Here is a 144179-nt window from a genome sequence, read left to right as displayed (position 1 = left end):
CAGGACCTGAGTCCGACTTGCTCGGTGACACTGAGTAGAAGAGAATAATGTAAATGGAGGTGCATTCACTGAGAAAAGGCAGTGCTATGAATACAGGCCATGCCTGTCTGAACACCTAATGGAATTTCTTTTACTGTGGCACTGTTGGGTTTTGGTGGAGGAGACAAAAAACATTCTCAAATTTGTGCACCTGTAGCTCAGTGGTTAGAGCACACGCTTCATAAACGAGAGACCTGGATTCGATTCCCGGCAGGGCGAAATGTTGGACAAATTTCCTCACTCCACACTCCTTTGTTTACCTAGCAGTAAGTAGGAACCTGGTTGTTAATCGATCGTCGGATCGCTTTCCGGGGATAATAATCCGTTCAAAATAAAAATAAAAAATTTGGTCACTCAATCCTCGACGGTTTGTGGGACACTGCTGTGCGCAATTGGCTGCCATGTTTTATCCACAAAATATACAGTCACTTTACAGTATATTCTGTGAAGTGCTTTGAGACGTCTTGAATACATGATAAGGTGCTATTTGCAAATGCAAGGATTATTATTATTAATATTATTATGCGTGGAACAATACCTGAGGAAAACTTTCACTTTCCCATCCCACCGCTCCCCATCACCCTTATCACCCCCACCTTCCACATAGTATTTTGGCAGTTGGACTGGCAAACTGAGCCCAACCCTAGTAAACACAGTAACAAGAACAACAAGATTACATTTGTATAGCGCCTTTCACGTCAGGAGGACGTCCCAAGGCGCTGGACAGTGTACAGAATTTCAGACCCGAGCTGGGCTCAGTGGGGAAGAAAGGAGGGGAGGGGAAGGGGTTTGGCCGATGGCATAGTCGAAGAGGTGGTCTTGAGGCGGGACTTGAAGGAGGCTAAGGAGGGGGCGAGGCGGAGTGATTGGGGGATGGAATTCCAGAGGCGGAGGGCAGAGTGGCTGAAGGCTCTCACGCCAATGGTGGGGCGGTTGGGTCGGGGAATGTGGAACAGGCCAGAGCCGGCTGAGCGGAGTGAGCGGGCAGGTTGGTAGGGGGTTAGGAGGTCGCAGAGGTAGGGTGGAGCGAGGCCATGGAAGGCTTTGTATGTGAGGACCAGGATCTTGAACTGGATCCTCTGAAGGATAGGGAGCCAATGGAGTCGGGCGAGAATGGGAGAGATGGGGTCACGGAGTTTGGTGCAGGAGAGGACACGGGCTGCAGAGTTCTGGATTATCTGCAGCCTGTGGAGGGAGGAGTTGGGAAGGCCGACAAGCAGGGCGTTTGCATAGTCGAGCCTGGAGGTGATGAAGGCATGAACAAGAGTTTCAGGGGCCTGAGGGTGAGATAGTGGCAGAGTCGGGCGATGTTACAGAGGTGAGGGAAGGCAGAGCGGGTCATGGCTTGGATGTGGGGAAGAAAAATCAATTGAGGGTCGAACAAGACACCCAGGTTCCTGACTGGCTTGGTGAGTTATCTTCATACAAAAAGCTGAGCAGCCCCATTCCCGCTGCAATGGTTTGAGCCATTTGTTTTAATGCAGTAAAAAGGTAAAGCCATTCGAATTCACTGTTCCTTCTGCACATGGCAATGTACCAGTGGTGTTCAATTAAACCACCCATCAAAATGCTCATTAACTGGAAGTGTGAAAACATCTTAACAACTGGAGAATGACCCGTTTGACCTTCCGTTAATGATTGACTTTTTTTTGCTGCCAGTAACTGGAGCACTAAAAATCGCTGCACCAGCACCAATTAAAACCCAAGTCACGTGTCCTGAATGTGAGCATGTGGATATATTAGTGGAAACATTTATTGAAAGGAAAATGGGGAGAAATTATGGCAGAAACCCATTTGCCCAACAGCACGTATTGTCGCTGTCAAATGCCCGGAAATCATTTTCTTCAATTAAAAAAAATTCAAATTGAGCCGCACAGATATTGATAATAGTAATAATCCTTGTATTTGGTACAGCGCCCTTCACGTCAGGAGGACATCTCAAAGGGCTTCACCACATAACTAAGGTAAGCTATGGAGGAAAGGCATAAGCAGAGTTACAGATTCACTCAACGTTGCCTAAGTTTTGAGACGTCTCGAAGACATGATAAGGCGCCATGTCAAATGCAAGGATTATTATTGTTTTATTATTGTAAGCTTGTGCACAGTGCCCTTCACGAGGTATAGCGTCTCGGAGCTCTTCATAGAGTGGGGCCACAGGTGCAGTTAAAGGGGTAGGTATTCAGTGGAATTTAACGGTAGGCAGAGAGGGCCAAGTGGAAGGGTAGAGACAGGGAGTTCTAGAGATTTACTTTTCCGGTGGTGAGTTTCTACTGAATGTGGAACAATCTTCTGGCAATCCCAGTGTGTCTACACAGGCTGAATTTGCTCACAGCCTGGTAAAGCTACCCTATAACAATTTCCCTGGCTGAAGGGCTGGCTGTCAGCCTTTAGTAAGTTGTCATCATGACGTGGGAGTGGGGATGAGAAGGTTTCAGATCTGTGTTGGTGAATCGACTGCTTGACTAACTGTCTTGACACAGCGGCAAATCTCCGTGAAGCAGCCAGCTCAATTCTCCCACTTCAATTGCTCGAATCAGCACAGATGGAGATGGGTGGAATGAGTTTTCTGAGCTGCTGAAACAATGCAAACAACAGAGACATGGCCGGCTGAACAGTATCAGCCTGTGGCTCAGTCACTCGCACACTTGTCTCGACGTCAGAAGACTGTGGGTTCAATCTCCACACTAAGGATTTGAGCTCACAGTCTAGGTTGAGCCGGCTGGCGGTGGGGAGGGGGAGTGGGGGGAATGCTACGTTGTTGGAGGCATCGTCATTCAACTAACTGACATTAAAAATCGAGGTCCCATCTGTCTTTCTGTCCCGGGGCAATACTTGAAAAGAGAATAATAATATTAATAATCCTTGCATTTGATTTAGCTCTTTTCACGTCTTCTAGACGTCTCAAAGCGCTTCATGAAACATATGATAAAGTGAATCGACTGTACATTTGTGGGCGAAGGAGATAACTGGCGTAGGTTTAAATTGAATTGCTTAATCCTTTTACAACACTGTTTGCCAACTTAATCATTTACACAACTCCATATGGGTATAATTAGCACAATTAGGTTAGCAGGTGTTTTAATTCAACAGATGAATAATGCTGAGGAATGAATGCTCTTCGATCGATCAAAGACAAACGGCCCTAATGAGATTGTGTCCCCTCCAGCTCGATGGTAAATAATATTGTGAAGCTCTCCAGATTTTAACTCTGAGTAAACAAAGTATAAAGCATGTACCATCAAACAATACAACACAAAATTACATTTATACAGTGCCTTTCACGTCGAGAGGATGTCCCAAGGTGCTGGACAGTCACGGATTTCGACCCAATCTGGGGAGACGGGGGTAAGGAGGGTGGCCAAAGAGAAGAGCAGGATCTTCAGACATGCCTTGAAGGAGGCTGTGGAGGGGGTGAGGTGAAGGGAATATAGGATGGAGTTCCAAAAGGTGGGGGGTAGAGAGGCTGAAGGCGTGCCCACCGATGGAGTGGAGGGCCAGGCTGGGCGAGGGATAATAATAATAATAATAACCCTTGCATTTGATATAGCACTTTTCACGTCGGGAGGACGTCCCAAAGCGCTTCACAGAACACTGTAAAGTGAATTGACTGTATATTTGTGGGCGAACGCGGCAGGCAATTGCGCACAGCAATGTCCCACAAACAGTCATAGATTGAAAATGACCAATTTATTATTATTTTTGGTTTTGGAGGGATTATTATTAGGCTCTGTGTGGAGTAAGGAAACTTGCCCAAGGTTTTGCCCTGCCTGGGATTGAACTCAGGTCTCTCACTTGCAAAGTGAGTGCTCTAACCACTGAGCTACAGGATGTGGAGCAGACAGGAGTGTATGAGCTTAAGTGCGTTTTGGCTCTGGCTACTGTAAGCAGATGGGTTTGAAAAGAGCACAGATAGTCCACCTTGATTTGCTAGTTCAGTTCGGTTTAGCTCACACTGTAAAACAGCTTTTTATATAATTGCCGCTTTAATATGTAATGACCGCTTTAGTTCATTTCTGGGGGTTGCGTTGGTGAAATTCAGTAATTACACTCCTGTGTTTTGGCCATCTGTTGGCTTTGCACCTCAAAGACCTCCTCTACCGGCTCTCCTCCCTAATCTATTTTAGTGGAACGCACTTGCGTGGTTCGAGTCCTACTTAGCCAACCGCCAGTACTTCATCTCGGCCAATTGTTTATCATCTCTCCCCGGCCCAGTCACCTGCGGTGTACCCCAAGGCTCCATCCTTAGCCCCCTTCTTTCCCTCATCTACATGCTCCCACTCGGCGATGTCATCCGTAGACATGAGGTCAACTTCCATATGTTTGCGGATGACACCTGGATGAACGTAAATTTCCTACAGCTGAATGGCGGCAAGACAAAGCCGTACTCTTTAGCTCCTGTCAACCTTTTCTCTTCTGCGGTTCTGAACTCCTCAACCTCCCCAGCCTCTCGCTCAGACTCTTCGAACCTGTGCCCAACTTAGACATCAGGTTTGATCCCCAGCTTTCCTTTCTAACCCACTTCCTCTCCTTGACCACAACCGCTTTTTCCACCTACACCACGCTGACTGCCTCCATCCGTACCTAACAACCGTTGCAGCTGAAACTCTCATCCATGCTTTTGTCACTTCCCAGCTGGACTATTCCAAAGCCCTCCTCGTTAGTCTCTCCAGTTCCACCACACACAGAATCCGATTAATCCAAAACTTTGCCACCCAGATACTCACCTGCACTAAACTCCGTGCCCCAATCACACCAGTCTTGCCAGGCTCCAAAGGCTCCCATCACAGAACAGATTGATTTCAAGATCCTCTCACTCGTTTTCAAATCACTTCATGCCCTCGCACCTCCCTACCTTACCGACCTGTTCAACTTCTTCAACAAGTGCCACCCCCACTCCACCATCAGCTACCTTTGCTCGGTTGGCTCCGGCCTCCTGTTTGTCCCTTGTGCCGAAACTCTGTAACTCTCTCCCTCAATCCCTCCGCCTTGCCTTATATAGAGCCCCTCATGCAGAGCAGCGTCTCAGAGGACTTTACAGTAAATCCTGTGAAGCACTTTCCGACTTATCTCCCCACATGAAAGACGCTGTTATCAAATCTAAGTATTGCACTAGTTTTCATTGGGGAGGAAAAATTGCACTTTATATCCAAGTAAATAACAATGATTGTTAGTCTTTTCATACGGTTGTGTTTCCACATCACAGTAATTGCATTCCATCTGTTTACAGCTTTTCAGTAAATTACTTTTTTTCCCCTCCAGTTTCAAATCATTGAAATCCTGAACTAAGCTGCCCTCATCATTATGTGCTGTTACATTGCTCCTAAACCAGACTATTGGCGAGAATAATTTATTAACAATCCTTGTGTTTGATACAGCATTTAACACTAATGTCTCAATGTCCCACACTCCCTTTGCCTTGTCCCCTCCCTTGCCTGTATCAAGACCCTCCTCTTCGATCTTGCCTTCAGTCACCCTCCTATCCCAACCCTCCCTGCCCTCCACCCCTCCTGAACCCAACCCCCAGCTTGAGTTCAATTCGTTGACTGTCCAGCGCCTTGGGACGTCCTTCTGACGTGAAAAGCGCTATACAAATGTAATTTGTTGTTATTGCTGTGCTTCAGAGTATAGTGTAACATGGAGTGACTGCGTATTTTGTAGCTGAGCGCAGCAGGCAAACTTACTCCCAGCAGGGTCCCACGAACGGCCATGCAATGAGGTGACTGAGATTTTTCTGAGGGCGGGATTGTTGGGCACGATACCAGGAGAAATTCCCTCCTCTTTTTGAAGAGTGCAGGAATCTTCAATGTCCAGCTGAACATTGCACTGGAGCCTCAGCCTAGACCATGATCTCAATGCGATGGCTTCAAACCACAACCTTTGGACTCCAAGGCAAGAGTGCTACTGAGTGAGCCCGGCTAACAAACATTACAAGAGTTCTAATAGCCACAACATTATTTCAATCTGTATCAAAGTAATGTTTAGCTGCAGAAACAGCGTGTAGAGGGGGGAAGAGTCCCAAACTTTGCATCTCTCATAATGTATGTTACACAACAAATGTCAACAACACTCATGTCTTTGGCTTGTGACCAGTTTTCCTGAATTAGAAACTAGAATGTGAATGTGAAAGCATCCATGAAAATAACAGTACTGCATCTCTCTCTTTCTCGCTCTCTATAAAGTGCTTGCCTCTGGTTTCAGATCTGCGCACTGCACATTAGCACAGTGTGAATGTCAACGAGACTCGAGACAATGGAATATTTGTTTTCTATGCACATGATGCCGTCAGCCTCAAACTTGCTACCCTTGTATTCCAGCGGCTACACTTTAATGCCAAGTAACCCCAACACAAGGCTCGGGGTTCAGAAATCCTGCAACAAAATATGCGGAGGAGTTGTTGAGAATTGATTGTAAAGAGTTTACCATCTCCCTAGTAACTCATTATAACACTGGTTACCTCCCATTATGGGCAATCTGTTAAACAGAATGATTTCCAAAAAACTAGGAACGAAGTACCTGCAAGTTATGAGTTAAAAAAGTGCAGTCCTGTAGCGTAGTGGTTAGAGTGCTCGCCCTCAAGTGAGAGTACCTGAGTTCGATTGCCGCACGGGGCGAAACCTTAGGCAGTTTCCTTACTCCACACGTCTCTGTTAGCCAGCAGTTGTTCGTTGATTCGCAGATCAACTCCAGGGGTTAATAATCCCTCAAAAAAAAAAAAAATTTGGTCACTCATTGCATGACTGTTTGTGGGACATTGCTGTACTCAATAGCATTGGAATTCATACCCTGTCTCTCTGGTTTTCTTGTGACTCAGAGGCGCTGTAAATAACACACACAGCTTCTTGAAGCGTGGAACATCTCTTAACAATCTTTGACTGTTCGGGAGATTTGTTGTGTTTTAAGTATGAAAAAACATTGGTGTGCGCTTTACTCAGGAATAAAATGATCATCCCGGATCTGACTGATGATCGAATAGAACATCTATTTTATGCCTAGTCAGTTTTCTTTCCCTTTTGGTGGTTCCATTATCTTAAGGCCATTACTCAGATGGAACTGCAGCTGTGCAGAGCCTGAACTTGTCAGAGTTTAATGGAATGAAAATTTCCTTTTATGTGAAATTCAGCTCGTGCTTAACAACGACGTGTTTTCAATTTTTAAAAAAAATTTCAACAGCCAATATCAATGTTTGGTTCGCTTTTATGCTTTTCCTGATAATTGTTTGGCCACTTAACAAAAGTTTGTAAGTGGCAAGGTCGCCACAGGTGTCATGTCCTGCGCATCGAGTGGCCCACAGGAAGTGACATTGGTCACGAGCCAGAAATCGCCAATTGGTTGGTAGTCGATCGGCGGATCGTTTTTCCGGGGATAATTATCCCTAACAAAAAACAATAATAATTTGGTCATTCAATGCACGACTGTTTATGGGACGCTGCTGTGCGCAATTGGCTGCCGCGTTTCGCCCACAAATATACAACAACAACAACAACTTGGATTTATATCGCGCCCTCCACGCCGGACAGCATCTCAGAGCGCTTGAGTCAATTCACTTTACAGTATATTCTGTGAAGCTCTTTGAAAAGTCTCAAAGACGTGATGAGGCGCAAAATCAAATGCAAAGAGTATTATTATTATTGTTATTTTTTGTAGGTCGAAATCCGGAAACGTGTTAAACGACAGGAATCTGTTTCTCTCAATTCGGAGAAAATTGAGAAGATTAGACAAATGCATCTTTTTCTGACCAATTTAAAAATTGATTTTTAAAATTTAAATTTGAAAAAGGCAGCCAACATTCGCACAGCAACGCCCCGAAAGGCAGAGTCAACATAGCTTTACAAAAGGGCAGTCATGCTTAACTAATCTTTTAGAGTTTTTTGGGGGGAACCAGTCGATGTAGTATATTTAGATTTTAAAAATGCATTTTACAAAGTGCCACACAAAAGGCTATTGCACAAGGTTAAGGCCCACGGGATTAATGGGAACATATTAGCATGGATTGAAGAGTGGCTAACGGGTAGAAAACAGAGAGTAGGGATAAACAGGTCATTCTCGAATTGGCAGGATGTGACTAGTGGAGTGCCACAAGGATCAGTGCTTGGGCCTCAGCTATTCACAATTTACATCAATGATCTAGACGAGGACATTGAATGTAACGTATCTAAATTCGCGGATGACACTAAACTCGGTGGGAGAGTAAGCTCTGAGGATGATGCAAAAAGATTGCAACGGGATATAGATAGGCGAGGGGAGTGGGCGAGGAGGTGGCAGATGGAATTTAATGTGGGGAAGTGCGAAGTTATTCACCTAGGTAGAAAAAATAGAAAAACTGATTATTTTCTAGAGGGGAGAGATTAGATAGTATTAGTGTGCAAAGGGATTTGTGTGTCCTTGTACACCAGTCTCAAAAAGTTTGTTTGCAGGTGCAGCAGCAACTAAGAAGGCGAACGGCATGTTAGTGTTCATTGCAAAAGGTTTAGAGTACAAGAGTAGGGAAGTCTTGCTGCAGCTGTATAGGGCCTTGGTGAGACCGCACCTAGAGTATTGTGTGCAGTTTTGGTCTCCTTATTTAATAAAGGACATACTTGCCCTCGAGGGGGTGCAGCGTAGATTCACTCGGTTAGTTCCTGGGATGAGGGGACTGACCTATGAGGATAGGCTGAATAAACTAGGGCTGTATTCTCTAGAGTACAGAAGAATTAGGGGAGATCTTATTGAAACATATAAGATTCTTAAAGGGCTGATAAAGTAGACACTGAGGGTCTGTTTCCCCTGGTGGGAGAATCTATAACCAGGGGTCACAGTCTTAAAATTAAGGGTCAGCCTTTTAGAACAGAGTTGAGGAAACATTTCTTCACTCAGAGGGTAGTGAATTTATGGAATTCACTACCCCAGAAGGCTGTAGATGCTCAGTCCTTGAACATCTTAAAGGCTGAGACTGATAGATTTTTAAAAAAACAGAGGGATTAGGGGATATGGGGATAGGGCAGGTAATTAGAGTTAGGTCTGAAGATCAGCCATGATCTTATCGAATGGCGGGGCAGGCTCGAGGGGCCGAATGGCCTACTCCTGCTCCTAATTCTTATGTTCTTATGAAATCAGCCATATAATGAATGACCAATTTTATCTGTGGGATTGTTAGTCAGGACACCAAGAGAGAGAGAAACTCCCTTCACCATGACTCACAGAATCACATTACACTTTGTCCATTGTATACCTTCCAACACATCATCTCTTGTTAATTGACATCTCTATGTCCCTTTTATTTTAACCTTTCACCCTTTTGTTGACTCAGATTTGTCGTTTAGATCACCCAACTGTTCAATGTCAGTATCAGGGTAATACAATTCCAGTTGCTGTAAAACCATAGGAAGTACAAGGTAGCTTTTTTTGAGAAGCACTTTGTGTTATATTTTTCATCAAAATAAAATTATCTGTCATGTGTAAGTTGAGTTACACAACATATACAGTCAATTCACTTTCCAGTATATTCTGTGAAGCGCTTTGAGATGTCTCGAAGACATGAAAAGGCTCTATATTAAATGTAAGGATTATTATTATTATTTTATTATTAATTAATTGTGTTAAATAATTGTGTGAGCTATTGCATGTCTGCCTCCACCCTCTGGAACACCCTAACAGCCCCTTCGCCTCGGCCCCTCCCTTGCGGCTTGTCTCAAGACCCTCCTTTTTGATCGTGCCTTTGACCCTCATGCCCCCAATCCTTTCTGTTCTCTAACCCTCCTGATCGCAACCACCTGCACAGGTCTAAATCCCTGACTAGTACCTTGAGACGTCCTCCCAACATGAAAGGTACTATACAAATGTAATTTGTTGTTGGTGGTGTCTCAGTGCGCTTGAGTCAATTCACTTTACAGTATATTCTGTGAAGCGTTTTGAAACGTCTCAAAGACATGATAAGGCACTATATCAAATGCAAAGAGTATTATTATTGTGGTAAAGTTTGGTGGATGTGGTGTCAGTTTCAGTTTTTGTAATAAATCTTTTCACCGCTTCCCTCAGACCTATCGTTCTCAGTGTTGAAGTGATTGACCATCGAAGACACTGTCTCGCAGCTCACTTAACTGAGAGTTTCTTTGCAAGTCATTTGCTGTGAAAATTGGATCATCACAATGCAACGATACACTGCTCCTGCCAAAGGAAAAATGTCCTTAACCATTTGAGCGTGTTTGGAAATTACAGTGCGGCTTTCGAATAAAATACCAATATGTCAAAGCTTTACACTGCATGAAATTAACACCATATTTTACAATCGTCCAAAATGCGTGAAATAGTGTTGGGAATAACAAGAAATTGTCTATTTATTTGGAAAAAACGGCAACAAACTTTGGAACAGACTTTGGAACATTTGATTATATTTGTACATTTTTATGCAATATATTCGATTCCTTTTTATTTCACCCACAAAATATGCAGTCAGTACACTTTACATATATTCTGTGAAGCGCTTTGAGGTGCCTCGAAGAAGTGATAAGGTGCTGTGTCAAATGCGAGGATTATTATTAAGGATTTTCATTATTTAGACATTACAATTCCTCACAGCTAATGTCACCCTTATCTTTCAAGAATCACTGGAATGACCTTGGGAAGGTTACAATCTGTCGTTTACAGTTTGTCAATCAAAATGAATGCAAGTTCTCCACAAGGAACCTACCGTTTATTTCCTAAGAACATTTTTTTTCTGTAGTTTGAGATTAGTCAATAAACCCTAATGGACTGAAGTGGAAATCTCACCCGGGTCTACAGTTACCATGTGGAGTCCCGTAACATAGTGGTGAGAGCGCATGCCTCTCAAGTGAGAGGACCTGGTTTTGATTCCTGGGCAGGACAAAACCTTAGGCGAGTTTCCTTACTCCACACCCTCTGTCATATTAGCTGTAAGTAGGAACCTGGTTGTTAGTTGATTGGTGGATCGCTTTCCAGGGGTAATAATCCCTAAAACAATTGTGGTCACTCAATCCACAACTGTTCGACCACAAAATATACAGTCAATCGACTTTACAGTCTATTTGGTGAAGCGCTTTGAGACGTCTCAATGACGAGATAAGGCGCTACATCAAATGTAATGATGATTATTATTATTACAAATTGAATTCCCCAGTTTGCTAAATCTTAAGTGCCAATAAATTGGAGACATTGCAAATAGAGTTTGTGTGACTTTGCTGCTTTAGAGTAGATAAGGCTAAATCATGGAGGGAGAATGTGAGTGCTGTATAAATGCTTGTCATGCTGGAGTGCTGCCTTTGGGTCCAATGAGGTATTTTAGGGAGTGGAGCAGCAATATTTTATAATAATAACAATCCTTGCATTTAATATAGCACCTTATCACGACGTTGAGACGTCTCAAAGCGCTTCACAGAATATTACCCCTGAAAAGTGATCTGCCAATCCTACTTAGTGCTCGGTAAACAGAGGCACGTGGAATAAGTTTTAATATGAACAGCCAATCTTATGGAATATAAAAATAAATCTTGCATTTGGTAAAGCGCTTTTCATGTTAGGAGGACGTCTTAAAGCGCTGACAGAATTTTACTGTAAAGTATAGCGACTGTGTGCTTTGTGGGTGAGTGATATCCCCACAGACAACCACAGCAAATCCTGTGAGACATCCTCACCAATGTGAAAGGCAGTGTATCAAATGCAAGGGTGAATCTTCTTGTTAAGTATTATATTTTAAATACCAGACCCTTTTTGTTTTACTTCTGCGGAACAGAATTTGCTTAATCTCGATGTTCCTCCTTTGTTGGGTATTTAAACCAACTCCAAGCTACTTGTTTGGAATGTACATATAACGTAAATAATATATTAACATAAGGTAAGTGTACTCCTTCCCCATTTTCAAGTTGCGCCCGAAGGCCTTCCTCTTCGACCGTGCTTATGGTCATCTCCTCCCTCCCCCTGGCTCAGCGCCATGTTCCGCCACTATCGAGCGCTCTGGGATGCTATCCTGCATGAGGGGCGCTGTGTAAATACAAGATGTTATTATATTGTGTTGTATTGTGGGCTAGTCTGTGGTTTTCAGGTGATGCCTGGCATTGCCTTTTGAGTTGAGGCTTTTCATTGTTTAAACAGTTATAATTCTTACTTCGTTTCATTTCACTCTCACGCTTTATCTGCTCCTTCTTATTTTCTTTGCTCTACTCTAATGCTTCTTTTCATGGACTAGCTACTCGGCACCAAATCAGTTAGCGTTGACATAAACCTTAATCACAAAGTCTTTGTGTAGCTATTCTTATTAGTTGCTATAGGTTAGTCCAGGGAAATCAATTATTTCCAGGGAGATGTGTCAGAGAGCGTTACTGTGTGCGAGTTATGATGGTATCCTTTTCCGTGTCTATTAGTTTGCCCACAAAGCATACAGTCGCTCCATTTTACAGTATATCACGTGAAGCATTTTTGAGGCGACCTGACATAAAAGGCGCTGTAGCAAATGTTATTACATAGAACCATAGAAATTTACAGCACAGGAATATTCAACTCGTTGTGTCTGAGCTGGTGCTTTGAAAAGAGCAGTCCACTCAGCCCCGTTTATCTATCTGCCTGTTTGCCTATATATTTCCAAGGTTATTTCCAGTGAATGCATCATTTAAATATTAATGCCCGCCTGTAACATAGAGCTACTTTCGAAGTCTTTGAAGATTCGTTATGTCCCTCAGCAAGTGATCACAGCTCACTGATTTTCCTCAGTTCTGCTTTTTGTATCCACCCTCCCCCCTCCACGAGAGTTGGTAGCAATTAAAGTTAATAATAATAATAATCCTTGCACTTGATATCGCGCCTTATCATGTCTTCGAGATGTCTCAAACCGCTTCACAGAATGTACTGCAAAGTGAATTGACTGTATTTTGTGGATGAAACGTGGCAGCCAATTGCTCGCAGCAGCGTCTCACAAACAGTCATGGATTGAATAATAATGTTATTATTATTATTTATTTTTGAAGGAGTTATCACCTCTGAAAAGCGATCCACCAATCGACTAACAACCGGGTTCTAACTTACAGCTAGGTAAACAGTGGCATGTGGGATAAGGAAACTTACCTAACATTTTGTCCCACCTGGGAATCAAACCCAGGTCCCCTCGCTTGCAAGGCAAGTGTCCTAACCAATACATTACAAGACTCCACATTGACCAGTAGGTGTATTGGTCATTGCAAATAACATGAGTTGCAATTCGTTTTCCTGGTACGCAAGATGTAGAGGCCATCTCTTGAAATTTGCTATTAAATCAGTTACGAGCAGGTTGTTTGTGAGTGAGGGAGAAAGCACTCTTAACTTAGTTTACGGTGGCGGATTTGAAACCGAAAATGGCTAGGTCAGAGGTGCTGTACCGCTGAAAGTGGGAATGAAAATGTATTGTTAAGTCAAGGGAGCAGAATACTTGTGAATAACATTGGAACGCCGTGCCGTGAGGGTTAAAATACCCTGTCCATCACTGTGACACTCTATCTTGGCAAACACAAAAGTGTAGTTTGCACTACATCTCAGCACCCTTGTTTCAAATTATTGCTTTTGAACTCACAGCAGAACAGTGAGTATGAACGAGCGAGGGAGGGAGGGAGGGAGGGAGGGTGTGATTTCTCCAAAGGACATTCAGATCATAATGTCCTTTGGATGTTCAGATAATAATCCCTTCAAAAAAATAATAATCATAATTTGGTCACTCAATTCATGACTGTTTATGAGACACTGCTGTATGCAATTTGTTGCTGTGTTTCGCCCACAAAATACACAGTCAGTAAGTCTGTAAGATTCTTACAAACTGTAAGATTCTTTCTGCAGATTCATTTCCCAGTTTAATGGTGGTGGTGGGAGGGAACTCGCCTCCTGTTGAACTCACTTCCTGCCCAACAATCCCCCCCTGCCCCACCCCCCAAATACCACTTTCACATCACGGCTGTTTGCAGGAGTCTTTGCCCACAAAACACACAGTCACTACACTTTACAGTAAAATCTTGTGAAGAGCTTTGAGACGTCCTCCTGGTGTGAATGACACTGTATCAAATGTAAGGATTATTACAGCATTAATTTCCAAGATTGTTAGTACAGTGTTGTGCTACAAAGACAAATGCAGACACCAACCAATGTTCTCTCAAAACCACAGCTCGGTCTCTTATATTGCCGATGCTTTGGGATATCTTGTGTCAAGGCCAATTTTCTTTCAGATCAAATAGTTTATAATTTACACAGCTTTGAGCCAAAATTGAGGCAGATCAAGTCAAATGATGATTGCCTTCTTGGATATTCTTGAGGCCGGAAGAAAGTATTGCAGAAATAATTCTATAAAACTGGCAAAGACACGTTCTGTAATCCTATTAAGACCCTAATAATGCAAGACAAGGTTTCAATGGATGGAAGCATTTGTTATAGAGCAATGAACCCATTAAATAGAAAGTTAAGAGTTGTACTACAAATCGAGCTCTGAGAAATATCAGGCTGGAACATAAAGTTTGCACTGAGGTTATTAAAAGGTTAACTATTTGAGTGCCAGGTTTTCAGTTGATTCCTTTTATTAATAATAATAATAATCCTTGTATCTGATATAGCGCCTTATCACGTCGTTGAGACTGCTCAAAGCGCTTCACGGAATATACTGTAAAGTGAATTGACTGTATATCTTGTGGGTGAAACGCAGCAGCCAACTGCGCACAGCAGCGTCCCACAAACAATTGTGGATTAACTGACCAAATTATTATAATTTATTTAGAAGCAATTATTACCCCCAGCAAGTGATCAGCCAATCGGCTAATAACTGGGTTCCTACTTAATGCTAGGTAAACAGAGGTGTGTGTGCAGTAAAGAAATTTGCCTAAGGTTTTGCCCCACCCGGGAATCGAACCCAAGTCCACTCTTGCGAGGCGAGTGCTTTAACCGCTGCTCTACAGTGTCTTGGTGAGGAAAAAATGCTCCTCACAGCTCTTTGCCTGTAAATATCCTCAGCCTTTGAAGAGCTCTCTCCGCCCACCCTCATGTGGCTAATGATTAATCAGCCATTAGATGCATATTGGGAATCTTCATGTAGTGTCTCTGCTGTTACCATCTGCGCAGTCAACGATTTCAGCATCGCCTGCCAAATATTTACAGCCTCACCATATGTACGATTTTAACAAGGTTACAATTGATCCACAAACTAATTCACTCCCTTTTCACACCCAAATCCGCAGCATATGTGTCGGACGTATCTCCTTGGTGCTTTCTACCCCCATCTGCTGCCCGCCGCCCCCCCACCTCCACAAATTTTTTTTTAGAGTTTCTTATGCCAGGATTATGAATGATAACTCGTCACCTGTTTAGAGTTGCAAAGTATATGGATTTAAATGACTTACAGAGAGAGAAAGAGAGACTGAATGGCACAATGGATTTTCTGCTTGAGCTACAGTTGAGGACATCATCGCCAACAATGCAGCCTTTCCCCCAGCAATGCGCGGGAGCATCAGCCTGGACTGTGAGTTCCGTTCGATTTTCTATCACATCAAACTGTCGAAGAAATCAGCCAAATTTCCAACAGAGTGACATCTTCTGCGCTGTTTGTTACCTGAGTGCACAATTTGCCCTTTCACATGCATGTAATTACTCTGGTAATTTTGGAAGGAGTCTGTGAAAGAACGGTAGATCTCTGTGGGTGCTTTCTACACGCAGCTGGTAAATGGCAGTGCTGGGTGTTTAATAGGCGAATGAAAACCTTTTTATTTTTAAGTTGAAAGCTGCAATAACCTAAGCTCATGCAACCAGCATCACTCGTCGTAACATTAACAGTCGTAGTCATCTTTGCATTCGATACAGCACCTTTCACGTCGGGAGCACGTCTCAAAGTGCTTCACAGGACATACTGTAGAATGACTGGCTGTGTGGACAAGCTTGCCCAGCTAGGACCACCCTGTCAGTCAGGGCTTTGGCTTGGAGGGTTAACGGAGCCGAGTGGACAAAATCCCTGAAACGCAAGTGTTTTTTTTAGTTCTTGCTTTATCACTCCTTCCTTTATCACTCTCATTCATCATTCATTCATTAAAATGTGTCTCACTCCGCAGGCTTCCCAAAGGCAGTCGTGTTTTTCTTCGGTATCAGCCCATCATTGCTACGATCAGACTTGATGAGATGTTTTGTTCCTAGTTTATCTTTGATTTTCTTTTCTTTCCCTCTTTCTCAACTTGTCTACGAAACCACGAGATTGTGTTGACTGGATGCATTGAGTTTGATAAATGACAAGAATTACAGCTTCCGTGCTGCCCCTGGTTCTTCCACATAGAACAAACCTCTCTGATCCCAAGTGCCTTGTTTTTTCTTCCTACCTTCATATTCTTCTTGTAACTCCAACAACAACAACTTGCATTTACATAACGTCCCTCACGCATGGAGGCGTCCTAGAACATTTGACAGTGGCAAAGCATGATGCCGAGCCAGGGGAGGGGGGAGGTTATGGTAGACACGGTCAACAGGGAAGGTCCTCAGGCACGCTGGAAGACGGGGAAGGAGGGGGCAAGACGGAGGGATAGAGGGAGAGGGTAACTCTCTCCCCCTGGCTCTGTGTCAAACTCCGCCACTGTGAAGAGCTCCGGGACGCTACCCCACGTGAGGGGCGCTATATAAATGCAAGTTGTTGTTATATTGTGTCAATCTTAGGTTGGGACCTGCAAATAGGATTAATATTGGAACTTTGATTTTCTCAATGCCAAGTATTTGATTGACTGTTGTTCCAAAAAAAATTACATAGCTCGTCAGAAAATATCTGTTTTTCAGTTGAGTTTGTAGCGTTAATGATGTATGGTTTAGGCAATTGCTAACATAATTGAAGGACACTTTAATCTGCAAATCAATTAGCAGCCAGTCTATTGTAATTGGTAGAATTAGTGCTAAATGAGTTGAACATAAAGGGAAAGGAGGAGAAGTGTTTTAAGTAATGCTCAGAAACAAAAAGCTGAAAATAATTTAACACTGAAGTTGAGAAGTATCAGTATCATCTATCAAATGCAGTTTCCTTCAAAATAATAGTAAAAAATAAATCTTGCATTTGATCTAGTGCATTATCATGCCATTGAGATGTCCCAAAGCACTTCACAGAATATCTTCTCAAGCGGATTGACTGTGTATTTTGTGGCAAAACGCAGTAGTCAATTGCGCAAAGTAGTGTCCCACGAACAGTCGTGGATTGAGTGACCATATTTTTTTATGGTCGATTATTACCGAAGGATTACCGGAAAACAATCTGCTAATCGACTAACAACCGGATTCATAGGTAAACAGAGCTGTGTGGAGCAAGGAAACTAGCCTAAGGTTTTGCGCTGCTCGGGAATCGAACCCGGGTCCTCTCGCTTACGGGGTGAATACGCTAACAACTATGTTGCGGAACTCCACTCCACTTCAAATATTAATATCTGAAGTTGATTTCTTAACAGTGGAAATAACTTTTCCCCTGACACATTTTACCCTTTCAAAACCCCTCATATTTTATGTATATCCATATATTATGTATATATTATATATGGTAATATGTTGTTCTATTTCATATATAATATATACAGTAATATATATGTGGTGCTATTTCATTATAAATAAACCCCTCATATTTTATATATATCCATATATTATGTATATATTATATATGGTAATATGTTGTTCTATTTCATATATAATATATACAGTAATATATATGTGGTGCTATTTCATTATAAATATATATGTGGTGAATTTCATTAACTGATGTATTAATTGTCACCGCCACAGATTGGGTTTAATTCAGTTACTGCTTTGCCAATTGAAATGGTGTTGCATGAATGAAATGCGTCATGGATTTGGGGATTAATTCCAGCCGCATAATGAATTGATTGATCTACAGGTGTGATTTGATTGTAATATATATTGATTCGACATACTTAACTGGCAATTTAAAACCTCTGACTGCCTTGTGGTGCTCAGAGGAGTAACCTGCAAACCATTAAAGCTTTTTAAAGGGTTAATTTTCATTCCTGCTTCTCCCAAACGCCCAACAGAGTGGAAGTACAGGAGTCATTTGATTTCCATCAAACTGGTGTCACTAAGTCTTAATGCACACGTCAAAACTCCTTTCGTCCTGCCAGGTCTGAGACATGCTGAGCGCCCAAATATTAGCTGACACAGAGAAGAGAGCTTTATGCTGTGAAGAAAAAAACTCCACAACAAAGTTAGTTAAAGTCAGACAAGGGGAGGAAAGGGTTGTTGACGGACTTTTATTTTGATATCCTCTCTCCTTTATTTTGATTCCTCACAGGAGAAATTGACACTTGATGTGATTGCGGTATTTTATCAGGGTCAATGGAGCAGAGCCGAGGAACCTCTGTCTTCACAGATCCTTGTGTGTGTCCCGTACTATCTGACTGTCCGTCACCAGCTATCTGTCAACACGAAGGTCACTGTCCCCTTCTGAAATTCTACTGTAGGATTCAAAGAACGTCTAATGGAGATGTTAAGAAATATTTTTTACCAGGACTTTAAACTGTCCTCTGACTTGCGATGATTCTATGGAAACTATTTGTTTCATTAGAATGTAGGAGAGGCCATTTCATACCATAAAATGTCAAGTATGACTGCTTTTTAATAAACATAAAAATCCTTTTTGCCTTGAAGTAAATGATTTGTGTCCCGTGGACCAGGATAGGACAGTAAATGTCAGTGGAGAGATGAGAGCTTTAAATTGTGGTGAATTTAGGATCGCCTAGTCTGGTCCTCGCTGGACAAGCAGTGGGAAGCTTTGCCAGACAGCGCTGGCTTTCAATGGCAAACTATGTGGTTTTGGTTGGTTAACTCCACCAGTTACCCCAATACACACTATTTGCAAACACTCATCCCCCCAGGCCTTGACTCTCGCCGACTTGTGCTTAATAACACTCCAGAACCAGATAAGTAGGGTGCATCCCTCCAGGGAAAGAGAGAGTATGTGCGCATTCCATTCCAGACATGAGGATGTCTATTTGTAGCTGGAATACATATGTAGAACTCTGTCTGGTTTGCAGCCTCTTAAAAGTCCTCAAGTGACATTTATGTCTTTTTTTCATTTCCTTCTCCCCACCCCCCCACCATCCCTGCCCGAGGTTGGATTGAGTTTGCAGGGATATCTGAGATATCACTGGAAGATATTTAATATTCGCTTCAATATCTCAAAACACACAATCTGACCCCCAAGTGGATTTGCAGAGAAGCTCACATTCATATTGATGGGTGTCTGGATTTCTAAAGGGAGATGTTATCCAGGAATCATTTCGTTTTTATTTCATTCAAATTTCCAGCTTCTCTAATGGAATATGAAACTGCTGATTGAAGCTTTCTTTTAAAGCTTCCTCCCCACCAACCTCTGGGGGTCTGCAGATCTTGCATCTGTAATAACAAAACCCCTCTGGCTCAAAGCAGAGTCCAGATACTTGGGGAATTTATGGTATTTCTGTCTGCGCACATCTCAGATGGAAGCTCAGCAAAGGATAGACATAGACATAGAATGAGAGACAAAGAGAGAGAGAGAGAGAGAGAGAGAAGGAAGCCTAAATCTTGTTTTTAAACTAACAAAAGAAATCTGAAAGGAATAATTACATTAAAAAGAGATTTTTACTAATAAAGATGCTTACTAATAAGGCCATTGACTCAAGTGAACTATATTCTCCCCTGGAACTGTTAATAATAATAGTAATAATATTCATGCAAGGATTATTACTATCTGTAATCCCCCCACTCCTGTCTTGATGTAACAACTGTTTCAAGTGTTTTCTCTTTTCTGCCCAAATTAAAATTCATCGCTTACAATTTAAAAAATATATTATACATAGACCTGAAATTCGGCTAATCTTAGATTTAAGACCATTTTGTCTTGTTAAAATTTTGAGATTGTGTGGAATCATGGAAAATTCACAAATTCCACGTTAACTTAGAAGCCATTTTTTTCTCATGAATTTATGAATTTTCTACAATTCTAAGTGATCATAGATTCTGACGCCCCAAAAATATGGTCTTAAGGTTAAGACTAGGTGAAGTTGCTGTCCTTGTGTCTCTTTCTCCCACAAAACATACAGTCAATTCACTTTACAGTATATTCTGCAAAGCGCTTTGAGATGTCTCAACACATGACATAGAGCCTTTCACGTCGGAAGGACATCCCAAGCTACTGCAACGACAGAATAAAGTTCTACATCAAACGCAAGATTATTATTATTTATTATATTGTTTCTGGATGAACTGATTGGATGGAAAGGTCAATTGGTGAAAGTATCAGCAAAAAATACAGATTAGGAACGGAAACCTGTAATAGCAAGTTAATAATTTGTGGGGAGAGAACAGGACCCAGGGGGAGAGGAGAACAACAACAACAACAACTTGGATTTATATAGCGCCCACTACGCCGGACGGCGTCTCAGAGCGCTTTACAGTAACGGATCCCGGGACTGAGCCGGGGGGAGGGGGAGGGGTGGGAAGGTGACCAAAGGCGCGGTCGAAAAAAAAGATCTTCAGCAGAGACCTGAAAATGGGAAGGGAGGGAGCGAGACGAAGGAAGTGAGGAAGGCAGTTCCAGAGCCTCGGGGCATAGTGGCTGAAGGCACGGCTGCCGAGGGTGGAGCGGAGAACTCGGGGGACGAGGAGGAGGCCAGACCCGGAGGAACAAAGGCAACAGGTACTGTTTTGAGGAGACAGGAGGTCAGAGAGGTCGGGAGATGCAGAGGAGTGCAGGGACTTGAATACAAGGGTGAGGGTCTTGAAATCGATCCTCTCTGGGATAGGGAGTCAGTGCAGTCTGGCCAGGACTGGGGTGATCGGCGTTTTGTGCGGGTGAGAATGCGGGCGGCAGAGTTTTGAAAGGCGGTGGAGGAGGATGGCGTGATCGACTGTGTCGAACGCGGCAGAGAGGAGGACAAGGAGGCAGAGGGAGCCCTGGTCACAGATAGAGAGGATGTCGTTTGTGACTTTCACAAGCGCAGTCGCTGTACTGTGTGCAGGGCGGAAACCGGACTGGAGGGGTTCGAAGAGGGAGTGGGAGGAGAGGTGTGCGCAAAGTTAGTTTGCAACAACGAATAGGGCAGCAATGGCTGGGGTTTGAGGGATCTAGGGAAGGTTTTTTCAGGAGGGGGGGTGATGACAGCAGTTTTGAGAGGGGCAGGTACTGATCCGGAGGAGGGGGACTGGTTGATGATGTCAGCCAGTAGTGGACAGAGGAGGGGGAGCTGGTGACCAGTAAGTTGGTGGGGAGGGGATCGAGGCAGCAGGTGGTGGGTTTCATGGAGGTGATTGTGGGTGAGAGGGAGGAGGGAGAGATGGGGAGTAAAGAATGTAGGATGGGGGTGGTGGTAGGAGCAGATGATGAGGAAGGTGAGGGGACAGAGAGGGCATGGTGGTGGGTGACAAGGGGCAGGTGGATGAGGCTGCCTGGCAGATGTTCAGTATTTTAGATGAAAAGAAGTCCATGACCTCCTCGCACTTGGCATTTGATACAAAGATTGAGGAGGCCTGAGGGGGGGCACGGAGGAGGTAGTTGGTGATGGAGAAAAGGATTTTAGCCTCCAAGATGATGTTGGAGTAGAAGGCCATTTTTGCGCTTGTCAAAGAACGACGGTAGCTGTGGAGATGCTCGAGCCACAGTTGGCGATGAACTGTCCGGCCAGTTTTTCGCCATCTGCGCTCAAGCAGACGGCTTTGGGTTTATTGGCGGCGGAGATGGTTGTTGTACCAGGGGGATCGGGTGGGTTTGGAGATGGTCCTGGATTTTAGGGGGACGAGGAAGTTGAAAGTGGAGGAGAGGCAATCATGGAGCAACTGGACGGCTGCTTCAGGATCTCCGCGAGTGGAAGGCCAGACGGATAGGATGTTTGATGATGAGAGGGCCTTTGTGAGGGTCTCAGGGGTAGCCTTTTCCAAGGGCGGTAGAGGATGGTTGAGGGCTTGGTGGAGGAGAGAGGGATGTGAGAGGAGAAGGAGATGAAAAAGTGGTCCGAGATGGCCTTGTCCACTATGCTGAGGTCGGAAATGTCAAGGCCCTGGGTGATGATGAAGTCAAGTGCATGACTACGGTTTTGGGTGGGTGAGTTTATATGGAGGGTAAGGTTTAGGAAGGAGAGGAGGGCAATGAAATCGGCAGAAGTGGTGCAGGGGGAGTTTAGATGGAGGTTGAAATCGCCCATTATGAGTAGGCGCTCGGAGCAGAGGGACAGGGAAGAGAGGAGAGTAGAGATGTTTGTGTGGAAGGAGCCGGGGGGCTTAGGGGGGCGGTAAACAAGGAGGATTTTCAAAGGGAGAGAGAGGTGGAAAAGGGTGAGGTGCTCGAAGGAGGGGAAGCAGCCAGAGGAGTAGGAGATGAGACCAAGGAAGGCTTTGGAAATGAAGGCCACCCCACCACCACGTTGGTTTGGACGGGGGGTGTGGTGGAAGGTGTAACTGGAGGGGAGGTTTCCACTAGGGGGACGGGGTCATTGGGGGAGAGCCAGGTTTCGGTGAGCCCAAGAATGTCAAGGTGCTCGTCCAGGATGAGGTCGTGGATGGTGAGGGCTTTATTTGAGAGGGAACGGACATTTTGGAGGGAAATGCTGGAGGGTGGGGAGGAGGAGATTGTGGTGTGGAGAGGAAGACAGACAGAGAGAGACAGAGAGAGAGAGTTCTGCTGACAGACTGTCTTGGTTATAATGGAATGTCATATACACATGAGCGCTCTTAACAAAACAGTAATGTTTATTTAACTGCCGTGAAAATGATTTTTCACAAATTTATAATACGCCTGTAATAGAATGTTAATGAAGGCAGATGTTTTCTCCGCAAAGATTTTGATGAGTTGCGACTTGTCCCCAGAAATTGGATACAAAGCATTAGTACAAGTCTCTTTGTGTTACTGGTGGACAGTTTTACTACCTAAGGGAAGCTTACATTTTTAAAGGCAACGGTCATAAGGTTGAATGAAATATCTGTGTATAAATCTATATTTTAAATAAAAGTTGTAGGAGATGAATTTTAATTTGGGCAGAAAAAAAGACAACAGCCCACAAAATACACAGTCACTTTGCTTTACAGTATTATAATAATAATACTAATAATCCTTGCATTTGATATAGCGCTGTATCACATCTTCTACACATCTCAAAACGCTTCACAGAATATACTGTAAATTAATTGACTGTGCATTTTGTGGGCAAAACTCGGCAGCCAATTGCGCACAGCAGTGTCCCACAAACAGTCGTGGATTGAAGTGACCAAGTTATTATTACTATGTTTTTGAAGAGATTATTACCCCAGGTAAAGTGATCTGCCAATCAACTAACAACCAGGTTTCTATTTTCCTCTAGGTAAACAGAGGTGTGTGGAGTAAAGAAACTTGCCTAACATTTTGCCCTGCCAGGAATTGAACCCAGGTCTCTCAATTCCGAGGCGAGCTCTCTAACCACTGTACTACAGGACTCCACAATTTTCTGGAGTATATTCTGTATATTCCGTGAAGCGTTTTGAAATGATAAAGCACTATATCAAACGCAAGAATTTTTTTTTTTTTTGTACGGGTTACAATATCATGACTCGTCGTGGGGAGGAGAAAAGCAATCGATCCAAAGAGGGATACAGTTCACTTGAGTAATTGGGCATATTTATTCTTCTCATTTAAAGCAAAATACCTTTTTCCTCTCTCTGGAATTGTTCCTTTTCGGATTTTTTTTGACTATATATCCTTGTGATGAGTGTGTGGTGAACCGCTATTAATAACAATGAGGTTGTGCAGAGTCACAATGGGATGGTGAGTTACATAAGGACATAAGGAGATAGGAATTGCTGGACAAAAGGCCAAGGTCTATTCAGTTTGCTTTCTACCATCCTGGTATCATGCATGCCATGCACATGTCCCAAACTATGATATGTGCCCTCAATATTACCCTTGCAGCCTTGAAGTGGAGTGACTAAGGTGCCTACCTGTTCTGCAGTGGCTCTGGACTGTGAGCATAAAGTCATTGACAATAACAAATAATATTTGAATAGCGCCTTTCGTATCAGAAGGAAGTCCCAAGGCGTTGGACAGTAGAGATCCACACCTGATTTGGTGGTTGGGATCAGGAGGGGTGAAGGGTGGGGGTGACTGAAGGCATGGTTGAAGAGGAGGGTCTTGAAGGAGACAAGGGAGGGGGCGAAGCGGATAGACTGTGGGATGGAGTTCCAGAGAGTGGGGCAAAGATGTTGAAGGCCCGCCTGCCAATGGTGGAGGGGACAAGGCGGGGGACGTGAAGTAGGCTGGAACCCACTGAACGGACGCAGCGGATAGATCGGAAGAGTGTTTGAACCAACAATCTTCCAACTCTGAGCCGAAGGCCAGTTAACTGAGCCAGACTGACACATTAAAGACCTAAAGTCTACGAAGAGCCGTAACTCTCTCTCTCTCTTTCTCTCTCTCTTAATGGCTTCAAGGTACCTGTGTAGTTATATTTTAAGCGTCTCAGTAATTGAGCGGCTGATTTATAACCTGCCGCTCGTTTATAGAGCAGCTCCTGCGTGAGCAACGAGGTCCATCAGAGGAATAGTGAGTGAAACCATCAAATTTCATTTTATGATGTAAATGCACCTTCTCAGATTACTCTAATACTTCACCACAGGCCTGTTTTATGACTTTTGCAGTGGCCTTGATTGTAAAACTGCATATTGGTGGCAGCCTAAACGGTCTTGGTCTCTCTGTCGTGCTTCAAAGCTGCTGTGCTCGCTCATCCGCCACAGCTACAGTCTCTGTTGATCTGTAAGCAACTCTACGGATACACTTTAAAGTAACCGGCAAAACTGATCGTTGGTTAAATTCAAACCGACCCATTGAACTACACAATGGAAAACCTCCCGTGCTCTTTTTGTGGGATCACATTTGCCACTGGTATTGTATCTCTTGTTTTAAAATGAAAAAAGTCATCTTTCTAAATATATACAGGGAAAATTTCACCCATTCCCTTCTCCAAAGTCAGGAAGATGCCAATATTTTGCTAAGGCTTTGGTCATGTCCCGCCAACCCCTCTTCTTCTCCATCCCCACCACCCACCCCCAAACTATCTCAGATTTCAGCACAATCCCACTAGGTCTCCGTGGAGCTCCTCAAGACATTATCTGGCATTTGCAGCCCTGCAGCATAGTGGTTAGAGCGCTCTGCTCACAAGCGAGAGGACATGGTTCCCTGGCTGGGTGAAAGCTTAGGTAAGTTTCCTTACTCCACACGGCTCTGTTTTTCCAGCAGTAAGTAGAAACTTGGTTATTAGTGGATCTGAGAATCACTTTCTGGGGCTATTAATCCCTCCAAAAAAATAATAAAATAATAATTTGGTCACTCAATCCACGACTATTTGTGTGCAATTTGCTGCCGCGTTTTGCCGACAAAATATACAACCAATTCACTTTACAGTATATTCTGTAAAGAGTTTTGAGACATCTCGACGTGATAAGACTTTATATCAAATGCAAGGATTATTTATTAATGTTGTTATTATTATCCTATATAACGGTACAAGTTACAAGTTGCTGAATGCGTATAAGAGATCCCAAGTCTTTGGTGCTTTTTTTCCCCCAAAACATTTTAGTCGTTTACAAAAGCTACACTGATGTTTATTCTTCTGGAGTTATTCGAGATGTTAAAACTCTGTTTGTCGCAAGTTTATTTTCGATGTTGTGTGACTCACTGATTTGCTAGATATCCATGCATGTCACTAACACTCTAAGTCCATAAATCGTCCCTTACGCAATAAATCCTTTCAGCACTCATATACCAAAGGATGTACAGAGACTTCTCTGCACTAAAGGGAAGAGAGAGAGTGAGAGAGAGACATGCAGGCTGAGTTCTGAAAATGATTCATTCAATGCTCTATATCCCACAGAAAGCAGACAAAATGATAATAGCCTGAGTGTGTTTGACTGATGAGTTCTGAACGACCTATATAGTTTGTGTTTCCCCTGGGATGATGGGAGTGAAGCTCATTTCTGTGTGTTACACGGCTTCAGAAAGGAACGGTCCCACTCTGTGTATTTGTAGGCGAACGCAACAGCCAGTTTGTGCACAGAAGGTACCAAACACAGCCTTGAAGTACTGATCAATTTATTTGGAGGATCGTTGGCCAGGACATGTAAGGGTGGGGGGAAACTAACTTCTCTGTTCAAAGATGCTTTGTCACCTTTAACCTCCACATGAATAGATTCTTGCATTTGTGATTATTATAGCACCTTATCATGTCGTTGAAACATCTCAAAGCGCTTCACAGTATATGCAGTGAAGTGGTTGACTGTATTTTGTGGGCAAAATGCGGCAGCCAATTGCACACAGCAGTGCCCACAAACAGCCATGGAGTGACTGACTAATTTTTGTTTTATTTTGGGGGATTGTTGGCCAGGACACTGAGAGAGAGAAACTCCCTTCTCTTTTCGAAAAGTGCCATAGGATCTTCAACATCCACCTGAACAGGCAGATGAATCCTCGGTTTAACAAATAAATAATCATCCTCTGTTTTAACGTCTCATCCAAAGGACGGCACCTCTGACAATGCAGGGCTTAGTGTGACACCGGATTGAAGCATCAACTGCAAGTCCCTGATGTACGAGTTTGAATTGAATCCACAAACCTTCTGACCCAGAGCTAGCAAGGAGGAACCTTACAATTATCCGAATTCACCCAAAATTGGAAAGTGAGGCTCTGAATTCGGTCCCATCGTGTGCTGAGAGTTTGAGTTATGTTTTGCGATGTGAAGCATTACGATGTTCAAATGCTTCACACATTCTTTGTCAATGAGTCCCCATCAAATGCCTGCTCTTTGTCCCTGTGATGTGGAGTCCAGTAACTTAGCAGTTAGAGCACTTGCCTCGCAAGCAAGAGGATCTGGGTTTGATTCCTGGACAGGTGAAATGTTGGGCAATCTCCCCTACTCCCCATGCCATTGGTCAAAATGGACACTTTAATGGACAAACCATAAATTCTCCTGCTCATCGAATTGTATCTTCACTTGTGCGTGTATGTGAAGCCGTGGTCCATCGCAGCTGTACTTTATTTGCTTCTCCACGTCGCAGGCATAGACAAGAGATTTGAGGAGTGAGAACAGATTGATGACTTGCAGCTAGGTAAGTAATTACTCGGTAGATGGCTGTGTGCTTGTGTCTGTTTTTCTGTGCATCAAAATGTCACTCTCTCTTTCACAGAGGACAAAGCAAATGGTCTTCACTCAGGAAGCTTGCATCAAATCCTACGGGTGAGCATCAGAACAGTTCGGGGTATCCACAAGTCTTGTTACCCCCATTTTGTTTCTACAATGCACTGACCACCAACTGAAACATATGGAAGAATAATACTAATTGTAGTTAGAAGTACTTAATTGTATTCAGCATAACAACAACAACAAATTACATTTGAATAAAGTCTTTCACGTTGGGAGGATGTCCCAAGGCGCTGGACAGTCAGAGATTTGGACCTGAGCAGGGGTTGGGATCAGGAGGGGTGGAGGGCAGGAAGGGTAGGGGTAGGAGGGTGACCAAAGGCGCGGTCGAAGAGGAGGGTCTTGAGACATGCCTTGAAGGAGGCAAAGGATGTAACGAGGCAAAGGGATGGAACAGACAGGTTGGTATGGAATTAGCAGATTAGAGAGGTAGGAAGGAGCAAAGTCATGAAGGGCTTCTTACAAATAAGGATGAGGATTTTGAACTCCATCCTCTGGGATTGGGTAGCCAGTGGAGCCGGGCGAGGGTGGGGGTGATAGGGTCACGGAGACTGGTGCAAGAGTGGACATGAGCTGTAGAGTTCTGGATGATCTGCAGCTTGTGGAGGCAACAGTTGAGAAGACCGACAAGCAGGGAGTTGGCGTAGTTGAGCCTAGATATGATAAATGTGTGGTTGAGGGTTTCGGAGGCCTGAGGGGTGTGGCAGTGGCGGAGTCGGGCAGTGTTGTGGAGGTGGGGGAAGGTAGAGCAGGTCATGGCATGAATGTGAGGTAGAAAGAACAGTTGAGGATTAAACAAAACGCCAAGGTTCTGGACTGGATCAGTGAGGTTGAGTTTGCATCCTTGGATGGTGATGCTATCAGTGCCTGAGGTGTGGAGGCGCTGACGGGAGCTGATCAACTGGACATTCAACTGGAGAAAATTAGGTCTCATGCAGGACATGACGCCTGACTAACATTCTGTCAGGACAGCACTGGTCCTGGAGTCGAGGGTGTAGGTAGATAGACAGAGTTGGATGTCATCCACATACATTTCAAGGTCGACACCAAGTTAAACAAGTGTTAAACAAGTGTTTAACTATATTTAGACGTCCAGAGGATCAGTGTGTGTGTGTGAGCGCCATCATTTTCATTGCAGATAATGACCCGTCGCCATGGTTGGTGCTATATGTTCCGTAAGATGGATGGAGTGAGGAGGCGACATGTATCTCTGACAGCTTGTTTCAGTTCTTCCCTAGTCTTGTATCTTGGTTTTGTAATAGGGGGATAAGAGGATTTTGAAATCTGTACAAGCATAGAAAAGTACATCCACTCCGATAGTTCTAGGTGAACATTTAGGAGATGTTTCAACGTTCCTGAACTAAAGGGTCCCTCAGGATGTTAGTCCAGCTCATTCCATACCCAGACTGGGACCTCTTTTCCCCTCGCCTTATTGGCAAGCTCGGAAAACTTCCAGAATAATCATCCTACTGTCTTCCCACCACAGCAACAAAGTGTGAAAGGCCTCAACCACAATTCCTGGGAACCTGTTCCAGTCATTAATTAACCTATTAACCCTGCAAGCCAAAACCCTAAGGGTAATGTGGTCCCAGCTGGACAAGCAGTGGGAAAGCTTCAATGGCAGTCTAATTCGGTTTTAGCTGGTTAGACTCCAGAAGTTACCCCAATGTGCACACTGGGGTCCCCAAGCCTTGGCTCTTGCCAACCTGCGCCTAATACTTTCTGGAATTAGGTAAGCAGAATGCATCCCTCCAGGGAGAGAGTGCGCATTCCATTCCACAATCTATCTCTGGGGTTTCCATGTGCAGGTGGGATGCATAGAATTCTCAGTTTGGTTTGGATACTCTTAAGCAACGGTGATGGGTTTCCGCATGTGTCAGACACCTGGCTGGCTGAAACAAAAATTGCCCTCTGTGTCAAAAAAAACCTTCCTGGTGCCTGTCTTGAAATTGCTCCTTTACAGCATGGAGTCTCTACCCTCTTGTTCTGCTGTTCTCATTTGCATCTTAAAGTATTGTTCTGGGTTTACTTTCTCAATCTTGCTCAAAGTCGTATATATATATATATATAGATATATATAATAATCCTTGCATTTGATATAGCACTTTATCCCAAAGCGCTTCACAAAATATACTGTAAAGTGAATTGACTGTATATTTTGTGCGTGAAAGGCGGCAGACAATTGCGCACAGCAGCGTCCCACAAACAGTCGTGGATTTAAGTGACCAATTTATTATTTTTTTTTGAAGGAATTATTAGCCCCGGAAAAGCGATCCGCCAATCGACTAACAACCAGGTTCCTACTTACCTCTAGGTAAAAAGAGACGTGTGGAGCAAGGAAATTTGCCCAACATTTTGCCCTGCCTGGGAATCGAACCCAGGTCTCTCTCTTGCGAGGCGAGTGCTCTAACAGCTGAGATACAGGACTCCACACATATATATTGAGCTGCCTCCCATGAGAGGCGGTGAGACGAAGTGTTGGGGTCAGTTGTGATGGGTGTCTGAGGCCAATCACTGGGTCACTGATTGTGGCTGCTGTTACGACAGAAAAGGCAAAGTTAGTGTGGAGCTCTGCGTTTGCCAAGCTGTCTCTGTTTTTAAGGGAACTGCATGAGAACCCTCCTGTGGGAACCAAGTCATTTATTTGGGTACATCAGATTTATACTGTGACAGTCGTAACAAGAGGCACGTGCTCACAATCGCAAAGCACAGATTAGAATTAGACCCTAGGTCTGTTTGAGATAGTTTGTGCTGTGAGACTTTCCTATTAATTGAGATACCACACGATAAACTTGATGAGAGGCTAAACCGAGGTCCCGTCTGTGTCCTTTCAGATGGATGTTAAAGAACCCACTTTAAAGGCACCACTTGAAAAGAAGAATAGGATTCCTCTCTCCCGCTGTTCTGCCTGACAACCCGTCAGATAAAAAATTGGTCATCAGCTTCGTGACTGTTTGTGGGACGTTGCTGGGCATAATTTGGCTGCAGCATTCGTCCATGAAAAAAAAATTGCTGTCAATTACTCTTGGGACATTTCATCAAAATAAGGTGTTAGATCAAATGCAAGGAGTGTTAATCCACGTCTTGCTGTTTATATAAAAATATACTAGGCCACATTTTGAAGGATGCTGAATTCCTGATGATTGACGTATGCTGTGATGCCGTGCAAAAGTTTTATTTTTAATGAAACTTACTCGCCAGCCTAGCAACTCCGGTGTGTGATTCTCTAACACTTTTATGGATGCAAGGTTCACATGTCCCTCATGCCCTCCGTTCCACCATCGATGCCGTGCTCTCTGCCACTATGCCGCAAAACTCTGGAACTCTCTCCCTCAATCCTTCTGCCTCACCCCTTCCTTCTTGATCTGCAGGTTGCACCTGAAGACCTTCCTCTTTGACTGTGCTTACGGTTACTTCCTCCCTCCCCCCACTCGGCTTTGTGCTCCTCCACCGTCAAATGCTCTGGGACATTACCCTGCGTGAAGAGCGCTATATCAATGCAAGCTGTTTTTGTGGCTGTGGAGATTGGTGTGCAATGCTAACACACACAAGTTATTTTTAAGCGGAAGCATTTGTCCATTGCACTGTCGACCAGAACTCCTCAGCCTAGATGTAGCAATCAGCTGTGTATCTTTGACGTGGAACTGTGACTTTTGGGGCTTGGGTTTATCAGAGAAGCTCAATAAGGACATTCGTCATAAGGCATGGGAAAGCTTTCCAATTCGAGATCTTAAAGTTCCTGTTTGTCCCAATGGGAGAAAAAATCATTCACTAAGACTGAATTTCTATTGCAGCTGATTCCTCTCAAACAGTTCATTGATTTTTCTTTCCTGGCATCACTCTGTTTCCTTATCTAGTCATACAAAGCTGATGGCAGCGACATTAGTACTGTTGTGAGGACAAGAGAAAGTCACGCACAGTATCATTCCTAAAATTCAGTGCTCAAAGCTTGAGAACAAAGCTGGATTTACTGCGAGCTCTAGATCCGAATGGTCGCATTGAGAAGGGTCTGTATTCCCACCTTCCCAAACCAAATTTGTCGCATTCATTGCAAATTTTGAATCCACGGTACATTTTGCATCAAGAACAGCAACTATAACTATCCAGAACAATACACTATACAGGTTTGGGACAAGACCTGTGCATGCGACTGCCAGGATGGTGGAAGGCAAACTGGATGCACCTTGGTCTTCTTTCATCCAGCAAATTCTTATGTTCTAACCGCAGGGAGCTAAGTCGGCAGATTGTGAACCGGGGCGGGTGAGACTTGTGGTTTGCAAACCGTGAGCTCGCAATTGACGTGCCGGCGAGCTTTGTGAATTATAATCTTGGTGAAATCAGGTGATATCAGGTTTGTGCCAGAATCCACTGTAACTGCAAGTGTAGTGCAATGCGAAGCACGCTGTCGCGAACTCGCTAAACACCCATTATCCTCCGTTTCACTATCAGTTGCCGCACTTTCAGTCACTGCGCCCCAATACTCTGGAGCCCTCTTCCTCTATCCCTCCTCCTTGCCCCTTCCTTCCCCATCTTCAAGTCATGCCTGCAGATCTTCCTCTTCGACCATGCCTATGGTCAAAACCCTCCTCCCCCCGGCCCAGTGTCGTGCTCCACCACTGCCCCGCTCTGCCTTCCCCCACCTCCACAACATCGCCCGGCTCTGCCACGGTCTCACAACGCAGGCCGTCGAAACCTTCATACACAAATTCATAACATCCAGGCTTGAATATGCAAATTCCCTGCTTGTCAACCTCCCCAAGTCCTCCCCCCATAGGCTAAGGATCATCCAGAACACTGTGTCCTCTCCCACACCAGGCTCCGTGATCCTATCAACCCATCCTCACCCGACTCCACTGGCTTCCCATCACAGAAAGGATACAGTTCAAGATCCTGGTCCTCATCTTCAAAGTCCTCCATGGCCTCACTCCCTCCTACCTCTTCGACCTCCTTCCTATAGCCACTCTGTCCCCACCCTCTGGAACTCCATCCCGCAATCCCTCTGCCTCGCCCAGTCCCTTGCCTCGTTCAAGACCCATCTTAAGACCCTCCTATTTGACCGCGCTTTCGATCACCCTCCTTCCCCCCTCCCCCATCCACACCGCCACTGCCCAGCCACAGCTCGGGTCCGATACTCTGACTGTCCAGCGCCTTGGGACGTCCTCCCAAAGCGAAAGGCGCTATAGAAATGTAATTTTGCTGTTGTTGTTGTCAAGCACTCTGGGATGCTACCCTGCATGAGGCGTGCTATATAATTGCAAATTGTTGTTTTATCAAATGTAAATCTTGTTATACAGTACGTGGGGCTGTATTCTGTTCTAACCCAAAAAAAATTCTGGAGACTGAAACTTTGCAATCAGCTGCTCATGTGGGGTGTCAGGTCAGAAAGGAACAGGGCCAAGTGGGAATCATAACCCTAAAATCCTGTGGTTGTAGTTGCAGGATTACACCTTAATCCCAGGGGGAATGTGCTGAGAACCCATCGCAGTTCTCTCCAATTCCTGCCAGACTGTCTGATTCACCCGCAGTCGCCCGCCAACGTGGGTTTCATATTGACCGTACAATCAAGAAATTAATATTTTATGGGAACTCGTTTGTATTCTCTATCGGTGCCGCAATTATTTAAGGCGGGATGTGACTGTTTTATCAATGAGACTGGCCTTGAAAGACACAGTTTTAAAACATAGGGAGGGAATGGAGCTCATCGTACAGCAATAATAATCCTTGCATTTGACATAGCGTTGTTGAGATGCCTCAAATCACTTCACAGAATATACTGTAAAGTGAATTGACTGTATATTTAGTGGGTGAAATTCGAGCCAATTGCACACAGCTGTTTCCCACAAACAGCCATGCTTTGAGTGACCACAATTTTTTTTAAGGGATTATTATCCCTGGAAAGCAATCCACCAATTGACTGGCTAATAATAATAATTTCAGAGGGTAGCAATTCCACGAAGGAATATTTGTCTCAAAGCTTTCTGTTCCACAGTGTTGATTTCACGCACAAAACCACGGGCAATCCTATAGCTTTCCTCCTTTCATTTGAAAGTTTTTGCTGTTTAATGGTGTTTTTTGAGGGGTTAGCTGGGTGTCTGACACATTCCAAACCTATCACCTTCCTTAAGAGTGTCCAAACCACATCGAGATCCACATGTGTGTATCCCTTTGCTGACCAACAACCTTCAGCCAACCCCCAGGTGAAATCGTTCGTTCACTTCATGGCTGTTTGCAGGATGTTGCTGTGTGCAAATTTGATGCCTGCAAAATACAGTCACTAATCTTCACAGAGTGTCCTGTGAAGCGCTGTCAGACATCTTCCCGACGTGAAAGGCGATGTATAAAATGCAAGGAGAATATCTGGCCACTGAGCACTCCCCTCAACACCCCCCACCCTGGATGCATTCTTTCTCCAAGAGACATTTGGTGCAATCAGAGATGCAATCGGCATTTATTGCCATGTGGAGATACTAATTATAAATTATACATTGCTACTTTTTGCTACTTATTCCAATTAATTTCCACATACCCGCTTGATCACGCTTTTGAAGCATTAAGGAAGCATAAAGTGCACTGCTAGAGAAATCGTATTGTTTATTGCTGGACACCACTTTACTTGAGTTTATAACTATTAATGGGGAGATCAAGGAGAAGCATTCATCTATGGAGAGATAATTAACAATACTTTATGAGGTTTTGTTGAATATCATTGAAGAAAAATCCAATCAAATAAAACTGGATCCACACACCAAAGGAGAGGCCATTGAGATCCAATATGTGGGGAAAAAAATATGTTTAATATTGAGGAAGATTTGCTGGGTCACAATTATCAACTACCAATACCTTGGATAATTGATGGCACGGCTTTTTGTGGGACACCAGTGTGCGCAATTAGCTGCAGGGTTTTGCCAACAAAATATATACAGTCAATTCACTTTGCAGTATATTCTGTGAAGCGCTCTGACACGTCTCAACGGCTTGATAAGGCGCTTTATCAAATGCAAGGATTATTATTATTATTTATATTGGGAAAAGCTTACCAACACCCACAGTAAAACATAAAGCTCACTGGTGTGAAATTAAAGAGAGGAACGGGATTGAGTCTCTGACTCCAAGTTAGAATTGGAGATCGAAACGTGCACCTTTAACCTTCTCTTTAAATCTTTATTCAAGTTGCATTTGATATAACGCTTTTCACGTCTTCTCGACGTCTCAAAGCGCTTCACAGAATTTACTGCAAAGTGAATTGACTATATATTTGTGGGTGAAACGCGGCAGCCAATTGCGCACAGCAGTGTCCCACACACATTGAAGTGACCAATTTACTATTTTTTTGAGGGATTATTATCAGGCGTGTGGAGTAAGGAAACTTGCCCAAGGTTTCGCCCTGCCGGGATTCAAACCCAGGTCTCTCGCTTGTGAGGCGAGTGCTCTAACCACTGAGCTACAGGACTCCATAAATTAGTTTTGCTAATGGACTGAATCAAAGTGCCTGTGGAGATGGATGCTTTGAGGAGTTGTGAAATTTATTCTTGTGCTCAGTCGTCAGTCCCCTGACTGCTCAAGAGTTGGTCTCTATCTTAACATTTATTTTTTTTCTGTTTGGATGTGGAGGGAGGGAGGGGGGAAAGAGGATAAAAAACTTTGCATTTCATATTGTACCTTTCAACAACAACAACAAATTACATTTGTGTAATGCACATCCAGTGCGCTGGACAGTCAGTGGTTTTTAGACCCGAGCTGGGAATTGGGGTGACACCCAACTCTACCTTTCCTCCTCTACTCTCAACTCCACGACCACCGATGTCCTGACAGCCTGCCTGTCCAACATCGAGTCCTGGACGAGAGACAACTTTCTTCAGCTCAACGTGCGAAAAACCGAGGCCCTCCTGATTGGCTCACGTCAGCGCCTCCGCACCTCAGGCGCTGACACCATCAGCATCCAAGGCTGCACTCTCCACCTCTCAAAGCCAGTCAGGAACCTCGGCGTTTTGTTCGACCCTGAGCTGTCCTTTCTCCCTCACATCCGCACCACAACTGGCACCGCCTTCCATCACCTCCGGAATATCGCCAGATTACGGCACTACCTCACCCCTCACGCTGCTGAAACCCTGGTCCACGCCTTTGTCACCTCAAGGCTGGACTATGGGAACTCTCTCCTCGCCGGCCTTCCCGGCACCTCCCTCCACAAGCTGCAGGTCATTCAGAACTCTGCAGCTCGTGTACTGTCCCGCACCAGGCTTCGCGACCACATCACTCCCACCCTCGCTCGCCTCCACTGGCTCCCCATCCCCCAGAGGATTGATTTCAAGATCCTCATCCTCACCTACAAGGCCATTCACGGCCTTGCTCCCTCCTACCTCTCCAACCTACTATCCCCCTACCTACCTGCCCGTACCCTCCGTTCCTCTGGCTCCGGTCTGCTCCATGTCCCCCGCCCCAACCGCCCTACTATCGGTGGTCGGGCCTTCAGCCTCTCAGCCCCGAGGCTCTGGAACTCCATCCCCCAGTGCCTTCGCCGCCTCCTCCCTTTCCTCCTTCAAGGCCGGTCTCAAAACCTTTCTCTTTGACCGTGCCTTCAGCTCCCCTCTCGACTCTCTTCCTCCTCCTCGCTCCCTCCCTTCCCTCCCCTCACCCTGACCATTTCCCCCTCCTCTCTCCCTCCCTTCCCTCCCCTCACCCTGACCATTTCCCTCCTGCTCGGGTCATGACCCAACTGTGCAGCGCCTTGGGACGTCCTCCTGACGTGAAAGGCGCTCTATAAATGGAATCTTGTTGTTGTTGTTGTTGTTGGGGTCAGGAGGGGTGGAGGGCAGGGGTTGTGGGGGTGGGAGGGCGGCTGAAGGTACGGTCAAAGAGGAAGGTCTTTACATGGGACTTGAAGGAGGCAAGAGAGGCGGGTGAGGCAAAGAGATTGCGAGGAATTTCACATCGGGAGGATGTCTTGAAGTGCCTCACAGGGTTTTATTGTTAGGTGTAGTGACTGTATATTTGTTGGTGAATGTGGCTGTCCGTTTGCACACAGCAACATCCACACTAAGAGCTATACGTGGCTGGATTATGGGCATACATATGCTAGGTTTAAGATGATTGATCAAGTTACATGGATGCTGAAAACTAGTAAGCAAAGCAGCCGCGAGTGAATTATAGACCGGCAGACTCTCAAGGTGATTTACATTGCCCTAGATTTATGTCGGGTGCTTTTTTACTTTCCTCCAAAATACAAATTGTGTTCTTAGATAGATTTATTTTCAAGGTATTCCTGTTAGTCAGAACACCGACAACAATTTACATTTAGATGATATTTTGCACATAAGAAGGACATGTGCAAATACAAGTCACACCATCTTAGGACGTCCTCTCGATGTGAAAGGTGCTATATAAATGTAATTTTTTATTTTATTGTACTCAGTCTTTTGCTTGTTTTCTTTATAATTGTAATAATCATAAGAATTGCAATCTAAACCATTTATGTCTTTCTATAAAAAAATTGTTTAGGAACTAGTTTAATGCATCTTTTTCTCCTCTCTCTCTCTCCTATCTATACTTATTCAATACTGAACCAGGTATCCAACCCAGGTACAGATTAATTTAATGGTTCACCGCATCCCTCTCGCAAGCGAAAGGATCCGGGTTCGATTCCCAGCCAAGGCGAAACGTTGGGCAAGTTTCCTTACTCCACGCGTCTCTGTTTACCTAGCAGTATGCAGGAACTCAGTTGTTAGTCAATTGGCGGATTGCTTTCCGGGGGCAATAAAAAAAAATGGTCACTCAATCCACGACTGTTTGTGGGACACTGCTGTGTGCAATTGGTTACTGCATTTTGCCCACAAAATAGACAGTCAATTCACTTTACAATATATTCTGTGAGGCGCTTTGAGATGCCTCAACAATGCGATAAAGTGCTATACCAAATACAAGGATTATTATTATTATTGTTGAGAACCTACTGTGGCATTCAGTCCTTAGTCAACATGAAGCATAAAGTATGTCAGATTAACAAAACTGATTATCGGTTTATCAGACATCATTTAGATTAGATCAAGTTCTGATGAAAGGTCATCGACCTGGAATGTTAACTAATTTTCCTCTCTCCATAGATACTGCCTGACCTGCTGCATGTTCCCAACCATTCTGTTTTTGCCTATCATCTAGATTAGGTTTTCAGGCAATTTGAGTATGAAAATGTTTGGTTTCTGGTAACGTAACAATTAATATGAATTAATTTTATAAACTAACGGGAGTGGTGTTTGTTAAACTGAGGGCATTTGTTCAGTGAAAAATCAGATAATCCGTATCTTTGTTTAATGCCTTTGCCTCAAACAAGCAGTGGGAATTCACCCAGGTCCTTGGCAAGTTCCACATGTATCAAGGGATTGATTCATCAGAAAACTTGGTGTATGATTCAATCCACAAGATTTTATAGAAGGCTACAGTGTTCGAAACGGAACACTTGTCTCGACTAGTGCGTGTCGGAATCGATTCTGGAATCAAAGTCTCTCCGTTTTTGAAGCTGGGATGGTGTATTATTTATTATTACAATTACATTCAAGTTTCTGCAAAGATAATAGAAAAGTTTGGCACCTTTTAGATCAGTGATTCAGTGGGTTGGTTCTGACATCCCCTCCCAGTCCCAAAGCGTCGTATAACATGAAAGAAAATTGTTAATTGACAGTCGTTGAAGATGGCGTTTTGGGGCCATGTGAATTGTAGTGTCTTGCATGTCAATTTTGTCTGGTTTATTTTATAATCCGATTATTGTTCCCAGTCTTATGATGTGCAAAGGCAGGTTAATGATTGATTTAAGAAATGTGTGGGGTAAAGCCTCGTATCTACAATACAAGGAGATCCTATGAGGTCCAGAGTCAACGCAAACTTCCAGCCCTGTCATCATTTATCTTCCAGCAGTGGTGAAGGGTTCCAGAACTTAACTCACACATGGTGTTGAGTTCCACAATTGAGAGGAGGAATGTAGAGAGCCAGCAAACAATTATTAATAGAGTGTTGTACAAGGCATGGGCAGCGTTAGTAAATAATTGCGCTGAAGTAGTTTTTTCTCCTGAGAGTGAAGAGCAATTGTATCCACACAACCCTATCAAATATCCCTTCATGGTCAAGAGACTAAGCTGGCAAGAGATCGACACAGTCTGTGTACAGCTCTGCTGCTGACAACTAATCCATGATAGTGATTCATAGCGTAGCTCACCCATATTAATGGCCTCACAGTCCACCCTGTGTAAGGTTCAAGCTATTTTTTCTTCTCTTTGAGATTTACTGAAGGAATCTCACTTGATCCTGTCTTGGGATGCCAGCGTCTTTATCCGTATGGAATTGATCGGACCTGCAATCCTCTGCGATAAACTGTGGGCACTGATCTCCAGCCCTTGTGTTTTAAGAGATTCAGAGCAAAGAGAATAAAAGATTGGCTACACTGATCAAAGAAGGTGGGGTAGGTTGCCAAGTCAATGCTGGCATGTTGTCGCAATGTCAGTGTCGTCAGTGACATGAGGAATGTTTCACCCTTCAAATGCCAAATTGAGACATGGAATGTCATGTTCTGATAGCTGAAACACAGGTAAAGTGCTGCACCTGCTGGAAATCTGGCATAAAACAGAAGTTGCTGGGAACACGCAACAGGTCAGGCAGCATCCATGGAGAGAGGAAAATGAGTTAATGTTTCAGGTCTATGACCTTTCATCAGAACGTGGGATCTGTTCTGCTGTAAATTGATTATCCGTGGTGTGAGCAATTGGCTGCTGTGTTTCGCCCACAAGTAGTGGAGTCCTGCAGTGTATTGGTTAGCACACTCGCCCCGCAAGCAAAAGGACCCGGGTTTGATTGCTGGATGAGGCGAAACCTTACGCAAGATTCTGATTACTGTTGTTCTGTGCTGAAAAATACCTTCGGTTATTGGCTTGGAGAGAAATGGCAAATCTACCCCTGTCATTTTGTGTGTGTAGTGTATGTATGTGTGTATGTATGTGTGTAAGTGTGTATGTGTGTGTATGTATATGTATGTTTGTGTGTAAGTGTATGTATATGTGTGTGTAAGTGTATGTATGTGCGTAAATGTGTGTGTGTAAATGGATGTATGTGTGTGTAAGTGTATGTATGCGTGTGTGTGTATGTTTGTGCATGTGTGTGTGGGGGGGGTGGGGGCAAGGCATAGAGTAAGAAGAGTAAATCTCTCCCTCGGGGATTGGACTGCTACTGTATAGCAGTCACAGGCATCTTTTCCCATTCAGCCTATAAATAAATCTCCTCTCTCCTCTCGCACAAGCTATCGTGGCTCTTTTCCAACCTGTGACACGTTTCCAATCTCATCCAACAATGAGCCCAAAGGGGGCAACAATTATTCTTTTTAGGCTAAGGAATTTAGCGTGTGGATTTTCACAGCATTGTTCCCTCTTATGGGATCTGTTCTGTTGTAAATTGACTATCCTTGTTGTGAGCAATTGACTGCTGCCTTTCGCTCACAAGGTGTGTAGTTCTGTAGCTCAGTGGTTAGAGCACTCGCCTTGCAAGCAAGAGGACCCGGGTTTGATTCCTGGGCGGGGCGAAACCTTAGGCAAGTTTCCTTACTTCTCACGCCTCTGTTTACCTAGCAGTATAGGAACCCAGTTGTTATTTGAGACGGCATCGCTTTTTCTTGGGTGATAATCCCTACCAAAAAAATAAGAAGAATTTGGTCACTCAATCCACAACTGTTTGTGGGACAGTGTTGTGCGCAATTGGCTGCCACATTTCGCCCACAAAATATGCAGTCAATCCACTTTGCAACATATTCTGTAGAGCCATTTGAGACGTTGCAATGACATGATAAGGCGCTATATCAAATGCAGGGATTATTTTTTATTATTATTATCCTCCGTCTCTGATTTCAAGGGTTGAGTGCTATCTCGTTGCTTGGAATGGAATGTGTACTCTCTCCCCAGAGGGGACACTGTAACAAATTATTATTATTAATTTTGATACTTGTATTTCCCTCACAATTATAATATCACAGGTCAATGTGTTTTTTGTTCTGCCAGTCCTGATGATGATGATAATAATAATCCTTGCATTTGGTATAGCACCTTTCACGTCCGGAGGATCTCTCAAAGTGCTTCACAGAATTTTACTCTGAAGTAGAGAGACTGTGTATTTTGTGTGTTTTGTGTATTTTGCTAAGCTTTTCACTTGTCTTGTGGCATTTGCGTACCAACTCGTTTGAGTTGCAAAGCTGCTCGGATTTTACCTTTCGTAGATCTTTATCGCTGGTAGAAAATCAACTTAAAGTGCAAACTGCAAAACTTATTGATCAGCAGCTTTTCATATTCCCTGAGTTGTCAGCCCATTGAATGTATTTCCTTTATCTATGTCGCTGACACAATAATCAGTACGATCTATGGTTTTGCTCACATAATATACAGACAATCCACTTTACAGCATATTTTGTGAAGCGATTTGAGATGTCTGAATGACGTAATAAGGTGCTGGTTCAAGTGCAAGGATTATATTAATTAATTCCTTTCTTCTGGGAAATTTGCCTAAAGAGATGGCGACTTTTTTGGCATTTATTGGCCTAATATTTCACTTGGTCACGAGATTGGTTTGGAATAAAAAGTCTCCTTCGGCCCATCTAACCTCATCATCCACAACGCCCACCCTCCCTTGATGGATACGGGCTTGAAGGGGTGCAGGGATAGGGCAGGGATTGTATGAACACTGTAGAGTGAGAGCCAGTACAGACTCAATGGGCCAAATGGCCTCCTTCTGTGCTTAAATTTTGAATAGTTCTTCCCATCACGGCATTGAGCTGTTTTTTTAAATGAGTCACAATGTTCTGGGTTCAGAACTCTGAGACCCTTGCTGATAACTCTTTTTCCAATCTTTTCTGATTTCCCTCCCAGGTAAAGTCCGTGAAGCTGGAAAAACCTCTTCCTTATGATTAACCATAAACCATCGCCAATTTGTTCCTTAACCTACTGCTGGTGTTAACTCATAGGGTGAGAGGCAACAACTCACATTTATACTAATTTGCCTTTCGCAAACTAGTAGTGATTTAAAGTACCATAGTGTAGTGGTTATCATGCTCGCCTCGCAAGCGAGTGGACCTGGGTTTGATTCCCGTGCAGGGCGAAACCATAGGCAAGTTTCCTTACTCCACACACCTCTGTTTACCCAGCAGTGAGTAGGAACCCGGTTGTTAGTTGATTGATAGATCGCTTTCCGAGGGTAATAATCCTTCAAAAAAACAAATGGTCACTCAATCCATGACTGTTTGTGTGACACTGCTGTCTGCAATTGGCTGCCACATTTTGCATACAAAATATACAGTCAATTCACTTTACAATGTGTTCTGTGAAGCGCTTTGAGACGTCTGAACGACGTGATAAGGCACTATATGAAATGCAAGGATTATTATTATTATTAAGTCACAGTTCTGCCTTTTATTAATTGCGTAGAGATGTCAATTGTGCCCATGGTTCGTTGCATTGTCATTGCATGCCCCCAAACCTCCCTGCCCTCTATCCCTCCACCAGTAAACCAGGCAGGTGAACGCTGAATTTCAGCCGCCTTTTTCCAAAAAAAATAACAGGCAGCCTCACACTGTGCGACTCGCTTGTCATTTCATGCAGTGGGTAAAAACAGCAAGACTATATTTTCATGATGTGCAGCACAGCCACTCGATTGTGATAGAGTCAAGGTCAGAAAATGAAGTGAGAGAGAGACAGCGAGAGAGAGAGAGAAACATTCTGCATAAGGCATGTGAGGTGTGTTCAGCTCGTAGTGTGTTTTCATTCACAAAAAGATCTTTGTTCACATTAATCCTGACGACAGTGAAGAGAATGATATGTACGATTAAAATGCTGCGGAGATTAATGAATAAGTAAAATTTTTAACCATTTCAAAAAAAATTCTCGAAATCCTAATTAAGCCCTAATATAACAGTGCCTCCCTTCCTCCCTCCCGCCCTCACTCACTTACTCTCACTCACTCTCACTCACTTACAGAAAGGTATTCAATGCATCAGCTTCACTTTTGAGTCTGTGAATGTAGCTTGAGTAATTTACACTTGACGCACTCCCCTGTTTCATTGTCAGAGCATCTCAACTTCCTGGTGAATTGAAGATTCAATAAATAGACATTTCTTTTTGTTTTTCAGTTTTGTTAAAAAAAAGTTTTAACCTATTGTATGCTCTCTTCCCTCGCTAATTTGTCTCTCCAAGGCCATTCCCATTAGCGGTCAGGAAACAATCTGTTGCTGTGAAGAGAAGAACTTTTCGTTCAGAGAATCTGAATCTTGTTGAGGTCTCCCAACGCTAAAGGTATTGTTAACAGGAAAATTGCCAGCAGCGGTTCCAAACCAAGATAAAAGTCTTAATAATAATCCTTGCACTTAATGTTGCGTCTTATCACATTGTTGAGATGTCTCAAAACGCTTCACAGAATATATTGTCAAGTGAATTGACTGCATTCTGTGACCGAAACACGGTAGCCAATTGTGCACAGCTGTATCCCGCAAACAGTCGTGGATTGAGTAAGCAAATATTTGTTTTGGGGGGTGGGGGGATTATTACCCTCGGAAAGGGATCCGCCAATCGACTAACAACTTGATTCCTACTTACTGCTGAATGCATAGTGAGGCCATCAGGATGTTTTGGAAAGCGGGAACCAAAGTGGCTTTGGAGGATCATCAGATTGCCTTTCACATCAGGCATCGTTTATTTATTATCCAAGCACTTCACAAGATTTTAGGTGAAGTGTAGTGACTGTGTGTTCTGTTAAAGGAGTGCAAACTGACTGGCTGCCGTGCTCACCGACAGAGCACGGTGGTTGCACTTTGCAGTCAGATCCTGTGGAGGGATTTCATACATCCATCCTCCTGATGCGATAAGGCTCTGCATCAAATGTTGTTGGTGTTATTATCTTGACAGCACAACCTTTGGAGATAACTGGAGATGGATCAGAATATACGGTGGTGTATCTTTGCCTCGCAGACAGCTTTTTAGTAACAAACCTGGCGGGCGCCCGGAAATGAACCCAACCTGACGTTCTCTCGTGTTGTTTCTAGCAGTTCTGGGCAAAGCTCTAATGTGAGCTGATGGCTTTCTGTTTCTCCAACTGCGGTAATGGCATTAACCCAAAGTGGCTTAAAATATTCGGCCCATTACCATATTGCTTACATTAAACTGACTCGCACTGTGTGTACGGATGTTTAATGGCTTTTTTTCTTTTAATAAAAAAAACGTTCTGGGTCTATTTTAAACTCGAGAAATAGCTCAAAATGATCGCAACTACTGTTAATCCATCAGGGGCTAATGAACTCTCAGAGCAGACTCGCAGAAAAAAGTCCTCTGATGATAAGTTAAGTCTATGTTAATGCTCTGAGGGCACAGAACTTTTAGTGTGGAAGAAATTCCATCTGCGTCTAGATTTTTCTCCGTTTTATGTAGCGTTTCAGAGAGCCCAGAAATTTCTGCAAGTTGTTGAACTCGGTCTCGGTTTTGAAGCCGTTGGGGTGTTTTGGTTTTACGTCTAATTCTCACAGAAAACCCACAGAAATGCCAGCTTCGAAACAAAGGCTCGGGTGTGGATTTTTTGGGGCGGGTCAGCTGGGCGTCTGACACATATGGAAACCCATCACCCATGCTTAAGGAGTATCCAAACCAAACTGAGAATTCAGTGTCATCCATTTCTTGAGAAACGTCTAAACTTCACTGCAACAAAGCACAGCTCTTAAGAGCTCATCTCATTCAAAGGACGGCACCTCCAACAATGCAACGTTCCTCCAGCCCTGCCTTGGAGCGTCATCTTAGATGATGTGATTCCAAACCCTGACGTGGGGCTTGAATCCACAACCTTCTGACTCGAAGGCCAGAGAGCTACCACCAAACCAAACTGACATACAGATGCCTCACAAGATGCTGCGTCTGAAATGAATTATTTTCCTCGCGGCTATATAAATATGCACCTAAAAAAAANCGTTGCTTGGATTTTGTTTCAAATATAAAAATCCGTAACAAAGAAATGCAAGAGACCTTTGTGCTTTGACGGTTTCCTCTGTCGTCCTAATTGAATGAATCGATAGTGAAGTAGCAGCATTTCCGAGTTTGCTGATGGGTTTTGGAGAAGGGAGGAGGTGTGGGGGAGCAGAGGAAAGATGCTCGGGAGATTTAACAGCGTGCTAATGATTAATCAATCTTTCACGTTCTGAAAAGGGCAAATGAGCCATACGTGTGTAAAATTATTCACTTTGATTGCTAAATAAATGGTCGTACCCAGTGTAGGTGATGAAATAAAATGATCTGAGAGTTATTGACCTGTCTCTAAGGGGCGTCTGACAGTGAGACACGATCATCCACCCTAAACAGGGGATGGAGTACCTGTTCAGAGAGGCTATCAATGTTGAGATGGTATACTTTATTCTTATTGATTCTTATCAATAATAATAATCCTTACATTGATTTAGCGCTTCAAAGCAAATACTGTAAAGTGGATTGACTGTATTTTGTGGGTTAAACGTTGCAGCTAATTGTGCACAGTGTCCCACAAACAGCCATGGGACGAGTGATCGATTTTATTTGGGGATTTGTTGGCTAGGGCACCGGGAGAGAGAAACTCCCTTCTCTTTTCAAATAGTGTGATGGGAACTTTTACGTCCACTTGAACAGGCAGATGGGGAGTTTGGTTTAACGTCTCATCCGAAGACTGCAAGGGTTAACAACAATGATCGAACCTGAGGTTAATTCATTGTTCGACACAGACAGTTTAATGGAAAGCGCTTCAAAATGTTTTTCCTACATGAATAGAGCGGTGTAAGTGTACTATGCAGGTAAGTTATTCATCAATGCATATAATCAGAGAAAAATATATTGTAGAGGATCAATTTCATCCATATAATTCTTTGCACAAAATTGACACTAATAATAATAATCCTTGTCTCAAAGCGCTTCACAGAATATATTGTAAACAGCAACAACAACTTGCATTTATGTAGCATCCTTCACATGGGATAGTGTCCCAGAGCGCTTTGAGTGACTTGACTGTGTATTTTGTGGGTGAAATGCGGCAGCCAATTGTGTACAGCAGTGTCCCACAAACAGTTGGGGACTGAACGTCCCAATTTATTTTTGAATACTGACGGGATTATTATCCCCCGGAAAGCAATCCTTTCAAATATACTGTAAAGTGAATTGACTGTGTACTTTGTGGATGAAACAAATTTAGACTTTGCAAGCTTCAAAATGTGGTGAGCGATTTTGGCACTATTTTGGATGGGAGCGGGAAAGAGGTGAAATGAATCAGCACAAACTTAGAGCCATTTATATTGCGACTTGTCTTCAGTTTATAACTGTCAGAACATATGTGTTTGTCAGTTATCGCGTTTTGATGTTTCTTTGTTTCTGACACTCGCTGTCCTTGCTTTGCTATTGTGTGGATAGAGAGCCAATTTGGGGAGGTTTTTATTTTATTAATTTTATTTTTGACGGACGGTAAGCCATACTGGAGCAGAAAATGATATGCTAATTTAATAATATGCACACATCAAATGATACAGCTTCCTTGGATTCTGAATCTAATTACACACCCACAATGTGGTGTGCTCTGATTAGTGAACTATCATGACCTCGGTTGCAGTTAAAGAGAATAGCATTTGCACCCAGTCAAAATCTCAAGCCTTTTGCCACTCAACTTGTTTTTGAACTGCATTTTGAGTAGTGATAACCTTGGCCTGACTTGTACAGTAAGTCCTGTGACAAACCAGTATCTTTCAGAGCTTTAATTTGGATCCAATCTTGTGGGGTTGAAACTCGACCTTGGTCCAGTATTTGCTCCACTTGGGTAGCGTTTCAGAGTTTGGCAGCTCACTGAATTTCGCTCTTAATTCTGAAGTTGTTTTTTTCTCTAGTTCTTGAAAGAAACTTCCAAAAAAATTGGCGTTGATTCAATTAAGGTTTCACCTTCAAAATACAGTCAATCCACTTTACAGTGTCTCCTGTGAAGCACATTGAGACGTCTCAATAGCAAATGCAAGTATTATTATTATATGAAATGCCAAAAAAATTATTATATTAAATGCAAAAATTATTATATCAAATGCAAGATTGTTATTATATCAAATGCAAAGATGATTATTATATCAAATGCAAGGATTATTAAGGCTCTGGTTCTGCAAAATGTAATGGGTGAAAAGCCAAGTCTTCCTGTTTATCTGAAGGAATTAACTGTTGTATCTGTTCCTCCTTTGGGTTCATTTCTTCCCATGCTGAACCTCTCACGTAATCCTCAGGCAAGGCAAAGAGCAAGCTTGCGGTTTTCACCAGGACTGAAAAACAAAACAAGGTTTCTTTTTGCAGGGTTAAACTCATCCGAAGTTGATCTAAACTTTGAGTGCACCAACGAGTGCAAAGTAAAAGGTTCCCAGTGTCTCTCAGTAGCGTAGAGGTTAGTGCGCTCGCCTCACAAGCGAGAGGATCCGTGTTCGATTCCCAGGCAAGGTAAAACCTCAGGCAAGTTTCCTTGCTCCACACGCCTCTGTTTACCTTGCAGTAAGTAGGAACCTGTTTGTTAGTCGATTGGTGGATCGCTTTCCGGGGGTAATTATCTCTCAAAAAAATAATTGGTCACTCAAAGCATGACTGTTTGTGGGACTCTGCTGTGCGCAATTGTCTGCAGCGTTTCGCCCACAACATATACAGTCAATTCAGTTTACAATATATTCTATGAAGCGCTTTGAGACGTCTCGACAACATGATATGGCGCTATAACAAATGCAAAGATTATTATTATCATTTTGCTTTAGGACTTTAAAGGGGAAGAAAGTAAGTCCTTGAATAAATATTTACATTCAGTTGGTAAGTTTCTTGTGGCTATAATTTATCCAGTGTATTTCTTCAGAACTTGATGTTTAAACAATTTCTCTGAGCAACCTCGAAGACATCCATTAAGACGTTAAGCAGATGTACTCTGCTGATATCAGCAAACATCATCCCCATAGAACATATTTATTAGCTGAGAGCTGATGTGAGTGGTAGTTCTTTTACTAGACGGATAGGAAGCTGTCTTTTCTGTAAATCATATCTCTTGATGTCTTTTTTTTTGCTGTGTTGAGTGAAACCTCAGAGAAAAAAAATGATTCCCCCCCACCTCAAAAAAATACCTAATGAATCACGTTTTGACACTGCACGAACGAACACAGCCGACAAATTCACAAATCAAATGGACTTGAGGTGCAGTGCTTCAAATATTAATTTGTGAAGAAAGACATTAGTGGGAGAAAATAAGCGCACGGCTCATCATAACTCGCTGCTCTCAGCTGACATCTCAGCAGAAAACACTTTGCCTCAGGAATCACTGACTTGCCTGGATCCAGAGCAGAATCTCAGACTGATTTTACTCTTCGTTCACGGACCTTAGCGCCCACAAAACACACGGTCAACAACCACAGCAACTTGCATTTAAAAATATTATAATAATGACGATAATAATTGGGTGAATCACCCCAAGACTATTTGTGGAACACTTCTGTGCACAATTGGTTTCGCCCACAATATACGCAGTCACTCTACACTTTAAATTCTGTGAAGAGCTTTGCGACGTCTCGACGATGTGATAAGGCGCTGTATCAAACAAAAAGATTATTATTATTATTTACAGTGCCCCTCACGCAGGGTGCTCAGAGACTTGACAGTGGTGACGTTGAGCTGGGGGGAAGGGGGAGGGGACCGTAAGCGAAGAGGAAGGTCTTTAGGCGTGACCCGAAGATGAGAAAGGAGGGGCAAGGTGGCGGGATAGAGGAAAAGTCTTCCAGAGTTTCGGGGTGTAGTGGCTGAAAGTGCGGCTGCCGATTGTGGAACATAGGGGACAAGGGACAAGGAAGAGGAGAGAGACAGTTGAGCTCTCACTTTATGCTCTATCCTGTGAAACGCTTTGGGACGTGAAAGGTACTATACCAGATACAAGAATTAATAAATTATTATTATGGTAATTGTCTGACTTTAACTCAGCCTTTAACTCAGCCTGGGCTGTCTGAGCTCAGTGTGGATTTTTCTGTCCCCATGTTTTCAACAACACGTGCATTTATTTCTAAATAATATCCAGTTGGTGGGAATGTTTGCCGGGTGAAGTTTGTGCAGTTATCCGATCATGAGTCTGCTGGCGCGGACGCTGCAAAAATTGAACTGCAATTTGTCATTAGTAAAACTTGAACTCGCAATTTGTCATTAGTAAACTGACTACGTAATTGTCTTAACTGCCTATAACTCTTTCCTCAGAGGTGAGTTGCTCCACCTAGTGGTTAAGGTGTGCATTACATTTACAGGCGCAGGAGTTTTGGGGAAGTAAACATTTTGCTCAGTCGGGTGTCTGACACATACGGAAAACCATCACCGTTGCTTAAGAGTATCCAAACCAAACCGAGAATTCCATGCATCCCACCTACACATCGAAATCCCAGAGATAGATGGTCGGAATGGAATGCGCTCTCTCTCCCTGTTGGGACACATCCTAATAATAATAATAATAATAATAATAATAATAATAATGCTTGCATTAGATACAGCACCTTTCATGTCGTAAGGGTGTCTCAAAGCGTCTCACAGGAATCGCTTTGAAATGTAGTGACTGTGTTTTGTAGGCAAACAAGTATATTTCCAGTGCCACCGGGGTTCCAGATCTTAACTCACACAGACCATGATGGAAAATATGTTTGCAATAATAATAATAATAATAATAATAATCCTTGCATTTGATATAGCGCTTTTCACGTCGGGAGGACGTCCCAAAGCGCTTCACAGAACACACTGTAAAGTGAATTGACTGTATATTTGTGGGCGAACGCGGCAGCCAATTGCGCACAGCAATGTCCCACAAACAGGCGTGCAGTTAACCAGGCTATAGTTTGGATAACTATTGATAAAACAAGGAGCCACAATTAAGTACAGAGCAAATAATTAGAAGTTCAATGCATAATATAGGTTGGAGCCAGTTTGCACTAAGTCATCAAAGCTCCATTGGAATTCAGGAGAGCTCATTTAAAACACAGTTCAATGCTGTGATGTGGAAAAGGTGGGTTGAGTGTTCTGTTGGGATGAGATCTGATGGGCCAAAAGGTCTTCTTCAACCAAACTGATCTTGTGATGGTAGCATATTGAATCTGGATACCTGAACCTTTGGAAGCCTTGATCCAAAGCCAAGTGACTATTAACCAGCCCCCAGGTTTCAAGGAGGTATTGGCTATAATTTTCTTTTGAATTAATTTATTTTGAATCCGGTTGCTCGAGCGCAGGTGGCAGAAAAACCGGCCTCACGGTTCTCCACCAGCTGTGGCTCGAACACCTTCACACCTACCACCCCTCCCTCTCACAAGCAAAAACTGCGTATTACTCAATGATCATTCTGGAGGCCAAATATAACTCCAAAATCCTATTCTCCACCACTCACCACCTCCTACAAGCGCCCCCTCAAGCACCCTCAATCATTACATCAAACGCCAAGTGTGAAAAGGTCATGGACTTCCTTACCTCTAAAATAGAAAACATCCGCCTGATAGCCTCATCCTGCCCCATGTCCTTTATCCCCTGCCCCCCCATTCCGTCTCCTTCACCCAACCGCCCTCAGCTCCTACCACAGCCCCTATCCTACATTCCTTTGCCCCATCTCTCCTTCCTCCCTCTCATCCTCCATCACTTGATGAAACCCACCACCTGCTGCCTCGAAACCCTCCCCACCCAGCTGCTGATCACCCAGCTCCCCCTCCTCTGCCCACCATTGGCAGACACCATTAATCAGTCCCTCTCCTCAGGATCAGTCACATCCCCCCTCAAAACTGTCGTCATCACCCCCCTCCTCAAAAAACCTACCCTTGACCCCTCAATTTCGGGCACTACCGCCCTATCTCAAACCCGGCCAAAGCTCTGGAACGCATTGTTGCAAACCAACTTTGCACACACCTCTCTCTCCACATCCTACTCGAACCCCTCCAGTCTGGTTACTGCCCACAGTACAGAGATGGTGCGTGAAAGTCACAAACGATGTCCTCTCTATCTGTGACCGGGGCTCCCTCTGCCTCCTCCTGAACCTCTCCACCGCATTTGACACAGTCGATCACGATATCCTCCTCCACCGCCTCTCCATTTACTTGGTTCGAGTCCTACCTTTCAAACTGCCAGCAATACATTTCCGCAAATGTTTTTTCTCTCACTCCAGCCCGGTCACCTACGGGGTACCCCAAGGCTCCATTCTTGGCCCCCTTCTCTTCCTCATCAATGTGCTCCCTCTCGGTGATGTCATCCGCAGACACGGGTTAACTTCCATATGTATGCGGATGACACTCAACTCTACTTCTCCTCTTCCAGCTGTGATTCCCAGTCCTCTGATGTCCTGTGGGCTTGTTTGATCCTCAATCACCGTGATGCAATCTAAAGATGATCTAACGCAAGGCCTGGATTTGCGCAAATTCCTTGCAGCTGGATGTCAGCACGATGGAAGCCATACTCTTTGTCTTCACTCCTGTGGGTCTGAACTCCTCAATCTCCCTGGGCTCGGCCTCAGACTCACCGAACCCGTGCGCAATTTAGGCGTCAGGTTTGATCCACAATTTTCCTTTCTACCATATATACATTCCCTGACCAGTACTGCTTTATTCCACCTCTGTCACATTGCCCGCCTCCGTCCGTACCTCACAACCAAAGCAGCCGAAACCCTCATCCACGCCTTTGTCACTTCCCAGCTGGACTATTCCCCAGTTCCACCATGCACAAACTTAATTTAATCCAAAACTCTGCCGCCCAGATACTCACCCTCACAAAACTCCATACCCCCATCGCACCAGTCCTTGCCAGGCTCCACTGGCTCCCAATTACCAAACAGATCGATTTTAAGATCCTCTCTCTCATTTTCAAATCCCTTCTTGCCCTGGCACCTCCCTACCTATCTGATCTGCTTACCCCCCACTCCATCACTTGCTACCTCCGCTCGGCTGGCTCTGGCCTCCTGTTTGTCTCTCGTCCCCTCCACTCCACCATCGGTGGCCGTGCTTTCAGCCACTACTCCCTGAAACTCTGGAACTCTCTCCCTCAATCCCTCCACCTTGCCTCCTCCCATACCGCATTCAAATCCTGCCTAAAGACGATACTTTTTGATCGTGCTTACGGTCACCTCCTTCTACCCTGGCTCAGCGTCAGATATCGTCACTGTCAAGTACTCCGGGACATTATCCTGCGTGAAGAGCGCTATATAAATGCAAGTTGTTGTTGTTGTAAAGTGAATTGACTGTATATTTTGTGGGCAAAAGGAAGCAGCCAATTGCGCTGGCACTGTCCCACAAACAGATGTGGATTGAGTGACCAATTTTGTTCTTCTGAAGGGATTATTATCTCGGAAAAGCAATCCGCCAATCAATTAAGTTAGGGAGATTTAATATTGAATTTTGTTACAGTTGGAAAGCAAGAGATGAATTGAAATTGGTTCCACATATTTTTCACCTTTTGAGTTGTAATGCATTTTAAAATGGCCACGATTCTTATATTTTTTTTCGAACTGCCCTTATCTTGCGAAACTATCTCGCGGGACCAAAATGCCCTGATTTCCCCTCATACATAAATGGATAAGGGGAAATTCCATTAGTCTAAAGATTGTTGTACATGTCACAAAGCAACGCAAGCATTACATCGAAAATATGTTAGCGGGTAATCAATAGTGTTAACTATTAACGTTGACATGCTTCGTGTATTATATTTACCTTTGGGTATTAGGCACTTAAATCATTAATGTGCCTCCAGGGAAGAGATTTTGTGCTTCTCTGAACAGCACTTAGTATTTGATGTACAAAACTAACTGAGATGATCAGAGATAATGTTCCTTTATGAGCAGTGGATTTCTGAGGACAACTTTGTAGTTTATCTCCGCAGTGTAAGCTTTTGCTAACACTGCGGAGCTTAGCTTTTGCTAAACTTGTTAATGTTTCCTTTTCGTTAGCAAACTGCCTCATACCTGGAGTGCGAAATAGTCTGCAATGCTAGGGTGGTCCAACCTTTTGGGTGCTGAGGGCTGGATGCCCTATTTGAGAAATGCCCATGGGGGTTTTTAAGCAATATTTTTGTGTTTCCCTTCCAGAAACATAACACTTATGAGTTATGGAAGGTGTGGGTGGGCCAGATGAAATGTGGGGGGAGGGGGATGGGGGAGAGGGATTGAATCAGCTGCCAGTTGGACTAATAATTTCCAGGTTTAGTTTTCTCTTAACGTTTTTAACAAATAACATACCGATTGCATTTAGAGAGTTATTTATTATTATGAGTTTTTAATTGTTGGGCAGATTTTACAGTTTTATTTGCTAAGTATGTTCCTTGATCCTGAGGAACCTTTTTTTATGCAGCAAACTTAGTCACCCTATTTGAATGGCTGTTTGTTTCCACTCAATAACAGTAGTGACTCACCTTTTGTAATTCCGGAAAGTATTAGGCGCAGGTTGGCGAGAGCCGAGGCTGGTAATAACAGAGAGAAAGCTGTGGGGCTGGGACTATAGAGAAAGAGTTTTACGCTGCTCTGAGCCTGTGCTAAACCCAACCATAGTGAGCCTGATGCAATGCAAGGCTAGCGACATGGTGTGTGTGTGTGTGTGTGGGGGGGAGGGTGGTGGTCAGGGAAAGAAAAGGAAGCGAAAAGACGGTTTGATTTACATGCTCATATGATCAACCCTCTTTTCTGTAACCCATCAGGCTAATGCATTGGTGAAATCATTTATTTTCCCAAGCAGATCCACTTGGGTTAGGATTTAATTATCTCAAAACATTTAATGCAACAGTCCCTGTTCCTAATGGCTGGAGCTGAGATGTTAGCAGCAGGTGCTCTCCCTGGCCATCATAGCTGTGATTATTTACTCCAGCCCTCTGTTGTCTCAACCTCTGTAATTACTCTGTCCTGTTTGGTTACCGTAGTTACAGCACATGGGAAACCCTACAATTTACTTCCAAACTCAGCCTCTCACTTAGCTTCACATTACACTGCAATAATAACAACAATCACCGTTACGTTTGTTACAGCACCTTATCACGTCGCCGAAACATCTCGAAGCGTTTCACAGGATGCCCTGTAGAGTGGAAGTGACTGTGTATTTTGTGGGCGAAATACCTGCTTGTGCACAGTGACATCCCGCAAACATGGAGCGATGCGACCGAATTTATTTGGGGGGGATTTATTGGGCAAGCGTGTGGGAAGTGAATTGTTGAATAGCACATTCCCCTGGCATTGTGCGTGTGTGTTGTTGTGTGTTTTCTGTGTGTGGGTTGTTGTGTGGTTTTTATGTGTGTGTTCGTGTGTCTGTGTTTTCTGTGTGTGTGTATGTATATTTGCTATATATATGAGTGTGTGTGTGTATGTTTGCTCTGTGTGTGTGTCTGTGTTTTCTGTGTGTGTTTGATGTGTGTGTGTTTGATGTGTGTGTGTGTTCTCTGTGTGTGTTTGAAGTGTGTGTGTTTTCTGTGTGTGTTTGATGTGTGTGTGTGTATGTTTGCTCTGTGTGTGTGTATGTGTGTGTGTTCTCTGTGTGTGTTTGATGTGTGTGTGTGTGTTCTCTGTGTGTGTTTGATGTGTGTGTGTGTGTGTTTGATGTGTGTGTGTTTTCTGTGTGTGTTTGATGTGTGTGTGTGTGTGTTCTCTGTGTGTTTGATGTGTGTGTGTGTGTGTTTGATGTGTGTGTGTTTTCTGTGTGTGTTTGATGTGTGTGTGTGTATGTTTGCTCTGTGTGTGTGTGTGTGTGTGGATTTTGCCAATTAACAGTCGAGTAAAAAACACAAATTCCTGCATATGCGAAAAAAAAGTCTTGTGATTGATTCCATTTTGCAGAGAGTGCTGCAGAGCGTCGGGGGGACAGCGAGTTACGCAAAAAAAAAGCCAATACAGTATGTGGTGTGTGGTTTTTGGCCACTAGTGGCTGCGGAAAGCACGCACTTACTTGATGCCCGTGTGGTGTGTGTGTGTGTGTGTGTGTCTCTCTCTCTTTTCTGAGCTACTCTGAAGGCTGGTCTCAGTGTGTGTGTCTCTGCTCTGTGTGTGTGTCTCTTTTTGAACTACTCTGAAGGCTGGTGTGTGTGTGTGTGTGTGTGTGTGTCTGTCTCTGTTCTGTGTGTGTGTCTCTCTCCCTTTCTCTGGGCTACTCTGAAGCCTGGTCTCAGTGTATGTCTCTGTGTGTGTGTCCCTCTCTCTCTCTGCTCTGTGTGTCTCTCTCTCTCTCTGAGCTACTCTGAAGGCTGGTCTGTGTGTCTCTCTCTCTCTCTCTGGGCTACTCTGAAGGCTGGTCTGTGTGTGTGTGTGTCTCTCTCTCTGAGCTACTCTAAAGGCTGGTCTGTGTGTGTCTCTCTCTCTCTCTCTGAGCTACTCTAAAGGCTGGTCTGTGTGTGTCTCTCTCTCTCTCTCTGAGCTACTCTAAAGGCTGGTCTGTGTGTGTGTCTCTCTCTCTGAGCTATTCTAAAGGCTGGTCTGTGTGTGTGTGTGTCTCTCTCTCTGAGCTACTCTAAAGGCTGGTCTGTGTGTGTGTGTGTGTGTGTGTCTCTCTCTCTCTGAGCTACTCTGAAGGCTGGTCTGTGTGTGTGTGTGTGTGTGTGTGCGTCTCTCTCTCTGAGCTACTCTGAAGGCGGAGACCCTCAGTACCACCTCCCAAGAGGAGAGGAGGGATGGAGAGTGGCTGTGTCTGCACCAGCGGATGGGACTGAGCCCGTGGTCCACGGAGGGGGGGAACGCACTGGAGGATCGGGAGGGGAGCGCTCCGAATGCTTCCCGGGAGCTGAGCTGAAGCTGAAGCTGATTTGGAGCCGACAATTCCTGGGGAAGAGGAGGGATGGAGCTGACACCACTCGCCGGCAATTGCGGCAGCTACAGCGGGGAGATCGCACACCTTTCTCCCGGTACAAAACCACCAGCCCCGGGACACCAGAAGGGAGCAGAGCCGAGGAAAGCCATCCAGAGCCAGAGCCAGAGTCAGGGTCAGAGCCAGAGCCAGAGCCAGGGTGAGGGTCAGAGCCAGAGCCAGGGTGAGGGTGAGGGTCTGCTTCAGTGACAGGTTACAGCGAGAGGCGCTGAGTGGTCCCCAACCCATCTCCATCACCAGACTGAGTGCAATTGGAAGGTGTCGAGGACTGAGAGACCACAAGATTTATTTCTTCCTTTCCACCTCCCACTCCCCTCACTCCCCTCACTCCCTCTCTCTCTCTCTGTCAAAGCTCTCGAACTTCTAAACGAGTGGATTTGTTTGTTTGTTTGTTCATTCATTTGTATTGATTTGAGTTTTGCTTACATCGAGGGCAGCAATCCACAGTTTTCCTCCTGGTCAATCTAATCAGAACCAGAGACTGGAAAAGAGAGAGAGAGAGAGAGAGAGAGAGACAGAGAACGAGATAGACATAGTGAGAGACAGAAAGACAGAAGCAAAGAGGAAAAGAGAGAAAAACAGAGAGAGAGAAAGAGACAGAGAGAGAGAGCCAGAACGAAACAGAGAACCAGAGAGAAAAAGAGAGAGACAGAGAGTGAGAGAGAACCAGGGAGAAAAAGATAGAGAGTGGGAGAACCAGAAAGAAAAAGATAGAGAGAGATAGAGAGTGAGAGAGAACCAGAGAGAAAAAGATAGAGAGAGACAGAGAGTGATAGAACCAGAGAGAGAAAGATACAGACAGAGAGTGAGAGAGAACCAGAGAGAAAAAGATAGAGAGAGACACAGAGAGTGAGAGAGAACCAGAGAGAAAAAGATAGAGAGAGACACAGAGAGTGAGAGAGAACCAGAGAGAAAAAGATAAAATAGAGACAGAGAGTGATAGAACGAGAGAGAGAGAGAGACAGAGAGTGAGAGAGAACCAGAGAGAAAAAGATAGAGAGAAACAGAGAGTGAGAGAACCAGAGAGAGACGGGTAGAGAGAGACAGAGAGTGAGAGAGACAGAGAGTGAGAGAGAACCAGAGAGAAAAAGATAAGAGAGAGACAGAGAGTGAGAGACAGAGAGAGAAGATTGCCAGAGGCTCCTCGCCTTCACGTTATGTGGTGGACACAGTGCCTGTTGGATGCCAACCCACACTGAGGGTGAAAAAGAAATGGAAGTTTTTCTGGCCTTGGCTCTGGCCATCTCCTGGCTTCTGTGTACAGACACTGTGGCCAGTGACTCCATCATCCACATAGGTAAGTCCTCTGTTTCTCTCTCTCTCTCTCTTTCTCTCTGAGGCCACAATGATGTATGTGTCAATGTGTCATCAACCAACACCCAATACAGCCTCACTTCACCTTCCCATCTCTTGTAAAGTGCAGTCGGATATTGCTTCACCCTTTCCCCTCCTTAACTAAACCCTCTTTCTCTTTTGCAGGTGTGTGCATGTGTTTTTTTTTGCACACAGATATATACACACACACACACACACACACACGCACTGTTATTGCAAGCGATGCACTTGCAATTCAGGCGCTTCTCTCGTTCTCTGCCTCTCACATCGAATGGGTCATCGATTCCCGCAGAATAAGCTCGTTTCTGGGCTGTGAAACTTCGCATTCGTTTGACGTCGTTTGTGTGTGTGTTTGTGTGTGTGTTTGTGTGGTCTGTGTATTAGTATGTGTGTGTGTCTGTGTGTTTGTATGTGTGTGTGTCTGTGTGTGTTTCTCTGTGTGGTTGTATGTGTGTTTGTATGTGTGTCTGTGTGTGTTTGTATGTGTATGTATACGTGTCTGTGTGTGTGTTTGTATGTGTTTGTATGTGTATGTATGCGTGTCTGTGTGTGTGTTTGTATGTGTATGTATGCGCGTATGTTTGTATGCGTGTGTGTGTGTGTGTTTGTATGTGTGCCTGTGTGTGTGTGTGTTTGCATGTGTGTGTGTGTGTTTGTATGTGTGTCTGTGTGTGTGTGTTTGTATGTGTGTCTGTGTGTGTGTGTGTTTGTATGTGTGCCTGTGTGTGTGTGTGTTTGTATGTGTGCCTGTGTGTGTGTGTGTGTTTGCACGTGTGTGTGTGTGTGTGTTTGCATGTGTGTCTGTATGAGTGTCTGCGTGTTCCAGTGGTGTAATAGTTCAACTGGAAATAACTTTAAACTGGGGTGGGGCTGGGTGTTGGGATGGGGTGGAGGGTGGGGCGGTTGTATCTGGATAAAAAAGCTTTCTGTTGAAATTTCAGCAATGAGGTTCAGTTCATTTTTGTTGTTATTTAAAAAAAATCAGCTGAATTCTGTATTTTTTTTATCTATACAGTAATGCTCGCATAAGTCTGTTCTGTATAAATCGTATCATTGACTAGGTCGTACATCTGTCCAAGTCCCATTGAATTTCCCATCGTTTATAAGTTTCATATAACCCATATTTTGCATAAGTCATATTAAACGTATAGTCCCAACTGATACAACTTATGTGAGGTTTACTGTAGTTGTATGTATGTAGTAATAATAATCATAATTATAATAATAATCTTTGTATTTGGTATAGCACATTATCTAGTCATTGAGATGTCTCAAAGCGCTTCACAGAATATACTGTAAAGTGAATTGAATGTATGTTTTGTGGGTGAATCATGGCAACCAATTGTGCACAGACTGTGTATATACATATATATATAATACATAATATATATAAACCAAATCTAGTTGCTGTGAACTCTGAGCAAGATGTTTCTGTGTGCTGAAAGCCTCAAGCTCATTACAGGCTTGATGTATTGGAGAGTTTGTAAGGTTGTCTGCAGCCAGCAGTGATCTGCTGTACAAGTGTGCCTTTGTGAGATTTGCCAAAAGATGTATATGTGTGTGTGTGTGTGTGTGTTGTTTTTCTTAAATGGGTGACGGAGTAACTTGGCTTGTGCCTAACTCTAAAACACAGCAACAATGTGTTCCTGTGTGCCAGGCGAGGCTTGGTGCCTGTGTAGTTGTGTGATCCACATTTTTCTCCCTCTCTCGAATTTCCATCGAGGTGGCATGCATGGAATTTTCAGTTTGGTTTGGATAGTCTTAAGCATATTTTTTTAATACGCTTCTGCATGGTGATGGGTTTCCGCATGTGTGATGCATCCATCCATCCCTGAGAATTCTACATATGTGTGGCACTCACACACTGTTTACTTGAACTAGAGTTTAAGCAGCTAGTTTAAGGTCATCTTCTGCTCCACCCTCTCTCTTGCTTGGCTCCACAACTGTGAAGCACTCACACGCTATCCCACTTGAAGGTCGCTATGTAGATGCACGTTGTTCTTGATCCATGATTATAATATGCTGTGCTGTTCTGAAACGAGTCACAGCTTGGTATTAGGGATAGCTTTAGGATTCCTGCTGTCTATTTAAATGAGTTTTCAGTGGACTAAACATTGATCTATATCCCACTCTGTACTCTTCACTGGCAAGGAGCTAATCAGTTTCTTATGTCTGAAAGAACCTTTATATTGAATTGATCATAACCTTTGAGAAAGATATAACTTGTGGTAACAAATTGTCACGATGGAGTCTGTACTAAGATACTCTTCCAAGGCCAGAATATTTGTGAGGAGCCTTGAATGTGGTATAATACACACCCAAAATTTTACCCGTATATCCAGTCAATTCACTTTACAATATAGTCTATGAAGCTTTTTGAGACACCTCAATTACGTGAAAAGGCACCACATCAAATGCAAGGACTAATATTATTATTACGCTGCACTCTTAGAAGTTGCAGTTGATCACATGAGTGATTCAGATCATTAACCCTAACACTAATTTATTGTCATTTTCCGCATGATTACATAAGAAGGTGTGCTACATACTAGAATGTAAACCTTTCAAAAATACACTGAAGTGCTGTAATTATGTAACTACAAGCAAGACCAATAACTTTGGCAATTTTGTCACCAGTGCCAGGCATGAATTAACAGTTTGTTTGGGTGAAAAAAACACTGGTTACAGCAGCAAATCTAATTCATGGACCAAAAAAACAAGTGCTTCTACCCCAGTTTACTCCAGATGTGAGCACTTCAGCACATCTGATCTCATCCCTCCAGAACACCCACCTGACTGTCCCCCCATCACTGCTCTGAGCTGCTTTTTAAACAAGTCCCAGGGTCCTGGCCTCAACCAACCTTCCTGGCAACCCTGTTCCAGTCATTAATTACCCTTTGGGTAAAGATGTTGTCTGTCCTTGCCAGAATCCACTGGCTCCCAATCACCAAACGGATCGATTTCAAGATCCTCTCGCTCATTTTCAAATCCCTTCAAGCTCTCGTACCTCCCTACCTATCCGACGTGTTTACCCCCCCACTCCACCACCGGCTGCCTCTGCTCGCCCAGCTCCAGCCTCCTTTTTGTCTCTTGTCCCCTCCGCTCCACCATCGGTGTCCGTGCCTTCAGTCACTACGCCCCGAAACACTGGAACTCTCTTCCTCAATCCCTCCGCCTTGCCCCCTCCCTCTCCCCCTGGCTCATTGTCAGACTCCGCCACTGTCAAGCACTCTAGGATGCAATCCCATGTGAAGGACGCTATATAAATGCAAGTTGTTGTTATTGTCTTGAAATGACCCTTTGCAACTCTAAACCCTTGTCCTCTTGTTCTGCTGTCTCATAGAGTCTGAAAGTATTGTTCTGGGTTTACTTTTTCAATCCCATTTGAAACATAAGAACATAAGAATTTGTTAGATAAAAGAAGACCAAGGTCCATCCAGTGTGCCTTCCACTATCCTGGCAGTCGCATGCACATGTCACGCCCCAAACTATACACAGTATCCCAAGATATTATTATCTAAAATAAATCTATCCAATTTGCTTTTAAAAGAATCAGCACTTTTTGCTTCCACCGTCTCCCTATGGAGCCTGTTCCATATATTTACTATTCACAACATTATATACTTCGATAGAGGCCCCACCGAGTCATTTAGAAGAGCCCCCTAACTTGTCTAATTGTTGCTCAAAGAACCTTCCATCAATACTGGGGATCATCCTCGATGCTCTCCTCTGCGCAGCTCTAGGGGCCTGTGCAGCCTCATTTACGTCACAATGACCAGAACTGTAATCTCACTTGGCTGGCAAGCAGTAACATAATTTTGATAGCTCAGCCAACAAAAGTCGGAGCTCATTAAATTAGAAATTCAAGGTACGACCATTTCCATTTTGTTATAAAATAGTGCCACCTGCTGCAAATTCGACTTCTTGTCTTTCCTGCTCATTTTCCTATCTTGTCTGTTTGACGATCAGCGATTTTTTTCCCCTGAGCTTTGTTTCTTTGTGATGTTGCCCACCAGCCTTGCCTTTCAATGTTCCCTTATCTAGATGAATCACTCCCCTTTTGTTTCTTTTCTGCACAGAGACAATATGCAGTGTCAGGATATTAGACCTTGTCTTGTGATGTTCAATAAGTCTCCCCCAGGAAGCTATTCTTGGTTTCCCAGTGCAATAGCCAAACACTTTCACAGGAAGACATTTCCATTACTAAGGGCATTTTTGTATTGATGCTGTAACTTTTATCTATTCCTTTCTCAGTAGGGGGGTGGGTTGGTGGAAGAGATGAGGATGTTGTGTAGAACACAATTTTAATAGGATTGTCAGGAAGGGGGTGTTGAGGCCACGATTCCTGCAGGAAATGGCTGAATACTGTGATGGAGACAAGCAATCTGAAAGGATGCGATCAGATGGGTCGAAAGATTTTCTTCATCGAAATTAATCTTGTGAAGTTTCTCTCTATTTTCTCCCCCCCACCACCACCGCCACACCCATACACACTTTGTCCTTATAATTGCATGTGGGCTGGTGGGTGTTCCAATTAATTAACTCTCTTCAAGTCTATCTAGAATAGTCACATGTGTCTTTTCTCTTCTTTGCATTGAAACACAGCGTACTATGTCTATTCAGGCTTCCATCACCACATCGGGCGTAGTCTCTTGTTTTGTCTCAGTCTTGACAAAGATCACTGCTGTGTTAAGAGGATTTTTTTCTTGACGTGGAGGGTAATCAACAATCGAAACAGGTTACCAGGCAAGTGGTAAGAACCCACCCAGGACACTGGAATGCATTAAAATAGCAATTCGATGATGTGATGGGGGGGACAATAGGGTGAGTGTTAGTATGGGCCAAAGGGTATTCTTTTTCCAGACCGGTCTTATGGTAATTTTGTGAACTTGCCTCTTTCAAGACCCATCTCAAGACCCTCCACTTCGACCGTGCTTTTGATCACCCTCCTTCCCTCTCCTGCCCTCCACCCTCCCAGATCCCGACCCCCAGCTCAGATCCAAAACACTGACTGTCCAGCATCTTGGGACGTCCTCCCGACGTGAAAGGTGCTATACAAATGTAATTTTGTTGTAATCCTTCCAAGTCTGTCATTTCATTCACACCTCAGCTACAAAGAGGGCCTTCTACCTGAGCCAGGTTTTAGCTGTGAATGTTTTTCTTTGTTGAAGTCCATTCAACTGTGTGGTACCATATGGATAATTTGAGAACACTCAAACCTAATTTGCAGGATTTCCTTTGTGTGTGGATACAAATGGGAAGTGTTTTACAAGTCTACAGGTAGATAAATGATTAGTTACGTTGGCAGCTTGGATGATTCTCCTCTGTTTTATTTTGTACTTTTTTTTGTTGTTCAACCACCCTGAAGTCCTAACTGGTGTCAGATGTTGTCCAGCTGTTGATATAAAACTGACCGACCATTATACACTCAATGGTCTTCAATGGCTCACTGATGTACGAGTTAATTTAATACTTTTATGGATAACATATTCAGTCATCTCAATGTTAGACCATAAAGACTGCAAGTGCAACGGTAAACTCTGTATGAAATACGCTGTTGGAAGCCAAAGGTTTGAAGGTGACTTTGTCACAGTGTAGATCCAATGTAAGTAATAATAATCCTTGCATTTGATATAGTGCCTCATCACTTAAGAACATAAGAACATAAGAATTAGGAGCAGGAGGAGGCCATTCGTGGCTGATCTTCTCACCTAACTCTGATTACCTGCCCTATCCCCATATCCCCTAATCCCTCTATTTTTCAAGAATCTATCAGTCTCAGCCTTGAAAATGTTCAAGGACTGAGCATCTACAGCCTTCTGGGGTAGTGAATTCCATAAGCCACTACCCTCTGAGTGAAGAAATGTTTCCTCAACTCTGTTCTAAAAGGCTGACCCTTAATTTTAAGACTGTGACCCTTGGTTATAGATTCTCCACCAGGGGAAACAGTCCCTCTGTGTCTACTTTATCAGCCCTTTAAGAATCTTATAAGTTTCAATAAGATGCCCCCTAATTCTTCTGTACTCTAGAGAATACAGCCCTAGTTTATTCAGCCTATCCTCATAGGTCAGTCCCCTCATCCCAGGAACTAACCGAGTGAATCTACGCTGCACCCCCTCGAGGGCAAGTATGTCCTTTTTTAAATAAGGAGACCAAAACTGCACACAATACTCAGGTGCGGTCTCACCAAAGCCCTATACAGTTGCAGCAAGACTTCCCTACTCTTATATTCTAAACCTTTCGAAATGAACGCTAACATGCCGTTCGCCTTCTTAGTTGCTGCTGCACCTGCAAACTAACTTTTTGGGACTGGTGTACAAGGACACCCAAATCCCTTTGAATACTAACACTATCTAACTTCTCCCCTTCCAGAAAATAATCTGTTCTTTTATTCTTGCTACCTAGGTGAATAATTTCACACTTGCTAACATTGAATTCCATCTGCCACCGACTTGCCCATCCCCGAGCCTATTTATATCTTGTTGCAATCTTTTTGCATCATCCTGAGAGCTCACTCTGCTGCCGAGTTTAGTATCATCCGTGAAGTTAGACACAGTACATTCAATGTCCTCGTCCAGATCATTGATGTAAATGGTAAATAGCTGAGGCCCAAGCACTGATCCTTGTGGCACTCCACTAGTTACATTCCTGCCAATTCGAGAATGATCCGTTTATCACTACTCTCTGCTTTCTACCCGATAGCCACTCTTCTATCCATGTTAATATTTTCCCATTAATCCCGTGGGCCTTGATCTTGAGTAACAGCCTTTTGTGTGGCACCTTGTCAAATGCCTTCCAAAATCCAAATATACCACATCTACTGGTTCCCCCTTATTCAACCTGCTGGATACATTCTTCTTTGAGACGTTTCAAAACACTTCACAGAATATACTGTAAACTTAATTGATTGTATATTTTGTGGGCAAAACGCGGCAGCCAAGTGTCCCACAAACAGTCGTGGATTGAGTGAACAATTTCTTTTAAAAAAAGAATTATTACCCTCAAAAAAGCGATTCGCCAATCGACTAACAACTAGGTTCCTACCTACTGCTAGGTAAACAGTGTGGAGTAAGAAAACTTGTCCAACGTTTCGCCCCTCCCGGGAATCAAACCCAAGTTTCTCGCTTGCGAGGTGAGTGCTCTAACCACTAAGGTACAAGAAGCCACACATGGTCCATTACACTGACTGACTCATGAACTCAGTTAACTGTAGCTGACTACACCTCCGCCTTCGAGGTCAACCTCCCCGTGCTTTGTGCCCAGGTCACGGAGATAACGTTTGTTGACACATTGCCTTTCATGTTACCAGCAGCATCTCCGAAGCACCTCTTAGGGTGAGATTAATTGGAAACGAAGTGAGTGTATCCTGAGATTGATCGAGCATGATCATTGCCTTCAAGACTGCATCATTCATCAGATAATAAATAACTTAATCTCTGGAACGCAACAGTTTCTCTTTCTCTACCCAAACACATGAAATATAACATCTCCAAAAGATAAATAAAATATATATATATATATATATGCGTATATATGAACAAAACAGCTTGGTATTGCGAGATTTTTATTTTCAAACAAAAAGCAAATATAGCTTATTGGATCACTGGTGATGTAATGCACGGCAATAGTTGAATGAATAATGCTCTGATAATATTACATACAGGTAGAATTCAGATAAGGTGGTTTATAATGTTAGGACCCACGGGTTCAACAAATGCTTTACGAATGCCAGCTATTTTGTTCTCTGCGTTATTTTTTGAGCTTTGGGTTGAATTGAGCTCATTTCAACAATCTATCTCTGGAACTTCTATGTATAGGTGGGATGCATGGAATTTCTGAGCTTGGTTTGGATACTCTTAAGCATGGTGATGGGTTTCCACACGTGTCAGACACCCAGCTGAGCAAAAACAAAAGACCTAATGTTGAGCAGCTTGTAATGGCCCCTGTGTTTATGGGGATATTGGTACTGACTATAATTAGATTAATTAATTAGATCCCAGGCTCAACCACCCACTTGTGGTGGTTGAGCCTGGGATCTAATTAAGGTTTTGCACGTGCTCATTAGAGGTTATCTGGTCGGATGCAAAGTGGGAGTGAGCCCCTCACGGTTGTTCTGAAGTTCAGTAGTTCAGGACATGACGCCCACAAATATACAGTCAATTCACTTTACAGTCTATTCTATGAAGTGCTTTGAGACATCTAGAAAACATGAAAAGCGCTATATAAAATACAAGGATTATTATTATTATTATTATTATTATTATTATTATTGTGACACGTGCATGCGACTGCCAGGAATGGTGGAAGGTGAATTGGATGGACCTTGGTCTTTTTTTCAGGTGAAATAAGCACTTTGTAAAGTTTACTTGGCATGCCTTGAGTGCCAGTGGGATCGTTGACCAGAACTCTTCTATTACTGAAAAGGAAGGTTACAAACGAGAGGGAGGATGAAAGCTCCCACTACGAGCATATTAGACCTTCAAATGGTGTAGGTGGGAAGGCTGGGATAATTCTGGCCTTGAAGGTAGTGCAAAGCATCTTATATACATATATATGCATACAATAATAATAAACCTTGCATTTGATATAGTGCTTTGTCATGTCATTGAGACATCTCAAAGCGCTCCACAGAATATATTGTAAAGCCGATTGACTGTGTATTTTGTGGGTGAAACGCGGCAGCCAATTGCGCACAGCAACGCCCCACAAACAGTCGTGGAATGAGTGACCAAAATCTTGTGATTGCGTTAGAAAATTGACTTTTAAAGCACTTTAAAAGACACCTACCAAGAGTTGAACACAACAGTCGACGGTACTCTTGACAGCCACATTACTGACTGGGCAGTTATAACGGAAGGTTTGGATCCAGAATGTTAAATCCCACGTTGTAAGCAGACGTGACAAAATATTTCATCGCTGGGTATCACTTTGAAAGGTTTTATGAGGTGGCCTTTGGAATAGGGTTAAGTAATAGTTCCTGCTTTCTGAGGCATTATTTTTACTGCACCATTTGTTGATCAAACCGCTGGCAGAGTCCTGGTGATTTACTGCCTAACACGGAACCATAAAAATGCGTTACACCTCGTTGTGGACATTTAGAGTTCTTAAAAATTAATTGTCCTGTGCTGAGACGCCAGCTTCAGTTACAGGCCCCACTGTAATGCCGTTCCAAAGATGGCCATCACTTAGCATGATTCAAACCGCATTGAAGTCATTGTAACCTTAATAATAAACCTGATTTATAGGATTACAGTAGCACAGCTACAGTTAGATTTGATTTAACCTAACTCGGCTTCCCAATTACAGCATGAGTTGAATCGAGTTTAGCGTGGAGTAAGAGTTGAATATAATTTCTAGGACACTGTCCGTATTTCGTGAGTTAAAGGGTTCATATAGCTGGTAGCCACATGAAAATTTGCAACCTCTGTGATCAGGTGTGGGTCAAAACAGTTCAGGCTTTTCATCACAAGCTGATTCAGTTCTCTGGGGTCGTTCTTAGTCAAATCATCTATAGTCATCTTCTTGATTTAGTGGCAATCTTTTATCCACTAACATCTGGCTAACGCTTTACATCCCATCTGCATCTAATTACTCCATGCCTAGCCATCGAGTCAGCCATGAAGGTAGCAGTGAAGGAGATAATAATTTGCATTTGATACAATTATAATAATCCTTGCATTTGATATAGCGCCTTATCACGTCATTGAGACGTCTTAAAGCGTTTCACAGGTTACACTGTAAAGTGAATTGTGGGCGAAACGCGGCAGCCAATGGCACACAGCAGCTTCCCATAAACAGTGGTGAATTGAGTGACCACATTTTTTTGAGGGATTATTACCCCCTGGAAAACAAACCCTCAATCAACTCACAACCGGGTTCCTACTTACTACTGGATAAACAGAGATGTGTGGAGCAAGGAAATCCAACCTCTGACTTGCGAGGCAAGTGCTCTAACCATGACACTCCAGGACTCCACAATATATCCTTTCAAGTTGCAATGTTATTTAACTATCATGACACTTGGGAGGGAGGGAGGTAAAGACGGAGAGAGATGGGAGAGAAATAGTGATTCACACTACCTCAGGGCAGGAGCTTTGTGTAACTGAGGCTTTAGCGAGGTCACCACTATCCATTTCAAGCCTATATAAAGGTTGGGATCGAGAGCTGATGCATGCTGAGCTCTCGCCAATAAATTTAGCTTAGTGAGCTTCTGCGCATTGACTGCAGGGATCAATATCAGTGGCTGACTGATAGCGTGAAGGTGAGCATTGTGTAACCTTGTCGAATAGCTGAGCTATGGAAGGAGAATGAAGTTCTGAGAGTGGAACCGAGCAAAGACAGGAGATTTCAATACGATTTCAGGCGATCGATTTTCCTCATGTAAGTCCAGGAATTGGAGTAGGTCATCGCCAGGATTTTACAAGAGTTCTCCCAAGCAAGAACTCCTTTGTTTGCCCTTCTTCTCTTTTCAAGCGGACTGACTGACTGATTGATTGATTGTGAATGTACAGAATACTGTCAAAAGGGAGTCTTGTAGCGTAGAGGTTAGCATCCTCACAAGTGAGAGGACCCGGGTTCAGTTCCCGTATGGGGAGAAACCTTGGACAGGTGTCCTTATTCCACACTCCTGTTTACTTTCTAGTAGGTAGAAACTAGATTGTTAGACAATTGGTGGATTGCTTTCCGGGTTAATAATCCTTCAGAAAAAAAATTGTCACTCAATCCATGACTGTTTATGAGACACTGCTGTGTTTTGCTCACAAAATATACAGTCAATCCACTTTACAGTATATTCTGTGAATGACTTTGAGATGTCTCAACATCATAAGGCGTTATATCAAATGCAAGGATTATTATTATTATAAAGTTAAGCTGGTGCAGAAACATGGGGAAAAAAAACCCTAAAGTGTAATCTTCATTCGGAGGAGAATTTTCCACTTTTTTTTATCTTAAGAGTAAAACCGTGTTGTGACCCAAGATTAGGTGGAATTTCAGGCCTGAGAACAGGTCATTTTGGATCTGTTTATTGTTACACAAAGAAAAAGAAAAGCCTTGATTATTCACTTGGGATCTTGGTCTCTGGAATTTGGAATCAAGCTTCCAAATCGAGACTGAATTTAAGAATTCTTCGCAAATGTGAGCCATCTTGGATTTTCAGTAAAATAATTTTGCGGAAGGTGGTATTTCGGGGTTTTCGTGTCGCAATGGTCAAGGCAAATAGCAGTGTCAAAGAATCATAGAATCTTACAGCGAGGAAGGAGGCCATTCGGCCAATCGTGCCTGTTCCGGCTCTTTGAAAGTAGTCGAACTACTTTCCACTCTATTCCTTTGTAAAATAAACGTAAAAGAGGCTAAACTTATTTCTATGAAATTGTTAATGTTGATTCCCACCCTCTGATCTCTATATGGATCTAATTAGTCATGCTCCTGTGATAGCCAGTCATGTAATCAATACAGTCTTTATGCAGTGTTTATTTTTCTGTAGCCATGCAAATCAGCCTGGATATTTACAGCTGATTGTTACAACCTCTTTTGGAATGATTTCTGGCTGAAGCAGGTAATCATGTAAAGTTCAGTTGCCTGCAGCATTTGCAAATAATTAACTTTCATTCCATCCATCCGATCCATTGGATTCGGTGTGAATGAGTTTCACACGGCAGCCTGGCTCAGTGGTGCTCTCACCTCAGAGTCAAAAAGTTGTGGGTTCAAACCCCCACGTCGGGGGCTTTAAGCTCACAGTCCAGGCTGACGCTCCAATGCAGTGCTGGGGGGAGCACTGCATTGTCAGAGACGCCATCCTTCGGATGAGAAAAGCGAGTTTCTTTCTCTCCTGATGTCCTGGCTAAAAATCTCCCTGACAAAATCGTTTAGGCACTTCATTGGCTGCCATGTTTGCCTGCGAAATAGAGTCATAAGACTTTATAGTAAATCTTATGAAGGGCTTTGAATGAATCAGCCCATGATCTAATAGAATGGCAGAACAGGCTCAAGGAGCTGAATAGTTTATTCCTGTTCCTCGGTTCCTTCGAGACGTTTCGGCACTATGTAAGGAGCCGGGTCAAATGCACAAGTATTATTGTTGTTGATGCAGATATATCTTCTTCATTCAGGTGCAATCTTCGAGGAATCTGCCAGAAAGGATGACAAGATGTTTCGCTTGGCTGTCGCTGATGTGAATATGAATGAAGAGATTTTGCAGAACGAGAAAATAACCTTCTCTGTCCGATTCGTGGATTCCAACAATCCATTTCAAGCTGTTCAAGAAGGTAAGGCTTTTCTTTTTTTTTAACATTTGCCTTTTTCAGGGATGATCTGTCTCGATTACCCACCTCTTTGACTGCCCTTTCAGTCATCATTGTGGCGCCCTCTACATTGGTTAGAGCACTCGCCTTGTAAGCGAGAGGACCATGGTTCAATTCCCGGGCGAGGCGAAACCTTCGGCAAGTTTACTGACTCCACATGCCTCTTATTTACCTATCAGTAAGTAGGAACTCAATTATTAGTCGATTTGTAAATCGCTTTCTGGGGTAATAATCCCTTAAAAAAAAAAAATTATTTGGTCACTCAATCCATGACTGTTTGTGGAACACAGATGTTCCAAATTGGCTGTCACGTTTCACCCACAAAATATCCAGTCAATCTTCTTTACAGGTTACTCTGTGAAGCGCTTTGAGATGTCTCAACGATGTGATAAGGCACTATATCAAATACAAGGATCACTATTAATATCTCTCTCCCTCCTCAGCTCAGGTGCCTAGCCGGTGTTGCAGAGAGTTCTCATGTCAAAGGCACTGTATAAATGTGAATTTGTATTGTAATGCTGTGTCGTGTTTTAGGATCATTTTGTGGGTGTTTTGGGGAACTTATTGAGGTTGAGGTTGAAAATTGAACAAGGGAACCTGCTAGTTTTGAAGAATTCACTGGAGATTTTGACCAGAATACATTTTGTGTATTTCCAGACTCACTTTTGGTATATTTTCATAGATTGTCGCACGCCTTGTTTAAGGATTCATGGTGTGTGCCTCCATAGTAGCTCCCATATATTAAATACACAATCATGTGAAGGGTGAGACTGAAATCAATAGAGTTTTCAAGGTAAGCAAAATGCAGTAAGCAATTAACCTTTAATGCTAACCTCCAAATATTTGTTTAACCTTTACGCCCGAGTGTAGAAATAAGATCTGCTTAGCCCGGTGTGAGCTATAGTTTTGAACACAGCATTTTCACTTTCGCCCCTCATCCTGCGAGATTCCATCATTAATAATAATAATTCTTGCATTTGATATAGCGCCTTATCACATCTTCAAGATGTCTCAAAGCCCTTCACAGAATATGCTATAAAGTGAAATGACGGTATATTTTGTGGATGAAAGGCGCCAGCCAATTGCGCACAGCAGCATTCCATAAACAGTCGTAGATTGAGTGACCACATTATTATTATTTATTTATTTTTGAAGGAAAGCGATCCGCCAATCGACTAACAATCGGGTTCCTACTTACTGCTAGGTAACCAGAGACGTGTGGAGTAAGGAAACTTGCCTAAGGTTTCGCCCCACCCAGGACATTGCAGCAAAAAACAAATTTAAACCTATCTATTCCATTCCTTTGGCTAATTTATGTGAAAGGGGCGAAGGAGATAGAGAGGTCTCCTATCATGGGGAACTGATTTTGCAATGATTTTTATTACCAAGGGTTATTTCTCCAGTAATATTTGTGTTGTTATTAATGAACTGTCATAAATGTGTGCTAGTGTATCATTACAGTTGAGTTCTGTTTCGCTGGAGATGAGAGAGATAGCATCTCGCATTGTTCCATCAATAACTAGTGAGACTGTCTGCTGTTGCGTGAGAGTGCTCATTTCCTCACGTGTTGCGTGTTGGAATACAAAACACACAGTCATTCCACTTTACGGTAAAATCCTGTGACGTGCTTTGAGACGTCCTCCCAACGTGAAAGGTGCTGTATCAAATGCATGGATAGTTTTAATTACCCAAGTGCTCTGAGACACTATTCTTGGGTGCTATCTAAATACGTCGTTGTTGTCATTCACTTCATGGCTATTTGTGGGAAGCTGCTGTGCGCAAATTGGCTATCGCAGGGCGAAGTGTTGGTAAGTTTCCTTACTCCATACGCCTCTGTTTACCTAGCAGTAAGTAGGAACCTGGTAGAACTCAATGTAGAACCAGGTGGAAGTCACATATATATAATATCAGTATAATCCCATTAGATCCCATTCGTATATCACGGGATATACTATATATTATAATATACAAATTATAGTATATTCTGTGAAGCGCTTTGAGATGTCATTGACATATTTTGAGATATAGTGGTAAGGCACTATATCAAATGCAAGGATTATTATTATTATTATTAATTCCGTTCACTGCCATGAATGGCGCTAAATGTTTCACATTGGCTGAAAATATGAAGTCGGAATGGAAAAACTCTCTTAAACTCTGCAGACTGTCCTGGGCTGCCAAATTAGTGGCTTAATCGGTTGTCTGCCAAACCTTGAGAGCTTAAGAAATCAATAGCATTTTTTACAATCACTGCATTGCTGAATAATGAGATATTAATAAAGGGTTTCAGTAATCATTACTCATCTGTTACTTACTTTGATTTGTTCGTTGGTTCAACATGTTGTTCAGTAGTTTTCTATTGACTGACTGGTGTGTCTGTCTGTTTGTCTGTCTGTCTCGGTGCAGTGGTAGGCTGGTGAGTCATTATAATGTGATCAGTGTCTGTCGCCCACCTGGAGAAGATGTGATCGGATTATTGAAGCTTTTCCCATTAGCCCTATTATTTAAGAACAAGCATTTTGTTACAAGAAACGACACAATATTGATGAAATTTGTAGCTTTTCCACAGAGTGCTTGTATAAAAATAATAATTGGGTCATTTAATCCACGACTCTTTGTGGGACGCTGCTGTGCGCAATTGGCTGTCGGGTTTTGCCCACAAAATATGCAGTCAATCCACTTTGCAATATATTCTATGAAGCATTTGGAGACGTCTCAATGACGTGATCAGGTACTATGTCAACAGCAACAACAACTTGCACTTATATAGCGTCCCTTACACAGGGCAGGGTCCCAAAGTGCTATCAAATACAAAGAATATAAATGAATGGCTCAATGGAGAGTAAAAGGCAACGATTTGCAAAGGGTATTGGAGATGAGGGTAAATTGGATAAATCGGCCAGTATTTAACTTACCACTACCTACATCTTACCCAGCGCCCTTCCTTCTCATAGGATAACATCTCAGAGAGCCGATAGCCTCACTCATTAATAAAGCCTCACTAGTGGACAAGTGCAGGCCAACATAACAACATTTGAGGGTTATAGAAGGAGCGGGGGGGCCAGATGAAATGGAGGGTGGGGACTGGATGAAATTAGACCACGTGAAGACCACTGTATAAATGCAGGTTGTTGTTGTTTGTTGTTGTGTTTTGTTGAATAAACGGTGACAGAAGTAAATTGCTTCTCTGTAGGTAAGGGATCAGTGGGGAATGTTACACATTGTGGCGTCAAGCTAAGCTCTGTGAGAGTTTTTGTGAACGTTTTGGCACATCAAAGCGGAGATGTTAGTGCGTGGGAAATTGTAAATTACGCAAACCTTCGGAGTCTTTTTGCTCGCTGCCCTCGTCAACAGTTTCACCCCTCCCCTCACTCCAGCCCACCACCACAGTTAAAATCGCTCATTCACTTCACGGCTGTGGGTCACTGCAATGCGCAAATTGGCTGTCGCACTCACTGAAAACATCCACAGAACAATGATAACATGCATATAATAATAATAATCTTTGCATCCTTATCATGTCTTTGAGACATCTCAAAGTGCTTCATAGGATATACTGTAAAGTGAATTGACAGTATATTTTATGGGCAAAAATGCGGCAGCCAATTGCGCACAGCAGTGTCCCACAAATAGTCGTGGATTGAGTGACCAATTTTATTATTTCTTTTTAAAGGAATTATTACCCCCGGAAAAGTGATCCATCAATCTACTAACAACCAGGTTCCAACTTATTGCATGGTAAACAGAGGCGTGTGGAGTAAGGAAACTTGCCCAACGTTTCGCCCTGCCGGGAATTGAACCCAGGTCTCTCGCTTGTGAGGCAAATGCTCTGACCACTGAGCTACAGGACTCCATTTGCAGCTCTTAAACACCAGCTTTGGTGAATTTAACCTTCTCTGGATCTAGTGAGCATCTCATTCACATCACCCCATTGTCAATAAACTCAGACTTGTCGTTTACAAGCGGACAATAAGGTAAATGTAGGATTAGAAGCTTATGATCTGTCCCACACAGGACCATTAGAACAGAAGCTTTTAGATTATTGGGGGAAGATTGTTTTAATTTCCCCAAGTGGTTTTCACTTAAGTACTTTTGGCTAGTTGATAGCCAGACAGTCAATGAAGGTTAAAAAATACCCCAAAGACAAGGGAAGGATATTATTTTTCTTGCGTTTTTGCTCAGAAATCAGAGGTTTGAAGTGAAGGCGTTAAGTGATGTGCAATGTGTTGGAGACATATTTTGAGACAGATTGTGTGTTATGACCTTGATTTGAGGGCTGGGGTGCAGTCAGACCCAGGAGGTTACTTTTTATACGTCCATGACCTCTGGAGCAAAGTCGCAGAATAAAGCAAATTCAAAGTGACTGCGGAGACGCTGCTAAAATTAACTTATCTGAAAGAGACCTGGAAATCAGATTGGAGCGCGGTGGCTTGATGAGAAAAAGGAACGGGATCATATGCTATAATATCCTCATGTACATTTTCTGCTTTTCGCCCGGGAAATCTTTTCAGTTAAAAACAAATCTACAAAGACGTCAAAAGTTAGCTGCAAAAGATGATGAGGTGTTCCGTTTCACTAAAATTCCCTTCGGAAATGCTAGTGCAATCTCTTCCCTTCTGGAAATGTTCTCAATACGCTGCCTAGCACAGAGAATGGCAAAGAGCTATCTTGTAAATCAAGAGTGTTATTGACTTGTGTTCAATACTTCCGTTTCCACAAGGTTCACTGTACAGAAACGCTTCACGAGGCATTCCAGCAAAATCGCTGGCTTTTTGGGGTTTGGGGAAAAAAAGTTAACGCAGGAAATGGGAACATGGGAAATGGGAACAAGAGGTTTGGATTTGCAAAAGGACATTTACAGGTCAGGTCAGAACAGACACCAGGAGGTTTATCTTTACCCCAGAAAGGGTAATGGGTAATTAACGGCAGGAACAGGTTGCCAGGGAGGGTGATTAATGAACCTCATGGAGGAGGCGGGGTGGGGTGAGGAGGTGCATATTATTTGGTGTATTTGTTCTGAGATGCCACCCTGCGTGAAGGGCGCTTTATAAATGCAAATTGTTCTATAATTTGCACTCTGTTGATATTAGGATGTAAAAGATTTGTGATGAGGGCGTCACTGTGGTGTGGAGATGTGGGTTCACTTGTGATACAAGAGGTTTTATAATGACTTAACATTGCACTGGAGCTTCGAGTCACTTGGAGAACAATTGTGATCAGCTTTCAACCATCAATTTTCTCCGGTGCTACAGGTGATTGTGGAGGGGAACAAGGGTGTGTGAGTGGAATCTATCCCAGCACATTGAGATTCCTGATGCTCTCTTGGGTATTAAGGGATACGGAGCAAGGGCTGGTAATTGGACTTGAGATACAGATCGGCCATGATCTTATAGAATGGCGGAACAGGCTTGAGGGACTGAATGGCCTCCTCCTGTTTCTATATTTCTATATTCCTGTGTTATCAGAGGTCGTTTACATTCTTCAATCATATTAAATTAAACCTTGTGTTCTTCAGATACGAATAAAGTATTGGCATTTATGTTTGCTTCAAGGTAACAAGATTAGTTTGGAGGAAGGAAGCCCTTCCGCCCATCCTTCCTGAACACCCGCCGAGTCTCAGTGTCCTGGCCACAGCCACCCTTCCTGGCAACAGTTGTAATAACTGTTAGAATCAATTCTAATACTTACATTTGAATATAGCACCTTATCACGTCGTCGAAACATCTCACAGTCTTCACAGAATATATTGTAAAGTGGGTTGACCTTGTATTTTGTGGGCAACCAATTGTGCATAGCAACAACAACAAGTTGCATTAATATAGCACCCTTCACGTCCTGGAGTGCTTCCCGCATTTGTGGATTGAGGGACCACATATTTTTTTGAGGGATTATTATCCCCAGAAAGGGATCCGGCAATCGACTGACAACTGGGTTCCTATTTACTGCTGGGTAAACAGAGCCTTGTGGAGTAAGGAAACTTGCCTCAGGTTTCGCCCTGCCCCAGGAATCAATCTGGATCCTCTCGCTTGCAAGGCGAGTGCTCTAACCACTACGCTACAGGGATCCACAGTTGTTAATTCCCCTCTGGGTGCCTTGTGTGCATGTATTTGCTGACGCTGCTTGTGGGAGTGTTACATCATCGGAGGTGGCATGTGTGCATTGGATGAGAAGTTATAATCAAGGCTTTGTCTGCCTGTTCCAGGGTACTTTAACACTGTTATATTACAGCCTGCGATTGAAAGGGGATAAATTCAATGCAAATTTGTGGAAATACTATTTCACTGAGCACGTGGTAAATGTATGGTAAACAGACGGTGGAAGCAGAAAGTGTTGATTCTTTCAAGAACAAATTAGATAGATGTCTGTTAGGAAATAATATCTCAGGATACAGTATATAGTTTGGGACACGGCATGTGCAAGCGACTGCCAAGACGGTGGAAGGGGCACTGGATAGACCTTGGTCTTCTTTCGTCTAGGAATTCTTATGTTCTTACAGAGTCTGGACTAGTGGTGCTCTATGTACAGTGTGGGAGGAGCTAATTTGTTTAGCTGAACAGCCTTTGCCAATCATTCCCCCTCCTACCCCCCACCTTTATTTCTTTGTCATGCCATTATCCTCAGCCTTATAACCTTCAGTTCTGTTACTCATCATGTTTTATTCAGCTCTTTCATAACAGAGTTAATCAACATAGCATTAGCGAACGTGGATTTGGACCTGATTTCTGTAATACCCCTGGTAGTTTATTGGCTTTAATTAACCTCATAAGTGTCATTCCTGTATAGGGCTGACTTGAGCTTGAGTGACTAGGGTGAGGCAGAACGATGATGAGAATAGGGCCGGCCGTATAACAAGCGGACATCACAAATAGTTTACAGCTCGTTGTCCAGTCCCTTTTATTGCCCTAGTGCCAGAGGAATGCAGATTCGGATTTTAATTCTCTTCAAATTAAACCTGTGAAAGAAGGTAAAGAAACTCATTAGCAAATCGTTATTTAGTCTGCTTCAAAGGATTCTAGATCTCATTACTTTGTGAATTAAACATAAACTTGCGCGTCTAACAAATGGAAATGTGTACGAAAGACAGTGTAGTGAGCAAAATTGGAACGATACAAGATTATTGAGTCCTTATTAAAAAAAAACGAAATGGCAGCCATATTGCTCTTTAGTGTGGCAAAATAATGCGTTCGCCTCGTCTCATCTCATTAATACTGATGCTTCAACCCCATCGTTCAACACGTCAATAAAAATCTTTCAGTCTTCTCTATATCAACTGTGCCTAACACTCCCCGGGGTTAGATTAGCGGGGTGTGTCCCTCCAGGGAGACAGGGAGAGAGAGCGAGAGAGAGAGAGAGACACGGGCAATTTGCGTATGTAGGTGACGTGCACATGTGGAACTCTCATCCTTGTTTGGATACTCTTTCCACATATGTCAGACACCCAGCTGGCCAAATAAATGTAAACGGAGCCTGAGGGAGAGGGAGTGGGGAGATGACCATAAGCACGATCAATAAGGAAGGTCTTCAGGTAGGATTTGAAAGTGGGGAGGGAGAGAGCAAGGCGGAGGGATTGAGGGAGAGAGTTCCAGAGTTTTGGGGTGTAGTGGCTGAAAACGCGGCCGCCATTGATGGAGCGGAGGGGGCGAGGGACTAATAATAATAATAATCCTTGCATTTGATATAGCGCCTTTCACGTCGGGAGGACGGCCCAAAGCGCTTCACAGAACACACTGTAAAGTGAATTGACTGTATATTGTTTGTGGGCGAACGCGGCAGCCAATTGCACACAGCAATGTCCCACAAACAGTCGTAGATTGAAAATGACCAATTTATTATTGTTTTGTTTTGGAGGGGTTTTATTAGGCTCTGTGTGGAGTAAGGAAACTTGCCCAAGGGTTCGCCCTCTGCCTGGAATTGAACTCCGGTCTCTCGTTTGCAAAGCGAGTGCTCTAACCACTGAGATACAGGACTCCACGAGGCTGGTGCCAGCCGAGCGGAGGCAGCAAGTGGTAGAGTAGGGTGGGGGTGGTAAGCAGATCGGATAGGTAGGGAGGTGCGAGGGCATGAAGGGATTTTACGCAGTTTATCTTGTCCCCAGGTTAGTCCAGAGATTATTATTAGGCGCGTGTTGGCGAGAGCCGAGGCTTGGGGACCCCAGAGCAGGTAGAATCCCTGCCTCCCAATTCCTACTGACAGCCAGGCTCGGCTGGGATGGGCTGACTTATGGGACACAATACAATAGATACAAAATTACATTTGTGTAGCGCCTTTCACGTCGAGAGGACGTCCCAAGAATACTGCTGACCCGTCTGGCTCACTCCCTTTTTTTGCTTGTTGTGTGATCTACTACAATAGTCAGCAGAGGGAGAAAAAAAACTGCGCTTGTACAGAGCTCTTCTTCGGTACAGTATGAATATAGCTGCAGTCATCAGCTCGGAAATGCTGTCAATACTACACCAGCTGATGCAGTATCTTGCCATCAAGCCAATGCTCTTCAGACTGTCTAGTGATATGTTATTCTTGCTACAGGACAGATGGGATGTGAGCCTGTCTCCTGATGCCTTGTTCCTGGCTGCTGTACGTCCCCAGGCTTGACCTGGACTCTCTCATCCGAGCGAAGTCAAGCCTCGCTGAGCTTGCCAGGCGTCAAGAGTATAACATCAGGACAGGAGGAGACGATTCAGCCCCTCGAGCCTGTTCCGCCATTCTATTAGGTCGTATCTGATCTGTATCCTTCCGTGGAGTCCTGTAGCTCAGTGGTTAGAGCACTCGCTTTGCAAGAGAGAGACCTGAGTTCAATTCCAGGCAGAGGGCGAAACCTTGGGCAAGTTTCCTTACTCCACACAGAGCCTAATAATAATCCCTCCAAAACAATAATAAATTGGTCATTTTCAATCTATGACTGTTTGTGGGACATTGCTGTGTGCAATTGGCTGCTGCGTTCACCCACAAATATACAGTCAATTCACTTTACAGTGTGTTCTGTGAAGCACTTTGGGACGTCCTCCCAACGTGAAAAGCGCTATATCAAATGCAAGGATTATTATTATTATTATTATTATTATTACCTCAACTCCATTTATCCGCCTTTGCTCCATATCCCTTGATACCCTGATCTATCAAATATCTATCCACCTCAGTCTTGAAAATTTGAATGGATCCAGCATCCACAGCCTTTTGGGGATCAAGTTCCAGATTTGTGTAGAAAAATGCTTCCTGATTTCACTCCTAAATGGTCTAGCTCTAAATTTAAGATGATGCCCCTTTGTGCTGGATTCCTCACCAGAAGAAATAGTTTCTCTCTAGCTACGCTATCAAATGCCTTTATCGTCTTAAACACCTCAATCAGATCACCCCTCAACCTTCTAAACTAACGTGTTCAAGTTCGGAGCAGGATTTAAGAGGAAACTTGATGCATACATGAGAGAGAGGGAATTAGAATAGATTATTTGGCTTGTAGGGTTAACAGGTGCCAAGTGGGAAGAATTTCTGCCTCCAAGTCTTAGTGGATGAGTCATGCTGGACTGGAAAGGGATGAAAGGCGCTATACAAATGTAAATTTGTATTGTATTTTGTGTAACTGTAGTACTGCAAACCTATCTGACCCCCTCCCATTTTGCTTTGACCTATGCTTAATGTGATCTATTAGAATAGCCAACAGAGGGAAACAGCAATGGGGAGTGGGAGGCTGGTGTGGAGTATAAATACTAGCACCGACTAGCTTGGCTAAATGGCCTGTTTCTGGCCTGTAACCTTCTGTGTCATTGTATATTACTGTTCAGAATTAGCTGGTATCATTTATCTATCATTATAATTATTATTCTCCTGTCATCAGTTAAAGGTGACCGATTCCTGCTGTTTAAATAAATTATAATAATCCTTATATTTGGTATAGCAATGGGAAATAATGTCCTTTTGAAAACAATCTAGTACATTTGAAAGCGAAAATTCCTCATGGATTTATGAATAAAGTCGTGGCTGAGAGAAAGCTGCGAAACAGGATCTGACTTTTATGTATAATCTTGAGGGTTTTGGTCTAATCTTGAAAGCAAAGGAATGTCACAATGAGCAATTGTTTTGGGTTTGTCATTGGGAGAGAGTTCAGTGCGAAGAAATGTGATTTCAGTCTTCAACTCCTTAAGGACAGAATTTGCTGTAAAGTGACCTACTTTCTATATTCTCACTGCATGCTGCATTTCATTCTGTGTTTCTTAAATCTCCTTGCATCTGACGTTTAAGTTATCTGCATAAAGATCTCACCAGCAAGGTTGGATAGCATCATCATCATCATTATAATTATAATATTAACTCTTGCATTTGATATAGCACCTTATGGAGTCCTTTCGTGGAGTCCTGTAGCTCAGTGGTTAGAGTACTCGCTTTGCAAGCGAGAGACCTGAGTTCAATTCCAGGCAGAGGGCGAAACCTTGGGCAAGTTTCCTTACTCCACACAGAGCCTAATAATAATCCCTCCAAAACCAAAAACAATAATAAATTGGTCATTTTCAATCTACGACTGTTTGTGGGACATTGCTGTGCGCAATTGGCTGCCGCGTTCGCCCACAAATCTACAGTCAATTCACTTTACAGTGTGTTCTGTGAAGCGCTTTGGGACGTCCTCCCGATGTGAAAAGCGCTATATCAAATGCAAGGATTATTATTATTATTATTATTATTTGGCTCAGTGGTTAGAGCACTCGCTTCACAAGCGAGAGACCCAGGTTCGATTCCTGGCAGGGTGAAACGTTGGGCAAGTTTCCTTACTCCACACTCTCTGTTTACCTAGCAAGTCAGTAGGAACCCGGTTATTAGTCAGTAGGTTAGATCACTTTTTCGGGCATAATAATTCCTTAAAAAAAATTCACTCGATCCACGACTGTTTGTGGGGACACTGCTGTGTGCAATTGGCTGCCGCGTTTCGACTACAAAATAAACAGTCAATTCACTTTACAGTAGATTCTGAGACATCTAGAAGACTTGAAAAGCACTATATCAAATGCAAGGATTATTATTATTATGTTGCGGAGGTAGGGGAAGGCAGATCAGGTCATGGCATGGATATGGGGGAGAAAAGACAGTTGAGGGTCAAACAAGATGCCCAGGTTCGTAACTGGCTTGGTGAGGTGGAGTGTGCCACTGTGGATGCTGATGCTGACAGCACCTGAGGTACTAAGGCAGTGGAGCGAGCTAATCAAGAGGGCCTCAGTCTTGCTGACATTCAGCTGTAGAAAGTTGGCTCTCATCCAGGACTTGTTGTCAGACAGACAGTCTGTTAGGACTTCAGTTGCCTTGGAATCGAGGGTGGAGGCAGGGAGATAGAGTTGGGTGTCATCAGCGTACATGTGGAATTTGACCTTATGTTTGCGGATGATTATAACCAAGGGGAAGCATGTAGAGTTTGAAGAAGAGGGGACCAAGGCCAGAAACCTGAGGAACATCATACGAGACTGTGTGGGGGCTGGAAGAGAAACCATTAGCGGAGACAAATTGGAGGTGGTGTGAGAGATAAGACCTGAACCGTGCCTCAGCCGGGTGATGTGGCCTCAGTGAGGGGGAAGGTGTCACCTGGGTGATCCAGGTTTCAGTGAGGCCCATGATGTTGATATTTCATCAAGGATGAGGTCGGAGCCTTGTTGCAGAGGGAGCGGACATTTTGAAGATTTTGGACATTTCGGTGCGGAGGCAACAGTTGCCAGGGGAATGTGTGAGATGGGAGGGTGTGATGGACTGATTGGCAGGGAGGATGGGAATAGGGATGAGGGAGGAGAGGTTGTCCCCTGGGTCTGGGTCTGGGTCCGGTGGGCCTTGCGATGATAGTGGGGAATGGGGCAGTCAGTGTGACTGTTGCTGGACAGCCACTGCCGAGTGCCACGGTGGGCCCGGTGGAGGATTCCCAGGCTGGAGCAGCCGGAAACCTTGGGTTGCTCAAGTGGGGATAGGAGGCAAGGAAGACAGAGCGGGAGAAATGCAGGGATGGGGGCATTTTGGGGGAAGGACCACTCAGGTTGGGAGGCGGCAACCAAGATGTGTGCACCAAGACTTGAGGAAGGCGGTTATTGGGGCATGGTCAACCCACCTGCATGGAGCCTGGGAGGGGGGGCTAGAGATGGCGCATAGGGGGGAGAGGGGGCGGGGCACTCATCGTGTTATCCACCAGGTTGCCCAACCTGGAAGATCATCCTGGCCAATCGAAGCATCATTACAATAGTAATCATCCCTGCGTTTGATATTGTGTCTACAATAATGAAGCATCTTCAAGCACTTTGTAGTGAATCGCTCTCAACTGCGGTGACTGTCCATTTGTAGACAGACGCAACAAACAATTTGTACACAGCAAGATCCCACAAAGTAATATTTAAGTGAGTTCAACACAGTCTATCCTGACACCAGTTCAGTGATGGGGGTGGGGGAGATGCCTTTTTTTGAATGAGACATCAGAAGTCACTTGTGCCTGTTCAGATGGGCGTTAATGATCCCATGGCACTTTCGAAAAGAATTTTACCCTCCAGGTCTCCTGGATAAAATTGGTCATTCACTTCATGGCTGTTTACGTGACGTTTTTCTGGCTCAGATTGGCTGCCGCATCTAGGTATAAACAGCCAATCATCAATTCCCTGCAAAGGTAAAGCTTTTGAGACACTTTGATATTGAAGGTGCTGTATTAAAAGTTCCATTATTATTAATAATTATTTTTAAGAAATTGGTCACTCAATCCACTCCCACCAAAACACACAGTTAATCCACTTTACAATAATGTCTGTGTAGTGCTATGAGACGACTCAACAGCATGAAAAGGCACTATATCAAATGCAAGGATTATTATTATGTTCACCTCATTCACTGGCAGCATCACCATCCAGGGATGCACACTCCACCTCACTGAGCCAGTCTGGAACCTTGGCGTCTTGTTTGACCCTCAATTGTCCTTTCTACCCCATATCCACGCCATGACCCGCTTTGCCTTCCCCCACCTCCTCAACATCGCCCGGCTCCGCCACTTTCTCACTCCGGAGGCCACTAGGACCTTCGAACATGCATGCATAACATCCAGGCTTGACTACGCAAACTCCTTGCTTGTCAGCCTCCCCAACTCCTCCCTCCATAGGCTGCAGATCATCCAGAATTCTGCAGCCCGTGTCCTCTCCCACAACAGGCTCCTCGACCTTATCACCTCCATCCTCGCCCAACTCCATTGGCTTCCCATCACACAGAGGATGCAGTTCAAGATGCTGGTCCTCATCTTCAAAGCCCTCAATGGCCTCGCTCCTCCCTACCTCTGTGACTTCCTAACCCCCTACCAACCTGTTCGCTCCCTCAGCACAGTGAGCTCCGACCTGCTTCACATCCACCGCCTCGCCCGCCCCACCATCGGCGGACGGGTCATCAGCCACTCTGCCCCCACCCTCTGGATCTCCATCCCACAGACCTCCACCTCGCCCCCTCGCTTGCCTTCTTCGAGACCCGTCTCAAGACCCTCCTCTTCAACCCTGCCTTCGGTCATCCTCCTTCCCCCCCTGCCCTCCAGCCTCCCCGATCCTGACCCCCAGCTCAGGTCCGAATCACTGATTGTCCAGCGTCTTGGAACGTCCTGCTGACATGAAAGGCGCTATACAAATGTCATTTTATTGTTGTTGTTCAGAAATATGTGCTCGCTAAGTGATGAAGAACGTTTAAGATCAGCTAAAATCTTGTTATGCATAAATCTGTTGTTCTGGGTACTGTGTTGCAAATGTGCAAGAGTATTATACTTCAGAATGCTGGGACATGTGTATATAAGTAATTCCAACTGCCTGAAATAGTTTTACCCAACCCGATCCAGATGGCAATCTTTTCACACTGGAGTAATTATTTCCCTTTGACAATACTGCTCGGTTGCTAATAGCGACTAATGTAGATTATAAAGTCAAGTATCTCCACGTATACCAGCCTTGAGATGCACCCCGGTCTCTTTCCGCAGGCAGTAAATAATTGCAATGAATGCTTTAAAAATTCTATGTATGTAAAAAATATCAGTCACTCAATTCACAATTGAGTGGTATTATTAATAAGATTAATAATAACCATTTAATTATTGATGATTAATCCTTGTATTCATCACAAATAGCTTTCCACACTTACAAAACCTTTCCTCATGAATTATACAATAAAACTCACAAGTGAATTGCTTTCATTAGAAGCATTTTAGTATAATAATAATCCTTGCGTTTGATATAAAGCCTCATCACATTGTTGAGATGTCTCAAAGTGCTTCACAGAATATACTGTAAAGGGATTTGAACTGCACATATTTGTGGAGTCCTGTAGCTCAGTGGTTAGAGCACTCGCCTTGTAAGCGAGACACCTGGGTTCAATTCCAGGCAGAGCAAAATCCTTACTCCACACACCTAATAATAATCTCTCCAAAACAAAACAATAATAAATTGGTCATTTTCAATCCACAACTGTTTGTGGGACACTGCTGTGCGCAATTGGCTGCCACATTTCACCCACAAATATACAGTCAATTCACTTTACAGCATATTCTGTGAAACACTTTGAGACGCCTAGAAGATGTGAAAAGATTATTATTATTATTATTTTGTGGGTGAAACGCTGCAGGCAATTGCGCACAGCAGTGTCCCACAAACACTCATGGATTGAGTGACTACATTTTTATTATTAAGGTGATTACTGCAATTTTTCCCGCGCCCCGGAATCGAACCCGGGTCCTCTCCCTGTGCTCTCAGACTGAACGCACTCTCAGGTTATCACAGCTACTAATCTAGATAGGTATTAAATACTAACTACAGACTGTCAATAATTAATAACTGGCGTGATATTTCACAGCTGGCATTTAATTTTTTTTATTGTGTGACTAACAGTAAAGGCAGGATCCAAAATCTTTTCACTTTCAGTGGATAACTGGAGGCGCCAGAAGTAATTGACAGATTAATCTGCAGTGAAATCATGACATCTCATGATATTCGCTCAGGGAAAGAGAAAGAAGATTTTAAGAGACTGCATTGTAGTTCAGATGACCTTGTAGTTCTTTAGAGCAGGTTTAAGATTTTTGGAGCTTTATTTATAATACAGCTGTGGGGGTCGGAGAGAGCCTGGTTAAGGTTACTGGTTTGAAAAAGGTAAAAACATGGGAAAGTGCACTCGAAACCAGGGCCGGTAGAGCTGGGGCCTGACCTCAGGAAAAGTTTTCTCACACAGAGGCTTCTGAGTCTCCGTGGACAGCTCCGCTCCAGAAATCTGTAGAGGCGGAATCAAAGGGGATGTTTCAATGAGTGATACATGGAGACTGGGTAGTTAAGGTATTAAGGCAAAAGGGAAGAGCATTGCAATGAAAAGATCTGCCAAGTTCTCCGCCCACCCCCAAACCCGCACATACACCACACCATCATGCCTGTGCTTGTACTCGCTCCCCCATTGGAGCTCTCTACTCTAACCCCATTCCCTGCTCTCTCCCCATCGTGTCTGTGCTGGTGCTCGCTCCCCCACTCCCCTGTTCCTTCCCCGTTGGTCAGGTGTTATTTTAAACAAAAATGCCATCACCTGCTTGTGTCATCCTCCCAGCACTACACATGTGCCTGTTGTACCCATATACACAGTCACTGCACTTTACAGAAACCTCCGTCAAGCCCTTTGAGACGTTTTATCGAATGCAAGGATTATTTTTTATTATTTTAATATTATCATGTGGAGTAGATAGTGTAGTCCTGTTTCTCCCAATGCAACTTCACTTTTTATATCTTTTGGCTTTAGTACCTACATATCACTTCCTTAAATCTAAGCAAGCAGTTTAGCTATTTTTCTACTGTGTTGTTATTGAAAGCTCCTCAGGCCCATGTTTTGCTATTAATCATGAACTGCTGTGTGATACCAATTTCATTTCCAGTTTTGTGTTGGAATCATTCCATCTTATTAAATACTTTCACCCTACTCCCTCTCCCCCTCCCCCTCCAGTATTGTTTCATATTTCCAGCCCACACACAAGATCAAAGCTAATGGCATTATTAGTGTTGAGTCCCTGAATTCAACAACCATCACAGTTTTCATTAACATAGGCTTACTGGCAAACATTACATCAAACCAGCTCTTTCATCTCCATTTCTGTTTAGCGTATTCATAGAATCATAGAATATTACAGCACATAAGAAGACCATTCGGCCCATCGTGCCTGTGTCGGCTTTTTGAAAGAGCTATGCACTCCCCCACTCCTACCCCACAGCTTGCAGTTTTTTCCTTTTTAAGTACCTCTCTAATTCCTTTTTGAAACCTATCATCGAGTCTGCTTCCTCCACCCTTTCAGGCAGCACGTTCCAGACCATAACAACTCTCTGGGTAAAAAATTTGTCTCCCCTCTGGTTCTTTTTGCCAATTATTTTAAATCTGTGTCCTCTGGTTACTGACCATCAACCATCAACCTGTCCCTCTCCTCTGGCTCTGTTCCCATTCCCCTAAAAACTGCCACCATCACTCCCACTTTGAAAAAACCCTCCCTTGATGTGTCGCAGCTATCAAGCTACCGGCCCATCTCCAACGTCCCCTTCCTGTCCAAGGTCCTTGAAAGAGTTGTCGCCTCCCAGCTGCGCTCTTTCCTCTCACCCCATTCATTATTCGAACCCCTTCAGTCAGGTTTCCGTGCTGCCCATAGTACAGAAACCGCCCTGGTCAAGGTCACCAATGACATCTTGACCATCTGCGACCAGGGCTTCCTCTGCCTCCTCATTCTCCTCGACCTATCGGCCGCATCCGATACGGTTGACCTCCTCTACCACTTGTCCTCCCACCTCAACCTTCAAGGCCCTGTCCTTGAGTGGTTTAGGTCGTACCTCTCCCACCGTCTTCATTTTGTTTCCACAAACGGCTTTTCCTCCGGCCCCCACACTGTCTCGCGCGGTGTCCCTCTGGTGACATCATCCGCAGACATGGGGTTAACTTCCACATGTATGCGGATGACACCCAACTCTACCTTTCCTTCTCTACCCTCAACTCCACGACCCCCGATGTCCTGACAGCTGCCTGTCCGACATCGAGTCCTGGACGAGAGACAACTTTCTTCAGCTCAACGTGCGCAAAACTGAGGCCCTCCTGATTGGCTCACGTCAGCGCCTCCGCACCTCAGGCGCTGACAGTATCAGCATCCAAGGCTGCACTCTCCACCTCTCAAAGCGAGTCAGGAACCTCGGGGTTCTGTTCGACCCTGAGCTGTCCTTTCTTCCTCATATCCTCATATCCGTGCCACAACTGGCACCGCCTTCCATCACCTCCGGAAAATCGCCAGACTACGGCACTACCTCACCCCTCACGCTGCTGAAACTGTGGTCCACGCCTTTATCACCTCAAGGTTGGCCTATGGGAACTCTCTCCTCGCCGGCCTTCCCGGCCCTCCCTCCACACTGCAGGTCATTCAGAACTCTGCAGCTCGTGTACTGTCCCGCACCAGACACCGCGACCACATCACTCCCACCCTCGCTCGCCTCCACTGGCTCCCCATCCCCCAGAGGATCGAATTCAAGATCCTCATCCTCATCTACAAGGCCATTCACGGCCTTGCTCCCTCCTACCTCTCCGACCTACTATCCCCCTACTTACCTGCCCGTACCCTCCGTTCCTCTGGCTCCGGTCTGCTCCACATCCCCCGCCCCAACCGCCCTACCATCGGTGGACGGACCTTCAGCCTCTCAGCCCCGAGGCTCTGGAACTCCATCCCCCAGTGCCTTCACCGCTTCCTCCCTTTCCTCCTTCAAGGCCGGTCTCAAGACCTTTCTCTTTGACCTTGCGTTCAGCTCCCCTCTCGACTCCCTCCCTCGCTTCCCTCCCCTCATCCTGACCATTTCCCCCCTGCTCGGGTCCTGACCCAACTTTCCAGCGCCTTGGGACGTCCTTGAAACGTGAAAGGCGCTCTCTAAATGAAATCTTGTTGTAGTTGTTGTTGACCCACCCACCAGAGGAAACAGTTTCTCCCAATCTACTATATCAAAACCCCACATAATTTTGAGCATCTCTATTAAATCTCCCCTCATCCTCTCTGCTGCAAAGGGAATAATCCCAGCCTCGCTACAACAACAACAACAAAATGACATTTACAGAGTGCCTTTCACATCGGGAGGATGTCCCAAGACGATGGACAGTCGGGTGAGGACCCGAGCATGGGGGAGGGGTGGGGTAGGGCTGAGGGAAGGCAGAGAGATGGGAGGGCAACTGAAGGCACGATCGAAGAGGAGGGCCTTAAGTCCGGCCTTGAAGGAGACAAGGGAGGAAGCAAGGTGAAGTGACTGTGGGATGGAGTTCCAGAGTGTGGGGGCAGAGAGGCTGAAAGCCCGGCCATCGATGGTAGGGCTGGTTGGGTGGGAGATATGGAGCAGCCTGGAGCCCGCTGAATGGAGGGAGCGGGCAGGTTGGTAGGGAGTCGGCAGGTCAGAGAGGGAGGAGGGGGCAAGGCCATGGATGGCCTTGAAAGTGAGGATGAGAATCTTGAATTCGATCCTCTGAGGGATGGGGAGCCAGTGGAGTCGGGCGAGGGTGGGAGTGATGGGGTCACGGAGCCTGGTGCACGAGAGGACACGAGCTGCAGAGTTTTGGATGATCTGTAGTTTGTGAAAGGAAGAGTTGGGAAGGCCGATGAGAAGAGAGTTTCCATAATCGCTATTCTCTTCACATAATTGTATTCCCTCATCTCTGGTATCATTCTTATACCACAGCAGGTTCCTAAATCAGCTTCATTGAAGAAATCTCTCGTTTGAGGGTCGCCTCTAATTCTACCACATAATGATTGATCTCTCTCTCTCTCCCAGGTGCTATTCATTTCACCTGATTATTCCACTCCTTTTCAGTTTAATTTCTCCTCATTTTATGACTGATAACTGGTGTGGCACAGCTCAGTCTCTTGTCAATTTGACTCCCGCACCCCCTCCTCACTTAATTTTTTTCCAGGAGACAGTTTATTCTTGAAACTCAGCTGTTTTAGAGAGAGGCTGAAGGTTAGAATAGTGAATCCGAATGTAGCCAGAAAGCTTTGCTGTCATTGTAGGATCATAGGAATTGCTAGAAGAAAAAAAGACCAAGGTCCATCTGGTTCACCTTATACTATCCAGGTAGTCACATGCTACAAAAATGGAAACGTTGACAGCAATTCATTCTGTATGGATTAGTCTACATTGTAATTCTGACTCTGAAACCTGCTCACTCAGTTTCTTACATTAATAATATTATCAATAACAATAATCCTTGATACAGTGCTTTATCACGTTGCAGCGCTTCACAAGATACACTGTCCTGGTGTGGTGTATCTGTGGGTATTTGTGGGCGAAATCTTCCATTTGACCTTTAGCTTGTTTGTTTAAAAAGTTCAGTTCGGTCAGATGTGTTCTTGAAAGGATTTTGAAGAGGAAGGGTGCGAGGCGGAGGGATTGAGTGAGAGAGTTTACTGGGTAGGACAGGAAGTGTCAGTCTGTGCCATTCTTGCCTCCCCGCACATGATCAGTCTCACGCCCCAGGTTTTTGAGGAGATAGACATGAGGAATACCTTCACTGGGTATTTGACAGCCTCTTGATACAATTTCCCTCGAACGTCTCCATCCTTCATTCTCTGCAGAATTCATGTGTCAGTTTTCTGAGACTTTGTCAGCCAAGCTCACCGCCCTGGTTTCTGTCCTTTCCTGTGTCAAGTGTTGAGATTATCACAGCTGATACGGACTGATGGATGGATGGCCATGATGTGTTTTTTGGATCCAATTGAAGTGCGCTTAGTTATTTTTATCTGACATCCGCTTTGATGCAAATGTCAATGTGTCATCAAGAGATAATGCCCTTCTTAAGGAAACTGTCCCTCGTCAAATAGAATCTATTTGTCTCGGTGTCAGCTCATAGTGAAGTAACCATCTAAACTGGAGAACTTTGGCCTTTATTGCTCTAAACAGGGATACTGTGTATGCCACCTATTAGCAGTGGTGTTCCTTTAATGGACCTATAATAATAATAATCATCCTTGCATTTGACACATTGGCTTTCATATTTGGAGGATGTCTCGAGACACTTCGCAGGATTTCACGGTGAACTGGAGTGACTGTGTTGAATACTTAACAACACAGGCTGCTTATTTTTCAGTGTGTTGGTAGGATAATCATGTTTCCATCTGACATGATGTTGATATGGTCACAAAGGGAATTGCTGTTATATGTAATGATTGTGTGTTTGTAGACAAACGCAGCAGCCAATTTGTAAGCAAGAAGCTCCAACACACTGCCATCAAGTGAGTGACCAAGTTTACCTGGGGAATTGTTGGCCAGGACACCCGGAGAGAGAAACTCCCTTCTCTTTTCTAGTCGTGTTACAGAATCCTTAAAGTCTACCTGAGATATTATTTTTATTTTAAGTGTTTCGTCCAACCAACAGCCCCTCCAGCATTGCAGCACTCCCCCAGTGCTGTCCTGGGGTGTCAGTTAAGACTGTGAGCTCAAAGTCGTGGGACTTTGAACCCACAATTTTTCAACCCAGATTATTGCCAGCAGAGCTCGGCTCACATCGAATATTCCCCTGCAGTCAAGTTTACTATGTTATTTTATGTACTAGCTGACATGAACCCACTAGCTTAAGTCAATAATTTTGACAGCCAAATCCAATCCTTATATTTGACAGCAACTATGAATAAAGCACTTTGAATAGTTTTAATGATACAGATGCAGTTTATCACAGGAATTATTATGGGACTATTGATCACAAGAGTGGTTTGGGTGAAGGCGGCCCTTTGGCCCATTCAATCTCACACTTCCAGACTCCCCTGACTATCCAAGCATCACATCATCAAGCCATCTCTTCAATGAGTCACAGGATCATGGCCTCAACCACTCTTGCTCATAACCCTGTCCCAGTCATTAAGTACAATCTGGTTAAAGAGAGGCTTCCTGGTGTTTACGCTGAAATTGCCCATCACTTCTCCAAAGCCGTGCCCATGCCCATCTGTTCTATGTGGTTGTGACGTTGGCATGCATTTGAGGAGCCCTGGAATGCAAAGCGGATTAAAGGGCAATTCATTGTTTAACAGCTCTGAACTGCTATTGGCTTTGGCTCTGAAGCACTACCCTGCGTGAACGTGGAGTCCTGTAGCTTAGTGGTTAGCACGCTCGACTCGCAAGTGAGTGGACCCGGGTTTGATTCCCTGATGGGGCGAAAACTTAGACAAGTTTCCTTACTCCACATGCCTTTGTTTACCTAGCAGAGAGTAGGAATCTGGTTGTTAGTCGATAGGCAGATCGGTAATAATCCCTTGAAAAAAAAATAATAATTTGGTCACTCAATTCACGACTGTTTGTGGGACGCTGCTGTGCGCAATTGGCTGCCATGTTTCGCCCACAAAATACACAGTCAGTTCACTTCAAAGTATATTCTGTGAATGAAGCGCTTTGAGGCATCTCGAAAATATGATAACAACAACAACAAGTTTTCATTTATAGAGGCCTTTCACATCGGGAGGACGTCCCAAGGCGCTGGACAGTTGGGTCGGGACCCGAGCAGGGGGGGAAATGGTCAGGGTGAGGGGAGGGAAGGGAGGGAGGGAGCGAGGAGGGGGTAGAGAGTCAAGAGGAGAAGGCACGGTCGAAGAGAAAGGTCTTGAGACCGGCCTTGGGGATGGAGTTCCAGAGCCTCGGGGCTGAGAGGCTGAAGGCCCGGCCACCAATAGTAGGGCGGTTGGGGCGGGGAATGTGGAGCAGACCGGAGCCAGAGGAACGGAGGTTATGGGCAAGTAAATAGGGGGATAGTAGGTCTGGGGGATGGGGAGCCAGTGGAGGCGAGCGAGGGTGGGAGTGATGTGGTCGCGGTGTCTGGTGCGGGACAGTACACGAGCTGCAGAGTTCTGAATGACCTGCAGTGTGGAGGGAGGTGGCGGGAAGGCCGGCGAGGAGAGAGTTCCCATAGTCCAGCCTTGAGGTGATAAAGGCGTGGACCAGAGTTTCAGCAGCGTGAGGGGTGAGGTAGTGCCGTAGTCTGGCGATATTCCGGAGGTGATGGAAGGCAGTGCCAGTTGTGGCGTGGATATGAGGAAGAAAGGACAGCTCAGGGTCGAACAGAACCCCGAGGTTCCTGATGGCTTTGAGAGGTGGAGAGTGCAGCCTTGGATGCTGATGCTGTCAGCGCCTGAGGTGCGGAGGCGCTGACGTGAGCCAATCAGGAGGGCCTCAGTTTTGCGCACGTTGAGCTGAAGAAAGTTGTCTCTCGTCCAGGACTCGATGTCGGACAGGCAGCTGTCAGGACATCGGTGGTCGTGGAGTTGAGGGTAGAGGAGGAAAGGTAGGGTTGGGTGTCATCCGCATACATGTGGAAGTTAACCTCATGTCTGCGGATGATGTCACCACAGGGGGAGCATATAGAGGGTAAAGAGGAGGGGACCGAGGACAGAGCCCTGAGGGACACCGCGCGAGACAGTGCGGGGGGTGGAGGAAAAGCCGTTTGTGGTAACAAAATGAAGACGGTGGGAGAGGTACGACCTAAACCACTCAAGGACAGGGCCTTGAAGGTTGAGGTGAGAGGACAAGCGGTGAAGGAGAATAGCGTGGTCGATAAGGCGCTATATCAATTGCAAGGATTGGTATATGATTATTATTATGTTTTTTGAATCTGTTAGCGAACGTCAGTTTCTTTCATGCTTGTTTTGTTTAAGAATAAAAGTGCCAAACCTTTTGTGGGGTCAGCCTGGTAATCGCTCTTTGCCTCTCTGTGTAAACTCCTGATTTGGCCATAAATTTGTACGGTATTTCTTCAATACTGTAGCTGTCCATAAATGTCTTCCGTGCTGTAGCTGTCCATAAATCTCCATCAGTAAAAGGTAATTTTAATTTTAACCATTTTTAATGATGAACATGACCCTTGTTTTGCTTTCCCATGATTGAAAAATATCCTTAACAACATTCCAGGATAATTTGTGCCTCTTCTGAAAGCTGGGCAATGCATTATTACCTATGATGGGATCATTTTAGCTCAATTTGTTACTTCTGAGCTCCGTGCTGGCATAAATCCAGGTTAATTTTTGAAGTCTCTGGTGTAAATCCTGAGGATTGATATCTCTCAGTGGGGAGCCAGCACAGAAATGCACTCACTCTGTCTAGTTTATGGAGCAATTTTTATCCTGAATTATTGGGAGCGAAAAGTGCTATCCAATTCACACCTCGCTTTTAATGATGATTCGACCCAATTTTTTTTGTATCAGTTCAACACCCAGAAGTGCGAATTAATATTTTTTTCAGGGATTTTCGATTTGCCCCTAAAAAGCAACTTGGAAGCCGAATGTTGCCTTCAAAAATAGCTATGTGGGTAGCAGCAGTGTCCCACAAATAGTTGCAGATTGAGTGACCAAATTATAATTATTCTTTTTATTTATTTATTTATAAAATGAATGAAAAGCGATCCGCCAATCAACTAACAACCGGGTTCCTACTTACTGTTAGGTAAACAGAGTAGTGTGGAGGAAGGAAACTTGCCTAAGGTTTCGCCCTGCCTGTCACTTGCGAGGCGAGTGCTCTAAACAATATGCTAAGGCACTCCTAGTCTTCCTTTCCCAAAGCAGTCATTGCTGACCACATAATAGTCATTCAAAGTTTGGATATTGCCAGCCGTAAAGTTTTAAAATTGTCCTTTACGCCTCTTTAATTGTTGCCTCAAGATTCATTTAGTCATTTCTTCTTAAGGATCTCACAGAATGAAGACAAACGCTAGCTACATATACACTAATGAGCAAAGACCTTTTAAGGGTGACGGTGTCTCTGTTAATTAATGAGAGCCTGATTGTGGGGTGTGGAGTTGACCCTATCGTCTGTGTTCCTAATTATCACGCAGTTTTTATTCTGAAGAGACGCCTTGCTGAGAAGGGAAAAAACAGGGAGACAGGGAGATTGATGGCGTATGTTAAAAATTAGAGTCGATGTGTTGTATGTTTTCAATAGCGGCAATAACTCAGAAGAAAAAGCCTTGTTTCTACAATATTTCCACCATAATCTGGGGAAACAGTGGCAGATCATGGATCATTAAGGCCATTATGTAGACGTCAAACTGTTTCCTGTTTCTGACTCTCTCATTATATCTTGAGCGAGGTCTTAAAACTAGTTCCACAATGGATGGGAAAGGAAGATTCAGTCAGCACCGATCATCACCTTGTCTGTCTGATACACTCGATCTTGTTCTCTTGATTTGCTTTGATCAAGAGGAAATATTAGATTGTAAGCAGGTGACATTCATTCAATAATAATCATCATTAATAATAATAATAATCCTTCCTTTTGATATAGTGCCTTATCATGCCATTTAGATGCCTCAAAGCTCTTCACGGGATATATTATAAAGTGGTTTGACTCTGGGTGAAATACGGCAGCCAATTGCGCACAGCAATGTCCCACAAGCAGCCATGAAGTGAGTGCCCAATTTTATTTGGGGGATTGTTAGCCAGGACACCAGGAGAGAGAGAGAGTTTTCTAATAGATCTGTAACATCCACCTGAAAAGGTACAGCTAGGGAGCTTGGTTTAACATCACAAAGTCATCCTAGACTACAGGAGTTCCAAGTCCTGACGTGGGGCTTGAACCCACTACCTTCTGGCTCAGAGATGAGAGTGCCACCCACTGAGCCAGGCTGAGACTCGATACCCATAAGCAGGCTAGGATGCTTTGTGGTTGACTGACAGAAGGTAGAGAGTTTAATGGGTAACAGAAGAACTTGTCCCCCCAGAAACAAGACTCTGGAGAGTAGATGCAAATTCGGGAGATGTCCATTTGATTTTATCGAAAGCTATTTAATGCAGGATGATAATTGGAAAGTAGGTGAACAGTGAATCAATGCCTGATTAACGACCTCTCTGTGGACCACTTCCGTGATCATCAACATAGCGATGGCATTTATCTTCATTCTGTGATCTGTCGCTGGTGGTTATTTTAAAACTCCTTCATAACGGGATGGTAACCCAACCATTATTTTCCTGCACATTTCCGGCCCACCCGCCTCACCATTGTCGGGAGAGCCTTCAGCCACTCTGCCTCCAACCTCTGGAATTCCACCCCCCAATCACTTTGTCTCGCCTCCAGCTTAGTCTCCTTCAAGTCTCAGCTCAAAAAAAAGGTCATTCCCCCTTCCCTTCCCCTCCCTTCCCCCCCCGACCCCAGCTTGGGTCTGAAGTGCTGTACACTTTCCAGTGCCTTAGGATGTCCTCCCGACGTAAAAGGCGCTATACAAATGTAATCTTGTTGTTTGTTGTTAAAATCCTCAGGCAACTGAGAAGCAGATCAAGCCTTTTGGGTATTGAGTTGAGCAAATCAACGTATCAGATTTTCATTAATTAACATAACAGCATAGATTCACGAGGTTAGTTCCTGGGATGAGGGGACTGACCTATGAGGATAGGCTGAATAAACTAGGGCTGTATTCTCTAGAGTACAGAAGAATTAGGGGGGATCTTATTGAAACGTATAAGATTCTTAAAGTGCTGATAAAGTAGACACTTTCTCCTGGTAGGAGAATCTATAACCAGGGGTCACAGTCTTAAAATTAAGGGTCAGCCTTTTAGAACAGAGTTGAGGAAACATTTCTTCACTCAGAGTGTAGTGAATTTATGGAACTCACTTCCCCAGAAGGCTGTAGATGCTCAGTCCTTGAACATTTTCAAGGCTGAGACTGATAGATTCTTGAAAAATAGAGGGATTAGGGGATATGGGGTAGGGCAGGTAATTAGAGTTAGGTCAGAAGATCTTATCAAATGGCGGGGCAGGCTTGAGGGGCTGAATGGCCTACTCCTGCTCCTAATTCTTATGTTCTTATGTTCTAACATTACGAATTAGTCATCCTACCACATAACTGTGTCAACATTGCGTGGATTATGAGTGTTTATTTTGGTCAGTCGGGTGTCTTGACACATGGGGAAACCCATCAAGGCTTAAAATGTATCCAAACCAAACTGAGAATTCCATGCATCCCACCTACACATGGAAATCCCAGAGATAGATTGTTAGAATGGAATGCGCTCTCTCTCCCTGGAGGGACACATCCTGTTTACCTAATTCCCGAAAGTGCAGGTTGGCAAGAGCCAAGGCTTGGAGACCCAGAGTGTGCATTGGGGTAACTGCTGGAGTCTAACCAACTAAAACTGCATGAAAAGGGTTTCTGTACATATGTATATGTTTCATGTTTTATCTGTGTGGTTGGCTGGCAGAATATTTTATCTTTCAGATACATTCATCTTGTTTGATCAGATGTTTTTTAAAAGGCTTTATGACCAGCCAATGTAAAAAATATGTAGTTCAGTACTTTCAACTTGGGGAGTGCAGAGGAGGTGACTGTGTATTTCGTTGGTGAATGCAACAGCCAATTTGCATAAGGCAATGTCCCACAAACAACCATCAAGTAAATAACCAATTTTTTTTTTATCTGGGGGTTTGTCAGCCATGACACTGGCAAGAGAGAGAAACTCCCTTCTCTTTTCGAGTAGCGCCACGACCACCTTAACGTCCACTTGAACAGGGCAATGACGGGAACTTGGTTTAACATCTGATCCGAAGGACTGCCCATCTGACAATGCAGCACATCCCCAGCTTTGCACTTGAGCGCAGTCTCTACAAAGTAATAATAATAATCCTTGCATTTGCTATAACGTCTTATCACGTCTTCGAGACATCTCAAGGCGCTTCACAGAATATACTGTAAAGTGAATTGACTGTATATTTTGTGGGCGAAACACGGCAGCCAATTGCGCACAGCAGCGTCCCACAAACAGTCGTGAATGAGTGCCCAATATTTTATTCTATTTTTTTGAAGGAATTATTACCCCTGGAAAAGCAACCCACCAATCGACTAACAACCTACTTGCTGCTAGTTAAACAGAGGCACGTGGAGTAAGGAAATTTGCCCAACATTTCACCCTGCCAGGAATCAAAACCAGGGGAGGCGAGTGCTCTAACCGCTGAGCTCTAAGACTCCAAAGAAGGACGTATTTAGGGTATTTGGATCAAAGCTCCTCTGTTTCCATGAGCATGTGGGGTGTGTGAGCTCCTAATTCCAGCCAATCTAACCCATTGAACTTACCTTTTAGCAACTGAACCACTCCAGTTGCTCATGACAACAGAGTGTGCTTCGATTTAACCTCGGAATATTACTCACTGACTGACAACAGTGTCACACTACATTAAGTCCAGAAACTTCGCAGAGTCGTATATATCTATCTTGTACTAATTTGTCCCCAAATTACGCAATATATCATCACCTTCGGTTAACTTGATTCAATGTGGGGGATAAAAAATGATTTGTTGGAAGATGTTTTGATGTACAGTGCAAGATAAACAAGGAAGATTTTCTCAAATAGTTTAATATAGGAACTCATTTTACAGAGAGCAGTAAATTAAATAACTTTGACATGTCCCCATAAATAAGCCAGGAGTTTGGGAGTTTGGTAGTTAGTCATTCTGTCCTGTCTATCAAATTGCTACCGATCGTTTACAGGTATCTTAGACATTAACCCTGTCTATCTGGGTGGCAAAGATGTTAACAACAACAACTTGCACTTATATAGCACCCCTCACACAGGCAGCGTCTCGGAGCGCTTGACAGTGATGGAGTCTGACTCCGAGCCGTCCTTTGGATGAGATGCTAAACTGAGGTCCCACTTGACTGTTCAGGTGGATGTTAAAGATGCCATGGCACTGCTCAACAAGCGACAAGAGTTTCTCTCTTGTGGTTTCCTGGTCAACAATCCCCCAAATAAAATTGGTGATTCACTTCATGGCTGTTTGTGGGGCCATTGCTGTATGTAAGATTGGCTGCTGAGTTTGCCTATAAAATACACTGTGAAATCCTGTGAAGTGCTTTGAGACGTCTCAAAGACGTGCTAAGGTGCTGTAATTTTTTTTGTTCAGCCGGGTGTCTGACACATGCAGAAACCCATCACTTCTTAAGAGTATCCGGACCAAATTGAGAATTCCATGCATCCCACCTGCACATGGAAATTCCAGAGATAGATTGTCGGATTGGAATGCGTATTCTCTCCCTGGAGGGACATATCCTGCTTACCTAATTCCAGAAAGTATTAAGCGCAGGTTGCAAAGAGCTAAGGATTGGGGAGGGACCCCAGGGTGTGCGTTGGGGTAACTGCTGGAGTCTAACCAGCTAAAACTGCATTGATTGCATTGACTGGCAAGCTTTCCACCTGCTTGTCCAGCTAGGACCATCCTACCTATTAAGGCGCTGTACCAAGTTCAAGGATATCATTACAAAGAAGGGTCACACTAACAGAATGTCTCTTGTTTCTCCCCAGCCTGTGACCTGGTGTCACAAGGGATTCTGGCTCTCGTCAGCTCCACTACCTGTGCACCTTCGGCCTCGCTCCAGTCCCTGGCGGATGGCATGCACATTCCTCACCTCTATATCCAGAGAGCCACGGCTGGGACTCCGCGCTCGCGATGTGCCATCACGAGGAACACCAGGAGCAATGATTACACGCTGTCCGTCCGACCCCCAGATTATTTCAATGAAGTTATTCTTAAAGTTATCACTGAATTCTCCTGGCAGAAGTTTATGATCTTCTACGATGGCGCCTACGGTAATGATCCACATGGGACAGGGGGAATTGCATGGGGAGAGGGGGAATTGGATGGGGAGAGGGGGAAGTGGAAGGGGAGAGGAGGAATTGGATGGGGAGAGGGGGAATTGGATGGGGAGAGGGGGAATTGGATGGGGAGAGGAGGAATTGGATGAGAAGAGGGGGAGTTGGATGGGGAGAGGGGGAATTGGATGGGGAGAGGGGTAATTGGATGGGGAGAGGGGGAATTGGATGGGTGGGGAGGAATGGGAGAGGAGAAGGGGAATGGGAGGAGCGGAGGCTCAGGAGTGCAAACTAGCTGAGTCGAAAGGCCTTTTGCCGTGCTGCACAGTCTGTGTCATTGTAATTCCAAGCTTACGATACAAACCTTTGAATTTTAATTACCACCTGCAAATGACTGTGACTCTCGCATTGGAATCTGTAATCTTTAACAGAATCCACACAGCTCCGCAATTCATTTCCAACTATTGTGTTCAAAATGTAATTTTAGCAAATAGGATTTAGCAAATTGTTCAAGGCAATTTTCTGGAGAAGAATCTGAAAACGATTGAAGCTTTGTGAGGCGGGTCAGGGATTATTTGTGGGTGATAAAATTCCTATGAATAAGTATTTAAGAGTTCGCAGTGTGACGTTGGGAACAGGTGCTGAGCATGTAGCTGAGATTCAGGAAAGCCGTCACTAACCCTAATGTGAAGTCACTTCCAGGGAGCAGGCAAGAAAATACGGGTCGATGGCACACCATGGATCACTCTTACGTAGAAGGGCCTTCTTCTGCGTTGTGAATGTTTAGCGCGCCAAGTGAGAGGACCTGGGTTTATTCCCGGGCAGAGCGAAAGCTTAGGCAAGTTTCCTCACTCCATGCACCTCTATTTACATAGCAGTAAGTAGGAACCCCGGTTGTTAATTGATTGGCGGATCACTTTCTGGAGGTAATAATCCCTAAAAAAAACAAACAACAACAAAAATTTGGTCAATCGGCGACTGTTTGTGGGACACTCCTGTATGCAATTGGCTTCCACACTGCGCTCACAAAATCCACTTTACAATATATTCTGTGAAGCGCTTTGAGACGTCTCAATGAACTGACAAGACGCTAAATCAAATGCAATGATTATTATTACTATTATAATCTTCTCTGCCCATCTGCATTATTCATTTAATGCCCGGAGAGCATCATGGAGACTGCAATTTAATTACAGTGCAGTTCTGGAGCCCAATGAGGGACGCTGAGACTTTTCAGGAAAATTTAAAAAGTATATATATTTTAATTAAACTGGGATTTTTTTTTATTGGTGTAAATGAAGGAGGATTCTTATCCTTTGCGAGCATCAAGGTCAACCAGTTCAGGCCTGGAGAAGGCGGAGAAATAATTTGTCACAATGCTCATTGCTATGTTTAAGACATTGCTTTCGTTGGTGATGAAGCATCAATGTTAAAGGAGCAGTGACTGAGTGGGGGCAGGAGGAAAAACTGTTTACAGAGATGTATTGTTGACGGTTTGGTGAGTAGGACTCGAACCATGTGAGTGTGGTCCCACTGAGGTGGATGAGGGAGGAGAGGCAGTAGAGGAGGATGGCGGTATCTACTATGTCGAATGCAGTGGAGAGGTCCAGGAGAACAAGGAGGCAGAGGGAGCCCTGGTCACAGAGAGAGAGGATGTCATTTGTTACTTTGACGAGCGCTGTCTGTGGTGTGGGCAAGCTGAAAACCAGACCGGGGGTTCGAGTAGGGATTGGAGGGAGAGGTGTAAGCGAAGTTGATTTGCAACGACTCGTTCTAAAACATTGGCCAGGAAGGGCAGGTTTGAGATGGGTCTGAAGTTTGTGAGGTTGGAGGGATCGAGGGTAACAACAACACAACTTGCATTTATATAGCGCCTTTCACACGGGGCAGCGTCTCAGAGAGCTTAACAGTGGCGGAGCCTGACATTGAACCGGAAGGGAGGGAGGCGGTGACCGTAAAGAACATAAGAACATAAGAATTAGGAGCAGGAGTAGGCCATTCGGCTCCTCGAGCCTACCCCGCCATTCAGTAAGATCATGGCTGATCTATTCTAACTCCACCTACCCGCCTTATCCCAATATCCCTTTATCCACAAGGAATCTATCAATCTCAGTCTAAGCAAAGACAAAGAGGAAGGGTGGGATTGGGGGAGAGTTCCTCAGCAAGCTGTAAGCAATAATAGACAAACTCAAGGGCTTCTCAGTTTTGAGAGGGGACCTTGTAGAGGCGTAGAGCATTTCAAATGGAAAATGGGACTGTGACTGGTTCAATAAAAAATTAGCTTCACGTTGCGATGAGTGGATGGTAAGGTGGGTGGGTGAGTGAGTGTTCTTGAGGGATGATATCAGATGGGACCAAATGATCTGTGGAGTCCTGTAGCATAGTGGGTAACACCTCGCAGTAATTAGGAACCCGATTGTTAGTTGATTGGCAGATCACTTTCTGCGGTAATAATCCCTGAAAAAAAATGTAGTCACTCAATCCACAACTATTTGTGGAACACTGCTGTGTGCAATTGGATGCTGCGTTTCGCCCACAAAATCCACTTTGCAATATATTCTGCAAAGAGCTTTGAGACGTCTCAACCACGGAATAAGGCGCTGTATCAAATGCAAGGATTATTATTATTATTATTATTATTTATCAGAACTGATCTTGTGATCTTGTGAAATTGATTTCTCTCACACATCGATTCCTTGTGTTTGGACAGACATTCGGGGGATCCAGGAGTTCTTGGGCCAAGCCGGTCGGCAGGGAATAGAGGTCTCGCTCCAAAAGGTTGAGACTAGCATCAGCAGTATGTTCACAAGTCTCTTCTCCACCCTCGGCTTTGATGAGTTAAGCCGTTTCCGAGATATGCTTCGTCGAGCTTTGCTCTTCCTCAACCCACGCACAGCGAAGACCTTTATCAGCGAGGTAAGAGATTAAAGCAGCTTTTTCAAATTATATAATATACATAATGAACACAGTCATTTCGCCTCATGTACAAAATGTACTGACGAGGAAAATAGTGCTCCGTTATGGAGGAGGATAATGTTCTCGCTTCAGTCAAGATTGGCAATAACCTGGAATGGAAAAGAAAAACGCTTCTTCTTCGAACCTTTTTTGAATCACTGTTGACACTCAACTTTCTTGTGCAGCGTGAAGCATAGCGCACAGGAACTAAGGTCAGCAGCAGCCCGACCACCAGGAAGTGAGCCTTGGTGGCCATTTTGTTTAACACAGCCCATTGTAACATGGGGTGAGGGCGTTGCCTATCCCACCATCTTAAAATGGTATCCAGCTGTGTATTATACTACTGGCATAGGTCTTATGTTGCTGTTTATACTACAGCGCTTACAGGGGCTGTGAAGTGGAGGGGTGGGGAATAGAGATGGATTTTGCAGTTCCAATAGGACTTACGCACATCACAAATATAAATGTGTCCAGACATTTTTTTTGTTACTAAAATTTGTAAGAGCTCTGGGGGGTAAAGGGTTAATTTTGTCGCAAACGCTGTTCCAGTCGGCCAACACTATTTCGACCCAACTCAATTAAACCGACGAATTGTAAAGATTTTTATTTCTCTCCCCCTCCCCCCCCTCGCAAATTAAGTAATTAAGTGGACAGATTAATGCACTTTTCATTGGGGGAGTGAGTGTATTGGTTATGCAGTCATCGTTGCTCAAATCATATAAAAACTAGAAGCTTTTCATTTTGTTTTTCAATTATAAAAATTTTATCGAGAGTGTGATTTCTCCTTATGGATGTGTGTTATCTACTTTGGCTACTGCAATTAACAGCCACTGCAATCTGATTTAATATTGGTTGAAGAATGTGACCGTGTGCCATAAAAATGTTCAGTTCGTAACTATAGCGCTCATCCTAATAGCCGAGGCAAACAATTAAAGTCTTGAGAAGAATAACACGCTGTTATATAGATTATAAGGTTTGTGTGTCCCCTGCGATGAGAATCTGTATCTCTACAACAATATCTAGGAAAGTGCTGCTATTCCACGTGGCTGGTTTACCCTATCCACTCTGACTGACTAAGCCTCATGTCACACGGAAATAACAAGACAGGAACAGACCACTCAGCCGCTCAAGCCTCTTCACCATTCTATTAGGTCACGGCTGATTTCGTATTTAATCCCATTTCCTTGCCTTCTCAAACTATCCCTTGACACCCCGACTTGCCAAATATTCCTCCACTTTCTTGTATCCCTAAGCGCAGTCGAACAGGAAGGTCGTTAGGTCCGATCTGAAGATGGGTAAGGAAGGCCGGAGAGATTGATGCAGGGCATTCCAGAGTTTCGGAGCTAATGGCTTTTATGTATCGCACAGTGGGTGTGTTTTTCATGCAGTTTGTCTGCACGAACAGAGCGTCAGCCTGGGCTGTGTGAGCTCCCAGCCGTGACCCTGCACTGCATCCCAATCACTGACCCCGGGCAAAACCCAGAGTCAGAGCCGAGAAAGCGCTCGCATCAATGTGGCTGTGTTCCACACCAGACAGTCAAGTTAGCAAGCCAGCCATTTAATGATTGGAAACGTTGGCTTATACATTACATTACCTGATGCAGCTAAAATGTCTCTGGCTGATTAATCCCCATCTCTCGGAGCTTGGATGTTACAGTCAGTGTATTAACAATAATTAACAGGATATGGGAGCCATAGAACATCCACTCTCCAGAATAGGAATCCGCTCTTGATGAATTTGTGTGGTGTTTAAAAGAATGTTAATTAGTTTAAAGTCAAATTTAAATTCTATCTATTGCTGCCGACTGTTGTGTGTGTTTTTTTCCGTCACTATCATTGAATAAGAAGTTTAAAATGTTGGAAATGTGAAAAGGAGTATCAAACACTGGGATTATTTGTTTTGCGTTTCACCCACAAAATATAGTTTTTACAGTATGTTCTGTGCTTTAAGCGCTTTGAGACGTCTCAACCCAGTGAAAAGGTGCTGAATCAAAAGCAAGAATTATTAAGATAATTATTATTATTTTGAGGCATGGGTTCAGTTTTTGCATGAACCAAAGCCCTTATGGGTAATGTAGTCGTAGCCAGACAAGCAGCCAGAAAACTTGCCAGACAGTGCTCTCAATGGCAAGCTTTGTGGTTTTGGCTGGTTAGACTCCAGTAGTTATAATAATAATAATAATAATCCTTGCATTTGATATAGCGCTTTTCACGTCGGGATGACGTCCCAAAGTGCTTCACAGAACATACTGTAAAGTGAATTGACTGTATATTTGTGGGCGAACGCGGCAGCCAATTGCGCACAGCAATGTCCCACAAACAGTCATAGATTGAAAATGACCAATTTATTATTGCTTTGTTTTTTTTGGAGGGATTATTATTAGGCTCTGTGTGGAGTAAGGAAACTTGCCCAAGGTTTTGCCCTCTGCCTGGAATTGAACTCAGGTCTCTCACTTGCAAAGCGAGTGCTCTAACCACTGAGCTACAGGACTCCACTTGAGTTACCCCAACGCATACTCTGGGCTGACTTGGCTTTTGCCAACCTGGTCTTAATACTCTCTAGGATTTGGTAAGCTCTGGATCTGGGTGTGGCTCTGTCCATAATATACTAAATAATCTTTTCAAAGGTCACTAACGTAACAATTCTGAAGCACTAGTGAATAACAGGTTACTAGGAACAAGGGAATAGTTTATTCAGAAATTACTCCCACTCGTTGCTTGGTATGCTCTTACACGCTGTGAGATTTCCTTTTATGTAGCAATACTCTATAATTGCAAGTCCTTGTTGTGAACCATCTCCTAACGAATGTGACAATGCTTTTTGTTATTTCACCAGCAGTTTAAGCGCCATGTTGGTCCAAGACAATAAAATAAAATGTTTGTAATTCGCAGTCTGTTCGGCAAACACAGAGGCAAATTTTTATGAAGCTGAAAGATAACCACAGCAAAATTACTCTGTGAACATCTGTTTCTTTTGTTCCATTGTATATAAACCAGTTCCTTTGTGTTAAAAGTACGATTGCATCAACTGAGCTAAAATACCAGCGGTGGGATTAAACCTTCATTTACACAACAATAATAATAACCCTTATAATACATACACAATATTAATAATAATACACAAGAACTGTTTTTCTGGTCCCAGCGCGATGAGAAAGGGACCTTTTCTCCTTTAAAAAGATTTTCATTAAAGATATTAATTCTTGCATTTGTAATATTTGTTTTTGATGACAAAAATAATTGGATACAAATCTGCTTGAAACTCGTCCATTGCAGATTTTGCGCGGATTCTCATTTCCTGTGGGAAATCAATGATTTCCGTGGATACAACGACACAATTACATTTATGGAGCATCTTTCACATCAGGAGGATATCCCAAAGCGCTGAATAGTCAGGTGTCGGGGCCCGAGCACAGGGGAGGGGTGGGGCAGTGTTGAGGGAAGGCAGAGAGGTGGGAGGACGACCAAAGGCACGATCGAAGAGAAAGGTCTTAAGACCGGCCTTGAAGGAGGCAAGGGAGGAAGCGAGGCAAAGGGACCATGGGATGGAGTTCCAGAATGTAGGAGCAGAGAGGCTGAAAGCCCGGCCACTGATAGTAGGGCGGATTGGGTGGGAGATATGGAGCAGACTGAATGGGAGATATGGAGCAGACGGGGCCCGCTGAATGGAGGGAGCAGGCAGGTTGGTAGGGAGTCAGCAGGTCAGAGAGGTAGGAGGAGGCAAGGCCATGGATGGCCTTGAAAATGAGGACGAAGATCTTGAATTCAATCCTCTGGGGGTTGGGGAGCCAGTGGAGTTGGGCGAGGGTGGGTGTGATGGGGTCACGGAGCCTGGTATGCGAGAGTACACGAGCTGCAGAATTTTGGATGATCTGCAGCTTGTGAAGGGAAGAGAGGGAGTTTCCGTAATCGAGCCTTGATGTGATGAATGCGTGGGTGAGGGTTTCGGCAGTCTGAGGGGTGAGGCAGTGTCAGAGTCTTGCAATTTTGCGGAGGTAATGGTAGACAGTGCTGGTCATGGCGTGGATGTGGGGGAGAAAGGACAGTTCAGGGTCAAACAAGACACCCAGGTTCTTGTCTGGCTTAGTGAGGTTGAGTGTGCAGCCATGGAGGCTGATGATGCCAGCGCCCGAGGTGCGGAGGCACTGGCATGAGCCAATCAGGAGGGCCTCAGTCTTGTTGACATTGAGTTGGAAAAAGTTGTCCCTCATCCAGGACTTGATATCAGACAGGCAGTTGATCAGGATGCAAGTAGTCCTGAAGTTGAGGGTGGAGGCAGAGAGATAGAGTTGGGTGTCATCAACATACATGTGAAAATTTACCCCATGTCTGTGGATGATGTCACCAAGGGGGAGCATGTAGAGGGTGAAGTAGAGGGGACCGAGGATAGAATCCTGAGGAACACCGCAGAAGACGGTGATGGGGTTGGAAGAGAAGCCATTTGCTGCGACCAAGTGGAGGCGTGTGAAAGGTACAACCTGAACCAATCAAGGACAGAACCTTGAAGGTTGAGGTGGGAGGAGAGGTGGTGGAGGAGGATTGAATGGTCCACGGTGTCAAAGGCAGCAGAGAGGTCAAGGAGGATAAGGATGCAAAAGGAACCCTGGTCGCACATGGTCAGGATGTCATTTGTAACCTTGATCAGAGCAGTTTCCATGCGCAGCACGGAAACCCAATTGGAGGGGCTCATGGATAATCTCAATTTCTGTTCTCGAGAGGGGTTGGGTGGGGGTAAGAACATTTTGGTGTGCTGGGAAAGAGATCAAATTTTGAAGGAGGTGCAGAAGAGTCTTTCTTTGACGTCTGGGGGAATATCTAACCGCTTTTACAGCTGTTTGCAGGACGTTGCTGTGTGCAAATTGGCTGCACACAGTCACTCCACTTTACAGTGAATCCCATGAAGCTCTTTGAGATGTCCTCTGAGCGTGAAACCCACCACATCAAATGCAAGGATTATAGTATGTCTTTCCTTGTTTTTTTCCCAAAGAGTTGGGAGTGGACGGAGGATTCAGCATTATGTGTGAAGATCAATCTTTGTCAGAAGATCTGGAAAATAAGAACCTGGTTTAATATGTCACATAAAAAGCTTGTGGACACTTTGACGTAACCCGTGCTCTGCTCTGTCTTCTCCGCAGGCTGTCGATACCAATTTGGCAGCTGTTGACAGTCACTGGATCTTCATCAATGAGGTAAGTGTTGCGGAGTTGAACTACACATGTTCAGCACTGTGGAGAGCTGCCAACTCCTGTATTGCATCTCCCTGCAATAGACGGGAAGTGTGAATTGGAAACGGGGGTGGAATTAGGCAAGAGAATTAGTCTGGACGCTCACATGGAATTTAAACGCCACCGTGGACAAGCTGAGCTGAATGGCCAGTTTTCATGCATGCTCCAAGTTTAATAATTGTTAAATTGTTCAGCTGATTCCTTTTCTGTTGTTCGCTACAGAATTGCGTGCAGATTGAACATTTGTCAGCTGCACGGCTGGACAGAGAACCGTACTGTGCCTGGGGGAGGGGTGTTTAGACCTATATATAGTTTGGCGTTCTCGGACTGAGATTCTCAACAGCACATTAACTAAGCTCCAAGTAATAGACACAACACTTAGAAGCACATTAATGACCAGGGAAAGAATGAAATGATCTCAGACAAACATAGGAACAGGAGTAGGCCATTCAGCCCCACTAACCTGTTCCGCTGATCTGATCTATACCTCATCTTCTACCTCAACATACCACAAGACGCTGCTGGGTTGGGGGAGGTCAAAGAAACATTTTACAGGATGAATTTCGAAGCGACTGACTTGTGTCTCAATGATTTTTTATTGGGGTTGGGGGGGCTGTTTCCGCAGGAGATCAACGACGCAGATGTACGTGAGCTGGGCCGGAGGCTAACAGGGAGGCTGACTGTGATCCGGCAGACGTTTCCCATGTCCGAGAGCAAGAGCCAATACTGTCTGAGCCAAAGGCACAGGTTCTCCTCCGCCATGTGCAACCCCAAGGACCCCTTCACCCAGCACATGGAGGTAGATTCTCACTGCCTCAACCTCAACAATGTGATCTTGCGACCCCCAACACTTGCAATGAAGTAAATTGGGCTTGTTCATGCTGGAAAAGAGAAACTTGATAGGGGATATGATAGTATTTTGTCAGATACTAAAGGAACTGAAAAATGTAGACCATCATAAACTTTTATTTTGTGCCAAACAGTAAAACCTGAGGACGTAGCCTGCGATTGAAGGGGGGGTAAATTCAAATCTAAATCTGCGGAAACGCAACTTCATTGAGCGAGTATGGAATAGGCTCCTTAGGGAGATGGTGAAAGCAGAAAGTGTTGACTCTTTCAAAAGATAGATTTCCTTTAGGAAATAATATCGTGGGATATGCTATAGGGTGACCAAAAAGTCACGAAGCTATCCTATTATCTAAAAAAAATCATCATTTCTTTAAGACTTATTAGACATTGTAATGGTATCACAGCTTTTTGGTCAACCTGTATATAGTTTGGGACATGATATGTACAAGCGACTGCCAGGATGGTGGAAGGCAAACTGGATTGACTTTGGTCTTCTTTCATTCAGCAATTCTTATGTTCTTATTTTAACACCTCGCCATAAAGTTAACAAAAGGTTAGCAGGCTCCAACCACCGACACCCTTTTAACTGACACCCATTGCATCTTGCTATCCTCCCTTTACATTCGATGAGCTGCCAAAATGTGAAACCAATTTGAAAACAAACACTTTGAGACTCCCTCATAAAATGCGCTCACAAAACACACAGTGAATTAACTTTACAGTATGTTCTGTAAAGTGCTTTGAGACTTCTCAACGACATGGTAAGACGCTGTATCAAATGCTAGGATTATTATTATTTTTATTATATCGTGAAAGGCGCTCTTATCAAATGTGCAAGGGTTATAAATAATTACTATTGTTGTCCCGCACGCCCAAATCCCGCTCTGTGCAAATAATGTGCACATGCGCCGCTCCCTCAATAACATTCAATGAAAAGAAACAGATGCATTTACAAAGGTTCCTTTTGTGAGCTGGGATGGAGTTGGATGGCTCAGAGGGTTTACAGTGAAGCTGGTGAGTTTGACTGTCACTCTGCTAGGAGGTGTCGGAGGCCAGGTTACAGGCATTAATTTTAGCAGCAACTTGATGCTGTAATGGGAAGATAAGCGAGACTGGTGGTCTGTTGGGAATGGAACTCTCTTGTGATCTTGTGACTCCACGTCCCACTGAAAGCATCATCTCGACGTGATGTTCACAACCAAACAGATTGATGTACCCGGGGGTGAGGGAAGGAGGGGGAGGCAGACCACTGACCAATTAACTGAATTGGTGAAAGGTAATCTGACGGTTTCACTCTGTAACCAGCGTCTGGAATGAGAGTACGCTAGCAATTTGTGTCTTTACATGGGTATATATAAATATATATATATGTGTGGATTTTTGTTAATGTCTTGGCACTTGGTTCATCGTTGCTTTGCTGCCAGCTGTGTGCATCACTTTGATCGTGTTTCCAACACAACCACACTCCCATGGTGTTTTGATTGACAGCTCGGCAATGGAAACTGATTGATTTACACCCACGGACATGATTTTCCATTGTTATTTGTCCAAACTAATTGTTTATTATATAGATATACAGTATTTATTTATATATCGTTTTATGCAATTGTTTGCATGTGCACTATATCTATGTATACACAATATACGTAAGGATTATTATTATTATTACATGTCTTTTTTTTAACACTAGATTTTATTTGAATGTCCCTGTGGATGTTACTCCCCCGGTCATGCCGTGGGTTGGTCAGCTTAAATACTGATATCATCAAAATGCTGCGTATGAGCTCTGAGATCACATTACGTGGGATAAGATGTTAAACCGAGGTCCTGTCTGCGCCTGTTCAGATGGACGTTAAAGATCCCACAGTTATTCGAAAAGAGATGGGAGTTTCTCTCTCTCTCCTGATGTCCTGGCCAGCAATCCCCCAAATAAAATTGGTCGCTTACTCCACTGCTGTTTGTGGGACACTGCTGTGCACAATTGGCTGCCATGTTTCACCCACAAAATAGACAGTCAAAAACAACGTATCCTGTGAAGGCGTCTCAATGACGTGATAAGGCGCTATATCAAATGCAAGAATTATTATAAATAACAATGATATAATAATCCTTGCATTTGATATAGCGCTTTTCACATCTTCTCGACGTCGCAAAGCGCTTCACAGAATAGACTGTAAAGTGAATTGACTGTATATTTGTGGGTGAAACGCGGCAGACAGTTGCGCACAGCAATGTCCCACAAACAATCGTGGATTGAAAATGACCAATTTTTTTTTTTTTGGAGGGATTATTATTAGGCTCTGTGTGGAGTAAGGAAACTTGCCCAAGGTTTCGCCCTCTGCCTGGAATTGAACCCAGGTGTCTCTCTTGCAAGGCGAGTGCTCTAACCACTGAGCTACAGGACTCCTGAGCTACACCTCCTTATCAATAAAGAAGCAGAAGGGAGGTGAGGAAAAAAATTTCACACAGCGAGTTGTTCGGATCTGGAATGCGTTGCTTGAAAGGGTGGTGGAAGCCGATTCGATAACAACTTTCAAGAAAGACGTAGATAGATATTTGGGGAGGACAAGTTTGCAGGGGTATGGGGAGAGCGCGGGGGAGTGGGATTCATTTGGATAGCTCTTTCAAAGAGTGGGCACGGACACGATGGGTTGAATGACCTCCTTGTATGCTGTATAATTCTCTGATTCTATATGGTGAAAGAATTTTATCTCACTGGTCCCTGGGTTTAGAGATGCAGAGCTGTCAGCCTGTAACTCTGCTTGTGTGTGGAGACAACAACAACAACTTGCATTTATACAGCACCCTTCACACGGAGGGGTAGTGTACCGGAGCGCTTGACAGTGGCGGAGTCGGATTCCGAGCAAGGGGGAAGGTAACCGTGAGCACCATCAAAAAGACTCTCGGTTTCAGCAGCTGATTTGCGCTGAGATCCTTGCTCTCGCCCCTGCAGATCTCCAATCTCTACGTGTACGACAGTGTTTTGCTGCTGGCTGACGCCTTCCATAAGAAGCTGGAGGACAGAAAGTGGCACAGCATGGCCAGCCTGACTTGCATCCGCAAAAACTCCAAACCCTGGCAAGGCGGAAGGTCCATGATCGAAACCATCCAAAAGGTAACGTCCACTGCGCCAAAAGGATCAGTCAGTCCTTCCGATGAGATGTTAAACCGAGCTCCCGTCTGTGCCCTGCTCAGGCGGACGTTAAAGTTCTCACGGCGCTATTCGAAAAGAGAAAGGAGTTTTTCTCTCTCTCTCTTCTGGTGTCCTGGCTGAAAATCCCCCTGATAAAATGAGTCGTTCAGTTCATGGCTGTTTGTGGGACACTGCTGTGGGCAATTGGCCGCAGTGTTTCGCCCACAAAATGCAATCAATCCACTTTACAATGTATTCTGTCAAGTGCTTTGAGGCGTCTGAACGACGTGATAAAGCACTGTATTCAAATGCAAGGATTATTATTACTGAAACCATATCGATCCTCGGTGTTGTATTGTAAAACCAAATGGCTTGATTGTCTGTCTAAACCTTGGTGCATGGGCTGTTCCTGATTATGGATCAGTGAAGCAAAGCTTTGCAATTCCGTACAAAATGCAATCATTCGCTGCATAAATCCCTCCAAAAAACTTAAAGAGAGGGAAAATAATTAAATAGCGCGCTATGGAATGTCGCTGCATGCAAATTACTGTCCGCATCTAACTACAAAACACAGTCACTCCACTGTACAGTGTGCCCTGTGAAGCGCTTTGGGACATGATAAGGCGCTGTGTCAAGCAGCTTCCCTGTATGCACGCAAGCTAAGAATCATTTGCACGTACCACAAATTTGTGCGATTGTATAATGATCTTATTATGAATTTTATTCGAACCGCGAGTGGGAGAAAATAAAATAAACCAATGCGTTTTACCTTATCTCGTTTCCACAGATTAACAATTTAATTTTTGACATTTGGCATTTACAATCTACAAGTGTGTGTGTGTGTGTGTGCGTGTGGCCTTTTTTAAAATTTGATGTTGATTCTTTTTTTTTGCCTTTTCACTTCCAGGGACAAGTAAGTGGATTAACGGGAATGTTAAATTTCAGGGAAGACGGCGTAAATGCCAACGTTCTGTTTGAAATTCTGGGTACGAGTTACAGCGAGGATAAGGAGCGAGGCATTCAACGTGTAAGTGACATTTTAAATCCAGTAAATTAAATTCAATAATTAGAAAGCCACAGATGTCAAACTGAGCTACTCTCACAGATGCACTTTCTCTCTTTCTCTCTCTCTGCATTTTTTCTGCTAAGCTCTGATCTTAGATAAGACCAATCAACAATGCACAGACACTCTCTGATTTTTCCCTGCGACCTCCTTGCAAATACCAGACTGCCGCCAGCAATCTGCAATTATTTGCAGCAGTTAAAATAACTCTCTAAAAAGCAAAAACAAAGATTTTTTTTTAAAACACTAATAATTTGGTTGCTCATCGCACGACTGTTTGTTGGGGCGCTGCTGTGCGCAATTGTCTGCCGCGTTCGCCCACAAAATATACAGTTAATTCACTTTACAGTGTATTCTGTGAAGCGCTTTGAGATGTCTCAGCCATCAGGCCCAAAGCTTTGGAACTCTCTCCTTGAAATCCTCCGCCTTGCCGCTTCCTTCCCCATTTTCAGGTCACACCCAATGATTTTCTTCTTCGACCGCGCTTACGGTCATCTGCCCCCGGCTCGGTTTCAAGCTCCGCAACCGTTAAGCGCTCTAAGATGCTGCCCTGCGTGAAGGGTGAGAATGCAAATGCAAGTTGTTGTTGTAAGTAACCGTGCCTTACTTTCCTTCTGCAGCTGGGTGTGTGGAGCCCGACAAGTGGATTTAACGGCTCGCTGGTGGATCAAAAGCTGGACAACAGGATGGAGGGCGTGACTCTGCGGGTCGTGACAGTTCTGGTAACGCCATCCGCTTCCTTTACCCTTTTGGAAATCTGCGGTGTCTGTCAGCCGAAGTGTTTTATTTTAGATTCGCTGCACGTGTATGTTTGTGTGCCTGTGTTTGGGAGTGCATGGTTGTGCGCGCGCGTGCGTGCATGTCTGTGTGCGTGTCTGTGCGCGCGATTGCGTGTCTGCACACGCATGCGTGCGTGTCTGTGTGCGTGTCTGTGCGCGCGAGTGCGTGTCTGTGCACACGAGTGCGTGTCTGTGCGCGCGCGTGCGTGCGTATCTGTGCGTGCGCGTGTCTGGGTGTGTGCGCGTGGGTATCTGTGCGTGAAGTAAGGAAACTTGCCTAAGGTTTCGCCCGCCCGGGAATCGAACCCGTGGCCTCTCGCTTACGAGGCGAGCGCACTGACCACTAAGCTGCAGGACTCCACTTTTCGTCTCCAAGTGGGTCACAGGATTTGCTGCAAATCCTGGTGCAGGTGACTGTACCTTTCAGTGGGGGGGGGGGGGGGAGGAGGGAGACGGATTATTTTTGAATTCACAAAGGAGGCACACATTACGCTCGCTCCTTGCGAATATCTCATTGGGTTATCGGATTGTAAACGGAGATTTCCGAGAGCATTTGTAACAAGGTGCAAGGTGAGAAATGTACCGGTTGATATTCCTGACCCATTGACTACGGTAAGCAAAGGGAAAAGGCCATGGTTTTGTTAATGTCCCATTGTGCTATCTTGTCTGATTTTGGGAAGTAAGAGCTCCTTTGGAATCTGCCGCGTACAAATAAGCTGGCGAGATCACCGTTCAAGGTGCTTTGGCACAGACGCTCGGTTTGAAATGATGAACTGCAGACCGTTTTTCAAAATGGATCAGCATTTGGGTTAATGTATTTATTATGGCTCATTTGGCAAAATGCAAAAAAAAATTCTTAATAAATTTAGCATGAGACATAAAGCCACCGATGGCCCTGAGGGGGAAGGGGAAAGGGAGGGAGAGGGGAGAAAGCAGCTGTGGTCACAAGGATCTTCTGCTTTGAATAGAAAGGAAACTTGTTTTGTGTGATGTGCTCCTGAATGATTCATAAAAAATAATTCTCCCACCTTTTAAATTACGAACGAAAAAGTCAACTCCTTCTTGAATCTTGAAACGCAATCCGTCAACTTTAAGTTCTTGATTTCATGACAACAATTACGAGAAATTAACCTTGATTCAAAAAAAAATAATAAGGTAATTCTCAAAGATGTCTCTGGCCTCTCAGCTGCTTTGATAACAGCAGTGATTTGTGTTATTGGTACAATGGACGTGCAAGAATAATTGGTTAGAATAATAGTAATCCTTGTCAACATCCTCCAAAACCCTTGGTTGTCCAGCGCCCTAGGACATCTTTCTGACGTGAAGGGCACTATACAAGTGTAATTTGTTGTTGTATTTGATACAACACCTTTCAGGTTGAGAGGTCATCTCAAAGCACTTTGCACTACACCACTGTAAAGTACAGTGACTGATGGCGCATTTTGTAGCTAATTTACGTGCAGTAATGTCCCAGAAACATTCATGAAGTGAACGACCAATTTTATCTGCCGGAATGTTGTCCAGGACACCAAGAGAGAGAGAGAGAGAGAGACTCCTTTCTTTTTTCGAGGAGTGCCATGGGATCTTTGTCATTCCATCTAAACAGGGGTTTGATTTAACAGCTCGTCAGAAGGATGGCACCTCCAGCACTGCACTGGAGGCAGCAGAGACTGTGACCCACACAACCTTCTGAGTCAGAGGCGAGAGCACTACCAACTGAGGCTGACATCTAAAGGTTTTGTCACAGTGTTAAAAGGAGTTTTGCAGCAGTTAGCACAGTGTTAAGCAGCTGCCTTTACAAGCCAATATCCCACTTGAACGACCTGCCCCATTACCTCACAGAGAGCCGTAAGGCTATCACTCATAACACAGAGAGCCTCTTGTCTGCAGCGACAGAAAACAATGAATCAAGGTCTGAGACATAAAGCACAGACAATTAATGTAAAATGCAGCCTTTATGACTCATGCTTTCACTTGGGCCCAGCACAGCCTGATCGGTTCTGTCTCCTTACCCGGGTTTATACAAAGAAAAGCTGACATTTCACTTTGTGTTGGGCCAGAAGGAAGCCCGTCACCGTGCTTAAGAGCATCCAAACCAAACTGAGAACTCTATGCTTCCCTCCGCCTTGTCCCCTCTCTCCGCCTTTTCAAGTCCCGTCTGAAAACCTTCCTTTTCGACCGTGCTTACGGTCACCTCTTCCCGACCAACCCCAACCCCCTCCGGCTTGGAGTCAGGCTCCGCCATTGTTAAGCTCTCTGTGTGGAGGGAGCTATATAGGTGCAAGTTGTTGTTGCTGATGTTGTTTCCACCTACACATGCAAATTCCAGGGATAGATTGTTGGAATGGAATAGAATACACGCTCTTCCCCCTGGAGAGACGCAGCCATCTTACCTAATTCCGGAGAGTTATCAGGTGTAGGTTGGCAAGAGCCAAGGGCTGGGGGAGTCCAGAGTGTGCATTGGATAACTGGTGGAGTCTAACTTATAAAGCGCACCTCACCTTTCTTCCCGACGGTCTTTGCAGTTTTCCACTATCCCGCTGCCTTGCCCTCTTCTTCCCTATTTTCAGGTCACACCTGAAGACCTTCCTATTCGACTGTACCTACAGTCACCTACCTCTCCCCCATCCCCCTCCCCCCGCTGCAGCTCGGAGTCCTGCTCCGTCACTGTCAAGCTCTCTGGGACGCTACCCTGAGTGAGGGGCGCTATATAAATAAAAGTTGTTGTTGTTGCAGGAGGCTCCGTTTGTTCTGGTGGCAGAGAACGTGTTTGGGCAGCCTAAAGAATTCTGCGGCTACTCCATCGACGTCCTAAACACCCTGTCACAGCAGCTCGGCTTCAAGTACCAAATCTACCAAGTGCCCGACCGGCAGTACGGCAAAATCCAGCGGAACGGCAAATGGAACGGGATGATCGGAGAGCTGATTAACAAGGCAAGAGCGGGTCGCAGAGAAAACTAACCGATCCTCTGCATTCGGTTCAGTGCAGCAAAATGCGCCAACGTTTCGCTATTAGTAAAACTGTTCGCCATCACGGGTGAAAGTGCTGTTCATTAAAGCACAGCCGGTATCTCATGTCTGTGTGTTAATGGCATTTCAAAAGAGGAAATTGCATTTGAAAAGTCTTGTTCCTAATGCTTGTTTGATTGAAATGACTGCTAATAGCACTTGAGGTATATGTTAATGTTCGAGAGAATGTTAAATGGCGGTCTTCTGTATTTTTTTCAACTTTAAAAAGTTTCTTTTACACTTGAGTCGGAGTTTAGCAAGTGGGCGTCATCGGCAAACTGTTCTTTGTGAAAATAACGATGCTTACTGCAATCTGAGAATTTAGTTTAGGTATTGGAATCTAGGAAAGGGACAAAGCCACATTAGAAATTGAACCGAGAAGCTGCTTACAGTGTGTGTGAGAGTGGGTGTGAGAGAGTGTGGGTGTGGGGGGGCGGGGGCCAAGGGGAGGGGAGTGAGTGTGTGTGTGTATGTGTGCGAGAATGTGTGAGAGACCGTGTATGTGTGATTGTGCGTGTATGAGAGAGAATATGTAGGTGGGCGAGAGTGTGGGTGGGCGAGAGTGTGGGTGGGCGAGAGTGTGGGTGGGCGAGAGTGTGGGTGGGCGAGAGTGTGGGTGGGCGAGAGTGTGTGTGAGTGTGTTAGCAATTTCAGATGCAATTATCTCTCCGTTTGTCTGACGCGACCCAGAATTTCTTCATCGTCTGGAACCCGCACATACAGGCTCTGCATTTGGAAAATCCTAGATGAGTAGTCCTCACAAATGTTGACAGACAAAGAGCATATTGTCAAACCGTTCACTGGCACAGCGCTGTCAAAAGCAAAGGACTCACAACCCGAGTAATGTACTCGCAGAGGATATGCACCAGTTGATAATTTTAGTGTTTTTTTATTGTGTCTTTGGTAGTAATGGGAGCTGTGAAATGGAATGCTTTATCAGTCTGCCTTTATGTCGCTGTTAACCATTTCTCAGTCACTGACTCTGAAGAAGAACAACAACAGCAACAAAATTACATTTATAGAGCGCCTTTCACGTTGGGAGGACGTCCTAAAGTGCTGAATGGTCGGGTGTCAGGGCCCGAACATGGAGGAGGAGTGGTTTAGGGGTGAGGGAAGGCAGAGAGGTGCGAGGGCGACCAAAGGCACCATCGAAGAGGAAGGGCTGTGGCACTGACATCCATGAATTCAATGAACGCCAGCAACAAATTACATGTATGTAGCGTCTTTCACGGCATGTCCCAAGGCACTGGACAACCAGGAATTTGGACCCGAGCTGGGGGTTGGGATCAGGAGTGGTGGAGGGTAGGGTAGGAGGGTGACCGAAGGCGCAGTCGAAAAGGAGGGTCTTGAGATGGCCCTTGAAGGAGGTAAACCTGTCTAGCAAGAAAGAGGTCTATGGAGAAGGGAATTTTGCCTACAAAGTACACAGTCAATCCACTTTACAATATATTCTGTGAAGCTCTTTGAGACGTCTCTACGACGTGATAAAGCACTATATTAAATGTAATTATTATTATTAGGAGAAACATTTTGAATAATCAGCATCTGCCTTTACATCCAATAAGATAAGGTTTCTCCTTTGTGTTTTGCCGTGCAGAGAGCTGACCTGGCGGTCTCCGCCTTGACCATCACGCCGGAGAGAGAGAACGTGGTGGATTTCACCGGCCGCTTCATGGACTTCACCCTGGGTTTCCTGCTGAAAAAACCAGAGGACAAAGTGGACATGTTCACCTGCCTGGCGCCCTTCGACCTGTCCGTGTGGGCGTGTATCATCGGCACCTTGTTTATCGTGGGCCTCCTGATCTGTATGTTTACCTGGGCCACACCCTCCCCACTGCAGATCGGGTCCGTCACGTCCACTACCCTGTACAATGCCGTGTGGTTCGTGTACGGATCCTTCGTACAGCAAGGTACTGCGCACCGACACCGTCCGTCCACCTTTTAAGAATGGTTTACAGAACGCTTAATGGTTGTGGAGTCCACGCATCGCTTTCCAGATGTAATAATCCCTCCCCAAAACATGTGCGACACTGCTGTGCGCAATTGGCTGCCGCGTTTCGCCCACAAAATAACACAGTCAATTCACTTCACAGCATTTGATATAGCGCCTTATCACGTCTCAGTGACATGGTGAGGTGCTACATCAAATGCAAGGATTATTATTATTATTAAACTGCACCTGTTCAGCTGGACGTTGATGGTGCTATTAGAAAAGAGAAGGGAGTTTCTCTCTCGCGGTGTCCTGGCCGACAATCCTCCCGGATAAAATCGGGTTATTCAGATGATGGCTGTTTTGTAGGCCACTTACTACACGCAAATTGGCTGCCACGTTGACCCACAAAATATATAACCTTCGCACTTTATATAGAAGCTTTCAGGGAGATGTTCATGGCTGTAGAAGTGACACCAAATGCAAGGATTATTATTATCGCTGTTAGTATTGTAAGAACCGTACATTGCTTTGACAGTGCAAGTGGGGCACCAATTAAGATTCCTAATCTTGACAAAACACGTCAATCACCTGAAAGCTGTCACACTCGGCTCGACAGGCAAAGACTGAAACCGTGTTGTGATGTCTGGTGGGAATGTGTTTATTGTCCCTACACAGAGGTATTTGCTGCTAATTAATCCTTTTCCTGCAAATCTGACAGCGCAATTAAAAATGGCATGGCCCGACTTTCTCGCATGGAATTAAATAAAACGTGGCAGAATTATTCCATTTAGTTGAAAAGAAAGGTTATTTTACTGGAGATAAATTAGAATCTGTCCTTCTGCTTTGAACTGACAGGCTTTTTGGCATCATGTGATTGTCAAGGAGATGAATTAAATCCACAAATGCCATTTTCACCCATTCCCATTATTACCATTTATTTATTTACGAGACATCAATGCGATGCTTTTAATAACCAGTCAGTTAGCCGAAGGCCAGCCTCGCAGCAAAAGAGCTCCTGAGTTCCATTCGGAATTTTAAAAAATTATTCCAAAATTTTAGTTAAACCTGAATTTTGAGCATCACAATTAATAGTAATTATTAATAACAATAATAAGAAGAATCATTATATTTGGTACAGCGCCTCTCAAGCAGGAGGAATTCCCGAAGCCCTTCTCAGGATTTGCTGTAAAGTGAAGTGACTGCACGCTTTTGATTTTGATGTGGCGTAGGGGAAGATTAGTTCATGGGGACATCCCTTGCAAATTTCCACCAAATTACTGGGTTCAGATCTTGAATTTCTTACAAAGTGCAGGTTTTGCAGCTCAAAAATAATAGGGCTCCCAACTCCAAACACATACACACATCAATCGGTGTTGTGTCAGTAAATTCAAGCTGACAAACCAAGCCCTGAATTTACAGCCACAGGAATATCTCACTAGGTGGGGGGAGGATAATGGATAGTGTGTCAGGGAGCATGATAAACAGCTGGACTGGCTTGTGGTCTTTCCCCGAGACCAGAAAAGGCCAATCTCGCTCGGAATCGGAGACGAAAAGGAGCGTTGATGCAAAACCCTGCAGGGAAATTGCAGAGTCAAGTCTGCTCCGCGTCTGTCTCATTTCAAACATAGTATTTCCTTCATGACCTTGAGTTTGCTGACGAGGATTCGTGGTGCTGTATTTAACAAGAAACATTTGGTCTGTTCTTCTGTTTGGTTCGCTGCATCCACTTCACGTTGCCTGTTCACGTGAGCCGACATCTCACTCCACATCTTACCCTGGGACATGGAGCTCACAGTCTGCGATGATGCTCCAGTGCAAACGCTGCATTGTCAGAGACCCCAACCTTTCTCGGTGAGGCATCAAGACAACGGGAGAGAGAGAGAGAGAGAGAGGGACTCGCTTCTCTTTCCTGATAGCTCCGCGGGCTCTTTACCGTCCGCCTAAACACCGGGCAAAGCCGGGGATCTGGGTTTAGCGTCTCACCCGAAAGCTGGCACCTCCGAGAATGCGACGAACTCCCTAGAACTGCGCTGGAGCATCAGCCGAGACTGTGAGCCCGAGACCCCCAGGTTTAGCAGTGCACTCCCCCCTCCCCCAGCCCTGCACTGGAGGCTCAGCACTAGACTACTACAAGATTAAAGCCTCCGATGTAGAGCTCAAACCTACAACCATCTGACTCGGAGGCGAGAGTGAGTGCTATTGACTGAGCTAGGCTGACACCTGGCAAGTTGTTCTGTTTCACAATCCGTTGCTTACACCTTCCCTTGTCGAGCCTGGAATGGTGTGAAACAGATCGAGGATTATTGTGCCGAACAGAATACATGCTCCGCCAAGCTGCTTTCTGCTGCTGTACAGAACGTTCCAGCAAAAGACATCTGCAAGTCTAATGACGAATAATCGATTCACATTTTTTACCTTTTTTTTAAAGAAAAGCCAACCAGACCCATTGCCAGATTACGCCCCCATTCTCATTTTACTTATTTTTAATAACGGGTCAAAAGTAGGTCAGAATAATTTTGCACTTTAAAGCAATAAAGAAAGAGGCGGATAGTATAAACCTGTATTGAAAGCTCTCTGCTTAAACGTGAAACATTTAAATAGTCATTTGCGGCAAATCTGAACTTGGCCGAGGTCAGACCGAATGATTTTAACGCTTAATGTTTTGTATGTTGTTCAGACCGACTGATTGACTGTTATTTTTCTCGACCAGGAACGGGAGGAGAGATCCCAATTAACACGTTGGCAGTTCGCTTATTGATGGGCTTTTGGTGGCTCTTCGTCTTCATAATCATCTCGACCTACACAGCAAACCTGACCGCCATCCTAACCAGCAACCGCATCGACAATCCCATTCGGTAAAGATAAGGTGTCCTGGGATTGCAATGTAACGCGCATTCTCTCTTCTCTCCCTCACCCTCTTACCCCCCTCTTTCTCTTTCCCTTTCACTCTCCTCTTTCCACTCTCCCCCTCCCTAATTCTGGAGTGTATTAGGCACAGGTTGACAAGTGTCAAGCCTTGGGGGCCCCAGCGTGTGCTTTGGGCTAACACCACATAGCTTGTCATTAAGAGCACTGTATGTTTGGCAAGCTTTCCCGTTGCTTGTCCAGCTTGGACAACCTTACCCGTTAGCGCTTTGGCTTGACAGGGTTAACAGGAGCTGAACGGGAAGATTCCCTTCTCCAGTGACTGGTCCAGAGTGCCATTGAGGAAATGAATTACGGTGAATTCTTTTCGTGTCTTTCTGCAGATCTTTTCAGGACCTGGCTAAGCAAACAGACCTCCCCTTCGGCACGGTGCACAATTCGGAAGTGTTTCAGATAATCAAGATGAAGGGGCAGAACCCGTTTGAGGTTGAACAAACCTATGCTCACATGTGGAGCATGATAAACAGAACCGAGGGCTCAGAAAACCGGGTGAAGGAAGTGCACGAGGGAATCCAGAGGGTGAGCAATCGCTCGACTTCACAAAATAATAATCCTTCCATTTAATACAGCGCCTTTCACGTCGGGAGGACGCTTCAAAACGCTTCACAGGATAACGTGCAAAATGTAGTGACTGTGTGTTTTGTGGGCGAAACGCCACAGCTGATTTGCGCACGGCACTGTCCTGTAAACAGCCCGTGCAGTGAATCAGCGATTTTATTTGGTGGGGAGGGGGCGGTGCGAGTGTCAACTATTTTAATGGAAACGTGATTCTGTAACATCCAGTTTCTAGTACTCTAACCATATAACCAAACTCAGTAAAACTTGTGTCCACAAATTGGTGGTTCACTTTCCCATGAATAATAATCCCTACCAAAAAAAAATACAAGTAATAATAAAAAAATAATAATTTGGTCACTTAATCCACGACTGTTTGTTGGACACTGCTGTGTGCAATTGGCTGCCGCGTTTTGACCACAAAACATAGTCAATCCACTTTGCAGTATATTCTGTGAAGCGCTTTGAGAAGTCTAGAAGACTCGATAATGCGCTGTATAAAATGCAAGGATTATTATTATTATTTTCAAACTCCCAGTCAGTGCGGCTCGAGAAATAGTCAGAATTTCCCATTTTTGATTCTCTTTTGAGACTTGTGTTTTGAATCAGACTTGAGAGAGAAAGAGCGAGAGAGAGAGAGACAGAGAGAATAAATTAAAAACAAACAGCACTGAGCTTCTGGGTTCCAATCCATCCTGGACAGAGCAAAGTGCCTCACTGCTGCCTGTTAAAGACATTAAGTAAACTTGTGTTGAGTAATAGACCAGTTCCCAGTAGGTGCACATTCATTACACACACAAAAATACCCTGATAATTCAACCTGAGACAGGTTGCCTTGCTCAGCAACAACTGTACAGGCACATGAATGTGGAAATGTCTCATTTAGGATAACAGATAGAGTGGTCCTAGCTGGACAAGCAGCAGGAAAACTTGCCAGTCAACAATATCAATGGCAAACTATGCGGTTTTAGCTGGTTAGACTCCAGCAGTTACCCCAACGCACACTCTGGGTTCACCCCCAAGCTTTGGCTCTTGCCAACCTGCGCCTAATACTTCCCGGAATTAGGTAAGAAGGATGCATCCCTCTAGTCTTAAAAATTTGAATGGATCCTGCATCCACAGCCTTTTGGGGGGAGAGAGTTCCAAATTTCCAGATTTCCACTACCCTTTGTGTGGAAAAAATACTTCCTGATTTCACTCCTAAATGGCCTGGCTCTAATTTTAAGATGATGCCCTCCTTGTTCTGGATTCCCCCACCCCACCAGAGGAAATAGTTTCGCTGTATCTACCCTATTGAATCTCTTCATCATTTTAAACAACTCAATCAGATCAACCTTCTACCCTTAAGGGAATAGACACCCAAGTTTATGCAATCTGTTTCTGTCAGCGTTATATCACTAGATTCAATTGTGGTTATTAGACACTAGAGGTGTTTCCTTTGCTCTGTTCAGCAATGAAGCCACAAATATTATTATTATTAAACTGTGAGACATATCAACAGAGAATGTAATGGAATGGGTTTTGCTTTAATAATGGGATCTGGTGAGTGGGAGGCTGGAGAGTGAGTATTTAATCACAAGCCTTGAATATTGTTAATTATTGCCGCAAAACGGTTTATCTCTGGCTATTTAGTGGCCTGGATGTCCTCCTGACGTGAAAAGCGCTATACAAATGTAATTTGTTGTTGTCCTGCAGTAGAGGCTTATATGTTAGCACATTAGTTGTATAATCAAGAGGAATGAGGAGTGAGTTTCCCTGCTAATGTGTGAGCATTGTAGAAGATAGGCAAGAGAATAAGGCAACGGCCAACATAGCTGGAGGCAGCCACACTTGTTTTCCATTGTTGTGGGCTCATTCCTGCTATTGATTTTCCCTTCTCCCTCCCCATAAACGTACTGCATCAAATTATTGTCTATTGAATCAAATTATTTATCTCTGGCGTTAAATGAAATGCATTTAAAACCGACGGATGCAAGATAAAATCGATCCCGAATAGAGGGCAAGAATTCACAACTGTTTTGTGGGAAACTGCTGTGTTTCGCCCACAGAATACAGTCAATTCACTTTACAGTATATTCTGTGAAGCGTTTTCAGACGTCTAAACAATGTGATAAGGTGCTAAAGGATTATTATTAAATTATTATTATTATATATTTTGCTGCAGGCATTTCTTAAGAGGCACATGGTACCCAAAGAGTTAAGTTCATAAAGCCGCAGAGTTTTAAAAAAAGCCCGAGTGAAGGAATGGGTTGGAAGGAATAGTTCAGCTTGCGGCAGGAGAGATCACAATAATGATATATTCACATGTTTTCAACCTGAGGTGACGAAAGAGACACCAGAGTTCATAGGTGTGATAATTGAAGGAGACAAAGGAGGGGGAGAGGTGGAAGGGCTCTGGGATGGAATTCCAGAAGGTGGGGGCAGAAAGGCTAAAGGCCTGGCGTCCGATGGTGGGGCGGGCAGGGCAGGGTGCATGGACAACCAGTGTCCGCCAAGTACCTTTGCCTGAGATAAACCATAAGAAGCCACGATACCATGGGAGGAAATTAACAATAAACGGAGTGGGGTGGGGGGGAATGCGTTGACTTCAATGGCGTGGATTTTGAGTGACGACTTCACATGCTTTTGCATTTCAAGGCAAAGGTCGGGAATTATGCCTTTGTGTGGGACGTGGCAGTGCTGGAGTACGTGGCGGAGAACGAGCCCGATTGCGCCTTCGTCACGGCAAGGAACTCCAAAGTGGATCGTGGCTACGGCATTGCTCTGCAGGACGGCAGCCCATACAGGGACATCTTCTCACACAGGTGAGAAGAGAAAGCTCACCATTTTGAACTGGTTGGTGTTGCAAACACCCTGGATGTCTCAGCGATTACTGCAAAACATCCTTGCTGCTGCAGTGCTTTTTCTTGTGCATCCAACTCTAGTTGTTTTTCGGTTTTGGACAACCACTGTTGTCCTGGTTTGAAGTGCGCTTACAAACAAACCAAGGTGAATTGATAATTCAGTAAGTAGGATCCCGGTTGTTAGTCGATTGGTGGATCGCTTTCCGGGGGTAATAATCCCTTCAAAAAAAAAGAGAGGACTTTAGTCACTCAATCCACGACTGTTTGTGGGACACTGCTGTGGGCAGTTGGCTGCCCAGTTTCACCCACAAAATACAGTCAATTCACTTTACAGTATATTCTGTGAAGCGCTTTGAGATGTCTCAACAAGGTGACACGGTGCTGTATCAAACGCGAGGATAATTATTATTTCACGGACATCTCTCCTTGATGGGACGTGTGGCTTTCTGTAGGCTAACTGTGAACTCAGCGCACAGCTTGTCACTGGGAGCAAATGAATAATTTAATGACATTTTAGCACAAGCTTCCAAAGGTAGTGACAGCAGAGACTGAGATTTCCATAGTTACACACTTCTTTGTTCCCAAGATACCTTTGACAATTTTTTCACCGCTGGACGGAATGATACCTTCCAACCTCACAGTCCCCCTGATGATGTGGCCAGCAATGGTGGTTTAAATCTATATTGTGTTTAACACACACACACATGCACACACACACAGTGTACACTGAAGGCGGTCACAATTCTTAATATTTAGTATAAATGCATAGTTTAAATAAAACTTAAGCGCTCTGGAATGCTACGCTGAGCGAAAGGCGCTGCTTAAATGCAAGTTGTTGTTGTATAAATACATAGTCACTCCACTTTGCAATATGTGAAGCGCATTGAGATGTCTCAACGACTTGACAAGGCGCTACATCGAGCGCAACGATTACTTTTATTATTTACTTATTTACAAGCAAATACCAGAAACAAGATTAAAATGCGACTTAGTTACAGGAACAATACAACGCTCTGGTGGCAACTGTTATTTTAATCACAGCATTTTCTAAATAAAGTGCAAGCAAACAACTTGCATCGAGCTCCCTTCACTATCCACAAACCTCACATCGGGGACTTTGACATTGTAGTAGGGTGCGAAGTGGGTGGGTGGGGGTGGGGGGGCGGGAAGTGCCAGGACGGGACGTTAAACCGATGGAGAGCTCAGTTTAACGTTTCACCGCACATGACAATAAATAAACAAATAATCCTAGCGTTTGATATAGAACCGGATCACGTCTTCGAGACGTCTCAAAGCGCTTCACAGAACACACCTTTTTGGACTCTTAGCTCCAATAAGCAAGGCACATTTTCGTTCTTTGGCTGTTTGTTGTGAAAATTCACGGCTGGATTATCCCCCCCTCCCCCCCCAGTTAATTTAATCACTTAATTCTCGGCCATAAATCATCATCGCTCACCATCGCCCTGTACATACAAACACGCGATTCAGCAAATGTTTCCCCCTCGATCTGTCCTCTGGCGCTTGTTGTTCAGCCTTCTTTGTAGAAGGCAAATGAAGTATAAAATGGGCACATTCGTGTCTGTCTGTTCATTGCCTCTAGGCACTGAGCTATTCTCTTTGAATCTTGTTGTGTTCGGTATCAGGGTTCGCTTCAGTGTCCTTTTGTCGCAGTACAATAATCATTTTGTTGGGTTTAATTCATCTGACTTTGTGCCGAGCAAAACCTGTATTCGCATCAGATTCGAGTGAATCCCCCTGTACAGATTGACTCTAGCTGCGTGGAGAGGGGAGCGAGGCAAATAATAATAATAATAATAATCCTTGCATTTGTTACTGCATTTATCACATTGTCTTAAAGCTCTTCACATAATAATAATAATAACCCTTGCATTTGATATAGCGCCTTAATCACATCTTCGAGATGTCTCAAAGCGCTTCGCAGAATGTACTGTCAAGTGAATTTGCTGTATATGTTGTGGGCGAAATGCCAGTATATTGTAAAGTGGATTTACTGCATTAACTAAAATAACTGGAGATAAAAATCACAGGAAGAACCGTCCGACTGTTATGGAAACGAACGATAAAACAATTTTTAAAATTTGAATAACACGGTCACTGTATTTGTGGACGAACATTAAACTGAGCGAGTCTGCACTTGTGACAATGTGCAGTATATCCACAGCCATTAGTAGCTGGAATAAAGCCAGCTTAGCGCTCGGAATCTCGTTATTCCTGGGAGGATCCAAAGCGTCGCTCCGAGATTGCATTAATTGTTACGTGACAGAAATGTTGCTGTTCGGAAATCAGTGCAGTCTGCCCTCTACAGGCCAGAGACGGCATTCCTTGTTTATATTTCATCATTGCAGCGCTCTATTAATAATAATAATAATAATAATAATTATCCTTGCATTTGATATAGAGCTTTTCACGTCGGGAGGACGTCCCAAAGCGCTTCACAGAACGCACTGTAAAGTGAATTGACTGTATATTTGTGGGCGAACGCGGCAGCCAATTGCGCACAGCAATGTCCCACAAACAGTCGTAGATTGAAAATGACCAATTTATTATTGTTTTTATTTGGTTTGTACAAATATTGTGTACAATGTTTGCAGGACGCTACTGTGCACAATTGGCTGTCACCCTTCGCCCACAAAATACAGTCAATTCACTTCACAGTATATCGTGTGAAGCGCTTTGAGCCGTTTCAACGACGTGATCAGGCGCTACACCAAATGCAAGGATTATTATTATTATTATTAATGTATCTCTGTGACTCTCGGTTACTCTTTTCTTCTGCAGCTCTCTGTAACTCCATTACCGTGAAGCTTACGATGAAAGTGAGGTTAGGCAAGTTTCCTTGCTCCACACGCCTCTGTTTACCGAGCAGTCAGAGAAAAAAATCCCTTAAAAAAATAATAATAACAATTTGCTCACTCAATCCACCACTGTTTGTGGGACACTGCTGTGCGCAATTGGCTGCCAATTCGCATTTGGCCCACAAAATATCCAGTCAATCCACTTTACTGTGTATTCTGTGAAGCGATTTGTTATTATTATCATTATTATTATTATTGTTACGATAAAGTGCTGCAAATTCCCTGTTTGCTTCTGGCACAGGCTTTTGGAGTTGGAGCAGAGTGGGGAGCTGGACGCCCTGAAGAGGAAGTGGTGGCCAGAGGCGGGGATGTGTGACTTACAGACTCATGGCAAGGGACACGGCAAAGGCGGGGCTATGGCGCTGCACAACTTTGCGGGGGCATTTGGCTTCCTGGCCTTGGGCGTGATTCTGGCTTTAACTGCAGCCATGTTGGAAATCTGGTGGAAGAACAAAAAGAAAACAAGTTCTCTCACAGAGGTAACAGCTCGTAAAATCGCGGATCTTTCCATCACTCTCTCTAACCCTCTGTCACTCTCTCTAACCCTCTAACGCTCCATCACTCTCTCTAACCCTATGTTACTCTCTCTCTCTCTCTAACCCTCTGTTACTTTCTCTAACCCTCACTTACTCTCTCTAAACCTCTGTTACTCTCTCTAACGTCTGTCACTCTCTCTAAAGACACCTGGAGAAACTCTCTTCTCTTTCGCAATCGCGCCACGGGATCTTTGACATCCATCTGAACTGGCGCAGACGGGAACTCAGTTTAACATCGCATCTGAAAGGCAGGGCCACTAACAATGGAGGGAACACCCCCCCTCACCCCCCCAAACCCTGCACTGGAGCATCAGCTAACGCTGTGAGCTCAAAGTCCCTGATGTGGGGGGGGGTGGGGTTTGAACCAACAGCCTTCTGACTCGGAGGCGAGAGCTCCACCGACTGAGCCAGGCTGACACCTAAACATGAACTATAAACTAGAGAACACTCACTAAGTAATTGAAAGGCACTGAGGAACAGCACTGTGATATAAACACAAATCTAAAAGGAAGTTATTTGTGGGATTATGGAGGAATGTTAGGCAAATGGGGCTGAATGGATTGCTCTTTCAAGGAGCCACTGCAGATATGAAGGGCTGAACGGTCCTGTGTGTGCAGTAAATGTTGATGTTTATCCATGCGTCTGTTGGTTTTATTTGCACTCAGAAATGATTCCCCTTAATATTGGTGTCATCCTTGGGAAATCTCAGGTCTTGGACTTCACTGAAGCTGATCCCATGAGGCAGCTTAATCACAATCGCAGTGCTCATTGCAATATGACTTAAAGCACTGTCGCTGTAATGACAGTATCAATTCCCCGTCGTTCACCTCCCCCCGACATGCACCACACACTGCGGCTGAGCACCGCAATGCCTCCTAACCGTTTTGCCAGTGACAGAATCTTGTCCAAATCCAAACAGCTGAGCGAGTGAGCAAGGGAGTGAGTGAAGGAGGGAGAGAGCGAGCGAGGGAGGGAGGGAGGGAGGGAGTCGAGTGAGGGAGCAGGGGAAGGAGCGAGCGAACGAGGGAAGGAGGGAGGGAGGGAATAATTGCTATGTTGGGATAACTGCTGGAGTCTAACCAGCTAAAACCGCATAGCTCATTGAGAGCGCGGTGTGGCAAGCTTTCCTGCTGCTTGTCGGGTTAGGACCAAAACCCATCAGGGCCTTGGCTTGCAAGGTTAACAGGAGCTGAGTGGGAGGATTTGATTTGATTTGAAAGTGGCTCCCGAACAGTTTGCAATGTATTTGCAACGCAATTCATTCCAGGGCATTAAATGCTTCGCTAATCGAGCTTTTTATTGTTTGTTTGTTTGTTGTTTGTTTGTTTTGTTTTAAAAATCCTTTTACCCCCCCCCCCCATAAACTCCAGGAGGACAAAGAGGTGGAGATGGAACAGTTTGAGAAGCAGGTGGACGACCTGTGTAAGACTGAGGACAATCCGCTGAAGTTCTCCCCGTCCTTTGTGGACCTGAACTCTTTCGAGCTGTCCATGGTGCCGGCTGGGGAGACGCTGGAGACCTTCAGTGACTTCAGGAACACTATGACCATGTCAACCTTCATCCCCGAACAGATGAGGAGGACAAGCGCGTGTAGCTTATCAGCTAAGACTCTCTCGGGATTGCCGATGGGCGGCACGCCCGTCTCACAGACCCCGCAGTGCGGGTGCACGTCCCGTGATGACGAGGACCGCTCCAGCCCCTCGACCTTCCTCTGAGCCCGGCTCACACTCGCTCGCAGCCCCGCGGGATGGGACTTTACGAACGCTGTAAGTTCACTTCCCTTCGGATGGATCGCTTTGCCCCAGGGCAGCTACACGTCTACAAGGCCCATCCCGGCCGAAAACCTGCGCCGATCACTTCTCCACACGGGAGAGAGAGAGAGAGCGAGAGCGTCTCATCTCGTCTCATCTCTTAAAGCCCCAATGACCGCAGCCGCCTTCTTGTTGCGAGTTCCTCACATGTTGGCAAAATTGCTCAAACCGAGCTCTAACCTTGCCCCGTCTCGTTTGCAGCTAAGCTTGTGACACATGTCAATCTGTGTGTTTGATGTCTCAATTTGTTTCTGTTCAGCTCTATCAGCTCATTATTTTTAAGTCCTCCATCGCCGCCCAACCACCACCCCTCCCCTACCCAAACACAATCCCAAGCCGAGATGGGCTTCATCTCAGCAACTACACCTCTGACCACCAACGGTGCAGGTTAATCTCGTCCCAGCAAAATACGCAGGGAGTTTGAAAGGGTGGTGGAAACAGATTTGATAGTAGCTCTCAAAAGGGAATTGGATGGGTACTCCAACAGGAAACATCGGGGTAAGAGCAGGAGAGCGGGACTGGTCGGAATAGCTCCTTCAACGAGCTAACACAGGCACGATGGGCCGAATGACCTCCTTCTGTGCTGTAAGATTCTATGTTTCTTTGAAAAGCAAGTGTCCGTGTGAAACTTTACCTTCAGATAACGTACAAACCGCGATATTAAACCGTGCGAGTGAACGAGCGAAGGAACGAATGCAGAAGAAAATGATTGGGAGCGAAAAGGAAAGCAACCAAAGGATGTCTGGATTGAAGCAGACAGTTGGGAGTTTTGGTAAGGAAGCTTTGGTGACATTTAGAAGGAAGCGGTTAGACATCACGTCCGAGACTATCAGAGGGCCAGAGCTGATCAAGTGGTAATCTGCTGGATTGCTAATTGCCGGATCAATTGAAATGTTCAAGACTGAGGCGGATAGATTTTTGTTAGGTCAGGGTATCAAGGGATATGGAGCAAAGGCGGGTAATTGGAGTTGAGGTGCAGATCAGCCATGATCTAATACAATGGTGGAACAAGCTCGAGGGACTGAATGGCCTATTCCTGTTCCTATGTCTCTCATCTGTTTATGGGGTTGTGATGGTATTTAAAGTTCATTCACTTGCTCTGATGTGTAAGAGGTTCAGATGCACAGCATTTAGGCCTCACATGTGTCTCATTAAAATCCTTCAAACAGGGAAATGTATACAGTCTAGGTGGAATTCTTTGAGAACATTTCAGAGGCGGGAAATATGAAACAAAATGCTGTTTTGAAACCCGAATTTAGAGAGCGAATCGAAGGAAGTGAGGTAAAGCTATTCAAGAGTTTTCTGAAGCAAGAAAATTCTTATTTATCCTCTCTTGCCGGGAACCACTTTTGTTTTAATTTTAGCCTGAATAAAATGGAGAGAAAGTCGGAGCTGTTTTCTACGAAGCACAACTTATAAGGGGTGATTTATTTCCTTGTTGAATTTCTGTTCCCTGTATCAAAAGTTTCAGGGAAGTTAAGGTAAAAGGTAATGCTACTTTTATAGATGTTACTGTCTTGACTTCACAGAGCGAATGGAGGCTTAGTGCTGGGTATCTGATGATTTGACTGTGGAATGTAAGGTACAGTAAGGCAATGGTGCAAAAATCTTACAGTTTGCTCAGAAAGTCTTATTATGTTTACTTTAAAAGCACGCATTTTTCCAATATTATAATAATAATCCTTGAATTTGGTATAGCGCCTTATCAAGCCCTCAAAACGTCTCAAAAGGCTTCATCGAATATACTGTAAAGCAGTTGACTTTATATCTTGTGGGTGAAACATCACCATTTAACAGAACACAGTTAGGCGGTTTGTACAGCACAGTATAACAGCACCAGGTGTAAGTCTGAACTGTAAATGACTTATTTTTTTGCAACGTTATTCCTTCAGTGAATGGTTAACCTCCCTATTTTTATGATTACATGACCAACTGCAGAGTAGGTAAACCAATATTTACTCAAGTTTGATAAAGCCTTGTTTTTTTTAATGTTCATCAACCTCTACATGATTATCTACATTGTAGGAATTTTGGAGTCCTGTAGTGTATCGGCAAAAGCATTTGTCTCACAATCAAGAGGAAACCGGGTTCGATTCCTGGTTGGGGAGACGCATTAGGCAAGTTTCCTTACTCCTAACTCTGTTTACCTAACAGTAAGTCGTTACCCGGTTGTTAGTCGATTTGGTGGATCGCTTTTCCGGGGGCAATAACCCCTTTCAAAAAAAAATTAATTTAAAAAAGGATAATAATTTGGTCACTCGATCCACAGCTGCTTGTGGGACGCTGCTGTGGGCAATTGGCTGCCGCGTTTCGCCCACAAACTATACAGTCAATTTACTTTCCAGTATATCCTGTGAAGCTCTTTGTGACGTCACGAAGACGCGATAAGACCCTATATCAAATGCGAGGATCATTACTTGTATCATTAATTTGAGGTCTTTAATTTTCCCATTACAAACTGACACAAAAAAAATAAGTTTGGTCGCCAGGTAAAGTTACATGTTTAGTGGAATACTAAGTTTCGTCCTAAGGATTTATAGTTTGAAAGAAAGATTACACGTTTCACCAACTGAAAAGGGGGACAATTGTGCACAGTGCAGGACAGGCGCTGTCTAACAGAGTGTTAGACGCTCTCGTTCGTTCTGCATTGTGCAAAAATCTTCGAGATTAATTAATTGTAGTCTGAGTGAGAATGTTTTAATATAAATGAATTATTTATGAATTAAATTCTGTCTCTCGTGTTTTTTTTCTTCTTCTACTTCTTCTTCTTCTGTTTCTTTTTAAAACAACCCAAGTTTGCAACTGATGGATACCGAAAATTGGGACTTTAATGAAAAGGCGAACGGTTTAAATTAAATTGCTGTGTGTTTCTTTCTCTCTCTCTCTCTCTCTCTCTCTCTCTCACTTTCTCTCTCTCTCTATACCAGAATTTATTCCTTTTAACATTCGCTCTTTTTAACCAGTGCAATTCGGGTTTGTAAACTGAAATCTCTGTACTTTTCAAGAGAGAGAGTTTTTTTTTGGAAGACTTATTTTTTTTAACTGTAAGAGCCAGGAGTGGAATCAATGATTAATCCGGAATTATTGGAAGTGGCCAATGAGGAGGGGATTGGGTTGGGATGGGATGCCACGTGTGTCCCATCCACCAGCCTCTCCCATTGGCAATTGGCACGTGTCAACCCCACTTACAGTGTTTATCCCTCCCCCTTCTCACATACACACCCTCCCTATCACACACACTCCGTGCAATTAACTCTTAAGACCAACATTTTATGTTGATTGCCACTTATCCCCAGAGCAAGTTATCCCGAACTTGTGTCTGTTTCCCTCACACCATGTCCAACACTGCAGAGGTCGCCCTGGTGGGATCTCGGAAGCCGAGGCTCTGGCTGGGGCTGGGGCTGAGCCTTGGGGAGCGCTGTGAGCATGGGAGCCGGGGGGGAGTAGCGGGGGATGGAGCAGGGACAGGGGCATTACCTGCCCCCGGGAGGCGGAGGCTGGCAGCGAATGCCCGGGAGCGCAGGAGGATGCACGGTTTGAACCGTGCCTTCGACGAGCTGCGGAAGGTGATCCCGGCGCTGGAGGACAAGAAACTGTCCAAGTACGAGACGCTGCAGATGGCTCAGATGTACATCGCGGAGCTGAACCACCTCCTACACAGCGCTGCCCAGCAACAGGGTGGAGAGGAAGAGACAGAAACTTCCGGACCACCCTCCCCACCGCCCGGACACTTACCTGAAACCCTCTCGCCTCCACGACTGGATACAGCACACAAGGAATTTGAGACATGACATATAGTAAGTGGAGTGCGGCTTGGAAGAACCAGGCAACTTTGGATCTCAGGTTTCCAAGGCTTCCCACTGTGCTGGAGACTAATCCGGACAGAATGAGTTTGCTATCAACATCTCTGTTATTGTGGCAACTGATGACCAGGATGGTAGAAGGCGAACGAGGTGGACCTCGGTCTTTTCTTGTCTAGCAATTCCTATGTTCCTTTGACGGTTGGAAAATAACCCGAGTTTTGTGAACTCTCTCTCCTTCTCTTTGCTTATGGACTTTCTTTCTATATGTAGAATTTTCTGAGTTTTTTTCCAAACCCAGGTTTTTTTTTGCATATATCATTTATTTTCGTAATTTTCCCCCCAAAAAAGGCTGGTTTAACCCGACTCGGGAGGGAAATGGTTGAATGAATGAACAGGGTGGGCTGGTGTATGTATGTTATGTGTAGTTTGTTAATGTCTGTCACTCTGTGGATTATTGTCTCTCAAACTTTTATTAAGATGTATATGCAATGGATTTAGGTAGTTTCCGGTTCATTCTCCCACCACCACCCCCATAGTAAAATATCTATGATTTAGATCGAGGAAGAACTGGGCACTATCTACTTTTTCTGTTATCCTTTCTGTAATATGATTGGAATGTAATAATTATAATAATAATCCTTGCATTTTTGATATAGGGCTTTATCATGTCACTTTCAGCCACTATGCCTTTGAAACTCTGGGACACTCTCCCTCAAATCCCATCTGAAAACCTTCCTCTTCGACAATGCTTACGGCCACCTCCCCCCTCCTTGCCCCCTGGCTCAGGATCAGGCATTGTTAAGCGCTCTGAGACGCTACCCTGCGTGGAGGGCACTATGTAAGTGAAGTTGTTGTTGTTGAGGTTGAGACGTCTCAAAGCGCTTCAACAACAACAACAAAATTACATTTGTAAAGCGCCTTTCACGTCGGGAGGACGTCCCAAGGCACTAGACAGACAGAGTTACAGACCCGAGCTGGGGGTCGGGGTCAGGGAGACTGGAGGGCAGGGGGGAAGCAGGGAGATCGAAAGCACAGTCGAAGAGGAGGGTCTTGAGGTGGGTCTTGAAGGTGGCGAGGTAGGGGGCGAGACGGAGGGACTGCGGGATAGAGTTCCAGAGGGTGGAGGCAGAATGGTGGAAGGCCCGCCCGCCAATAGTGGGGCGAGCGAGGCACGGGACGTGAAGCAGGCCGGAGCCCGCTGAGCGGAGAGAGCAAACAGGTTGGTAGGGGCTTAGGAAGTCGAAAGGTAGAGGGGAGCACGACCATGGAGGGCTTTGAAGGTGAGGACACGGATCACTGTGAAGTGATATTTTGTGGGCGAATTGTAATGTAATGTAATAATTGTAAATATAATAATACTTGCTTTGATACAGCATCTTTCATGCCGGGAGGTCGTGTCAAAGTGCTTCACGTGATTTCACCATCAAGTGTAGTGACTGTGGATTTTGTCGGCGAATGCGGCAGCCACTGCAATGGCCGTGAAGCGACTGAGCAATTATTTATATCTGGGGGATTGTTGGCCAGGAGAGAGAGGAGAGAGAGAGAGAGAGAAACTCCCTTCTATTTGCGAATGGAATCTTTACCATCCACCTGGACAGGCGTAGAAGGAACCTTGGGTTTAACGTCTCACCCGAAGGACAGCATCTTGTGGCAGTGCAGCAGCGCTCCCAGCACTGCAATGGAACGACAAGCCTGGACTCTTGAGTTTGCAAACTATAAACACAAGCGAATGTGCTTTGCACATTATGGGGAAGGAATTGAAAGTGCCTGTTTTATTTTAAGCTTTCTGTCTTATGTAAATTACTAATTTGTTTTTTTTTTAAATATGTTCTGTGTAATAAGGTTTGTTTTGCTTTCCTTATTTCAATTGACTGCTTTTTGCCTCCAAAGTTATGGCAAACTGAACTGTTAAGATATAAACACCACGGAGCAAACAGCCTCAATGTGCTTTCGGAAGCATTTCTGAAGTTTAACAACAAGTTTTAATGGGGGGAGTGCAGTGTCATGACTCCCTTTGCCATCAATGAATAAATTCAATCGTCAATGAATCTTGTCAACGTTTTATTTATTTTCAGGGCAAAAAAATCAGTGATCCAATTAATTCCTATCAATGTACTTATATCAAAGTGATTTATTGATTCGAAGGCGGTTTGAAAACCTTTTTGGGCTTGAGGGGCTACAAGGGAGAGGAGCAGTACAGTTTAAATAAATCTAATATTATCATATACCCAATAATTTAAGACTAAGTAAATGTATTAAAGTCATAAAACAGCAGGTGTGGAGCTGATAATGTAACAGCACCTGTCACTTTGAGGTGAACTTTGATCTACACTGTCCCATCGTGGCATTAATCAAGGATGTACATATCACATTTGCATGGGCACAGTTTAGTCGAAAGTTTCATACTATTTTATTGGGATGGAGGAGGGGAGGGAGTTTCTGTAAATTCACCATATCAAGGATGCTTTAATAATGATGATAATAATAATAATCCTTGCATATAACATCTTATCACGTCATTGCTTTACTGAATATACTATAAAGTGAATTGACTGTGTACTTAGTGAGCGAACCGTGGCAGCCAATTGCGCACAGCAGTGTCCCACAAACCGTCGTGGATTAAGTGACCAAATTATTATTATTATTTATTTTTTGAAGGGATTATGACCCCCGGAAAGCATTCCGCCAATCGATAACAACTGGGTTCCTGCTTACTGCGAGGTAAACAGAGGCATGTGGAGTAAGAAAACTTGACTAAGGTTTTGGTCTGTCTGGGAATCGAACCCAGAGCCTCTTGTTTGTGAGGTGAGCGCTCTAACCAGTACAATACAAGACTCCACGACTTGAATTTCCTGTGCATTTAAACGATGCATTCAACATATACACCCGACCTCCAGGTACAGGAAGCTCACTCCGCCCTTAGAGTGAAAACAGGATTCTGCGATTCATTCCAGGATGCAATTCAGACATTATCTAGATCAGTTTTTTTTTATTTTAAAACGAAGCAGAGGATTGTTAGGGACAATGGAACACTTTACCTAGACTCATGATTGAGGCAGGATCACGTTTAGCCCGCAAAATATACAGTCAATTCACTTTCCAGTATATTCTTATTACTATTATTATTATTATTCTGTAAAGCGCTTTGAGACGCCTCAATGAGGTAATAGGCACTATATCAAATGCAAGGATTATTATTAATTATTACATGATTTGTATTAGCTTTTAAGAGAGAATGAGATAAATGTCAGGAGAGGAGAAATATAGACGTGTGCGTGTGTTTCTTTCAGTTCTATTATCACTAACATATAATTTGGCTTTCCTGTTACTGCAATTATTTTCTTTAGGACAGGATAGATTTCTAAGTGCGAAATGCAGACAGATACAAAGGGCATTTTAATGTATCTTAATTCAGACAGCAGCCAGTTGGATTTTGTAGCCAGCTGGTTTGATTCATTTATATTTCTTCAACCTCCAAAGGCAGCTCAGCAAAGTGCTCTGGTATGTTATTACCCCATGTGGTAGGAGCACTATATACGGCGTGACCAAAAAGTCGTGATGTCTGCCCTATTATCTGAAAACGAAACAAATTATCATCGTTTCTTTAAGACTTATTAGACATTGTAATGGTATGACTTTTAGGTCACCCTGAAATGCACGTCGTTGTTGTTGTTGTTGTTGTTGTGTGCAAGTTGCTAAACCAGTCACAGGAGGATTCCAAACGTTGACATTCCTAACGGAGAGCAGCAATATAGAGAAACATCCAAGGCTGTGGGCGTCAAGTGGTTTTGTGCTTCATTGCGTGAGCAATCACATTGTGCACAGTTTCTGTGGCCGCTCACTGCTGAGCGAGATCGAGAATGCTCTGATAGAAATTTCATGGCGTAAGTATTTTCAGAGCAGCTCATCCCTGCCTGATCTCTCGAATGCAACAACACCTTGCTTTTATACAGCGCCCCCTCAACCAGGTTAGAATCCCAGAGCATTTGACAGTGGTGGAGCACGAGGTGAAGCCTGGGTGGGGGGGGAGGAGGAGTTGACCAGAGGCATGTTCAACTCGACGAGGAAGGTCTTCAGGCACAACGTGAAGATGGGGCAGGAGGCGACAGGGCGGAGGGATTGAGGGAGAGTGTTCCAGAATTTCGGGCCGTGTAGTGGCCGAAAGCACAGCCATCGATGGTGGAACGGAGGTCACGAGGGACAAGCAGGAGGTTGGAGCCAGTCGAGCGGAGGCAACAGGTAGTGGGTTGGGGAGTAAGCAGGTCGGAGAGGTAGGGAGGTGTCAGGGGTTGAAGGGATTTGCACTATACAAATCCTGAAATCTACTTTGCTGGGAAGAACATGCATTATTTGCAAATATATTTTCTTAATAAAGCTGTATTCTGTAAGCCTAACATACTTTTGTAAAGATCTCTCTCTCGCGCGCATCTACTACATGCCCACGTTTAAGAGTCTTCCTTCCCAAATTGCTGGTCGTGACATTATTGAGTGACCAATATATCTCCCAAGTCTTCTTTCTGCTGCTGTCAACTGAGTGTCTGTAATGTTGATCCCCTTGGGGGCCAGAGATTGATTCAGGTGGGATATCTGCCAACCCCACTTATGCTCCAAAGCCAATTAATCCACGTTCCTCTCCACCTGACGCCCCAACGTGAGATAACGTGCTTGCAATCGGTCGCAAAGTAAATATTATCAAGCCTCAGTTATTTGTACGGGGTTTGTGTGAGGATTATACTGGAAGCATTGTGTGCAGTGAGTGTCTCTGGGAGACTGGATACAAATGATATCTCACACTGCTTGCATTGGATTGTTTATTTTCTTGTAGTAATTTATCCCTGTTTGCGTTACTTCCAAAACAACAGAGCAGATTGCATTTAATAATAATAATAATAATAATAATCCTTGCATTTGATATAGCGCTTTTCACGTCGGGAGGACGTCCCAAAGCGCTTCACAGAACACACTGTAAAGTGAATTGACTGTATGTTTGTGGGCGAACGCGGCAGCCAATTGCGCACAGCAATGTCCCACAAACAGTCGTGGATTGAAAATGACCAATTTATTATTGTTTTGGTTTTTTGGAGGGATTATTATTAGGGCTGTGTGTGGAGTAAGGAAACTTGCCCAAGGTTTCGCCCTCTGCCTGGAATTGAACTCAGGTCTCTCGCTTGCAAAGCGAGTGCTCTAACCACTGAGCTACAGGACTCCACAACTCCACATTTAGAGAGCGCCTTTCATGTAGGGAGGACATCCCAAGTCACTGGACGGTTAAGGGTTTGCACGTGAGCTGGGGGTTGGAATCAGGAGGGGTGGAGGGTAAAGTGTGGCTGAAGACATGGGTCAAAGAAGAAGGTCTTGGGACGGGCCTTGAAGGAGGTGAGGGAGGGGCTGAAGCAGATGGAATTCCAGAGGGTGGGGACAGAAAAGCTGAAGGCTCCTCTGCCAATGATGGGGTGGGGCAGGGAGTGGCAGACCAGTGCCCCTCACAGCGTTATTTCCATCTTTGGCTAACAATTTAGCGCTCCTGTGTGAAGGGCGCTGTATAAATGGAAGTTGTTGCTGTTGAGCATTAAGGGTTTTATAAATCCCTCGTTTCTAAACCTCGGCAGAGTTTGAATTTGGAAGCTTTTTTCGAAGCTATTTACAGTGTAATCTGTCTGTGCTTTGCAGTTGGCAATTTGTTTTAACAAAGGAGACACCAAATACAACAACAACAAGATTTCATTTATAGAGCGCCTTTCACGTCGGGAGGACGTCCCAAGGCGCTGGACAGTTGGGTCAGGACCTGAGCAGGGGGGAAATGGTCAGGGTGAGGGGAGGGGAGGGAGGGAGCGAGGAGGGGGTAGAGAGTCGAGAGGGGAGCTGAAGGCACGGTTTAAGAGAAAGGTCTTGAGACCGGCCTTGAAGGACGAAAGGGAGGAAGCGAAGGCACTGGGGGATGGAGTTCCAGAGCCTCGGGGCTGAGAGGCTGAAGGCCCGACCACCGATGGTAGGACGGTTGGGGCGGGGGATGTGGAGCAGACCGGAGCCAGAGGAACGGAGGGTACGGGCAGGTAGGTAGGGGATAGTAGGTCGGAGAGGTAGGAGGGAGCGAGGCCGTGAATGGCCTTGTAGATGAGGGTGAGGATCTTGAATTCGATCCTCTGGGGGATGGGGAGCCAGTGGAGGCGAGCGAGGGCGAGGGTGGGAGTGATGTGGTCGCGATGCCTGGTGCGGGACAGTACACGAGCTGCAGAGTTCTGAATGACCTGCAGTGTGGAGGGAGGTGAGGGAAGGCCGGCGAGGAGAGAGTTCCCATAGTCCAGCCTTAAGGCGATAAAGGCGTGGACCAGAGTTTCAGCCGCGTGAGGGGTGAGGTAGTGCCGTAGTCTGGCGATATTCCTGAGGTGATGGAAGGCGGTGACAGTTGTGGTGCGGATATGAGGAAGAAAGGACAGCTCAGGGTCGAACAGAACCCCAAGGTTCCTGATGGCTTTGAGAGGTGGAGAGTGCAGCCTTGGATGTTGATGCGGTCAGTGCCTGAGGTGCGGAGGCGCTGACGTGAGCCAATCAGGAGGGCCTCAGTTTTGCGCACGTTGAGCTGAAAAAAGTTGTCTTTCATCCAGGACTCGAGGTCAGACAAGGCACTGGTAGGTTCTCTTGCCCCAGATCATGGTCCTGGCAACACACTGTAAATCTACGTGCAGGTCTATGTTAGTTAGTCAGTTAGTTAGTCAGTCAGTCAGTCAGTCAGTTAGTTAGTTCTCGTTCCAATCAGGAATGTGGAAAGTACTTTAATTGTTTTTTTAAGACAACCATTTCAAGAGCTGTCTGCCTAACAGGATCGTCTGATCTCCTGCATTTCCATCTCTTCAAGTTAACTAATGTCCTCTGTTCCCTTGTTTCTCTGTTTGTTGTCCTCTCGATGGATGTGTCCAACACAGGTCTGGGCTTGGTTCCAGCCAGTCTCTGTTGCTTTGACAATTTCTGTTTTCAGCATACGGTGAAAAGGCTTCACATGATGGCCAGATGTAAAGGCATAAATATTGAATGCAGTTCAAAGACAATCCCCCAAAAAACAATAATAAATCCGGATTCAATTCACACAATCAGTTGCACACAGTGCATGCCAGATGGAGTGAAATCCCCAATGTTCTTCCATTCATTTGCGCGACATCTTTCACGCTGAATGGAGTTGAATGGAATAACAACACGAATAGACACTTCCCCCTGAAGAGATATTTGAAACCACAGGTTTACTTTGAGAGGCCAAAAGCAGAAGGTTGTGTGGGTACAAGCCACATATCAGGACTTTAAACCGTACAGTATAAGATGATGCTCCAGTGCAGTGCTGGGGGGCTCTGCATTGTCGGAGATGCCGTTCTTCAGATGAGACATTAAAGTCAGGTTCCATCTGCTCCTATTCTGATGGACAAGAAAGATCCACGTCTTCGGATGTTCAGCACCTTGGGACGTCCTCCCGACGGGACAGGCACTTTACAAATATATTATTGTATTAGATTCTATCCCATGACACTGCTTGAAAAGAAAAGGGAGTTTCCATCTCCCAGTGTCCTGGCCAACAATCCTCCAGATGAAATCAAAGATTCACTCCGTGGTTTGTTTGTAGGACATCACAATGCACAAATTGGCTGCCGCATTACACCCACAAAACACACAGTCACTGCACTTCAGAGTTTAGCGGAGTCCTGTAGCTCAGTGGTTAGAGCGCTCACCTCACAAACAAGAGGCTCTGGGTTCGATTCCCAGACAGGCCGAAACCTTAGTCAAGTTTCCTCACTCCACACGCCTCTGTTTACCTAGCAGTTAGTAGGAACCCGGTTGTTAGTCAATTGGCAGATCGCTTTTCCGGGACTAATAATTCCTTCCCTCCCCCCAAAAAATTGGTCATTCAATCCATAACTGTTTGTGGGACACTGCTATGCGCAATTAGTTGCCCCATTTCGCCCACATAATATATGGTCAATTTACTTTACAGTATATTCTGCAAAGCGCTTTGAGACATCTTGAAGACCTGATAAGGTGCTGTATCAAATGCAAGGATTATTATTATGATTAATATTATTATTATATCCTGTAAGTCACTTTGAGACGTCCTCTTGGTGTGAAAGTTGCTGTATCAAATGGAGGGATTATTATTAGTCTATTATCCTTCAGTCTCCAGTGACCAGGGCCGGTCACTTTCTCCCAGATTAAATCTATCTTGCTTAAAACTAATGATGTATTTGGGCTTCCTATCGATTTCAGATGAAAGTCAGTGCTTTCTGAATCAATGCAGAGCTGCTCCAAAGCACTCGTAGAAATTAAACACAACTCACTGTCTTGAGTCATGCAATGAAATTCAACCACTTGCTCAACTTTTTTCCCCATCTTCTTTTGCATTAAAAGGGACCCAGATACCAGGTATCTCCTCAGCTAATCCCTTAGCCTCCGATTGCTTGTTTAGTGACAAACTCACAATAGCAGGACGGTTGAAATGTTTTTTTGTTGAGCAATGATAATCCTTGCAATTGATGTAGCTCCTTATCACAGCATTGGGACGTATCAAAGCACTTCACAGAAAATACTGTAAAGTGTATTGTCTGTGTATTTTGTGGGCGAAACCCGGCAGCCAATTGTGCACAGCAGTGTCCCCCAAACAGTCGTGGATTGAGCGCCCAAATACATTTTTTGAGGGATTATTACCCTCAGAAAACAATCCGCCAATCAACTAACAACCGAGTTCCTACTTACTGCTAGATAAACAGAGGCGTGTAGAGTAAGGAAACTTGTCTAAGGTTTTGCCCCGTCCAGGACTCGAACCCGGGTCCTCTCGCGTGCGAAGCGAGCGCACTAACCACTGAGCTACGGGTCCTCCAATAGGACGTGTGGTGAGTCGTTTGGCGAGGCATAAATGGCCGTGACTTAGATTCACGCGACACGGAGGCTATAAGCTGAATGACACACGCACACACGTGTGCACACATACACACACACACCCTTATAAAAANTAGGTGACACGGACGTCTCATTACTTTTCAGACTGACAAGCGCCTGAGTTAACGATTTCTCATGGTACAATAGGCAAGTTATAGTTTTACGATTGTTTGTTTAGCTTCCGGAACAGCTGCTGAATGTGTTAATGACAGAGGTCGGCAAGTGCTGGAAGCTATCCACTTGTCTCGATGTATAGGGTGTTTACTATGGCTTAGGTTCACTGAGACAAGAAAAAAAAACCTTAAAAACTTTTTATCTAAAGGAGCGTTGTAACCTTTGCTCTCACTAGTATCTTAACCAGCTAACGCAGAGGTTTATAACAACAACAACTTACATTTATATAGCACCCCTCACACAGGGTAGCGTCCCAAAGGGCTTGACATTGTCGGGACAGGACGCTGAGCTGGAGGCAGCGGGTAATGGAACCGGGAGTATATTATACCGTCCATGCGATGGGTGTAAAGGTGAGATCAGTTTAGTGTCGGTCGCAGTAACGCAGGGCGACCATATGTTATAAATTAAATCTGGGTACACATATATCAAAACAATTGATCACCACAATTTAGTGGGACGAGTTGGTAGCTCTGTCAAAGATGGGCCGAATGGCCTCCTTCTGTGCTGTAAGATTCTAGGGTGTGAAAGTCTCCTTGTGCGTGCGCGTGTGCGCACAGGGTAAAGGCCGGAGATTGGGATTGAATGAAGAGCTCTGGCCCTGTGTAAATTCAAGTTGTTGTTGAAACGACTGATGTCAAAGTGACCGGAAACCAAACTGAAAGGTTCCATGGACTGTGAATGTTGAGCCATTCTTCCGCCCTCTTGTGGTCAACATCTTAAACTGCAAACCGAGTTTGGGAGCTATGAAATACAAGTCCATCGGAGTCTTTTACAGTTTTAGTGTTGGTTTTCAAAGTGTTTTTTTATATCTATAGCACAACTATTGCCCCCCCACTTTGTGCCTATACAGCCATGCACTAGGGTGACTCTTATAACTAGAGGGAGTCGGATGGGAGCTGAGCTCTCAGGAGAAGTGTATGGAGCACAGGAGAGAAATAAGTGGAGTCCCGTAGCGTAGCGGGTAGATCGCTCGTCTCACAAGTGAGAGGACCCTGTTTCGATTCCCGGGAAGGGGAAAACCTTAGGCAAATTTCCTTACTCCATTGGGATTGAATGAAGAGCTCTGGCCCTGTGTAAATTCAAGTTGTTGTTGTTGTTGAAACGACTGATGTCAAAGTGACCGGAAACCAAACTAAAACACCTCTCTTTATGTAGCAGTAAGTAGGAACCTGGTTGTTAGTCAAGTGGCTGATTGGTTTCTAGGCTAACGATCCCTTTAAAAAAAATTGGGCCACTCAATCCAAGACTGTTTGTGGGACACCGCTGCTGAGTTTCGCCCACAAAATACACAGTCAGTGGACTTTGCAGTATATCCTGTGACGCGCTTTGAGACATCTCAACGACGTAATAAGGTGCAATGTCCAATGCAAGGATTATTATTATTTTATTGTTATAAGAGAAAGCGCATGCACCAGAAACTCTGCACATCTTAAGAGGAATGAGATGGGATAAATCAATCACTCCGTCAATCTTTAAATGTGCCCGGAACAAAAGGGGTCAAACACATGTCAGCAAACAAGAAAAGAAATCGGAATTAGATACATCACCTCGGCCCCATTACTGTTGATTACACACTCGTGAAAATAATCCTGCTGTAATTCAAGATGGGAGAAATTACATCAGTCGAAGTATAAATGATGACAATACAGTGAGCAATATTTCAAAATAATAAAAACTCTCTTTTGAAACGGTTTACACTATTTATCACTGAGACGTTTGTAATAAAAACTTCAGCGCTGGCAGTAACTGTTTCAAAAGCCAAAGGTCTCTGATACTTAAAACCGGCTTCATCAGCCCATCGATCTTGGTAACAACTACAACAGCAACAACCAATTACATTTTTATAGCGCCTTTCGCGTCAGGAGTACGTCCCAATGTGTCAGAGATACTTTGATAGTTCTACAGCTGTTATTCGTCTCCACTACAAACATTCGAGCATTGAAAGGTTATAACCGCACTGAGAGTTCTCTGTATTATCTGGTGCGTTAGTCCCAAGTTTGCGTTGGGGTAACTGCTGGAGTCTAATCAGGTAAAGCAGTATAGTTTACCACTGAATTCACTTTCTGACAATCTTTCCCGCTGCCTGTCCAGCTCGGGCCACCCTACCTGTTAGGGCTTTGGCTTTCAGGGTTAACAGGAGCTGAGTGAATTGGATCCACTGAATAAGCAGAAGAGAATTAACCAGATGAGTTAACCATTCACTGTGGCTGAGATGCAATACAATACAATCCAGATTTACATTTATACAGCGCCTTTCACCTCGGGAGGACGTCTCAAAGCTCTTCACACCAGATGGTTCCAATGAGCTATTGTTATTTTTTGCACATAGCAAAGCAAACAGTGACATCGTTCCTCAGGTGATTGAAAGAGAAACAATAAACATGATGATGAGTATAATATTTTTAGAAAATTATTAGAACTATTTTTCTGCAGTCTTCAGAGTGCGATTACGTGCAGCCTTTGTGACTGGGTGGACTTTTTTTTTACAATAACGTACGGCTTTATTATAGGTGATTTATGATCGGAAACTCTGCACCAGAATTTACTGGCCACATTAATACCATTCTCTTCGTCTGAGTAATTGTAAAATGCCATTAGATCATACTGAAGCATCTCCGAAGCACACTCATGCCATCTGTTGGCAACAATTAACTATTGCAAGAGGGGAATCTGCATTTTGTGTTTTGGAAATGGAGAAGAAAGACTGTAGAAATTCACAGCACAGAAGAAGGCCATTCGGCCCATCGTGACTGTGACGGCTCTTTTAACAAGTTAAAAGTTAAGCGTCAGTTGCATTTCCCCCTGTAGCTTACACTTTACAATAGAAAAAAAAGTTGACAAGGGTCAATTGGGTTAGTGGTAAATTCCCTGAAGTTCTTGGCGACGTCCTTCCAACAATGAATAAAACAGAATTAATAGCAATCCTTGCGTTTGACCAATTCGTGTTTTTGCTAAAGTGCCACTATATCACACTAAAGCATCTATCTATGCATCATTTTTTTGCTAAACTGCCTCCAGTTAATCTTTTGATTGGAATACAGACCCACAGCCGGGAATAGTGCAGAGCAATAAAATGCAAAAGCCAAATGGGAACAGATTCAAAAGAAAACAAAACCCCAAAGAATAAAGTTACGAGAAAATTGTTTCCTTCATATGTATTTCTGAATGTGTGTGCAGCGTGAGTTTTCCTGTTGGAATCCATCCCTTGGCCTGTTTGCATGTTCATATTAACCACAAAGTGGTACTTAATTCGCTTTGTGTCTGAGGATGGGGTCTAAAGCCATTTCTCTCACAGAAGACACAGTCACTCCACTGTGGAGTCCTGTAGCTCAGTGATTAGAGCACTCGCTTTGCAAGTGAGTGACCTGAGTTCAATTCCAGACAGGGCGAAACCTTGGGCAAGTTTCCTTAATAATAATCCCTCCAAAAACCAAACACAATAATAAAATTGGTCATTTTCAATCTACGACTGTTTGTGGGACATTGCTGTGCGCAATTGGCTGCCGCGTTCACCCACAAACATACAGTCAATTCACTTTACAGTGTGTTCCGTGA

At 44.3% G+C, this 144179-nt stretch overlaps 2 protein-coding genes across 2 annotated transcripts; both read left to right on the top strand.

The window, feature by feature from the left end:
- The first annotated feature begins 56143 nt into the window (after positions 1–56143).
- LOC103186977 (glutamate receptor ionotropic, delta-2) lies at positions 56144–127635 on the top strand. Its single transcript, XM_007906271.1, has 16 exons — positions 56144–56341; positions 68490–68645; positions 96952–97236; positions 99950–100155; positions 105330–105383; positions 106045–106218; positions 109222–109383; positions 110309–110428; positions 111085–111186; positions 113980–114177; positions 115850–116162; positions 118896–119040; positions 119434–119629; positions 122303–122469; positions 125626–125863; positions 127291–127635. The coding sequence occupies exons 1-16, from the start codon at positions 56227–56229 to the stop codon at positions 127633–127635; spliced, it is 2976 nt and encodes a 991-aa protein (XP_007904462.1). The 5' UTR covers positions 56144–56226.
- Positions 127636–131066: 3431 nt separating this feature from the next.
- On the top strand, positions 131067–132188 carry LOC103186976 (protein atonal homolog 7-like). The gene has a single exon (XM_007906270.1). It carries the CDS (start codon positions 131067–131069, stop codon positions 131520–131522), a length of 456 nt encoding a protein of 151 aa, XP_007904461.1. The 3' UTR covers positions 131523–132188.
- The last annotated feature ends 11991 nt before the right edge of the window (positions 132189–144179 follow it).

Source organism: Callorhinchus milii, unplaced genomic scaffold (genome assembly GCF_018977255.1).
Source record: "Callorhinchus milii isolate IMCB2004 unplaced genomic scaffold, IMCB_Cmil_1.0 Scaffold13, whole genome shotgun sequence".
Classification (NCBI taxonomy): domain Eukaryota; kingdom Metazoa; phylum Chordata; class Chondrichthyes; order Chimaeriformes; family Callorhinchidae; genus Callorhinchus; species Callorhinchus milii.
Note: the sequence above shows the minus strand (reverse complement) of the source record. Positions and strands in the feature narration are given on the sequence as shown.

Bases quoted from the DNA above. Each gene is read 5' to 3' on its own strand.
- LOC103186977 (XM_007906271.1), top strand. From the start codon at position 56,227: ATGCCAACCCACACTGAGGGTGAAAAAGAAATGGAAGTTTTTCTGGCC. The intron at 116,163-118,895 runs GTACTGCGCACC...TTTCTCGACCAG, and splicing joins CGGATCCTTCGTACAGCAAG to GAACGGGAGGAGAGATCCCA. The intron at 122,470-125,625 runs GTGAGAAGAGAA...CTTCTGGCACAG, and splicing joins AGGGACATCTTCTCACACAG to GCTTTTGGAGTTGGAGCAGA.
- LOC103186976 (XM_007906270.1), top strand. From the start codon at position 131,067: ATGTCCAACACTGCAGAGGTCGCCCTGGTGGGATCTCGGAAGCCGAGG.